This window comes from Rhinichthys klamathensis, unplaced genomic scaffold, assembly GCF_029890125.1.
Source record: "Rhinichthys klamathensis goyatoka isolate OS25496 unplaced genomic scaffold, OSU_Roscu_1.1 h1tg000147l_1, whole genome shotgun sequence".
NCBI classification, from domain to species: Eukaryota; Metazoa; Chordata; class Actinopteri; order Cypriniformes; family Leuciscidae; genus Rhinichthys; species Rhinichthys klamathensis.
Window position 1 is genome coordinate 2,293,106 of NW_026606682.1, and position 122,424 is coordinate 2,415,529.

General features: G+C 37.8%; 7 protein-coding genes and 1 long non-coding RNA gene across 10 annotated transcripts; 4 read left to right on the plus strand and 4 right to left on the minus strand.

Annotated features, from left to right (window-relative positions):
• Positions 1–2,041: 2,041 nt before the first annotated feature.
• Positions 2,042–13,496, minus strand: zgc:174906 (uncharacterized protein LOC571548 homolog). Of its 2 annotated transcripts, none has more exons than XM_056258021.1 (4): positions 13,361–13,496; positions 3,497–3,890; positions 2,495–2,563; positions 2,042–2,416 (listed from the first exon to the last, which is right to left on the minus strand). In XM_056258021.1, the coding sequence occupies exons 2-4, from the start codon at positions 3,819–3,821 to the stop codon at positions 2,136–2,138; spliced, it is 675 nt and encodes a 224-aa protein (XP_056113996.1). In that variant the 5' UTR covers positions 3,822–3,890; positions 13,361–13,496; the 3' UTR covers positions 2,042–2,135. The 2 variants fall into 2 exon arrangements, with proteins under 2 accessions (XP_056113996.1, XP_056113995.1); XM_056258020.1 differs by lacking the exon at positions 13,361–13,496 and adding an exon at positions 5,917–6,094.
• lima1a (LIM domain and actin binding 1a) lies at positions 9,410–28,187 on the plus strand. The gene is made up of 10 exons (XM_056258007.1): positions 9,410–9,547; positions 11,466–11,508; positions 13,249–13,554; positions 20,616–20,679; positions 20,957–21,063; positions 21,783–21,860; positions 23,651–23,696; positions 24,052–24,095; positions 24,237–24,370; positions 26,893–28,187. Exons 1-10 carry the CDS (start codon positions 9,426–9,428, stop codon positions 27,842–27,844), a joined length of 1,896 nt encoding a protein of 631 aa, XP_056113982.1. The 5' UTR covers positions 9,410–9,425; the 3' UTR covers positions 27,845–28,187.
• On the minus strand, positions 17,311–25,862 carry LOC130090585 (uncharacterized). Its single transcript, XR_008807713.1, has 3 exons — positions 25,645–25,862; positions 21,757–21,894; positions 17,311–17,566 (listed from the first exon to the last, which is right to left on the minus strand). It is a non-coding gene; the product is annotated as an uncharacterized LOC130090585 (long non-coding RNA).
• Positions 28,188–30,510: 2,323 nt separating the features above from the next.
• spryd3 (SPRY domain containing 3) lies at positions 30,511–80,990 on the minus strand. Its single transcript, XM_056258013.1, has 11 exons — positions 80,846–80,990; positions 79,700–79,836; positions 73,336–73,411; positions 69,356–69,480; positions 67,899–68,034; positions 64,718–64,906; positions 48,868–49,017; positions 40,640–40,697; positions 32,535–32,654; positions 32,009–32,142; positions 30,511–31,004 (listed from the first exon to the last, which is right to left on the minus strand). The coding sequence occupies exons 2-11, from the start codon at positions 79,825–79,827 to the stop codon at positions 30,870–30,872; spliced, it is 1,251 nt and encodes a 416-aa protein (XP_056113988.1). The 5' UTR covers positions 79,828–79,836; positions 80,846–80,990; the 3' UTR covers positions 30,511–30,869.
• Positions 80,991–84,199: 3,209 nt separating this feature from the next.
• Positions 84,200–88,714, plus strand: igfbp6b (insulin-like growth factor binding protein 6b). Its single transcript, XM_056258023.1, has 4 exons — positions 84,200–84,735; positions 85,562–85,596; positions 86,035–86,154; positions 87,381–88,714. Exons 1-4 carry the CDS (start codon positions 84,366–84,368, stop codon positions 87,492–87,494), a joined length of 639 nt encoding a protein of 212 aa, XP_056113998.1. The 5' UTR covers positions 84,200–84,365; the 3' UTR covers positions 87,495–88,714.
• A 2,305-nt stretch (positions 88,715–91,019) lies between these two features.
• pip4k2ca (phosphatidylinositol-5-phosphate 4-kinase, type II, gamma a) lies at positions 91,020–102,305 on the plus strand. Of its 2 annotated transcripts, XM_056258012.1 has the most exons (11): positions 91,020–91,442; positions 92,620–92,717; positions 92,956–93,052; positions 94,310–94,456; positions 96,649–96,795; positions 97,714–97,752; positions 97,829–97,942; positions 99,411–99,675; positions 100,598–100,701; positions 100,798–100,914; positions 101,433–102,305. In XM_056258012.1, the coding sequence occupies exons 1-10, from the start codon at positions 91,281–91,283 to the stop codon at positions 100,876–100,878; spliced, it is 1,254 nt and encodes a 417-aa protein (XP_056113987.1). In that variant the 5' UTR covers positions 91,020–91,280; the 3' UTR covers positions 100,879–100,914; positions 101,433–102,305. The 2 variants fall into 2 exon arrangements, with proteins under 2 accessions (XP_056113987.1, XP_056113986.1); XM_056258011.1 differs by lacking the exon at positions 101,433–102,305 and having other exon boundaries at positions 100,798–101,056.
• Positions 102,306–105,589: 3,284 nt separating this feature from the next.
• gpr182 (G protein-coupled receptor 182) lies at positions 105,590–108,364 on the plus strand. Its single transcript, XM_056258014.1, has 2 exons — positions 105,590–105,630; positions 106,933–108,364. Exon 2 carries the CDS (start codon positions 106,936–106,938, stop codon positions 108,010–108,012), a length of 1,077 nt encoding a protein of 358 aa, XP_056113989.1. The 5' UTR covers positions 105,590–105,630; positions 106,933–106,935; the 3' UTR covers positions 108,013–108,364.
• Positions 108,365–110,631: 2,267 nt separating this feature from the next.
• On the minus strand, positions 110,632–116,888 carry LOC130090569 (zinc finger and BTB domain-containing protein 39). Its single transcript, XM_056258006.1, has 3 exons — positions 116,674–116,888; positions 112,920–114,434; positions 110,632–111,884 (listed from the first exon to the last, which is right to left on the minus strand). The coding sequence occupies exons 2-3, from the start codon at positions 114,399–114,401 to the stop codon at positions 110,991–110,993; spliced, it is 2,376 nt and encodes a 791-aa protein (XP_056113981.1). The 5' UTR covers positions 114,402–114,434; positions 116,674–116,888; the 3' UTR covers positions 110,632–110,990.
• Between the last annotated feature and the right edge of the window lie 5,536 nt (positions 116,889–122,424).

The window sequence follows — 122,424 nt, forward strand, 5'->3', positions numbered from 1 at the left end:
CACCAGAAGCATGTTCAATTATTTACAAAATGGAAATGAGATTTAGAAGGAACAAAAAAAAAATATTAATATAAAATTACAATCACAGGAGAAAGTAACATGAAATAGTCAAATTAATGAAAGCATGATAGAATTTGACAATAATGTTCCCACATTAGGCTGCAATCTATCAAATAAAAAAAGATTCCCTGAAGTCTGCCAGGACTGGACTAGACGCTGTTTAATGACTGGCCTGTGCAATGGAATTGTACAAAGCTCCGCCTCCAATCCTATCACCTGCTTGGCATGCAAAACAAGGGTGAACAAGGGTGAAACACCAGGGTGAAAATGCATCAGGGTGAAATAACGTGATACTTGCCGAGAGAGCGAAGGTCGCCGTTATGTTGCCAGATAGTGGCCTCTATTGGAACATAAATCTTTGTAAATTTCCATCATAAACATGAGTCTTCCTTATCTGTCCATGGAATCGGTTCAAGTTTTAAGACTTAGATAAAAGCTTTCACATTCATTTACTTTATAAAATAAAAAAATAAAAAAGGACATGTAGAATTGCTACGGTACAAATCAGGCTCATCTGATATTGTTAGGTAAAGATTATTATATTCCAGAAAGTACACACACACACAAACACACACACAGTGAAGTGCAATTTAAAAGGTAGGAATGGAACTTGATCTCACATGAAAATAAGAGTAACAGAAAAACAAATAAGTAATAATAATGCCATAAAAAAAATAAAACAAAAAAAATTCCACACTCAAAAGTCTAACAGTTTATTCAGTCCTGCCCCTTTAAAAAAATTATTTATGCATTACATTTTCAAAAATAACGTAAAAAAAGGCTTAAGAAAAATATTTGAAATACCCGCATTTTAGCTTGTTGCGTTTAAACGTTTCCCTATTATTTAAAGCTTTTAGCTGACCTCATACATGTTTACAAAACAAATAAACAAAATTGAACAGTGAATTAAAGGTGCTCTAAGCGATGTCACGCGTTTTTTAGGCCAAAACATTTTTTGTCACATACAGCAAACATCTCCTCACTATCCGCTAGCTGCCTGTACCCTGAACACACTGTAAAAAAACACGGTCTATGTAGACAGCCCAGGCTCCACAAACGGTAACAAAAACAAACTGGTCCAACCCGCACCACCAAACATAACAAACAGTGTTCCAGCCAATAACCGACAACAATGATTTGGGGGTGGGGGTTGGGGGGTTAGTGCGCGTGCAATGGAGGGGAGGGGGAGGGGACGGGATGAGGAGGAGGGAGGGTCGAGTTAGCCTCCGTTTTGTTTGACATAGGCCCTGTCCCAAATGGCACACTCCGGACTTGTGGACTTCCTCAGAGTCCACACTTCGGTGACGTCATGTAGTGCAGACCTATAGGGCCCTTAGCGCGAGTCCGCGAGGGCGCATTGAGAGGTATTTTTGGGACAGACTCGATCGTCAAGCCGGAAACAGGAAGACGGTCTGATTGTTGTTATGGACAGGAGCTACAGGTTTGGGAAAATATGCTGCCTATTGTTGTTGTGTTTACATATGACTCAGTAAAGCCCTGACATTCTGTTCTATTTATTTAATGAATCATAATGCGATCGTATTATTCAGCTCGCTATTATTCGCCTATGTTTGAGACATCAACCACTGGTCGATGATCATAATGTTTGTATAAACTTGTCATAAAAACCGTAATGATAATTACACTTAAATATTTTCTTCTCAGCCATGTTAACAATTGTCCGTGAGCGAAATCTCCTCCCATCCGTTGTCTGATTGGCCTTTCGCAAGGATTCCTGGGTAGTTAAAGTGCGTGGAGCCTGCATCTATGCGGGCTTCGCGGAAGACCGCTTTAAGGGTACAAAGGGGGCGCTGCTGAGCACACTTCAGAGCGTTAAAATGCTAAATGGGACGGCCTACGGACTCGTAGATTCGGCGAGCACGTGCAATTTAAGTCCACGAGACCGAAAGTCCACATGAAGTGCGCCATTTGGGACAGGGCCAATAATTCGAACGTCAACAATCGCTTAGAGCACTTCTTCAATATAACTGAATAGCAGTTATAGCTCCCTCTAGTGGTATGCTTGCATGTCTACGTATGCAAAGTGCTACACAAATGCAGTCCTCTCTGTGGACTCAGTTGTTTTCCATCAGGAAGATGATATTTCGTGGGTCTACGCCGTTGTCCTCTTGGGTTAGGAGGGAATAGAGACGAGCTGCTGTGGCTTGGTCCCTCTCACGGATGCTCCATTTGCGCAGCATGGCGAAAACCCGCTCTTGGTGTAGTTTGTTATCCTCCTCTATCTGCTGAAGAGTGGTGGTGCTCATACCTAGTGCCATTATGCCCACCTGCCTCCAGCTGTTCCCAATGTAGCCGGCCACCTTCATCATCTCCTTCTCACTCACCATCCTGGACTCTGAGAAAAAACAAAGTTACGTAATGCAGCCGTGCGAACACGAAGCTGAACAGAAGATGCAAAGCAGATGTGACTCACTGATTATAGACGGCTTCTCCTGTAGAACATCGTTTTCCAACACCTCATGCCTTCGTTTGGCTGTCGTCTCTGATAAACCAACATCATTTTCAAATTACAAATAGATTATGCATGTACTGGGAAGTTTGAAGGCAATAGGTGAACGCTGAACGGGCATTTTTTACCCCATAAATTAAAAGGAAATATATATGTATATATACAGTAATAGTAAAAGAGGACCCTTAAGGCTCGTTCACACCAGGAATGATAACTATTTAGCGTCCACACCAACGCACAATAGCGTTCTGTTTATTCTAAGCAGGCACTGCAGTTTTGTTGTCTGCCACTTTAAATGCTAGAGCTCTTTACAGCAAGATGGATTCTGATTGGCTGTCAATGTTTTTATCTTTCAGCAGCTGGAAAATATGGTTCTGAAAGTGATTCCAACGATATTGTTTCTCTGTTGTCATTATAGTTGTGATGTGGACTCTGCTATTCTTTTACATTAAGAACGATTTTTAGAACTAAATGTTTATCGTTATAGTTATCGTCCTTGGTGTGAATGGGCCTTTATAATTATTTAGAGTTTAAATCTCATAACTGTTACATAAAAAGATATATTATCTTTCTCCTCAAGAGTATTTATATATTATGATAGCATTTATTTAATTAAATGTAATTTTCAAAAATCATTGCAAGACAGTATTTTTTACTATAATACAGTAAAAATGAATGAGAAACATTAAAAATGAAAAGGAAAATAACCTGAAGTAACCTTGATTTTCTCTCTCTCTCTCTATTTATTTATTTCAGTCTTTCTGTTCAATTATTATTACTTTTATGTGAATCTTTGTTTTTTTTTACTTTTTTGTTATAATGTAAGTTTTTATTTAAACAAAAGTGTAGTTACAAATTATCTTCTGCTGAAATTCTAAATAAAAACTTTTTTTTTAAATTACTTGACACGTTACAGTAAGTCTTAATGTGTTCATAGTAGATAAGGGATGGTTTATAAGATCATACCTGTGGTATTTGGTGTCTTGCGTTTGTTGATTTGCAATTTTTGAAGGAATTGCAGTTTAGGAAATGTCTCTTGCATGTCTTGTGTTTTCAGCAATTTGAGGAAACTCAGAGCACGCTTGTTGTCTTTGTGCATCACATAATCCAAGATCTCCCGTACCTGCTTTGAACGCGTGTCAATGTCTTTGATGTTGTTGTACTCATTATTGGACAGTATGCCACGGGCATGGCAATGCTGAAGCAGGAAGTCTGTATCTCCCATCAGGGCCTGCAGGAGAACCAGCTTGTGTTTCTGAATGAGCTTGGTGCCATCTACTGGTCCATCCATTGCCTTTTGTGTTTGGTCAATGATGTGAAAACCTGGGTTTGACACTGGTTTTGAAAACGAAGATTAAGGCTGTAACAAAACCAGAAATTAAATTGTTTTAAAAAACAAACGTATATAATTATATGTTATTATAAAAATAAATAACCACGACACTTTAACTACACTACAGCTAATTATTTCATATCCTTTTAACATTTTAACAAATACTGGTTAATCAATATCTGTAAGAAATGCAAATAAATGGGATCAGCAAAATAAATATTTACATTTTTTCTTTCTTTAAACAACTCAGTTACTTTTAAAAGTAATTCGTTACAATATTGTTACTCCCTTAAGACGTAACTAAGGGAGTTTTCAACTAAAAATGGACAACTTTTTATGCGTTTTGGCTGTTCATTTACACGACAATGGCGTTTTGGGGACCTGAAAACACAAACTTCTGAAAACGGGTTTCAAAGTGGAAGTTTTTGAAAACAACACCGTTAGCGTCTCTGTGTAAACTACAAAAACGTGAATTTGTGAAAACAGTGAATGCAGAAGATTAGGACAAAGCAGAAGAAAGTTTGACACTCTTACTAAATATAAATAATAACAAAGAAAATAAAACACAATGTGATGTTTATCTAAAGTAATTTTTTATTATTAGTATGGTTGAATTGGATCATCAAAGGTCAGCAGCAAAGACGTTGTTTAATAAAGTGAGATTAAATACATAAATTATATTTGTTTATAATTTACCATACTTAATCATTGCAGGTTTGCGTAAAAGTTTGCATTACCATTTCTATTCATTTTGAGGGACAGTGAATCTATTTTTGTGCAAGTGAGATGAGTAAATGCATGGTAACATTTAGTCTAGAACTACAGTAGCCATCATGTTCACACACAACGCCTCTGCACTCACTCCTGATTTCTCTCAGGACAAGAGAGCTGTCAGTCAATAAATGGGAAAACAAAGTAATTGTGTTACTTATTTAAAAAAACAACTGTTACTTGAAAAAGTAATCTGATTACACAACTTGTAATGCACTACACCCAACACTGATCTGTTCATAAATTTATTTTAAAAATAAATCATTTATTCCCCATATGGTTCTTTTTACCTATATGAAACACTGAAAATTCTGAACTAAAGGACTTGATAGATAGGTAAGAGAATATTTTATTGATCCCCTTAGGGAAAATTGAGCCATTGCACTAATAGACATATCAAAAATTAGAATAACTAATAATAAAATACAATACAATAATATAGTGAAATATGAAACACATAAAATATAGCATATATTGTGTAATAAAATATTTGGTGTTGTGACAAGAAGCAGCTATATAATAACAGATCAACAGATGACCTCCTATGACTGTAGCTGAAGCATCATTGGTGGAGCTGAAGGAAGTGTGTGTATCTTCATCATGTGTCCCTCCCATTGACAAGTTGTTTTTAATAACCGCACTGTTATCACTTCCAGATTATGAAGAACATATATCTTATAGATTTCAATGCTAAATGCACGTGATGAATACACACACATTAATCGAATAATGCTGCAATATCTATTTTATTGTTGGTGTATAAGTGTGAATGGCGCATCTCCCTTATTTGCATGATCTGTAGGGGACTTCCAGTTTAGTGCTTCACTATCACAGCTGCGTCATCTTTGTTTACATTAAATAAACGACGATGGCGCACATTTTATTAAATTAGTAGAGCTTTTGTTTCCTCAGGAATAATAGAATAGGCTAAACTGCCCCCATTTACATGTGCATATCGATTACAAACACCTTGCAAACACTCGCATCATTAGAGAAGCAAAAAGACGCGCGAAAAACGGAAAAGAACAAAGAGATACTCATTTCATCAACTGATGCAGCACGCTCGTGCAGTTCCGATCTACTTCCGTTTAAAAATAAAACAGCCTTATTGTTGCACATTTGCGCGCGGTCACGTTGTTTTCAGGTTATTTTTTATTGTAGCATAGAAACTGAAAGTTTGAAATTCAGCGCTTTTTTATCTACACAGAGAAATAGAAATCACCGAAGGGTACTCTACTACACACATTAATGAAATAACATTTCGAAAGTCAGTTTGGTTTACCTCAGTTTGGCGGAGGGAAACGATGTCTCGTGTCTCATCCACACTTCATCCGCATGTAATATGATATTGATAAAACATCTCCTGCTGCTGCCGCCGCCTTCTGGACAGGCATTGTTATTCATTTACCTACAGCTAATGCTATTTCTGTATGCAAACTTTCACTATCAACAACTCAAGTGCCCCTTCTTTTTTATTCTAATTAATTCCTATTAAACAGATTTGACACACTGAACTTAAAGTTTCCCTGAATTTGTGATTCACCCACTTTAAAATGAGTCATGAATGGGAGTGTGATGAAACATCAGTGCTTCTTCACTTTAGTCTATCTAGCCTAAGGGAAGTGATCATAATAAACTGCTGAGACAGAAATAATGAACTGGTAAATTATGAAGAAATTTGTTCTCCACTGGTGATTGCAAATATCAGAGATGTCTCAGAGATGTTTTGTTCATGTCTGCCTTCTGACCTGGCACATATTTCTACCTTGCCTATAATTTTAGATAAAAATAGAAAATATTTTAGGCCTATAAGAAAGTAATAAGTATATTCAGTATTTGACACCTGAACTAGCACTAACAGAGGAAATAAAAAGAGATGATAATAACCATATTTTGCCTGGCTCTATATAGCCTGCATTCTTTGGAAGAGAACATTTGTTTAGGGCTAAAGTGTGTATGATGTATATTTGATGTTTCATTTGATATTTTGTCCATGTTTTTATAGGAAAGCTAAACAACAACATGTTTAATATTTTATTCAATATTTTTTAATTTTTTATTCATATTTTATTAACATACTTAAAATTGAAATAAACGTGCAATTTAGAAGGAAATGTGAATTAATTTGAAACACGATTCAAAGGGAACATGTTGTTATTTTTTATTTTACATTATATATATATATATATATATATGTGTGTGTGTGTGTGTGTAGGCCTATATGTACTGTGTGTGTGTATATATATACACACATACATATAGGCCTACACACATACTGTATATATATATATACACAGTATATATACAGATATTTGAAATATATAATACATATATATTTGAATATGTACACACATATATATATGAACACACACACACACACACACATACACACATATATATATACAGCATATACAATATGTTTAAATAATATTTAGCAATGTGCAGAAAGGCGTAATCTAACACCGTGGAATGTTGTGCCTATTCTCCAGCAAGACTTCCATGTGACAGGGATTAATGAAAGTGATCCAGTGAGCCTGAAGACTCCTGGAGAGGCTCCCGCTGCTTTGTGTTCCCACAGTTTTTGGTCCATGATACATATACGCAATCTAATGAGAAAGAACATTACATAAAAAATAAATAAAAATGTGAATTACACATTATTATTATTATTATTAATTATTTTTTTACAATCTTTATTGTCCTAATGGCTTTTATTTTTGTCTTTTGATTTTGGGGTGAAATATGAGCTGGACATAAAGGAGGGGACTTTTGCTCACTTCCAGGAATCCTGTGGGATTCCCAGACTGAGTAGAAGCCTTGTTGACTCACTTTGTCTGTTCTAGTGAGAGTCTGATGATGAATTGCTGAGCCCTGAAGTGGGAGGGGCATTACCTGCTAGGTGCAAAGCAGCTCTCTTCCCATTGGCTGAGAGGATGCAGTATATTTCCTCACTCACTAACAATGTGAGAGTGAGCAGCAGAGCAGAGTGTTCAGAGCATTGAGTGGACTGAGAGGCCAGCTAGAAACCTCTTTGGCACATCCACTGAACGATTCCAAGAGGAGGCTGAAAGACTGCAAACTTAAGAGTATGTATGTTTTGATTGTGTTTCATGGTCCTTTGTTTCTGTCAATGCCTTCATAGGGTTTGTCGTTTGGCATTTTGAGTGCATGCTCTGTGGTTTTGTTTAATTGAGCTGCTTCCCACTTTTCACTCTTTTCAATGGTCCCACCAGCCATATGTTTCTGAATGAGTCTCTGGATTAGATTGTTTCATTTAAAAAGGGTAGCTTTCTTTTGAGTACCATGAAATGAAAAAAAAAACCTTAAAATGGCTGTCTTTCATTCTGGAATACATCAAGATGTTGATTTTAGAAAGTGTTTTTTCTTTGTGTCAAAAAAAGTTTGAGAGCTTTAATATGTAGCTTAATACTAAATATGCCGATTAGTGATCATATAACATGCGGTTTAATGAGGACATATATGAATGCATCATTGCATTATGCAGGGCTCCCACTGTCATTGAATTTTTGAAAATAGGCCTGGACAATTCATACATTTCTACATTAAAAGGTATTTTGACTAGGTAAACATTGCTTTTTGTGAGTTGAGGATAACTTCTGGGAGACTTGTCTAAGCATGCTGAAGTGTTGGTGTGACCTGAGTGTGATGTTTCTGCTTCATTGACCCTCTGAATGTTCTCCTGTCATTTAAACACAAGTGTACAGCATTTTCTGAATGGTTGAGTGTCTCCTTGAAGCAAATCAGTAATTGTGGAAAGCCCTCAGCTTTAATTTGTTCACATTTAGGAAGTTTCTGGATGCGAAAGAGTGCATCATCTGCTGAGTCACATCCTAATGTCTCTATATCAGACCCTTGAGATCTCTTAGATTAATAAAACTTTACCAAAATTATTTGGTAACACTTTGACATGACTCTTTCCCAGACTATATAGCAAGCAACTAGTTGTGTTTAAGGTTTTTATAGCTGTAAAGCGTGATGCATTAGTAATCTGAGGTAATGATGACTCCGTTACTGTCTCAGCAGCTTCAGTGATACGGAGACTGACGTTGCATCACCCAAAACAAAGCCCGGCTCAGCTGTAAAGGGTGGGAGAACGTGCTTAAAAAGATAAAATGCTGGTTAATTGGAAGCAGTTTTATCACTGAAACCTAATCAGAACATTTCAGTCTATCATATTAAAGACATGGCTAAGGACAGGTTTGTGGTTGCCCACAAATGATCAGATTCCTGTGAATTTTGTGAGAACCTTAACAGCTATGAGATCATGTGAGATAAGAATATCCTGTCGTATCAGGCATAAGTCACAGCATGTCTGAATGATCAGGTGAGCGGCTTCAGGTGTTGTGCACTGGTGCCGAATGACTCATTCATTTCAGGAGTAATATGGGAAAACGTTTTCTTCCTCTTTCGGATGTTCCACAGGTGTTTTGGGGATTTCATGACGCATTTGATTTGTGCAATCCCACGGTTGCCTTCAGTATAATTGGATGATTGTTATACATTTAGTGCAGACTGAGCATTGTACAGTTTAAAATAAGGTTTTTATTCATATCTATTGAAATTTCGGATATGCATATTGTGATGGAATATTGAAAAAATATACATGGTACTGAAAAAAAAAAACCTTTTTCATATTTGCAGTGGGGTTTACTGAATCTATAAAAGTTGAAACCCTCTGGTTTGGTTTAATCAACAACAAAGGAGCAAGCTGTTTTGTCTTAATTTTCATATTTGAAATGCCTCTGTCCTAACAGAAATCAAGATACCAAGATGGCAGTCAGTTCATTTCACCGTGGGCAATGGGCCTCACAGTCCTTGAGAGTTACGGCAAAGGAGCTCTCCATTGTTGGTGTGCGAGGCAAAAGCACGGCCATTGCTGAACGATTTTCCAAGTAAGCAAATTACAGGATTTGCATATCTTAAGCTGATCTCACTTGTCATTTAACCTCTCCTACTTGCTTTCACTTTAGCACCCCTTTTAGTGCTCTTTAAACAGTGTTTCACAACGCACTTCTGTTTTAAATGCTGCAGTTTTGTTCTAAATTGGTTTATGGTGTTAAAAACTCTGCTCCAACATCATTGGGAGGTTTTCCCTTTCTCTTCATTCTTTTGTTCACCGTGAAAGCGGCGTCAAATCTTTTAATGGAGTCAACAGCCAGACACAGAGGTACGGTGGGGTTCAGAAGTCTGAGACCACTGATAAAAATGTATCCATTTTGTATTTTTAATGCAAATTAATACCACTTTTAAGTACAAATTATATTATCAGCATAAAAATTTGAATGAATTTGCACAAATTTACTGCATTTAGAAATAGTGACGTAAAATGAGTGTTAAGTTCTTATTCATTTCTTATTTAGAAATTTTCCGAATCCTAAAGCTTTCCAAATGCAAGTTCCATATTGAATTCTCTCAGACATTGAAACATGTTTGATTTACAGCTGAATGTCTGCTGCCCGACTCATTAGATGGTCCCTATTTTTAAATGCAGTAAATTTGTGCAACTGAACGTGTGAACTTCATTCAAATTTTTATGCTGATAATATAATTTGTACTTAAAAGTGGTATTAATTTGCATTAAAAATACAAAATGGATACATTTTTGTCTTTGTTGGCTCTCAGTCAGTGTGTTTCTGTGCCGAGGAATTTCTCCAAGCATCTGGAGTTTTTCCAGTGCATCTCCTGTCAGATTTTCTGATGTCTTTTCCAGGGTTCTGCCTCTGGCTTCCTCTCTACACATACATCAATGACTTCCACATCCTCAAAACTGTAGATTTTCCAGCTGAATTAGTGAGCATCAAAGAAATCAAAGATTAAATGGTTTATAATCTGATGATCACTGACCTTTGATAGATGTGGGCAAATATGAATCCTGTGTTTTAGCATTTGGCTGTTTTAAACGGTTCAACTGTTGTTTTGCAGTATAGGCTACATTCAGGGCTATGATTATTGTCTTTATCTGTGTATCTCTCCAGCTAACCTTCATTCAGAGCCAGCCGTTAGTTTGAATCGGTATTTCCTTTGAAAATCAGATTTCCTTTGAAAACTTCCTGCTTTCAGTGGTTGGGATTTTTTTTTAAAGTCCCTCCAACAGATGGTTGGTGTATCTGGAAGCCCTTCAGGCTAGCTTTCAAGTTTCATTGTTAACATGTCATAAGAATAAAACTAGAAGTGAAATCAAGACAGTCCAGTTGTTTGCACTGCTATATATGACCACTAGAGGCCACCGGTTATCAAAAGTGATCTTTTAGTTTTTATTTAGGCAGATAAAAGGAGATACAGCCTTTAAACTCGGAACAGCATTTATTGACTAGGTAAACATTGCTTTTTGTGAGTTGAGGATAACTTCTGGGAGACTTGTCTAAGCATGCTGAAGTGTTGGTGTGACCTGAGTGTGATGTTTCTGCTTCATTGACCCTCTGAATGTTCTCCTGTCATTTAAACACAAGTGTACAGCATTTTCTGAATGGTTGAGTGTCTCCATGAAGCAAATCAGTAATTGTGGAAAGCCCTCAGCTTTCATTTTTTTTTACTTTTAGTTCATAAAATTAAAACGAATTAAAATCAAGACAGTTCAGTTGTTTGCACTGCTACGTATGACCAGTAGAGGCCACCGATGATCAAAAGTGATCTTTTAGTTTTTAGGCAGATAAAATGAGATGCAGACTAGCATAACATAAGCCAAACAATAAAAACACCATCTGTTGATTGGCCAGATATTATGGTGTTTAAAATGCACAGAAACTAGCTAATCTTCATTGAGGACCAGAAAACAGTTGAGTGAACAATTTTTCCACTATTTCTTTTCAGGTACCAGAAAGCAGCAGAAGAAACAAGTTCAGACAAGAAAAAAGTGAGTTCTCACCATCTTGTTATTCATTCCATTGCTATAATGACTCACTGCCTGTCTGTCTATCTGTCCTATCTATCTGTCTCTCTCTCTATCTGTATCTAACTATCTGTCTGTCTGTAACACTACTCTGAGCTGCTGCTGCTGTTTAGACACACACATTCAGTGTCCAGTCATCTTAATCCTTATTTAGAAGTCTTAATCTGCAGGTAATTCCCATGCGCTTTACATAACTGGTTCAGTCAATCTGTGCCCTCCTGAATGTGTAGAGTGTGTGTGTCTTCATAAATACTGTGAGGAAACTTCAGTGAACTGTGTGTTAGTGTTTGTCAGGATGAAGGAGTTGCAGAAATGACGATGTGCAGGATGAAGGATGTAGGTATGAGCTATCTGACTGGATTTGAAAGAGATTGCAGCTGGTTCACGTCATGTTTAGTTTTTGCATTGAAGTTTTGTTCAACTTATTAAATGAAAGGTTTTGATTTTCTGCCCCATTGTGAGGGCCTTGCATTATGTTTTGGCAGACAGTTCAGAGTGTTTGTGTCAGGCCTGGAATTTGAGGCAGAAGTATTTGAGCTGTTGTAGCATGCAGGGTCAAAACTAGGGTCAAAATGGCATGCTTTAGTATGTGAGCACACAAGAAATATTGATTTATATTTAGGGCTTGACATGATTTTTTTTTTTTTTAAATCCCTAGCTGATGTTTTTCTTTCTTTTTTTTTCTAGAAACTAGTTTTTTTTTTGTTGAAACTTTCTAGTTTTGTATTTTGTGTAGTTGACATTTACGCATTTATTTATGAAAAGTGATATACATATCCATGAATATGTTGACAAATGACTGTTAACAGTGTAGTGTACATAATGTCATATTGTGCCAGTATGCGCTACATTAAAAAATGAAGGAAACCCCACATACTCATTTCCAGTCATTAGTATTCTGAAATTAAGCTATCAATAACTTGTTTTAAAAGTAATGTATGCCTATGTACTTTAACACTAATTTTATAATCTCTTGTTGTCAGTTTATATTTCATCAACGGTTAACTTATATTAAAAAAATAGTTTTTTAATAAAAAGCTTAAATGTTAATTGTTTCACACAACCTGGACATGTGACTACGCATGTAATGTCTCTCAAAAACTTTCCTTTTCCCCGTTTCCTGTCACTGCTTCCTCTTTTATGTTCTTCCTGGTTTTTCTGTCCCGTTAAGGGGGTTGGCCTAATTCCCTCATGCACATAGTTTCAAAAGACTAGCATCTGGTGCTGCGTTTTCTCCCCCCCCCCCCTCATTTCCACCAGAACAGACTGAGAGAACCACTCCTTCCATTTGCCAGGTTTCTGAAGCTTTTGTAGTCAACCTTTTCTAACAAACTACTACTAATCTACCAACTAATGACAAGATACTCAATCATTTCATTCTGTTTACTGCTTTTCTGAAGGCCTCAGATACTTGATCAGTGAGTAATGTAATTTTAATCATGAATATTTTTATTAGTACTTTTTATATGGACTTTTAATCAGAATTTAAGTTTAAAGCTATGTCTTACTCAAAACTCAACAATGAAATGGCTAAATCTGTATGTGTTGTTTTATGTTTTAGATTTTAGGAATAGATCGATACAGTTAGTCCACTGTCTTGATTGTCTTGATTGTCTCGATTGTCTCGATTGTCTTGTTAAAGATAAGAAGTTGAGAAACCCAAGGAGTGAACCCTCTTCTGAAATTCTCTTTGTCCTGATACAGTCTCTGGAGAAATCGACTCCTTCCATGCGCAACGGCAATCTGAGTATCCTAAAGCAGCTCTGGGAACAACCAGCCGAGACGCCTAGATCTCCAGAACCCCAAATGCACTCACGGCAGACGGAGATCCATCAGCAGCACCCTTTAGATCCCAGTGTTGACACTCCACTGGAATCCACAGACGTCCAGATGTTGAGCGACAGTGACCAGCCGATGGAGAAGTGGACGCCAAGAGATGTGGAGACTCCCACTGTGCCTCTCAACAGCCTGAAGATGATGTTTGAGAAAGGAGAGACCATTCACAACAATGTAAGTACAACTAATCATCTAAAATGGTACATATTATCTTAAGGTATTTTGTCGGTTTAGTATATAACACCTCTTGGTCACCGTGATTTTACCAAGTTAGACATGTTCCCGGATCAACATATTTTGTTCCTGTCCAAAAAGGTTGTCCTAAAGCTAGCCCTACCTGTAACGTATCCCTAAAATCAGAGAGAAATGATAGGTGAATGACACTGATGTAGAAGCACCTAAACCTGGTTGTAAGCCTATACTTGACATAAGCTGTAAACCTGTCTCTCAAATCTGATTGGATGATTGAAATGTTGTTCCAGGATCAACAAAGATGTTGATCCAGGAACATGTTGCACTTGGTGAAATCACGTTCACCAACACGTCTTAGTGAATTGTTGCACTTGGTGAAGGAATTTAAATTGCGTGTGTAATTGTAAAAAGGCCATATTTTTCACATTTTGCATAATTGTTCCTACTTTTCATATCGTTTCCTCTTATAAAAAAGGTTCATTGAGGCCTCTTGGACCAAAACGGTGAAAATCTAGTTTTTCATGACCAGTTTTACCTGTTCTCTGACCCTCAGAATTAAAACCCCCTTTTTGACTACTGTAGTTTTAGGACTTCACTATGTAAATGACCTCTGTTATGGTTGGCTAACCTTTGCAAACACGGAGGTGTTGATATGTAAATGATGGTGGTCCTATGTTAATGAACTGATGGTTTTGTACAGACAATACTGTTCAAAAGTTTGGGGTCAGTATTATTATTTGAAAAACTAATACTTTTATTTAGCAGGGATGCATTAAACTGATCAAAATTGACAGTAAAGACATTTATAATGTTGAAGATTTCTATTTTTAAATAAATGCGGTTCTTTTGAACTTTCTATTCATCAAAGAATCCTGTACAGCGTTTCCAGAAAAATATTAAGTAGCAAAACTGTTTTCAACATTAATAATAATGATAAATCTTTCTTGAAGGATCATGTGTCACTAAAGACTGGAGCAATGATGCTAAAAATTCAGCTTTGAAACCACAGCAACATATTAAGCGTTATATTAAAATAGAAAGAAGTTATTTAAAATTGGAATAATTTTTCACATTGATCCTGTTTTTACTGTATTTTTCATTTAATAAATGCAGCCTTGGTGAGCAAAAATGACTTTTCTTTTTTCTTTTTAAGTCATTCCAACCTGTTTTTGCTTAGTTCACATTCATAAATATTCTACAGTCAAACCAAAAATTATTCAGACACCATATATAATTTTGTATATTTTTTTTTTACTAGTGGGTGCAGGACACTATAGTTCATTTATGTATAGCAAAATAAAGTAAACTGTGACATAGTATACCCAAAAAGTCTTCATACAGTGTACAACCAGTACAATTGATAAAAATTGGGCCCAAAAATTATTCAGACACTTTGACCTGGCCATGTTTTGCTTGTGTTTTTTCTTTACTTGCTAATGCGACCTTTTTACACCACAGACTGAACAAAATTAAGCATTGCTTGGTAATTTGTTGACCTAAATTGGTATCATCTAACAGAAGGATGGCCAAAACCAGTGAAATAGCAACTGATTTGATAACTCTGAGTTCTTGTCATATTTTATTACCATTTTCTAAACTATAGCAAATAAACGGTGATAATGTGAGAAATGTTGAAGGTGTCTGAATATATTTAGGTTTGACTGTAGGTCTGACTGGGAAGGATGCTTTGCACTGTGAGGGCTGTATTATGTGTACATATTAGATCTATTTTTTTTTATAGTAAAAGATTGAAGTTCTGTTTTCCATCATATTTCGTCCCCTTCTAGTATACCGTATGCATGTAAGATTAAACGCAGTCATCAAGACTACTTGATCAAACAGTATCTGTCTGTTCTGCTTGCTGGATATCTGCTTGTATTCAAAACGTTCAAGAGACTGGTCATGCTGTGAGTCACATGGTCTGTGGTCATGAAGACACCAGTGTGCTTCTCTCTCTGGGTTCTGAGGTTTCAGTAGGTTCACTGCTCTTCTAAACAGCCTGCAGGTTCAACTATTGTCAGTTTGTGCTCTCTAACTTTGTATAAAATGTTACTTGGAGTTAGTGCTTTGTTTAAACAGCTATCCCTGAGTATTAAACTTTGACATGCCATGTAAATGGCAATATTACAGTACTTTTCTAAGTGATTAGACTTATGATTTTTCCCTGACAGACAGTAAAATGGCTTAAAATGGTCTAGTGAATAGAACATCACACTGTAAAAAAAAGTAGCTGCCTTAAACATTCAAGGTGATTGTACTTCATTTAAGTCATTGCAACTTAAATTACACTAAACTGACTTAAAATGAGTTGAATCTTGTATAACTTGTTTAAAAAAAATTATATTAATTTCTTAATTTAGTTTGATGATCGATAAGTTATGACAACATGTTTTTACATTGTAAAAATATATATACTTGAGTTAAAAAGCAGTGCATAGAGAAATGAGAGTGGCTTCTTTTGACTTGGGCATGTAGGCAACCAATCAGAACACCTTAGTAACTGCATAGCAGTGCAACTAAAAATCACTCAAGAGTCAGAATACATTAGCAACCACATAGCAACACCCACAACTCCCTAGCATTTTTGTGATGTTTAAATGCCAATAACCACTCACATTTCTGTCAGAAGATGTAAAAATCCAGTTCTTCTAAACCTTGTTTTTAAACAAGATCCATTGTACTTTACTGTTCTGAATCTCTGATCCATTGTTCTCTACTAGTCTGTGTGGTTAAAGATAAAATGAACATTCTTGTGGTGTCTTTTTAGTCACACCTCGTCTTCATCTGATATTGTGTATTCTTTAATCAATTTTTTTTGGAACAGTCAAAGGTTATGTGCTTAAAATAAACCGGGACTTCACCATACACAATGGTTTCTCTTGTTTCGCGGACTGGAAAGGGAATCGTTCCCAACATTTTATCTGGAAAAAAGCAAGCTTAAGGAGTGTGGGTGGAGGAGAGGAAAAGACTGAAACTGAATGGATTTTACTGTCACCAGTGGTTCAAAACGTCCCAGCATGCAATGAACAATGTTTTGATCCACACCATACTTATGCTTCTTCTAAAGACAAACATCATTATGGCTCATACTAGGGGCTTTTCACTTCCCCAATCCAAAGCATTATACTTTCAGCTGCTGTGATTTTTAATGACTGAATCAGTGATTAGAACTTGTGATTAGGTAAGTTACTCTAAAAAAGTAATTAATTACTAGCTACTAATTACATATTCAACAGTGTAATCTGATTACTGTACTAATTACTCTCTCCAAAAAGTGTCGAATTACTTTCTAGATCCTATATCAACCCCAACTATTTGAACAATACAAGACAGACATGAAACTGCCCTTTTAATGAATTCAAATAAATAATATAAAATTCCATAAATTATTCTTGAACTAACCAAAGTATTTAAAGGGAGAAGGTTACATTAAAAACACACATTTTAACATTAGATGTTAAATTGGTTTATATAGAATTATTCTCCACAGCCGATACAGTATTTAATGCAATTACATCTGAAGTAACTAATTAAATTACAGTAAAATTAAGAGTAATCCCTTTACTTTTTCAAGGGAAAAGTAATTCAATTACAGTAATTAATGACTTAGTAATGCATTACCCAACACTGCTTGTGGATCATTGAATTGTTTAGTCCGATCAGCCAGTTCATGGAAAAGAAATGTTTCAAAAGAACACTGTTCATAGTTTTGGTTCTTCAGTTCAGCTCACTGACTCAATGATCTGGTTGCAGCAGTTCTCAAATTAATTGACTTATTTTTTTTTTTCCCTCATGCAAAGCCACATAGTTTCATGTTTGGGTTAAACCCAAACTACTCTACCTCTCAAAAGACATTTCCATCATTAGACTGGGATGAGGTTGCTCTCATGTAAAGTCTGCTGTTCTCACTGGGGGGCTGATGTCATGAGATGAACATCCACATGATCGCTGCAGGGTTCGAGCTCTCTGCTCTCATCAAAGCCAAACTTCTCTCCTTTAACCTGGGGGATAGTCATGAGGGAGAGAGAGAGACTGAAATTAAGTGAACTCATCATCTACCTCCTCCAGCATTTTAAAAAAAACATCTCCTGCAGAGATTTGTTTTATAAATGTCGGTGGATATTGAATTTGGGGTGCTTAGAGAGTTGAACTGACTGTAAAAAGCAGTTAATAAAGAAGTTCTAGATATGATCAGACGTGATGATGTGCAGTGTCTGTAGGGAGGACACATTTCGTAAAAAGCTATACCTTCGTAGATGTTTTGCCATCCGGGATACGTCATTAGTTGTAGAAAGAAGCGGCAGAATGAATAATCAGACTATAATATATTATGTCTGTTATACATTTATTAGCAATTTTGTGTCATAATAATGATAATACTAATCCTACTAATTATTATTATTATTATTAATACTGATAGTTGTTATAATTGACATTATTTCAAGGATAAAATAAAATGAAAGCATACTGAAACAAAATTATGAAGACAAAGATTATATATAAATTTGATGGATATTAGTGATGCACCGACATGAATAACCGATAATTCTTTATATTTGAAAGCTGATAACCGATATATTGGCCGATAAATCTAAATCCAAATGTGTATATCATTTTTGAGAGCTTGATTACAAAAACAAAAGTTTCACCATTAAAAGACATGTCTCCGCTGAAGGAAATAATGCATTATTTATCGGCTTTAAAATATCCTCTTATCGGACCGATAATATTAAAAATGAACATTTATCGACCGATATATCATACATCCCTAACATTTCATCTTTTGCGACAGATTTTATTCTCTGATAACATAAGGAAAGGACGCTCCTCATTTTTGGCAGGCCGTGGCTCAGATGTTCCCATCTTTTGTGTGTTTTGGATTAATAAAGGGTCTTTTGTCTGGGCTAATGCCCCCTGTGGCTTCGCTGCCTTTGCCTTTTGTACTGTGTTTATTTCGCGCTCCCCTGGTGTCCACACACCAGCCTGGAGACGCTGCACTGATGCCTGGCCGGCTGGATCCCCTTACAGCCCCGCTGATGGCTAATCCATGACTGGGGGGTGGGCTGGTTTCAGCGCCCTGTTTGGATTTGGAGGTTCAGCCAGCTGCCTACCCCACCCCACCCTCTCAGCCCTCCCCCTCTCCATCTCTCCCGCGGCTGCCAGCAAAACACTGGCATGCTCACCGTCTTTAATCTGCTCTCAGAGCACTGCCGGCCTTTAGTCAGACAGACTCGGCTCCGTAAATCTCCAGGAATCACTGCGGACCGCCCGTTGCTGCCTGTCTGATTTTAAATAGGTAAGACGCGTGGCTTTCAGATCGATACTGATATTGTTACATGTGGAAACTCTCTGTTCGGTCGGTGGGATGATGTCAGTTTTAGTTCCTGTTGTACTGCCTTCCTGAGAACAATGGCAATGGATACAGCAGACTTTTTGGAGGATGTGTTTGTGCTGGGATTGATTGCAGTGTTGTTGGACAATATGTGCTAGGCACTTCTTGGAAAAGTAAATGTTTTGTTTTTGTTATTTTCTGAAACAAAAGCAGAGAAGTAATACCACTACAATTAAAAAACGCTAAATGGTGCAAGAACTTTATATATAGGCTAATATGTGTTCAGTTAATCATCTTACAGAAAAGTTTATGACCCAAACATTGTGACAAAAGCAGCTCTTTTTATTTAATTTATTATTTGTTTAATTACAAGTAATACAATTCAGCTGTATCAACAGGGCACCAAATTGTTGGGTTAATGTAAGTGTAGTAACGGTGGTGTTGTCCACTGGTTTGTTCTGGTCTCCATGTGTCTGTCCACCGGGTGTATTGAATTGCATGAGAGCTGTTGTGCTGTGTGTGCTGGAGTTGTTGTGGCAGTAAAGCCAGACGCTGGTGTCTGTCCACGGCTCTCTCAGAGCTCATTAGAGGATTATTGATGCCAGTGGAGGAACTGACCAGCCAGGGCAGGAGACATGTTTAAACACTGCTGTCATGGCTTTAAATGTCTCTTGTCACCTTACTAATTAGTGCTGTTTGCTAAAGTAAGCATCATTATTATTACTTTAGCTCATACTTGGGGTCTGGGGATTTGAACAAACCCCTTACCCGTCCCAGAGTATTAAACTCTGCGGCTTAACTCATCCCACACAGAATAAGAATAGAATAAGGCAGAATAATGAATTTTTTTTTGTTGGAATGACGGCCAATAAAATAATGACATGTCAATCATATTCTTTGACTTTTGTAAATAACATTTAATAATTGTTTATATACATTGAAGATGGAAGCATGAGCCAATTTGCTATGAATAATCATTTTAAATATTTAATAAACGTTATATTTTAATTAGGGATGCACAATATATCGGTATCGGCAGATATATCTTCGTCTTTAATGTTATCATTATCGGCCTGATAAGAAAATTTGACCGATATATTAAAGCCGATATGGATTGTTTCCTTCAGCTGAGACACTTCAGATGTGCACTGTTCGCCATGATGGATTTGAATTGCTTAATATGATTGGAATCACTTGGAAAAAGGAAAATATAGTTAAGTGCAACATGTCTCTGTCACATAGGCTACATAAAATGATAATGAGAACATTATAATTGTGTGTTTGGGACATGGCTTTTTATGGTAAGACCTTTTGTTTTTGTAACCAGGCTCTCAAAATGATATAAAATATAAATATAAAATTCAAATATAAAAAATTATCGGTAATCGTACCGGCCAAACATTTCATATCGGTGCATCCCTAATTTTAATAAAAAAGGCAATTATTAGACGGTGTAGAGAAACAGGAAATTATTGGGTAGAGAGAGGGGGAATGGGATCAAATCTTCATTGGCTCTATATGAAATCTATAATCTATATGAAGTTATGTTTCTCAGTGAATATCCTGTTTTATTCTGAAATGCATCACAGTAAAGTAGTAAAATAGTTGGTAAATGGCCATTCATGTTGACTTTAAGGACTTTTTAATGTTCTCTTTGTCTTTGCTCTGTGCTTAGAACTCCTCGTTAACACATGTTTCTTTGTCTGTTTAGGTGTCCAGAGAACCAGGGAAAACAGGAGACAGTGGATCTGAGAATATGGAACCAGGAGACAAAGGTACAGAATCAAACACAACACTAAACAAAAACACTCCAGAGTCTAATAGTTTGTGCAATATGTTTTCAGTTAAATGATTTCACATCTTGAACATCCTGCTTTCTTTTTGCAACACTGTAAGAATGAAAGTGCTGATGGCAGTTCTGTGGAAATTGCTGTTTCCTATTCCCACTTTGACCTTGTGGCTCTCATTTTTTCTTGCGCATATGCTTTTTTTTCTTCTTCATTGTATGATTCAGAGACCCCACTGATTCTCTTTTTCTTTCTTAATTCACAGAAAGTCTTGACTCTGGAGTCAAAATGGTGGAGTCAACCCCTCTCAGGGACAGAATGGCCATGTACCAGGCAGCTGTGACTAAGCACGATTTCCCTTCCTCCCCCACCGTGAGTCCGTCCCCCCCCCGCTTTCACAATAATACACTCCCTCAATTACTGTCACTTCTTATGATTTCATCAGATGCAATTTGTCTGCTGACCTAACACTCTTTGTTTCTTGTTTAAAGGCGTAGATCGCCGAAAACATGAAACGGATGTCATTTACTCGCTCTGATTTAGTTCCAAACCAATATGACTTTATTGCTTAATTCAGTGGAAAACAATTTTTCATGTGATTTAAAATGAACAGGGACTGAAGCTTTTCACACACAAGTCATACAGACTACTTTTAAGTCGCTAAAAATCCCTAGTTCTTCTTTTGGAGCTGTGTTTTACAAAATTCAACTGAAAAGAATGAATCAATTTATGTTCACAAATCCCATCTGAATAATTTATTCATGAATTGGGGTGATCTGGTTTGAGAGAGGGAGGGGAGGATTTCATGATCATCAGAGAATAATGACGTAAATTTCAGCCCATTTACATCTTAAAATATAGAAATGGTAAAGTCATATGACATAGTAATAATTTTGCATACTTTTCTGAAGTTTGATGTCTTTAGTCCTCATTAATAAAAAAAAATGTCATGTTGCATGAGGAACATGTCATGGGCTTGGAATGACTTCAGGATGCGTACATTTTGACCGAATGTTCATTCTTGGGTGAACTGTTCCTTTAAGGGAGCACATGCTCACTGATAACCTTTACCCTTTTTGTGTTCCTGGTAGAGTGAACCAGCAGATAATGAAGTCCGGAGTCACAGTGGGAAGCAGAAGGAAAATGTGCCGCCAGTGTGTGCTGATGTGGTAAGAACTGTTAGGCTCTTTGTAATGTGAAATCCTGTGAATGAATTCACAATACATTTACATTTTTAAAGTGCCCCTACTATGCTTTTTCAAATATTACCTTTCATGCAGTGTGTAATAGCTGTTTGCGAATGTAAAAGGTCTGCAAAGTTTTAAAGATCAAAGTGCACGACAAATAAAGAATCGATTCTGAGCTGCCGAAACGAGTCGTCAGCAATTCCAGTCTCACTTTCGTAACATATACGCAAGTTTGTAACAAAGCCTATGGTCTTCATTGGCTGCCCGTGAGCAATGTCTACTTAGCTACAACTACAGTGTTTGAGGGCAGGTCAAAGTACTGAGAAGCAACATGTCGTGTCGTCGAAATGTGGAGAAGATGGTAATTTCTGTGCTGCGAATCCACTTTGCTTGCACTTCCAAAAGATGAGAACTCGCGCTGGAATTGATGTGGTAAAACGACGCCATTGTTACTGTTCGTGTCACCGTGTATCATGTGCTGAGGAAGATCCGGAGCTGAAATTCAGATATGCTAATTGGAGTTTTGTTTCTGACACGTGCTGTAAGCGGTAGACCAATCACAACAGACTGGGTCATCTGGCCAATCAGAGAAGAGCAGGGGCTTGGAAGGAGGAGTTTATAGAGACCGAATCCTTTATCGAACCATTTCAGACACTGTGAGAAAAGAGGTGATATGCAATATACATTTTGAAAAAAAAATTGTACAAAAAATTTGACCTTGGATACATATAAACCTATTGTAGGAAAGCTCCAAAACAAAATTAGGAATGTTTAAAATAGCATAAAGGGGCACTTCAATACATGATTATTGTATTGTGCACAAAAAATGTTTGTTTCTATAATCTTTCATTGAATAACTTGCGCAACATCAACTTTTTTTTATTTCTGGCTGACTTCCTGAATGCCTTTTTATTTTTCAACCTGAATCTTACACTCACTTTTCATGATTCAATCAATTTTCAATTATCCGGTTTCACTCTGGTATGTCACATTATGGAAGCAAAAAGGGTTTAAATGCAGTTTCATGTTAAAGGGATAGTTAATTTTGAAATAAATTTTTGATATGTTTTAGCTTACCTCAAGGGCATCCAAGATGTAGGTGTCTTTGTTTCCACAGAAGTTTCAATTTTGATATTTTTATTTCAAACAGTTCTTGTCTGTCAGTCATATAATGCAGGTATATGGTCACCACCTCAAAGAGCATGCACAGAGAAGTCCAAATTAAACATGATTTAATGACTCGTAAATGTAAGTACACATTGATGGCCTAAGACACGAAACGAGCGGTTTGTGTGAGAAAACGAACTGTATTTATATCGTTTTTACCTCTTGTAACGCACAAACCGAAGCGCCGGCGCCCTCAGATCACTTGGACGTGGCTGTGGTTACAAGAGGTAAAAACGATATAAATACGGTTCGTTTTCTCACACAAACCGCTCGTTTCGTGTCTTAGGCCATCAATGTGTACTTACATTTACGAGTCATTAAATCATGTTTAATTTGGACTTCTCTGTGCATGCTCTTTGAGGTGGTGACCATAGACCTGCATTATATGACTGGCAGACAAGAACGGTTTGACCTAAAAATATCAAAATTGAAAATATTGCGGAAACAAAGACACCTACATCTTGGATGCCCTTGAGGTAAGCTAAAACATACCAAAAATTAATTTCAAAGTGAACTATCCCTTTAACACAATAGCAGATTGTATACAGTTTTGTTTTTTTGTAGTACAAAACTGGCACTTGCCTTACTACTCTTTGTATCTGCAGGGCTCTGAATCCAACTCTATGAAAAGTCCCACTACAGACAAGAATGGTGAGTTTCTGCTTGTGGTCTCTTGCATCCATAATGACATACTGTACAAACCATGAGTGAAAAATTGTACTTTTCACCCAAAAATGAAAATTCTGTCATTAATTAACCTCAAGTCGTTCCAAACATGCAAGACTTTTGTTCCTCTTCGGAACACAAATGAAGATATTTTTGATAATGAATGACAGTCTTTGGAACAACATGAGGACGAGTAATTAATGACAGAATTTTCATTTTGGGGTGAAGTATCCTTTTAAGTATTTTGACACAGTTTGTACAGTTAGTTACTTTGAATCCCAGTGCCCTCTAGAGGTTATTTTGCTGCACTGTCAAAAAACACTGTTCTCTTCATTTACAGGCTCTGTTATAAGTCCGGAACAAAACCAGTCTAAAGCTGCTAGGGTGAGAATTCAGTTATTAAATACATATCTATTTCTTTATTTACCATATAGTTTTATCTCTGTTTTTGCATTTTGTGAAGTGTCATTGAAAAATACAGACATGGCTTGTCACTTTGGCTAAAACATTTTTGTGCACTTGTAGAAGTTCCGTTTGCCTGTCCGTGAAACCTGTGTGACGTGCCTTAAGACCGTGTACCCGCTAGAGAAACTTGTAGCGAATCAGCAGATTTTCCACAACACCTGCTTCCGCTGTGCCTACTGCAACACTAAACTCAGGTGAGGGCAAGGGACATGGCTCTGATCCACACTTGATGTGGACTAGCAGTAATGGTGCGTTCACGTGCTATGGTAATTATGGTAAATACCAAAAGCCGACATGGAAAATGCACATGAACACCCCCTCATGTGCAATTTTCCACTGGGCAACTCGTAGAATATTTTGATGCACGAGTTGCCGAGATGAGATTACCTTTGACCTTTTCAAAATGGCGGAGAGCAACGCAAGAGTTGTGAATGGTAAAAATATGTACTATTCATGATCTAGAAAATATACAGCATATATTATTTACGTTTGAGTTTTGATAAATCATTTTCTTGCTGTAGCAGATGACTTAAGCAATCTAAAATAGTTTTAGCTAAATAACAGGTCTGGATCTCCATCTTTTTACCACATTACGACAACAAAAGCACTTGAACGCAACACACTGGTAAATACCAGTTCACAAGTGGAAAATATCATATTTTCCATAGCACGTGAACGCACCATAATACACAAGACTGTTGGGTCTCTCATTTGTAAATTTTTGGGGTGCTCATGAGGTTTTTTTTTTCTACTGCAGAAATTAAGTTGGTTTCAACAATCATTTATTTTAGTCTTCTTTTTTTAATGGTATCAAATTTTCCTGAGCATAAGTAACATTTTAGTTGATCAAATTTTCAAGCATTTTATATAATAAACATGTAAAAACTGTCGTTATAAAAACACTATCTTATTAAATAACATTGAGTACACAACTTAAAGCATGGAGATTTCATAGTAGGCCCTATGGCATTTAAATAAAATAAAAAATTCACTTGTCCATTGACATTTTGTGCAGACATAGTTGTTTGTTGAATATCTGATTATTGCCATTTATATATATATATATATATATATATATATATATATATATATATATATATATAATGTTTGGTTAATTAGGCTAATTAACATGCTAGCCTATGCTATATAATATTATATATAGTAATAGTATAATAAACTAAATAATTTGAAGCAATAATAGGCTGGTTACGTCCATAACATCAGAATAATTGTCATGTATGTATTTTAGTGGTTAATACGTTGACATAAAGTTACAGTTATACATGACATACAATTATTTACGAAATTGAGTCGACGTAACGGTAGCTGCTATTCTGCAACCAAACTCACAACCGTCAATTTTCCGCAAACCCCTGCTGTGTGAACAGAACCGTACTGGACACACCTTAGTTGTCTGTGACTACGAGAGAGCCACTTCTAGTAGGCTTATGTGTGTTCAGTAACTTACAGAGATGGAAATATGAGCTGTTTATCATTTGAAGACTTCATATTCAGTCATTGTCGTCGTCCACAGATTAACCAGCTAGCAAAAGCGCTTCACCTTCCCGCGAGCTGCTCCCGCCAGTTTTGGAGTCTGCGCGCGACTCAAACCAAGCTCGTTCTCCAGTCAGGAATAAAGATAAAACACAAACTGCTGTCGGTTAATTTAATTTATAACGAGGGACTCGTGATGAGTCAGATGGGATAAGACTATCTTATAGTCGCTGCTCACAGCCCTTACTACTCACGGTTAGCGCGAGAATAAAAAGGGTTGACGTCGGTTACTCGTGTTGAGGCTCGAATACAGTATTTAACCTGTTGTAATGAATCAAAATGACAGTTTGAGTCACGCCTGTTACTAAAATATGATTTTAAACACAAACTTTTTGAATTTAGCCATTCTGTTTATATTTTTTCTACATAAATAAATGAATGTTCAAAATGTTAGTGAATATCTTGCATTATTTTTTTTTCTTGTCATATTTTCGTCAACAGAATATGCTGCTGAGATTATGTATTTTTGTAGGCTAACCCAGTAAATTAGAATGACCCATGGTTCCCCAAACCCTATATGATTTTGTATTGGCTTTTGGATTATTTGGAGAAAATAAGCTCTGTGACCAACAAAATGATTCTTTCCAGTTAACATTTGAAAAAAATCTGTCAAAAAACAATCGGTAGAAGTAAAAAGCTAAATGTAGGCTATAAATGAGCTTTAGAGTTTTGACAATTCCAGGTATGTAAAAAAAAAAGTTAGCAAGAGTGTGATTATAGACACAATGCAGACTGTAAAAGCAGACTAGTCAGTAGATGAGTACATGTTCAGTGTGATGATGTTTAATGTCCCTCTTTAGACTCATTTAGCCACTTGTTGGCTGGCAGCCACCTTCTTCAAGACAAGAGCTTAAAAAAATCACTAGGGTGCATTGCTTTTGTATATTATGTTGTGGAATAAAAATGAAAATATCTTAAACTTGTTTTATACCACCAATCATATTTCAGGCATTTACCAAATACCCATTTAAAATCCCATTGAGGTCACGACGACGGAACCAGAAGTGCTAAAATGCTAACTCATTTCCTGGTTTTGGCCTACAAAAATACGTCATCCCTGCAGCACTCAGATGGTTTAATTTAGGACATTTATGACAGGATTGATGCTCAGTTTGGTTTGTTTCTAATCTCTCACTCTGTTTTGCCGCCCTCTTTTGGACAGTTTGGTGAACTATGCTTCTTTGCACAACAACGTTTACTGCAAGCCACACTACTGCCAGCTGTTTAAAGCCAAGGGCAACTACGACGAGGGTTTCGGCCACCGACCCCATAAGGAGCTTTGGGAGACTCGAGGAGAAGAAGCCGAGGAGCAAGTGAAGCTCTCACCTCAAGAAACAACCCCCAGCCCAACAGTAGAGGAGTCTCCACTGGTAAAGGTTAATGTGCTTGCGGCCAGTTTAGAGACCCGAAAACAGGTCGTCTCTGAGAGGGTGGAGAAGCCGCTGGAGACGGGACGCCTCAAGATATCCTGGCCTCCACAGTCAGAAGGGGACGAGAGTGCGACCCATGTGTGTGGAGCCACTGACGGCAGTGGCATCAAACCCATCCGCCCGAAATGGCCTCCAGAGGGCGACTCTGTATCAAGCAACTCGGACCAATCTGATTTTCCAAAGCTTCGCAGGAGCGTCTCTCTCAAGGAGAGAAGCAAACCGTTTTCCATCTTCAGCGCTCCACCGGTCACTCAACCCAACAAGACATGCCAAAGATCTCCTTCAAATGAGAAGCCAGACTCTTCTGAGGAAATGTCACCCGTCTCTTCCACCACAGACACGCTGATCTCTTCCGAGGACATGACTGAACACAACCAATCAGAAGAGGAGGAGGAGGAGGAACAGGGTGAGACCAATGAGGAAAGGATGGAACAGGAGGAGAAAGTGGATGTCCAGGAAGAGGAACTTTCCTCTCTGAAGTGCAGCTCACCGGAGATCAGTCCTGCATCGTCGCCCGAGAGCGAGTCCGGGCTGGATCCCGAGGAGAACAAGGCCTCACAAGATGTGGGCTTCTGGGATGGAGAAGAAGCTGAGGAAGATCGAGCTGATGTGTCCGTGGAGGACCTCATTAAGAGGAACCGGCATTACGACGACGAGGACGAGGATGAGGATGATGTGGTCTGACTGAGCGATAGATTAGATGTCCGTGGACTTTCATTTCCCAGAAGCACCAGCGTATTTTCATGTAGTCTGCGTCGTGGGTCTCCGTCTGTCTTTTGTGCAATTTTTCATGTCTTCAGCTTTTACATGTGCCTATAAATGTAAATGAACTAAAAACCAAGTAGTTGTCAGGTTATTCAGAAGGCTTCTCTAGTCTAGATGATACACTACTCTTAGTCATTTCAAGCCTAGGTTTAGGATATTTTAATTTGTTTGGTACTTTTTCTATATTTTATATTTTAATAGACTAGAATATTTTATTCTTATGCTGTTCAAATTCAAAATATTAGCATTTCGAAACAATTGATTTTTTTTTTTTATATTGCTTTAAGAGTTTAAATTAGATTGATAGGGCAATCTTAGTACGTTTAGTTCAAGCACCCATCTTTTAGTTTTTTCATCACTACTGTAATGCACTTGGATGTACTTTATATGTTAAACATGCCCTGGCTGTACCACATTTGATTTCAATTGGCAACCTTTGAATGTTTTATTGCAAAATTGTATTTAACTATTTTACATGTCACTTTTTTTATCATGGGACCAAATATCCTGAAATACATTTGTTTTCAAATAAATATACTATTACAAAATCTTGAGCAAGTGAGCTTTGTTTTGTTACAATGACCCCACAATTAATTCAATATTCCCCCCCCCCCCCAGATAGCTTAATGAAACAAAAGGCAAGTTTGTTTCAAACTTTTAAAAGTTTTTATAAAGATTTTTTTGGAAGCAATTGTAAGAAGTGAGAACTACAGTGACAAATCAGTCTCATAAAATTGCATATATACATACAATTGCATGATAGTAAAATTAATGGGTTGAAGTTTTTTTGAATTGTGCTTACATGAAAATGTATAAAAAGGAATTTCAAGGCAACCCGAATACAGTTTGTGTGGAAATAACTATTTCTTTATTATATACACATTAGCAAAAGAGTGCATGCTACAAGTAAAACAACATATCAACATCTTCAACGCAAATCTCCATTTAGTTAAGACTGTGTGAACCCAAAACGATCATCACCCATTTATGCGCCAAGCAACCACATTCCAGTCGAAGAATTCAGACGATCTTGGAGAGGACAACCACTTGGCTTTTTGAATAAGCTTAACTGATAGAGGTATTTGGTTTTGGCTTCCCTGTGCTGTCAATTTATGTCTGGAACACAAGCAATTCTTTATGTTAAATGATCTGATCTGGAATATTCATTTCACCACTAAATGGAAGAGCTTTAGTTGACTATGATTTCCATTCCTCTCTCTAAAAAGCTTCATTTTTTCATTCACAACCTCATGATTCTCACAGAATATATTTCAAAACAAATGTTGCAGAATAGTCTATGATAAACATGCAGTATTATAAACCACCGATAATCTTTCAAATGAATAAACCAAAGCCCATTATTCAATGATGCCCTTTGAAAAGCCATGTGTCAAATATGATTATGGCTATATTCATTTCCATTTCTGCAGTATATTGTATACTGTGCATAGCATTAACATTTATGCATAGAACACCCCTAAAAATGGCAAAACGTGCACACTGCACTGGGTGCTGTGTCCCATAATGCAATGCACTCATCTCGACCTTCCATTTCCAGCAGCCAATGAACACAAATCACTTAATTATAAACAGTATGCAAACATAACCAATGTCCTGACCTTAGGCTAGTAAACTGTAGGATGCAACTTAAGAAACCGAGGCACCTAAATTTAATAGGGCAATATAGAGAAAAGTTTAACATCACTGAAAGATTCCATTTATATAAAACAAGAACCATACTGAAAGGGACAAAATTAGATATTAAATTTGGCAACGTGTGTAATATGAAAGCTTTTTGTTCCATAAGTGATATGTGACAGAACAGAAGAGGAAGCGCATTATTGCAACAGCGAGGTGTGCAAAACGCAAAAGGTCTGGAGGGCAGAATCATGGCCGCTCGCCCATCCGACTACCAGCTTAAGTTGAGGCATCTCTAAAGTGCTTGTGGCATTTGTGAACCCATCGAGTTCACATTACAGTGGACAATGCCTGAATAAACAGCTCCATTGTTTTAAACCCGACTCCAAAGTGGCGTCTGCCCTGAAATATCTGATAAAACGTCCACAAACTAAAGTGAAATTCTACATTTACAGAATGAAGGCTAAATGAACTTCAATTGACTTGTAAAGATGCATTCATAGACGAATAAACAAAAAGTAGCCGATGTGTTGTCTTCCGCTCTCTGGTCCGGAGCTTCTGTATGGCGTTTCCTGATGACAGTGTGAGATATACAACCGGAGACAATACAACTTGCCTCCGCTGACATCGCAATCAATTCATGCTATTAACTGGCAAGCACATTCCCCTCAACGGCTCGTTTTCAGACAGAAATTACAGCAAAAAATGGCACTTGATTAAACATGACATTCAGACAAATCACAATAAGAAAAACAGGACCATAATATGCTTTCATCACCTTCACAAGTCATTTGTGAGAGGGAGTGCTTGTGGAAAACTGTGAAGTAATTTGAACAATATTATAATAATTCAGAATTATTAACCCTCTCATGCCTAATCTTTAACTTTCTCTAGGGTGTCCGTCTGTTTATTAATATTCATGATTGATTTAGCTAAATAAATGTTGCGTGTAGCAGCCAATACATACATTTCCATATGTACAAGTACATTAAAAATATAGAATTCCATATTTTCTATGCATTTTTAATAAACTAAATGTATCTTCGTACAATATTATTTCGGTCACGTTTTAAACAGTTCTTTTGAGGCCTAATATTAAACATTTGTGGCTTCACGGTAAACCGTTTTTAAGCCGAGGTGAACGCTGTAGATATGCTCTACCGTGAGACATGCACTGGAGTGAACGTGTTAGACAGGTTAAACTTTTTTGAAGTGCCTTCAGAGATAAAGAAATAACAGAAATCTCAGCATAAGTTTCTAGCTCTTTTGTGGGCCAGTCTGGCTGATGTGCGAAGTTCCTGGTTTATTATCCGCTGAGTGGATGGAGGTCCACCTTCACCTTTTCCCCGCTGCTGAGCATCCCGATAGTGGGGTAGAACCCTCCGACCGGGACCACCACCTCCCTCCTGCCGATTATCTTGCCGTTCCGGGTGAAGAACACCTAGATGAGCACAGAGGGGCGACAGTGAGTCAGCATTTCCACAGCTGGAGAGGGAAGAGAGTGAGTCAGCATTTCCATAGGTACAGGGCTGAGACAGGGTATAGTACACACCAGTGCCAAAACTCTGGCTACTTCAGGACACGAGATGAGCACAAGAAAACACTTTGCAAACATCTGTTTTTTGAGCACTGAGGGTATACTGTGTTCTTTTATTTCCAATAAGCCTTTCCAGGCGAGTGACTGAAATATCTGCGAGCTAATTCGTCTCGACCACATCTGGGATATCCTGTTCCCTCAAAAGACAGCTCTCATGAGAGAGTTTGACAGCGAGGTCATCCATAATCTTGCACAAGTATGGAAGCAAGCCTCACCCAGTGGGGTGATAACTGACCAGATGACGGCCGGAAACTGGGAGATTACAGAGTCGTGCAGTGCAATATTTGGCACCTAGCGGTCGTGATCGTGTAACGTCCCACTGGGAGACCTTGGCCCTGTTTACACCTGGTATCAAGATGCGTTTTGGTCAATCGGATCACAAGTAGACGAGGGAGACACATTCCCGTCTCTTTTGTCCACTTTCAACCACATCTGTCTTGATTTCTTCCCATAATGTTTAGCGTTAGGTCAGTAGGCAGAGAGTAGACAGTCTTTTGTGCCACATTCGACCGGATTATACTTTCGTAGTGTAAACGCTCATGTGGTCGAATGTGTTTTTGACTACTTCTGGAAGAGGTCAAAAGCGGACGAGATTAAACCGGTTTAGACCCCGTTTACCTGTATTTAGCGGCATCCACTTGTGATCGGATTGATGAAAATGCTTCTTAATACCAGGTGTAAACAGGGCCTTTGATGCATAAATCTTCTTTGAGGTTAAAACACTTATGATAATTGAGCACCAAATCAAAATATAAGAATTTCTGAAGGGTCATGTGACTGCTGAAAATTCAGCTTTGCCATCAAAGGAATACATTTTTAAATATATATATATATATATAAAAACTCACCATAACTTTCCGGCCCTCATGTTCTTGTTCTGGGTCATCTCCCTCTTCCTCATCTTCATCATTCAAATACAGTAAGTTTTCGACACGCCCCTGCTTTGGTCGTACATCAGCAGCATCCCAGTCGTCAATTTCATCTAACAGAGAAACACGTTGAGCTGGATGGACATCTAAAAAACTTGGAGTACAGTCTTGACAAGCATGCTAAATGGATCAAAGTATGTATTGGCAGTGACTCCCGGACGAAGGCTTGTATGCCGAAACGCGTCGGAATGTTTTAATAGTGTTGATTATGACCAAGCCATAGTATTAAAGGCTTTTTAACTTTTCTAAAGAGAGTGCCTTCGATGTTCCTGATTATTTCTACATGTTTTTTTTTTTCTATCCAAAGAGCACCTCAAACTTATTAATTTGAGTCCAGGAAGCGCTTCTCTATAGACATTTGTTCAGATATGTATTGGCAGTAGTATGAGCAAAATAGGAAATTTCTTCTCATCTCCTTTATTGAGCACCACATGTGTATTCTCACCTTCATAGTCCAGCACGTAGTCGCGAGGAAACATAATTCCACAGCCCATGATGTCCCCTTCGAAACAGCGAGGGCCAAACTGGTCACCTACTCCACTTCCATGGAAGATCTTCCCATCATCTATGGAGCAGATAAGATGGCTCCTTTCATTAGTAAACCATGACCTTGCATCAAATCTGATATGCAAATCAACTCGAAATATCCTGGGCAATTTGCAGGAAAAAAAAACTAAGTAAAGTACAGGAACTGGACTATATATTTATATTATATTGTGCATATTTACACTACTGTTCAAAAGTTTGTGTTCAGTAAGGTTTATTTTTTTAAGTCATACTAGACATTTATAATGTTACACAAGATTTCTATTAATCACATGAATGCTGTTCTTTTGAACTTCTTATTTTTCAATGAATCCTGAGAAAAATATATCACCGTTTCCACAAACGTACTACACAGCAAACTGTTTTCAACAATAAGAAATGCTTCTTGAGCAGCAAATCAGCATATCAGAATGATTTCTGAAGGATCATGTGACACTGAAGACTGAAGTAATGATCCTGAAAATTCAGCTTTGATCACAGGAATAAATTAAATTTGAAAATATATCCAAATAGAAAGCAGTTAAATTATATTGTAATAATATTTCACAATAATACAGTTGTTACTGTTTTGCTGAGCATAAGAGACTTCTTTCAAGAACGAAAAAATCATACCGACCTCAAACTTTTGAACGGTAGTATGAATAGTATTATGCATGTGTATATACATAGAAATATACGTATATTTTCAGACCATTAAATCAACAAATCCATGGTAAACACAGATGTCATGAGTCATAGGTCCAAAGGTGCCCTATTAATTCGAGTCCCACCTCCACCAGAAACATCATCTGCTGGTGTCGCTGTTGGACAGTATCACTGTAGGTAAAATGAGTGCTTGAGCTCATATTTCATAATATTTGTTTCTGTATCTCATCTGATTATCTTTTTAAAGCCTCTTTTTTGGGTGATTCATTTACAGTCAATGACGGGGGTAACAACTCATCATCTGAATGAATTTTAGGACATAAAGAAGCAATGCTAAAGTTAGTGCTTGGCATCAGAGCACTGTGAAGACCTGAAGTGAATCGGAATAAGCAAGCACTAATGCTGCATTCCTCACACATTTGCTCTTAATGATCCAGAGAAGACTTATACTCTTCATCCAGAAACTGACAGGATGAAAGGAGATGTGCTTTCATGCCTCTGTACGTTTCTTTCTCCTAAGTCAAAGTTCTCCTTATATAAGAAGATAACAAAACAAAGAGACAACAACAATCAAGAGCAAGTGAAAGAAAAACACGGAAAGGTAGCCTGCAGACAAAAAAAAAAAAACCTTATTGCAGTGTGTGGCTGGTAAATATTTGTAGAGTTGTCATGGGACCCGTTCCCAGCTCAGGATACTGTTTAAACAATCCCTATCTGAACACGCGGAGGGAGATGAAAACACTGCATCATTATGATTCCCATGTGGGCCTCGGTCCCAACACCACACTCCGCAAACACCACGACCACTGTGGGAGAAGAAGGCGACTAAAAATAGACGGGGGCTTGGACACGCGCTCTCACCAAGCTTGAGCTTTCAGGCTCTCTGGCAGGAAACGCTACACCGGAGTGCAGAGAGGGCTTTCCTCGAATGTCAGAGCTGTTCTCTGGAAAAGACCGGGAATGTAGACTTGCTTCCGCAAACAAGAAGGCAGTTTTATGAGCCTGGGGGCTCAGAAAGGGAAAACTATTTGCTCGTTCGTGTCGTCAACATTTTAAAGTGACCTAAACAGGGAAAGGTCACGTACCCTATTGCATTACCAAATGTGAACTGAACAAACCTGAAAACTGTGATTTGGGGTAAAGCGACTCTGCCAACTATTTTGACACACTTGGCATGGTCAACAGATGATTTAAAACAGGAATGGGGATCGTATACGGCATAAAACCGTTGTTCCAAACTCAAAAACCAAAATGTATCACACGACTTCCGAATTCATTTCTCAATCCAAATGAGATTATAATAGCCCCGTTTGTCCTTGGCTATGATGCGCGTGAGGACACTGACCCTCAGAGCGACATATCAGTGGCCGTAACACGTCTCTACGTGATGACTAACTGGATTATGAGTCATAGATGTGGGCCTCTTATAGATCAGGGCAGGACAATGAGTCATGCCCCCCTAATCTGACCCGCTTCTGTGGCAGTGCCAGACCTCCATCAGCGGGTGCCGCAATGAGGCGCAGAAAAGATATGCCCCATAAATGCAGCTCCGCAAAAGCTGACAAGAGGGCTTGACAAACTACATCGCCCTGATGCGAGGGATGATATGGCTGAATTCTTCACATAAGCAAGAAGAACACAGGGCCAGGGTGAATTCACTAGGAAATAAACAAACTTCCATCACTATGGATGCACCGTTATGAAAATTTGGATCGATAGAATAATTACTGTCACGTTATGATCAACCAATAAATAGAGGGTACTAATGCTAAGAAAAATCCACATACATTTATAAATACACATACATATATACGTATATGTGCTTTAAAAAAAGAAAAGAAAATGTATATAGTTAATTTGATATAAAATATAATTTGTATTTCAAGTTTTATATATTTTTATCTATTTATCTATCTATCTATCTAACACAAACATATATGAATTTATATTTTAAGATCTATAAATTAATATATATATAAAATTAATATTTTTTTTAAAAATTCAACAATTTGTCAGAAAAGCACACATAGCTATAAATGTATACATATGTATATATATACATATTTACAAATATATATATAATATATATATATATATATATATACAAATTTAAAATGCATTTTAAACTAAATTAGGCATCATGACATTACAATATGCTATGAAACTGGATATATATTTAGAGATTTGCTAAATATTATATTTAACAATGTTTTTATATTATTAGAGTTATTAGAGATTAAGTAAGCATTAGATGATGGCAAATACGTAGGAATAATGCTCTAAGCATAATTGCGAATTCGGAAATGGCACAGAAAATGAGTAACGCACTCTACGGAGCCCCTAAAGGGACACGGTTAAGCTTGCTATGGTAGTCAGTTACATTACAGTACATAAGATTTCACTTATTACGTGAAGATAGTAATGAGAGATGACTGACAGGACGCTGTCAGAGGATTTAATGTGCAGCAGATCCTGAGCGTCATTGAGAAATATCTTATCTTGAAAGTGAAAGTAAAAAAGCAAGCGCGCATTCAAAAGCAATTTCAATATCCTGCTTATTGATAGTGGGTCCCTGATACCCGCAAATTATGTACAATATACCCAACTATATAATTGCGAGAAAACGCAAAAGCATTGAAATATAATTTTTCTCCTCATCTCATATTTTTTTCCATCACCCTGTTTCTTTAGGGCAGGGATAGGCAACGTCGATCCTGGAGGGCCACTGTCCTGCAGAGTTTAGCTCCTGTTGCCACATTACATTATATATATATATAAAAAAATCTGAACCGTCACTGTTTATCTGGCTTACAGGCAAAATCCCTCACCCTTAAACAATAGGCTCTGAGTCACCACAGAAGCACAGTTTCATTCAGGATGATACTCAGTGACTAATCTGTTATGTGGAGTGGCATGAAGGCATGAAGGGGTTGAGTATAAAGATTGCCATCTTTACATTGAGAGGCAATCTTATCCGATATCGACTTCCTTTGAGCTGTTTTGAAAGATGGGACCTGTGGAGTGAGATAGGCCTATTTATCCTCATGCCATTTTCAAGAGGATTTTCTTCTAATCAACACACTGATCTCATCTCTACACTCCTCTTATCATCATCCAGGACCTCCACACACTGTAGAGATGGTGCCCATAGATGTGTAGGCTTGAAAAGAGAAGAGGAGCCAAATAATAAAGCTTAAAAAAAAGTCACCACCTGCAGGAATTCTGGGTAATCCATGCATAACCTGTGATAGGAATACAAGCAGAGATTACAAAACGGAGAAAACAAAACAAAGTTTATGTAAACAGGATCTGGATGTGTGGACTTGTGTGTATAAAAATAACTTTATGTGGGACTTCTTAGTACTTCTACATTACATGAAAGTTTAATTTTAGATTTCGGACTAAAAGAGATATCTGTTTTATAAATATGTCCTTAGTCTGAATTAAATCATGGCAATGGAAATTTTTGCGATGTCGGGCAAACAGATCTACAGAATGTGATTATAACCTGGCAAATGAGCAATAATAGCAACATTCAGATGGTTTGAATACATTATTTAATGTGCAAGCACCTGGAAAAAAAATTGCTCTACTAATTGTACTTTTATTCATTAGTGAACAAACGTGTTTTAAGATCAGGGTGTCCAGCATGTGTTCATGTTCATTAGGCTACAATTGGCCTGGGCTTATGATGCCTTCAAGTCGTGACAGATCGCTTTTATAACGCCACAACTTTGGAGAGTGGAACTTTCTTTAACCCTCATGTGGTGTTCGGGTCAATTTGACCCGAAGAAGATTTTCTTATTCCCGAAAATACTAGTTAATGTTATCGCTTTGGACTGAAACTTAGTGACTTTGTTCCCAAACGGTATAACTAAATCTCAGTGTTTTTTTGAAAATTTTCTTATTTTTTTGTGGGAGTATTGTTACCTTGTTACACTTGTGGTGTTCCCGGTCAAAAATGACCGGCCTATAAAAAATAGCTTATAAGTCACTCATTATACCATATTTTCACCCAATCTTGGATTCAATCTTTTTGTCAACTTGTTCTCTTTCAATTAGGACTGGTTTTATATTTCTGTTTGAATCTGATTAATCGTGGGCCTCATTTGTCTGAGAGTAGGCATCTCATTTTTTGAGTAAAAAACAAATAATTTATGAGTAAATTTGGAAATATGAAAAAAAATATGAAAAAAATGGCTACGGTTGATCACACTAGTCTACTCTAATGTTTCACCAGGAATTTTGTTTTGAAACTTTTGTTTTGTAAAAAAATATGGCACATAGTCACACTTGTGGTGTTCCCGGTCAAAAATGACCGGCCTATAAAAAATAGCTTATAAATCATTCATTATACCATATTTTCACCCAATCTTGGATTCAATCTTTTTGTCAACTTGTTCTCTTTCAATTAGGACTGGTTTTATATTTCTGTTTGGCCTGTGTGTGTGTGTGTGTGTGTGTGTGTGTGTGTGTGTGTGTGTGTGTGTGTGTGTGTGTGTGTGTGTGTGTGTGTGTGTGTGTGTGTGTGTGTGGTAATGTCAGATGGATAAATGTATATTAGATGCAGGTTAGGGTAGGATCAAATTTCTCTCTGTGGAAAAGAATGTGTGTAATATTTAAAAAAGTTTGTGTGTTTTAACATGTGTGTGTCTGGGTAGCGTGTGTAAATGTATCGATACATGCACAGGTCCAAGGGCTCGATGTTTGCAAGCACACATGCTCATATGTGTACATGAAAATAATGAACATGCTCCTGAAAACTAAATTGTTCTGTTAGTTTCAGTCTTTCCCATTCACTTTCAATGGTCGGCCATTGTGACCATTTTTGACCATGCCTACTCTCAGATGAATGAGGCCCACGATTAATCAGATGCAAACAGAAATATAAAACCAGTCCTAATTGAAAGAGAACAAGTTGCCAAAAAGATTGAATCCAAGATTGGGTGAAAATATGGTATAATGAGTGACTTATAAGCGATTTTTTATAGGCCGGTCATTTTTGACCGGGAACATCACAAGTGTGACTATGTGCCATATTTTTTACAAAACAAAAGTTTCAAAACAAAATTCCTGGTGAAAAATTAGAGTAGACAAGTGTGATCAACAGCAGCCATTTTTTTCATTTTTTTTTTTCATATTTCCAAATTTACTCATAAATTATTTGTTTTTTACTCAAAAAATGAGATGCCTACTCTCAGACAAATGAGGCCCACGATTAATCAGATGCAAACAGAAATATAAAACCAGTCCTAATTGAAAGAGAACAAGTTGACAAAAAGATTGAATCAAAGATTGGGTGAAAATATGGTATAATGAGTGACTTATAAGCTATTTTTTTATAGGCCGGTCATTTTTGACCGGGAACACCACAAGTGTGACTATGTGCCATATTTTTTACAAAACAAAAGTTTCAAAACAAAATTCCTGGTGAAAATGTTAAGTTGACTAGTGTGATCAACAATACCAATTTTCTCCAGATTTTATTTAATATTTCCAAAATTATTCAAAATTTTTACAAAAATTACTCAAAAAATGAAATGCCTACTCTCAAATAAATGAGGCCTATGATTATTCAGATGCAAATCAAAATATAAAACCAGTCCTAATTGAAAGAGAACATGTTGACAAAAAGATTGAATCCAAGATTGGGTGAAAATATGGTATAATGAGTGATTTATAAGTTTTTTTTTATGGCCCGGTCATTTTTGACCGGGAACACCACAGGTGTTATAGGGTTTTGAACACCACATGAGGGTTAAAGGGGCACTTCACTGGGAAAATGGGTTTTCAATTAAACTTGGCTGCCTAAGCAGTAGAAAAAGCAGATTTTTAAAAAAAAAATCTGTGCTACCTGACTAGTGCTACCTTGCCAAATAGGAAGGAAAACTTCCTACACCCATAATGCACTGGTTATGTTGCCGTCCAAGGCCACTCCCACCAGTCTGCTATGGATACGCTTACCATAGCCAAAGATCGCCTTGCTTTAGTAGGAAATACTTTGTAGTAAACTTTTTCATAATCGTGTCAACCTGTATTGTTCACAGGTGCAAGAATTCAAAGAGTAAACGTTTAGTGAAGGATCCAGAACGTTACAGACAGTGACAAAAGGCTACAAAGTGTAGTAAATAAAATTATTATCGTAAATAACACCGATATGAAAAACCTGTGTTTGTAGTCAACATTTCAATCTGGATGAACAGTGCTTTAGGCCAAACGGCGGAGAAAAAAAATGAAAGAAACTGCCATTTCCCCATGTTCCCTAACAGATGCAGCATCTGTACTGATTGTAAATTTGAATTAAATTAATAAAGATAGTGAAGTTTCATGTAAAAATGAAATATGCTTGAAGCATATTTCAAGCCTACAAGATGCTGTGATAAATTTACAGCACCTTCATACATTAGTAAAACATAAATTAAAAACACTGCTTATGCACATTCTTTATTCATCATTTTGTAGAGTTAAAAATCTTGCTGAATTTTTTGTAGAAAAGGTAGTACATTGCCATCTTCCTCCAACCAAGTGACTTGAACTCATCTGATGTCGTAATTACGACTTCCTAACTCACAAATCCGAAATTTCAAGGTCTTGAACACACCAATAGTGCGTATGTTACGAAAAAGGTGAAGCGCTATGTGCATTCAATCCTTCAAACTATTTGGCCGTGTGTCCACCAAAGCGTTTTTAGCCAGCTGAGAACGCTAGACGCTCTGCTGAAGACGCCTAGCTTTGGGCGCTTGAGAGCGTTCTGGCAGCGCAGCGTTTTTTCCGTTGAGACGTTTCGTTGCTATGATACAGAATATCCGCAGCACAGTTTAGCCTACTTGTAACAGATTTTACAGATAATTTGTTTCATACTAAAAATGTATTTTTCATCCATTTTGTTCGGTTTGCTCTGCTGGTTGATGTCGTTGTACAGATGTTGTGACAGTTGGTCGGTGTGGTATTAGCCCCGCCCCTCCTCCACTGTGATTGGACGGCTGGGACAAAAGTGACAGTGATGAGCGCTGCGTTTTACCCAAAGTTGAACATTTTTTCAACTCTCGGGCGACCAGTAAAAAACGCCGGGCGCTCGGCGCTTCAGCGTGAAAAAACTGCTCAGCGCCTCGTTACGCTCATGGCGTTTAAAAAACGCGGCACACCCATTGAAAACAATTGAAAACATACGCTAGGCGCGTGGAAAAACGCTTTGATGGACACACGGCCTTTGATTATGCATTGTGTTATGTATTTAGACAGATGAAGACTAGCTTGACTACACACAAAAAATACTGTAGCTCGAAAATAACTGTGCATGTAAACATACTGACTGTTGTAACGACAAGATCTTTAAAAATTATCAACAACTCAACTCACCTGCGTGATATGCAACAGAGCCTCGACTCCAGCCCGGATGCCTGTTCTTTGGGTAATCCTGACAAAAGAGAGGGAGAATAAGACACTAATAATTAGACAGCAGTCTGGTTTTATAGATACCAATGATGGATTTACTGCAAACACGAACTTGCGACGCTTTCACTTTCAACAATCTCACTCAACACTTTCATATTAATGTGGAGAGATAATTGAGTTTTATAGCCAGAAAACGATTACAGCATTACAGCTCATTGTTTTAGGTTTAAGAATTGCAGTCACATAGCAGCAAAGGTTATGTTTTTTTTATATACAGATACACCATGCCAGCACAAACACGAGGAGAAGCCAATATTTTGATAAGATCTGAGATGCAATTAACATGCAAAGATATTTTTGGTATTTCTCTGTTGTCATTTGAAGAGACTATTAAAGCCTATTTACATAAAAAATTGTAGCAACAATTCCCTTGAAGCCTGTATATGTAATGTACTCTAAAAAGCATTTTTAATGCATTGATAATACACCTTAAAATCTTCAAAAGATCCAAATTGTTAGTCACAATAAAATTAAAATTGACAATTTTTTTTATGTAATATTGCAGTATTAATTATAAATGATTTATCCATGCATATCATTATTATTATTTTTTTTAATTCATGTGAACTTGTAATCTTTAATTAAAGCTGCAGTCTGTCGCTTTTTTTGGGTTAAAAATTATCCAAAATACATTTTTGAGAAAATACATAACCAGCCAGTATTCAAAACTATCGGCTTTCTTTAGCTGGATTCAAAGCGGTAAGCTTGTAATAATGTTTTTAATTCCAGTGGTACTGGTGGATTTCCGCAGGAGTTTCGAGCATGTCTTTGCGTCATTACGTCACATCTGTACACATAAAGAAGAGTCTCGGCTAGAAGGCTATATTGAGTCATTACGTCACATCTGTACACATAAAGAAGAGTCTCGGCTAGAAGGCTATATTGAGTCATTACGTCACATCTGTACACATAACTGTACGTTCACACCGCCGCCGACTTGAGCGTCAAAGAAGCTCTGGCCGCCCTATCAAGGACGCTTGTCAAAAAGTACGGGGAAGCTTGTTGACGCTTTGAACGCTCTGACGTTGCAGGGAGAATAGAAGACATCTATCGACATCTAAGAGAATAGAAGACGGTCCCTATAAGCAAACAACGTCATGTCATAAATGATAGGAAACCTGTAGGAAACCCAGCAACGGCGATTGTTAGCTTCTCTTCCCTTTTCTCGGAACTAATGTTTTGGTAGGAATGAAAGTTTACATTAGGGATGCACGATGATATCGGGACAACATCGGTGTCGGCCGATAAAAGCTTAAAATGACCATCATCGGCATCGGCCGATATGAATATTTCTGCCGATGAGCCTTGCCGATAGGGTGGCGTGTTTCCTATGCGCACGTGACGACCGTGAACGAAGCATGAGCGCCAGCAATTTAAACTTCCAACTAGGGGTGTGCCGTGCGTCTCACGGTTGTTGATCGTGGACGATTAAAATGTCTCCACGATCTGCTTTTGAAGAAAAATCATAGTATCGTGCATTCTATCAGTTCAATTCTGGCGCCTTCATCTCAACATACACAACGCGACGTACATTCACATCACATCACATGTAAACGCAGAGGTAGAGTTACATTCACGGGACACCGCAATTCACAAAAGTTCATTATTTGCATGTGCGTCAAAGTCTTGCTAGGTAAACATGTCATTCACGTGCTGATGCGCTGTTCTAACATCCGCTTTTCTGAGCGCGTTACACCCGACGCTCACAGGAACTAAAGCCTGTCACAGAGTCTGCATACTGGACTAATCTTTCGAGTCTTATTGCGCTGATACTGTCAAATACACACACGGTTTACATAAACAAAGTTGGTTATGTCTAAAGTGAAAGCAAACAGAGAAAATCTGCTTGTCAAATGCGTGTATATTAGACGCGTCGCGTGCAGTTCTTAAAGAGACAGTAATAATATGCTGCCGCTTGTCCTTAAAGAGATACTGCACCCAGAAATAAAAATTCTGTCATTATTTACTCACTCTAATGTTGTTCCAAACCTGTATTCATTTCTTTCTTGAGCTTAAATATACTATGGAAGTCACTGAAGTACAGCAACTGATTGGTTAGCCACATTCTTCCAAATAACTTTTATAATTTCAACAGAAGAAAGACTTGAGAGAGTAAATGATGACAATTAAAATTTTGGGGAGAACTATCTCGTTAATGTTAATAAAACAACAAAACACAAAGAGGAAATCACTCACTGCTCTTGACTGAGAACTTTAATAGAAGCTTTAATAAGCTTTTTTTGCACTTAAAAAAGACACACAAATATATCGGTATCGGCATCGGGCAAAATTAGTCTGAAAATATCGGCATATCGAATATCGGTCAAAATCCTATATCGTGCATCCCTAGTTTACATTGTATGTTTCTCCGGAATCAGCCAGCGCGAAGGACGTCTATATTCCGATTGGTTGCTGGCGTTTTGCCGCTGCTTGCCACTGAACCGCGTCATAGCTCATTATCATAAAGTTGAGCTTCTTTCAACTTTCTGATTGACGCTCAAAACGACAGTATCCACACCGGCGCGGTGACTGACAGCTGCACACTCTCCTCAAACATTGTGTTCATCCGCGCTGTGCCGAATGACTGCAATTGCAGATTTCGAACAGAGATGGTGACAAAGAGGAAAAACTGCGGACTGCAGCTTTAAAAGAACTGTTTACTGAGATCCAGCAATAGCAAAATCACAACCATCAAACTTCAATTCATGATGGACAAAAGCAAGTCCCGCCCTACATTTTTTCTTGTTTGAGAAGCCATTTCACTCAAATAAACGTCACAGTAAGAAAGAAAACACTATCGCAACTTCCATTTCATGCCGACTTGTATCATGAATAAACAATATTTTACAGAATTAATCCACCTATGTTAATTCATGTTTGATTATAATACTTTTTTTATAATTAATAATTAATTAAAATTATTTTTTATGACTTAAGGTTAAAAATGCATATCTAGTAATTAACATTAACCAATATTAATATATTGTACACAACATTATACAGTATTTTAAATTGCTAGTTTATACCTAATGCATAATTGAATGAATTGAACCTTATAAAGTTTTGTAAAGTCTTTTAAAGTGTTGCTGAAACATTTGTCATCAGTTCTTTACTGAATTACGAGTACAAAATTATATACAATAAGATATTATGTAATAATAGATAATTCATTCACAGTTCAAAGTTGTTTTTTTTGATTTGCTAAATCCATTTATGATTTAGTGCCTCCCCCCCAAAAAAAGTCTCATTATTATCAATGTTGAAAACAGTTGGGCTGCTTAATATTTTTGTGGGAACCATGATCGATTTTTTTTTAACATTAGAAAATTCTAAAGAAATAATTTTAAAATAAATATTTTGTAACATTTTAAATGTCTTTACTGTCTCCGTGTGCTGGCATTTCTGTAATCTGGTCCAGAGGATTACATGGGCATCTCTCTCTGTTTTGGTTAAGGCTGATAGAGGGTTGTGTTATGGTTCAAGTCGAGCTCTTTTAATCTGTTTATCTAATAAGGAAGAGGAGTAAACACAGACCAGGGGGACTTAAAACTGATTTATTCACGATCTAAGCTCGGACCCAAAACGGACAGATGATTTAAATGAGAGCCACAGTAAGGTGACGCGTTTAACATCCCTTGGTCGCTTTCCACCCCACTAGCGCTATATCGGCTCCAGTGCAGTGAAGTTGTGCAACAGAGCGCGCGAGGATGATGATGATACCTTAGGCGAATCTGACAAACAGATCTAAACATGTAGAGACAATCGAGTGGCGCTCTCTGGAACAACACATGAGAAAGTAAACTGTTTGCAAACATTACTTAATTTCAATTGAGTATACATCTGCTCCCTGACAAGGTGAAAAATGATAGTGCATTTCGTGTATTCGTACGATTACATCTGTGCTCTATATCAAGTACCATGTATAAACACACAAGCAAACAGACACTTCAACATGCCGCGCAAAGCACATAAGCCATCAATCACCTCGCTCGCCCCAGCGACCCACATAACAGTTTTTTTTAAATCTGTCAAATGAAATTATATACCACATACTCCTGTTTGAGGAGAGGAGCTATTCATGCATATAGTGTTTTGGCCCCCTGAGGACACTGCAAAAGCCATTAGAGAGAAGCATCGAGCTTCCAAGAAACACAAACAGTAGCATATGTGTCCGTGGCAGAGCCATATCAGATCCACCCGGGGGCTTTTATGTGCGATACTTGAGCTGCCTGCATTTCCACACTGTGGCAAAGACAACAAGTAGCAGAGAGGCTGCCGGTGGAGGCAGATGCACATCTGCACATGACATACAGAGCAGAGATTAGGCCAAGTGGGTACCTGCTCCCAAACACCACAATACGGGCGCTGGGAATGGCATCTGTGCAAGCTCCTGTCATCACGAAACAATGAACTATGAGCACTTTTAGAAAATGAACTCTTAAAACACTTTTAATTTGACCTCTGACAGTGTATATTCATACATCACAGGAGAATTGTCATTTCCACCACACTTTAAATTTAACACGTCTTAAATTTGTGTTAAACTTGTGTTTCAATGTTCTGTGATGGAAATGATGGTAGTGGAAATTACATTTTAATTACAGATTGGCTGGAAATGACAATAAAATTCTGTTCAGTTTTCTCAGTTTCATTCAACAAGGACGCATTAACTTGATCAAAAGTGAAAGTAAAGAGATATACATATATATATATATATACACACGCATACATACATACATACATACACACACAACAGTTAGTTCAGGTCCTTGTATCTGAGACGCCTTAATAATGATGTTTTTAAGTGCTTTAAAGTAAACACCCAAACATACAGTAAAATGGAGCACTGGAATAGGTCAGATGGATTGGTGACAGATAGACAGATTGTGTTCCTTGCCAAACACTTCAAGAGTTGATCTCCACTTTTGAATGTTTCCAAAATAAATGAGGACACCAGGGTCAGGAACACACACTCCCTCAATTGCTCCATGGGAAGTGCTAGAGAGCTAGCTGAAACCGAAGCCTGCGGTGCCGGATGAGAGCAGAGGAAAGGGCTGGTGAAAGAAGGGAAGGTCAGGAGGTGATAAGGGTTGGACCCATTCACGTAGACATGACTGCCGAGACTCCGGTACGCACCTCCGCCCCTTGTTAGAACCCAGAAAATCTTTGTCTTGCATCCTAGCAACCCAGTGTATATTCCGGATGCATGTGTACAAGCTTGTACGGCCAGGTCCAGTCCCCGTTCACAGGGGGTCAGGGTTCAGTGATTGCAGATAAGAGCTCGGCTCTTCCTCTCCACATCCGCCATCATCCTCAGACCGAAACCAGGACTATCAGACAGCAGACTAGCTTATAATTCGGCCCAACTGATGTTCCCACCACAGTAGAGATCAAGTCATTAAAAAGGTTGGTCACCATTTTGTTGTTGTTCCTCAAACGTCAGAGGTGATACTTGCGCACTTGATGTTCTAACAATTAACAACCACATTGTTTGCAAACGCCTCTCCAGACACAGGATGCAGGGAACACAGGGTACACATCTAATGAGAGTAAACAGTAATTAAGCAGCTATGCTGTACCTGATATTTGATATGTAATGAAACACAGATGCAAAGTTCCAGAAAAAGTCAAAATGTCTCCGTTTCTCTGAGCAACCAATGGCCTTTCCACGATTCGACACAGCAGACTTGCCTACTGTCTGCAGTTCCCAACCTGAGACTAATTACCCTTCACTTTCTGGTACAGAACGTCAGGAAGAGAGAAGAACACAGCGCAGTGTTCCTGTTCCAACCCTGCATGATCACTACATGACTTTTACTGACTAAAGGAATAGTTCGCTCAAAAAAAAAAAAAAAACTCTGCCATCATTTACTCACTCATGAACAAGGGTTATTATTGTTAACTATTAAAAACATTTTTTTGGTCATTGAATTAACCCTGAAATAAAACAAATGGTAGATTAAAAACTTAATTGTTTTAAGTAAGTTAAAGCACAGAATTTACTAACTGGAAATAAAAACTAAATCTAAATAAATTAATATGGAATAAAAATAATTTAAACCTAAATAATGATATACAATCTAATTAAAAAAATGACAAAGCACATAAAATTACAAAAAATTACTAAAATTAAATTAAAAAATAAAAATATAAAAATAAAAGTATTAATACAACTATGATGATATATACTGTAAATAATACTGTCATGATCCCTGTATGAATTTCTTTCACAAAGTTCAAGCTGCTCTTTTTCATACAACAAAAATGAATAACCAAGGGCTGTCAAGCACCAAAAATGACAAAAAGTGACTTTAAAACAATCTAAAAGGTAGTCCAATGACTTACATTATGTTCTGAGATTTGAGAGCTATGCCAGAGGGGAGGATTTTTAGTAAATAATGACTAAGAATTCTGGTCTCTTGCTCATACATGACTTTGTAGGGCTTTAAAGGAACACGATGACTTTTTGGGTCTTTAGCTTATTCACCGTATCCCCCAGAGTTAGATAAGTCCATACATACCCTTTCACCCTTTTCTGACGCACCCACCGCTAGCCTAGCTTAACACAAAGACTGGAAAAATGGCTCCAGCTTGCATACTGCTCTGTTGGCGTTATTTTGTCACTTATTGGGAGCAGTATGCAAGCTGGAGCCATTTACTTCCAGTCTTTGTGCTAAGCTAGGCTAGCGGTGGGTGCGTCTTAATAAGCTTAAGTCCCAAAAAGTTGGTGTGTTCCTTTAACAAAGACTTGTAATATTGCATATGAGCCATCTGGACTCCATTCATAATGCATTTCTGGAGCTTGGCAGCCACTGGTCACCATAGGGGCTTTCAAACAGGGTGGTTAAAGGAACTAGCCACCAGGGTGGTCCCCAAGGAAACTAGAGCCATTTTCCTGGTTGTATTCGCACCGCCAGTAGGAACTCTAAAGTGACGTAAGCTGGCCGACAACGACGTCATTTAAGCGCGACATTAACAACATCAACAACTGTAAGATGGAGGACGCTGTGATCAGAGCTGTGTTTTTGTTGTGTATCGTGGGTTTCGTGATAACTGAGATAGAATGTAGTCGTTTAAGTTATGCGATTGAAAGATTAAAAAGGAGGGCTAAAGGCCCTTTCACACCGAGCACGGCGTGATAAAGTGAATCGCAGACGAACAGAGTTTTCACACTGAACAGGAAACAACAACTGATTGCCTTCAGCTAATTGAACGTGCAATAAAGTGGATTTTGATCAAATAATGGGCAGACATGCATTATTTGTAGTGTTTTATAATAAAACATAAAACATAGTGACGTACATTTGCATCGCCTAATCTCGCTCAGTGTAAAAGGGCCTTAAGAGACGAAATCTGCTATGACAACTTGCAGTGATACACATCACCAATGCTGAGAAAAGAACACAATGTGTTTGTGGAGTTAGTTTGTAGAGTCAGTATATGTAAACTATGTTTACACGGCTTTTTACACTTATGTCACTGGTAAGTGTAAAAGTAGGAGCTAATTTAGCCCCCCTAAAAGGCGTTACTAGAACTAAAATCGTTCCCAGATCCACAAAAAGCAGATACTTCAGCCATTAGTTATAGGAACTGTGAAAAGTTTCTCCGCTGCGAAAGCCCCTCATTTGACAGAAGAAACAAAGTTATGGAAAAGTTATGACAGAAAACAAGTAATGAGAAAAACTAGAGGATGAGTAAATGATGACAGAGGAGGGAGTTATTCATTTGAGCTTAACAGCAAGGTGATTCTCTCAAACCACTGTTTTATTTGCACACTGTGCCTCAGGGCCTGTCAAACTGTAACTGTTATGAGGTCGCAGTGTTGTGGAGCCGCATTTGCAATATTGGTGTATATCCAGAGCTTACTGTACACATCCATACTTGTTCAGGCCAAAACCACAGGGAATTTGATCAAAATACTTTACAATTGCCAAAAATACCTTAAAAAAACTAAAAAACTAAATGGCATTCGCAATGCATGATGAAATGTGACAAGTATTACAGAGCATTTAGGAGAATATACCGAAGGATGGGAAATGTCATGCATGTGTGCATGCACTCCCTACATTAATCGATTTTGCAAACACTTTTATCAGAAGAAACTTTTAAATGAGGAATAATAATTGACTTACTCTTCTTGCCAGGCCCAGGGCGATGTAGCACTTCTCTCCAGAATCCACAATCTCCACTTCAAAGTAGTGACTTCGTGTTGTGAGGGGCTGCCGGGCCTGGGCCAGACCCACGTCCATGATGCTCTTCCCTTTCCCAACATATTCCAGAAGCTGTGGCAGAACATATCATAGCCTTAATCAGACTTAATTTAGATACATTATAGCGTATTAGACATCATTACAAATGTTGTAATCTCGAGATTTCAACTGTTTGCTCAAATAGAAGTAAACAGGATCTTGTTGGGTGGATTATCTGGTCAGTTTAAAGTGTAATTTGGCATAAACCAAATTAATCTATAAAAAATAGTCAGCCTGGCTGTGATTAGTCCTTCGGATGAGACGATTAACCGAGGTCCTGACTCTGTCACTTCGGAAAAGTAGGGGTTTAACCCCGGCATCCATAAAGAGTAGGGGTGTAACCCCGGTGTCCTGGCCACATTCCACCCATTGGCCCCTGCCAATCATGGCCTCCTAATAATCCCCATCCACTGAATTGGCTCTATCACTCTCTCTCCTCTCCAACTATAGCTGGTGTGTGGTGAGCGCACTGGCGCCGTTGAACTGTGGCTGCCGTCGCATCATCCAAGTGGATGCTGCACACTGGTGCTGGTTGAGGAGAGAACCCCTGATATGATTGTAAAGCGCTTTGGGTGTACAGTAGTACATATGAAAGCGCTATATAAATGCCTCATTCATTCATTCATCCTGGCCAAATTTGCCCATTGGCCTTTTCCCATCATGGCCTCCTAATCATCCCCATATAGTGATTGGCTTCATCACTCTGTCTCCTCTCCACCAATAAGCTGGTGTGTGGTGGGCGTTCAGGCGCACTATGGCTGCCGTCGCATCATCCAGGAGGATGCTGCACTTGGTGGTGGTTGAGGAGATCCCCCTTCTATGTAAAGTGCTTTGAGCACCTAGAAAAGCGCTATATAAATGTAATGAATTATTATTAATTATTAGTAAATGCTGTGCTGCAAACACACCTGGCCAAGCTTACATTTCAGATAAAGTCAGTAAGATTTTTTTAAAGAAATGAATACTTTTATTTAGCAAGGATGAATTAAATCGATTAAATGTGACCATAAAGATGTTTGTATTAATACAAAATTATTATATAACAAATATATGCGTTTCTTTTTAACTTTCTATTTATCAAAGAATCCTGATAAAAAAATCATCATCGTTTCCACAAAAATATTAAGCAGTACAACTGTTTTCAACATTGATAATGTTATTAAATGTTTCTTGAGCAGCATATCAGGATATTAGAATGATTTCTGAAGGATCATGTGACACTGAAGACTGGAGTAATGATGCTGAAAATCCAGCTTTGCTTAAATTTCAGTTTAAAATATATTAAACTAGAAAAGTTGTTGAATTGTAATAATATTTCACAATATTACTGTTTTACTGTATTTTTTAAATCTAATAAATGCAGCCTGGGTGAGAGTAAGATATTTCGTAAAAAAACACACAAAAAAAACATATATATATATATATATATATATATATATATATAAAGAAAAACAAACCCTGAGTGGTGTTTTGAGCTCAAGGCACTTAGAGAAGAATATTTAGAAAAATAATCTACAATAAATTAGATCAAGTATGGGCAAACTCAAACACAGGAGTGATGACACATATTCTGACTGATTTTTCCATCAGGTGTGTTAGGAAAGGTGTAATAAGATTATTAGAGAAGACAAAAAGGTTGACATGTCTTCAATAAGTTCATGGAATACCGAGGGTGGGGCAAGGTCTTTCAATTACAGACATGTGAGTGGTATCGACAGCCCCACCTATGAAAAGAAATTCACCAATGGAACAATTATGACATGGCAAGAGGTCAAATGCCTGTCATATATGTGATATTATAAAATACAAATGGAAAACATTTCATCACTTGCATGCATGAAGGTCTTTTTTACTGTTGTGATGTGGCAGATTAAGAGGTTTATTAGATTTTAAGATGGTGAAACTACCGTTAATGCAAGGTTGAGCCATCTCCTAAAGACCATCTCAACCTGGCCAAGCCTAATGCATGCTCAAACGTTCAATTCAAAGGCCAAATCTTCAACACTTTAGGTTAAACCTTGAGAGCTGCCTACTAGATGACACTTTTAGGCATCATATGTCTGTTCAAATGATCAAAGGGACAAAAATGTGGCCAAACTTAATGAACTGCCAACCCAAATGGCTTCTTTGGACAACATATGCACTTCTGGGACATTCAATTTAAAGCCCAAAACTAGACTGGTTATCAAATGCATTCTTAAACAGCCAAAACTTCAAAAGTTAAAACCTAGTGAGTTGCCTACTTAAGACTGTATTATTGGACATTAACTTTTAACTCGGGTTACAACATGAACAGCAATTTTGGGCATGACATAATTGTTTAAATGGTCAAAAAGGAGAACCTTAGTGAGCTGCCTACTTAGACATCATTAAACTTAAGATTAAAACCCAGACAACATTTATGGCCATCATATGCACAAGTGTTCAATTTAAACTTTGACACCTCAGATTACAACCCAAACGAAAAAAAAATTGACATGATGATACGAGTGCTCTTCCACAGTTCGAATTAGAAACTAGTAAGCTGCCAATCTAGACATCATTTTTGGGCATCATGTGCACATTTCAAAGGTTCAATTTAAACTTCAGCTTCAGATTAAAACCTAGACAACATTTTTGCCCGTCATATGACTTCTGAATGATCAAAAAGGACACAAACTTAAACCTAATGAGCTGCCAACCTAGACAGCACTTTTGGGAATCACATGCCTATGAGGCCTAAAAATGCTACTGCCTTTCTCTCATGTTCTGTCTCTGGCCACACAGCTTCTAAACTCACAACACAGCATCATGATTACTTTCAGATTACAACTGGTTGTCATTAATTACTTAAAAAATTTCAGTTTGCAATGACAGAATCAGCACTTTGTTGGTGCAATGGAAAGATTTCTCTGATGCCATCTACAACAATCTTAGCTATTATTGTTTACCCCGGTAAATGACTGCAGGTCAGAAGGAGACTCTGACAAAGGGCCTCGTACAGCAACATGCCGGTTATGACCACATGTTTTATAAAACACAGAAAAGTGCGTGCAAAAGACAAACGCAGGCAGGAACAGATTGCTGCGAGTTGTCCAAGAATATCCCAAACTGAAATCAAAAACACTGATGAACTACAGAAAGTAAGACGCACAATCCTGCAAACAATCTGGCATCACTTTGATCAAAGCAGGCTTGATCATTCCAACTAAACTGATCAGTGTTCAATATGGAAGAATGTGTGTTTCTCAAACAGAAGTTATTCTCTTCTCATCTCCTGATGCTCACTGGAGAATGCACCCACCGAAGGGCTGAAATCCATTAACAGTATTAATCGTGTGTTGCTTTTTATAGACGCAAAGTAGTGCTTTTTTTCTGCCTACACCCGACTCTTCTTTTCAACATCAACATCTTCAAGTTTTCGTGCCAGGACAGTTGCCTGCTCAGTTGAGGATGGAGGCAAAATTGCACCTAGTCACACATTCCTGCCTCCTTGATGCTGAGTAATGGGGAGGTTGTCTACCTTTATACCACTCCTAACGGCTCTCAACAGCTCCCAGCATGCTTGAATGACAGCGCTGACAGATCTGATATGCTCTCGAACGTTACCATCCCCAGACCTGCGTGGAGGCGGCAGCTTGTTTTGTTGACCCGCTGCCCCGGCAACAGGTGCAACATTGCGAGCAAGCCCCACAACTTCCTGTCAGAGTACGGAGAATGTGGAAAAGGTGGAGGACACAAAGAGGGAGACGCCTACAATTGGAGCCACTGAGATGTTTGTCTTGTTCATCACTTGTCTTCAGCCTTTAAAATAAGATCTATGTTTTGACAGCATCAGATGATGTTGTTACAAGTTGTCTGTCGGCTAGCAGTTACTAACAGTCAGTCTAAACACAATTTATCCTCACTTCTTCATAGTGTTAAGCTGAACTTGGCATTCAGCTGCTTGTCTAATTGACACAACAATATATTAAAAGCCTCAACATGCAGACTCTTTTTTGTGGAGTGCTGAGAATTCCTGTCACTTTCCAAAGATGGTCCTAAAAAGCAAAACAAAATGATTTCATATGATCTATGATAGAAAAGTATTTGGTATGTTTACATAATGCTATCCCAGTACAATTCTTAAATGTTTTTAGGACAAGATGTGGCAGGAATATCCCCATCCATTCATTTATTTTTAGATAAAGGACACATCAATGTCTACTTTCACATCATCATCCCCATGACCTGCTCACTGGTACTCAGCAGGTCAAATAATAAAGGAGCAGTAGAACAGCCACTGTTCCTTCCTACACACAAAAAGTTAGAGTTAGAGGTTGTTCAGATAGGACACAAGTTTTCAAGTTAAAAGAAGTTCAGCATGTCACGTCCACTCTGCTGTGTCTAGCTGCGAGAAAGCAAAAACATGTCAGTCTGCACTGTTTTTTAATTATTTTTCTACATAAATATGCACTTGACTTTGGTCTTTGACCATTACCGTTTGCCTCGCTAGGACATTTTTAAGACGCCAAGACAAGTTAAAAAGATTAAGATAAATGTGCCACTGCTGGCTGTGGAAACCAGCATGACTTTCCGAAGGAGATTCATAAGATTTCAGGATTCCCCCATTCAAGTAGATAGGACTTGGTCCTTGGATGGTGTTGCAAATATGGCCACAGAGTGAATCGACTTTCCTTAAAAAGGACTTTGCCAGCAGCCAAGCCATAATGTAATGTAAAGCATCTGTTGAAGGATGTTTCATATTTATGGCTTAGGGTGCGGTAAAACTACCTGGGCTAGAAAAACAGCTACATATAGATTTATAAACCCTTCACCGTTTGACTGGATAATTTTAAATGTTGTCAGCATACTTAATTTCCTAGGCAAAGATATTAGCCAATCATAACAAACACCGAGCAGCACCAAAGCCACACGTTTAAATTGATAGAGACAGAGTGAAAAATGTATTCATTACCAGGATTAAAAGAAATGTGAGTTATAAAATTAGATTACTTTTTTCATGTAACGAGTAATGCATTACAACAAAATATCTGAGTTACTTTTTAAATAAGTACAAGTTATTTTGTTTTCTTTATTTATTGACTAACAGCTCTCCTGTCCCCATGTTAAGAGAAATCGGGAGTAAGTGCAGAGACATTGTGTGCGCTATGTAAAGTAAACATGATGGTTATTGTAGTTTTAGACTAAATGTGAGCATGCCTTAACTCATCTCACTTCACAAATACAGATTCAGTATTCCTCAAAATTATAATTTTTTTTCAGATTATAAAAAAATAACTCAAAATATAATGTAATCAAAACTGAGCCCCATGCATTTCTTCAAAATAAAACTACTAGTGTTTAGCTGGAAATCTCAACGGTGGCCTGGTCTGTGGTGTCTTTCACCACCTTTTAATAGATCCAACTATCACTACCAGTTATTGCAGCAGGGAATATGTTGCCCAACCATAATCATTCACTCCTGCCAAAGTACTGCCGCAACTGATGCTGTTGGACATAGCGTGATAAAAGACATTTACATACTTAGATGGCTCTGCAAATCTCCACAAAAAAAAAACAACAACAACAAAAAAACCCTGAAAAACAATATCAACCACAAAATTCTTTTGGTTTCCTTTTGATTAGTTCATGCTGAAATGACGGAGGAGTTAAAAATAAACTGCTACCAGGGCTCCAGACTAACATTTGAGAGCAGTAGCACCGGTGCCACTAAGTTCTACAGATGGTGGCGCTAACACCTGTTCGGTAAAACACACCAGTGTTATAGACCAAGATCCCCACAAGATCTCGGAGCATGTTATTAATTCCGCAGCGAATTCAAAAGCTTTCTCACAGGATCTTACAGCACAGTGTAGTAACAGTGTCGAGTGATCCGAGATCGGTCCGCGGGTAAAACCTGTTCTGAGCTAGTGCTGCATTATTATTGCTCCGAAATAAATGGTCCGTGATGCGCAGCTCAAATGCGTAACGCGGTTTCGTTCCGCTTTTTCATTTCATTTGCCTTTTGATGTTTCTCATATGCAACAGAAATGGCAGCTCTTATCAGTTGGACAATGTGGTGGTGGCACCGGTGCGACCTCTAACCAAAGTTAGTCACACAGGCAGGAAAAACGGTAACAAAATGCATTTGGTTGCAGTCTGGAGCCCTGACTGCTACATATTTGACTTTTCTGTCAATACCCGAAACTGCAATGGCTCACTGAAGAAGAAGAAAATACAAAAATGTAAAAGTTTTTCAGAACATTTGATTCATTTTTAACCAGATGGTGAGAAATATTCAACTAAAGACTAAAAAAAAAAGACACCCCAAAACTAAACAGGGGTCATCGATGATTAAACTTTTCTGAATTACATTTTAGTTGGTAACCCTTTCTTTTAAGATCATATTAGTCGACATGAAATAACAATGAACAGTACTTAGGCACCATTTATTAATTTTTATTTAATATCAATTTCAAAAGTTACTGAAACATTTTGAAAATCAAAAGCTGGATCTGTTACCATTAGTTAATGTACTGTGAACTAACATAAATGAATAATGAACAACTATTTTAATTAACATTTCAAAGATTAATTGCATGCTGTAAAAAATATATATTTTTCATTGTTAGTTCATGTTGGCTATAAGAATCGGACCTTGTTGTAAAGTCAAAAGAAGTTAGAAACAAAACCACCCATGAAGTCAGTAGTCACAAATATTTCCTTTCCCAAAGATCTGCCGCATTGAGGATGACTGTTGGGTTTCCGACAAGGTCTGGAATTTATTTTTGCAATTTTCATGCGATTTCACAACAGAACGGTGCTGAGAACTTCGGGTTAACCTGGGGTTAAACGCCTTGCTCAAAAACACAATGGTGATGGATCTTATGGGTATTGAACCAGAAGCCTCTGGTTACTACCCCCGAATGCTAAACATTTCTGAATTTGGTTGCAGGACCATAACTGCCAACAGCTGCAGGCTAACAGTAAATTTCCACCTGCTAAGTTTCAAGAACAACCAGAACCAATCAAGGGACTCTAAAAAAGCTTAGTTTGAACTTTAAGCTGCAGCTTCACACTTCACTCCACAGACTTTACTTCACATGACACAAATCATGCAAAACGTCATGTGTAAGTGACGTATGCATTACCAGGTCAGTTCCATACATATACAGGCCGCTCTTATCTACTCAGAAATCTCCAAAACTGCTATGCTTCAATAACATGAAATCAAATGACCAATAAAATAACAATGGTCCCATAAATTGCGATTCTTTGGCTCAAATCATGCTAAAACTATTTTTGATGCCATATTAGGCAGCTAGCCTTTTTTCTTTTGCCTTACATGTCATTTGACAGTCATATCTTGTTTTTTATCAAAAAGGATGCAAACCCAATGGAAATTACATGTTAAAGCAGGTTAACAGCCTCTCCCTGCTACAGATAAGTCATTATTTCCTTTTTTCTCACACTTTCAAGTTCCGTTTAAGGGTTGAAGTGATTTTCCAGTGTTCTCACACACTGAGTTCAATTCAAACCGTCCTGTTGTGGGAAACAGATGAACTCAGGCTAACCAAAAAGACAGTCCATTGATATGGACACTAAAGGTTCATCAGATGAACTCAAAACCAAATGGAAATACAGAAAACTGTATCCAACTGCCCTGTAGGGATGTTGTGTAAAAAGAAAAAAAGAGAGCAGGACAGAAACAGATTTCCATGGTAGCTTATTCAAGATGAAACTATGAAACACGTCTGACAGTGGTTAGTGTTACAGTAATACAGTTAAAGCCATAACGATAATGAATAACGTATTCCCGTCCAGACTTAATTGAACGAGTGCGGCTCCAAAAGTCTAACCAGAATTAACCAGGCCACAGTCACATCTACAGCGCCAGAAGGCTTGAGGACTGTCATTCATTCTTTAGTACAACATTAAGATTAAATCATTTCTCTGACTGGGATGGGGGAATGTACAGTAATGGGCTGAACCCTTTGAGTCACCCCTTCAGTTTCAGACACTCAGCAACATTGCCAGGCCTGATGAAACCACAAACACTCTGAGCTGAAGTGTTTTTTAAAAAAAAGACAAAGGGCCAAAGAGGCTATGACCATAAATCTTTGCTCTGAAGCCAGCATTCTCAGACGTTATCACTCCCAACCAGCTCATAAGCGTGCGTGTGAGTCAGTGTATGTGCATGCATGAGTATAAAACAGTATGTAAGGCCTTGGAAGTGACTATGTGTAAGCTAGCATTGGTGTGGATGTGTATGCCGGGTAAAGCGAGCAGTACTTCAGGTTGCTGTCTGTCGGCCACAGAGCCGTAGGGAGATTAGTCGGTGGGCAGAGGCTCTGCTGTAGTAACAGCTAAACTGATCTCTGCCATGCGTTCGCATAGAACCGCACGTACACAGCGGCGCCAGCCAAACGCCTCCTCATTACACAAACACACATACAAAGGCAGGGGTGACCTATGTGTGACAATTCATTGCTCAATGTGAGATCGTATGCTGTAGATGTTGGCTACACATATAAGGGCTAATCTAAAGATTCATGGGTCTGAGTAAATCATACTAATCCACCATTTTCCATATCATTTGATTTCAATTATCTCTTTCTGATGATGTGATTGTTTTCATGCATTAATTGTAACCAGAAACGGCAGCAGACATAGTACTGTTTAAAGTTGCCAGATCCAGTAAAACGAATGCTAAATTTAACCCAGAATTTCCAGAATAACCCAGAAAGACCATTTAAATGAGATGGGAATGGGCTAATTAGTGGCTTTACACAGGCTAACTGGAAAGAGAAGTGAAGGAGTCAGCAAATCTTCAGTTTCCCACAGTTCATCTGTGAAAGGGATCTTCCACCGAAAACAATAATCTCATCTGGACAGCACTGATCTGTGTGATATCCCAGATTGTGGAAAGAAGTCTCTTATGCTCACAAAAGGGGATTTCGCACCGGAGGAACCTTTTCATAGTTCCTAGAACTAATCGCGGGAAATATCTGCTTTTTGGCGTGCTCTGTGCAGGAACTGGGAACGATTTTAATTCTAGGAACACCTTTTATATATTGTCGCTGCAGAAACCTTGTATATATCCAAAAATGCAACTTTTCAGGAAATGGAAAAAAATGCTTTAAAAAGGTTTTAACCCTGTGTTGCCGAAGTTGATATTGTGGCTTTATATATGGTCAGACATTTACATACGTCATCATATTACTAACATTTTACGAAAAGTTAAGTTACAAGGTTTTTGACCAGTCCGTCATTAGAACGGCCGCATCTTGAGGCAGTAAGTGAATTGCATTACATTTTCATCAAATGAATGTGGGCGCTCAGAAGAAGGAAAGGCCACGATGAGCTGTCGTAAGAGACATCTCGCACAATCTATTATAACAGTGAATCACACTACTTCGCACATCAAAATATTTCCATGTTATCACATGCATGAAGACGGATGACAAACCATAGACAGTAAAAAAAAAAAAAAAAAAAAAATTCGGAGTGTTTGTGAACGCTATGACGGCGGTTAACAGCGTGTCAGAATGTGATATTTTCTCATCTAAACAGGGGTGGCCCTGTGATTGTAATGAATGTAAACATTAGAAGTAGAAGAACAGAGCAAATTAGTGCTACTAATCAGACCTGCCGGCACTTCCGCAAGAGCACTTAAAGGGATGATTCCCCTATAAATTAAAACTCTGTCATCATTTACTCACCCTTGTGTTATTCCAAAACCTGTATGACTTTCTTTTTTTTAAGGTGACGTCCTAAAATGCTAATTTCCAGTTTTGCATGTTCATTCTTACCATGTCACAATCACCAATAGGACCAATAGGGTTTGGTGCCATTGACGTCAATCCCAGGATGACACACCAAGTATAAATGAGCAAATGTGCTAATGTCTCATTTTGTATTCCAAAGAGATTAAATGATGAGAGAGCTTCCATCATTGGGTGAATTTCTCCTTTACCCAGGTCGTTTATGGTTTCTCCCTGTAATAAATTCAAAAACTGCATAGTTCTATGGTGACATCACGTAAAAGTTCTGTAAAACTCAGCTAGCATTGTTTGATAAATAAACAAAGATGGTTTAACAAAGATACTGATGTTGATATCTATACTGATATACTTGTTTTTCCAAAGGCTTACTGAAAGACAGACATTTCTAATTAATTTTACCAAAGAGAATGTGTTCCTACAAGAAACTATCACCGACACCGAAAGACAAGAACTGCTCCATATATGGAGGGAATGACTGGAGGAGTTCTGAAAAACGCAGACAGTATGTTGGATCCGTCAGAGACAGACCACAAAATGGACTCTTGTGACAGATTGCTAAAGAACACTTTAAGTTTTGGTTTACATTAGATCGTGCCTTAAGACTAGGAGATGAGTATCGTCAAAAGCTGCCTGACGAACCTCAGCTATCAAACCTACATTTTACTATTAGCATACTGCGGATGGCGAGGAGTGCTTTGCACAATCTTATGTGGGGAGATCGCCAATCTCAAAGAAACTTACTTGATGCTGACTAATGTGGAAACTAAACCATGGGGCATTAGGACTTGGTTCCATCTTGTCAAAACATGCCCTTATCAGCAGAGTCTATAAGTCTTGGGACACCTTCTCGCCAAGCCAACAGGACTCACAGAGAAGGCACACAGCTGAGAAAACCTTCAACCACATTTTAAACAGGCAAAAAGATTCCTTGGCTAATAATTCGAGAGTCCTCTTATTGAGTTTTTACAAGCTGGTCTAGTGCCAGTTCTGGCCTGCGCTGCCCGGTTCGTGCCATCAGCCCAGTAAAGCATAACGACAGTGCGGCACTTTATGCTGTATGCTTTCATGACCTCAGTATAGCATTAATAGGCCTCAGAAGGTCCAGGGCATCAGATGGGAAGGTGAGCATGATGGGCGCACGATCCTTTCCTAGAAGAACATCTGTACCCTGCACTTTTTGGTCTCTTGGATAGAGAGAGTCTCACTCTATTGGGAGGTCTTTGCTCCATAACCAACTCAAACACAAGACTGCTTGTTCCTTTCAACCTTATCTAAACACTACTCTGAGGAATTATGGGTGAAAAAACGTTGCCTCCAGCAATCAATTCCCTACACTCAGTCACAACGGCACACACGCTTGAGTTCGGCAGACTCTTCTATCACTGTGTTCCTCCAGGTGTTTTTTTTTCTAAGAATGATAATGTCAACTTAGTAAATGGCTGACAGGAAGTAAAGTAATGTGTGGTTTTTGGATTCACATCATTCATGTCAGAATTTATTGGGGCAAACCTGTGAGGTATGATGATTCAAAATACTTCAAGCAAGGATTACATCAAAGTAACACTAAAAGGCTTGAGTGCTGAGAACACGGACCTTATTTATCGCAATAACGCTATCGTTCAAAAGTCTGAGGTCAGTACGATTTTTTCTTTTAAAGAAATGTATACTTTTGTTTAACAAAGATACATTAAAATTAATCAAAAGTGAGAGTGAAGACATTTATAATGTTAATAAAAAGATTTCTATTTTCATGGTTTCCACAAAAATATTAAGCAGCTCTGTCAAAAGCTTATAACAGGTTTCAAAATTGATAAGACATTTTCTAAAGGATCACGTGACACTGAAGAGTGGAGTAATGACTGCTGAAAATACATTATTTTAAATACATTAAAATAGAACAGTTATTTGTAACAACATTTCATAAGATTTATCAAATAAATTCAGCTTTGGTGAGCATAAGAGACTTTAAAAACATTAAGGCCCGGTTTCACAGACAGGGCTTTGATTAAGCCAGGATTAGGCTTTAGTTTAAATAGGGCATTTAAGTTGCTTTAATGAACATGACTTAGAAAAAAAACATTACTGGTGTGCATCTTAAAGGGGTCATATAATGGTACATGCATTTTTACAAGTTAATTATACTGAAATGTGTGTTGGCAGTGCCTGTACACAACCATCATATAATGATAAAAATCCATCCAGTGTTTGTTTTAATCTCCTTATATGTTTTCCCCTGCCTCAAATCAAGCCGTTCGGACGCCCTTCCCACGATTGTTGATTGACAGCAGCGTTTCAACACAGACCCGCCCTCGCTCGTGAGCAAGCTGTCAATCATAGTCTGCGCGGACCGGCGCGCTCATTGTTGATATGCTGGAGCACTGTCTATGAGCAGAATGGCGTCTAAGCGATTGTGGTGTTCTGTTCTTGGGTGTAATAAGGAACACAGTCATTTTAATGTTCCTAAATCCGAACCGCTGAAGACGCAGTGGCTGAGTTTGTTTTCGAAGGGAATATTCCCCACGAGCAACGTCAATGCTTTCATGTTTGCGCGAATCATTTCACACACCACAGGGCTCCAGACTAACTTTCCCACTGGTTGCACTGGTGCTACCAACTTTCTCAGTTGGTCGCACCTTTTTTTTTTTGCTACATGCCATGGGATTAATCAATGCATGCTGATGAATAGTGGTTTTAATGGACCAAGGCTAGCAAAGGATTTCTGGGTAGCAGCATAAATACCTGTAATATATTATATAAAAACACATGTAATATATGATAATTATCATTTTCATGGATTTTGGACAGTAATTTTAATCTGTAATTTTAAGCATTTAACATTTGAATTATCACTAAAAAATGCTGGGTTGTTTCAACCCAAATTTGGGTCTAATATGGACAACCCCAAATGTTGGGTTAAAAATGTAATAAAACATTTTTACAGTTGAAAGTGAAAGTTGGGTTAAAATTAAATTTTTAACCAAACATTTGGGTTTGTCCATATTTGACCCAAATTTGAGTTTAAACAACCCAGCATTGTTTAGAGTGTATACAATCTATCTATTTACATTTGAATTATATTATATCTATCTGTCTGTATATTATCATCTTTCTATCTTTTAAAAATCATTAAACATTCAAATGTATGCATTACATTTTAAAAGATTAGATTATTATAATACGCTGATACAGATTTTCGTTATCAAAGTTTTAGTTGTAACAAAAATCAGAAATCTCACACTCCTGACCTTACCTTCTGCATTTTATAATCATTTCCTTTTCCTCTGTGGAGCGATTACTCTCATCTAACCGCTCGGTGTTTCGTGAGACCTTTTCGTTTTTATATGCCTTAATTCCTGAATTCGTAATTGGCGGGTTTCACCATCAGTGTGCAATGCGCGTGACGTCTACGTTCGTCAATAAATAAACTGCATGTGTCTTGCGGAAGAACATTGTAGCCGGAGCTACTTCTCTCCGTTAATGTCTATGGCGAGTCACGCAGACACTGGGCAACTCCGCAGCCGAGCCGAGCCCGGGAAAAAATAGTCAGAATATAAACACTTATTATAGGCGTACCGTAGTGATTCAGGATAAGTCAAAAACACGGTTTGGAAAATGGATTCATGATGTACTCGCTCATTTTGAACATAAGTTACGGACTGCAGCAGCTGCTGATACAGCGACATTCTGTTGCGCGAGCGTTCTCCACTCGCACTAATGCGACCACATACAATTTTAACTCGCACATTCTCAAAAAACGGTCGCAGTCTGGAACCCTGCACCAGACTGCTTTATAAACGAGGATCAGTATAAAGCTGGTTTTGCTAAGAAGCTGCTCCTGAAAAAAGGATCGGTACCAGCTATTCGTGTTCCTGCTGCACCTCCAGAAGAACTGAAGTGAGTGTAACGTTTTATTAACCTTTATATTAATATTTATATTAATCTTTGCAAATCGCTAGCTGCACGCTTCACAATGAATGCGTCTAAGGTTTACACTCAGGGTACATTACGGCATGTTTTCTATGTACGACGTTCTCAATATAATTCATAATCCCACGTCTTTAATGAACAACGCGTTATGGTTATTGTGTTATTGTGTTACAAACGATGTACGCATAGAACAGAGAGGCGGGGTGAGCAAAACTCATTATCATTTAAAGGCATATGCACTGAAACGGCGTGCTGAAAACAGAGCTGTTTTTGACCAGGTAAAATAAGTGTTTTCTTACTATACTAATGAGAATTTTTAATTAAAGTATATTACAAACTTTTAATTTATACCCTAAAGAATCATATTAGCTTGTACAAAAACTGCATAATATGACCCCTTTAACACAAAACAAAACAGCTCAAACATGCATTTTAGTCTGGGACTATGCTTGAGCCATGTCTGTGGCAAACCGAGGGGAAAAAATTACTGAACCTAAACTTTTAAGAATCTGAACAAAAATAGCAGGACTTGATTTTACAAGTAAAAGCAAATGTGGGTGGTAATCAGAATTCTACGGCAATTGCTATCATCCTCTCTTACCAGGAAAACAGGTCATGGTGCTCTAGTTGACTTCACTGCCATGTAAATATGTGGTGGAGTGCAATGCCATGTAATTGGCACTAAGAAATAAGCTATTTTGGGACATTTTATTAGGATATTGTGGATATAGAGCAGTAACATGGTATTGCAAATGTGGCTGGTAGTTCCCTGTGCAACACATGCCACCAAAAAGTCTCTAGATATGGCTTATGTTCCTCTTTCATCGCAAACCAATGAGCCACTTTCATCATACACCAGGCAGAAACTGTACATTCAACTGCTTAGAAACTAGCCGCAAAACGTCATCATTCATGACCATGCAAATGTTGCAGGATTAGTTCCACACCAATCAGGGCTCAACACGAAGGATTTTTTCTACTGGCCTGGCCCAACCACAAAAAAGTTATAAATAAATATAATAAAATAAAATAGGCCTAGTTGCTAATTGTTTTAGTTGTTTTTGATCCATATAACCTTAATAAATAAGGTTATGTCACTAAAAACTACTAGCCAAACTCATTAAAATTGTAAATATTGTTACATGCGGTCAGTAATAAAATAAGAACAAATAATCAAATTACGAGCAATAGCACGAAAACATATACAAATGAAATAAACAGTTCTTTACAGGTTTTTCATGTAGGTCTAAACTAGATTTTCAGGTACAGAAATTATAAACAAATGTAAAATATCACTGCACTAGACTTCTTCACTGTATAAATATAGATTAACCCTAATTAAAGTTATTCAGTCAAGAGCAGCGAGCGATTTTTTTCTGTCTTTTGTTTGATTAACGTATAAAAACAGACAGCTGGAGGAATATAGGCTGCTGTCACTTTAAGAGCAGCACGGACCCAATATACCGTCACACATGCATCTTTTCTCACGTTAACGTTGAATGCTGAAAGAGTATTCTGTGAGGTGCGTCACACAGCGTTCTAGGCGCACACTTTGGATGCGTGTTGCTGTGCACACAAAACTTATCATACAGCGCGCGAGTACCAAACCGAGAGACCCAGGTACTTTCGCATCTACAAGCACTTAAATATTTAAATTGGCAAGGCTTAAAAATGCACAAATTATAAACTTCCGTGAAGATGCAGCACTGGCCCAATCGGGCAACCGAGTGTCTTTCACGCTGACCCCGGGCCATCGGGCAGTCCTTATTGTCGAGTCATGCACCAAGGTTCAATACTTGAGATTTGAGGCCTGTTACAATCCCTAACCCTCCATATGGCAACAGCAATCGTGATTCTTGCCTTAGCAAGCACCACTAATTCCTAACGTATATGACTTCCAATTAACCCAGTGTAAAATATGGTTTACTTTAGAGTCTTTCACCATGCTTGCACCCAACCCGTCACACTTTCCAAGGGCCTGTAGATTAAAAAAATGATTCTGAAACTAATTGGCTTCACATTTGGTCTGGTTTTCGATAGCCCCCCCCCCCCCCACTCACCGTGCCGCTGACTCTGACATCATACAGGCGTGCCCATTCATCCTCATGGCTGTCCACCATCATGACGCTGTCCTCCTCCTCTGAACCCCATTCCGCCTGCAGGTCCAACCGTACCTCTTCGCCGAGGGAGTGCATGCCAATGGCAGGGAAAAGCCCATCTGGAGCCACCGGCACCACCACTGACCCCACCTTCCATTCACACATACACATAAAGAGAGCTCTGTTAAAGCATTCCATAAAGTTAACCACTATTTTACAGCACATTATAACTGAGAATAAAGACCGCTCATTGAAATTATGTCTGTATCACTCCTGGTCCTTCTATCTGGCCTGCAGGAAAACCAGTCATCAGAAAACAACCCTCAATTAGAAGACTAGACTATTGTGTGTTCAAAGACTTTAGCTCTACCGATTCTTGTAACCACTATAATGGAGTAATAAACAAAACCATTACACACAATGGTCCATAGAATTCATAGTTTGATGTAGATGTTATGCAATTAGTGAAAGAATGCATAAATATATGGTATCTGATTATATTTACATAGTGCTGTTAAAGTTTACACTTGTAATTAATTACCTGTGTTTAACACTGTAAATCCATTAATTCAACTTGACATTGTAATATTTTATAATATATAGCCTATACATGCATACATGGTGATATGTCAGTATGAATTTTAATGTATTTATTTGATCAAAAATACAGTAAAAACAATAATATTGTGCATTTAGAATAACTATATTGTATATACAAAATATTACCAGATGTAATTTATTCCTGTGATGCAAAGCTAAGTTTTCAGCATCATTACTCCAGTCTTCATTGGCACAGGATCTTTCAGAAATCATTCTAATATGTTGATTTGCTGCTCAAGAAACACTTCTTATTGTTATCAGCTGTTATTTTTTTGTGGAAACGTGATACTTTTTTTTAGAATTCTTTGATGAACTAAAGTTTGCAATCATTTCTTGCAAAAAAAAATCTTATTGAACCAAACTTTTGGACAGTAGTGTGTATCAGAATGACTGTGCTGTAGTGTTGTCACCATACTGGAATTTCTAACTTCGGTACCTTAAAAAATATCCATATTAAATTCCATTTTCGATACCATGGGGGGAAACTGCCCTATATACTGGCATATAAATATTTTAAATATCATCTCATATGTTTTTGTCCAACCATTGAAAGTCTAGGAAATCAATATTAAGCTTCAAATGAATATGAATGGAGTGGTTTGACACAAGTCTTCTGAAGAGACACGGTTGCTTTATATTATTTTACATAATTTTTATGTAGGCTTTTATTCACATATAAACATTGATGAATTACCATTATAATTATCTCACTAAATGTCTGCTCACTCAATGTATTTGCAATAGTTTACATGCAGCACAAGGAAGCTTGATTTTAAACTTCAAATTTAATTTACAAAAAAAAGACAAGTAAACAGTCAGTGAAAAAATAAAAACAAATAACACCCCCCTCCTTTTTGTTTTGACCACTGAGCCCCTAAAAAAGTCTATTCAGTTTCTGTAGCAGGACCTTGCACAAAGTACTTAAATGTAAAATAACACTGGATAGTCCACTTTGTAAAAATTAAATACTAATGAATCCTTTCTTTTTCTTTTGTTGTTTGATTAACATTAAATTACACAAGCTGCAGCAGTATTATTAGGCTGCTGTCACTTTAAGACTGCATGTACTGTTATACATGTTTTCTTTGTTTGCATTTGTTTACATTCACTTAAGATAACTGATTGTGTTTACTAGTGCTGCACGATTAATCATATCGCAATCGCGATGTCAAGCCTATGCGATTATATGACGCAAAATGCTACGATTTTATATGAAATAAACTAATTAGGGCTGTTAAAGCAATTAACGTTAACATTAATTAAGCATCTCTTATTTTTTTACATCCTTTGGCTAGTGTTATGATCCCGCTCTTATTCGTGTGAATGCTTTTAAACCATTCATGCGCGACAAGTCAAAAGAGAGTGCGCTGCCTGTGAATGTCCTGACAGTGACTCACAGAAAGTCGCGCGCAGTATCAAGCGCATGCACAGACCGCGCGCCAGAATACAGTTATCTTTCACGCTTGAACGAACAATAACACACACAATTATGCCAAAATGTCGTTTTGTCGAGTATCTTCATAACATAAGAGCAGTCTTATGATGGACGTAAAGAGTTCTGTCAACAGCGGCTGCTCTTAAAGGGCCAGCAGCCAATAAAGCTTTCTGTCAGTAAAGTTAATCAAAGAATAAAGGGAACAGAGAAAATTACTCAGTGCTCTTGACTAAAGAACTTTTGTAGCTTTAATAAGGATTAGTCTATATATAATTTATGCAGCTCTTTGTTAACTTTATTCATTTTCTGTATGTCCTAACTGTTAGACAGTAAGGGCACAGGTAAATCTGACATTTATTATGGGTTTATGTGAGGATTGTTTGAAGTTCACTTAAATTAAAAGCTGTTATATTTTTTGAAGCCTAATAAATGTTTAAAAAAATTGATAGCTTTCAATCGTAATGACTGAATCACTGTAATGTTATAATGGCTATAATTAATGTTTAAAATGGGGGGGGGGGATAAAATGTTTTATCCAGACATCAATGGCTTATTGATCATTATAGGTGTTATCAATCATTTAGTTGTTGTTGCCAGTTTGAGCTGACAAATACACATTTCAGAATTATCACTTATCTGTGTTTGCATTTTGCTTTAGAACCAAGCAAGTTGACTCATGAAACCATTTGTTTATTATATCGCAATCGCAATATTGACCTTAATAATCGCAATATGACATTTTCCCCAAATCGTGCAGCCCTACGGTTTACATAAATACTCGCAAAGATGGGCATTTTACATAATTTTGTGTGTATTTGAACATTTAAGTGCAATAAGCCAGGAAAAAGTATTTAATATGGTACACGTTTTGAGAGGCAGCTTTATGTGTGTTCGGGAAACCTGCGGGAATTAGTAAAATTATGTGCAATAGAGAGTTAACTCTGTATGGAAAAGAGTGAGCGAGAATGCACAGCTGGTATCAGTGTATCGATACTGCTGGAAATGAGTACTAGAACCAGATATTTAAGGATCGATATGTATCGAAAAATCAATATTTTTGACAACATTACTGTTCTGTGACTTCAGTACCAAGGCATGGAGACTCACCTCCTTGCCATTCTTTGTGAAGAACACAGTGATCAGTCCAGCATCAAAAGTGTCTGCATAGATTCCGCAACCGATTCGGTCCCCCCGGTTACATTTAGGACCGAACTGCTGACCGACAGAGTTGCCGTTGTACAGCCTGTGAAAAGGAGAGATACAGTCATTTATGACTTATAACTGGAAAGGTTCATGGAAAGAGGAAGTGATCTTTAATAAAAAATTCCACAAGGTAACCAACAAAACAAAGTTTACAAACTAAAGCATTTTGGTTAAAGACAAATGTATTCAATTATAAATATTGAAATATATTAACCCTCTGGGGACGGATTGGGCGGTACCGCCCAAAATGGCATACTTTTACAAATGTGTAAATATCTTAAAAACTATTAATGATAGAGAGATGCGGTCTTTTTTACCGTCTTCCTCAGATTCCGCTGAAAACAGTGATAACTTACCCGGCTTGTAAATATACACACTTCCTTGTTGCGCAATACCACTATGTAAACAGCCAATGAAATCGATGTTGTTTGGCAGATTCCGCAAGCAACAACCAATGGAAAAATTGCCGATGGCGCAATATTTTTCTTATCCAATCAGAGGAAGGTTACCATGACGTATCTAGCAAATCAGAGGACTCTGTAGCCTTGCAAGGGGTGGTACTATATAGTTAGGGATATGACGCAAACAGCGTTGAATGGAGAGAAGGAGAGAGAGCGAACGGAGGCTTACGGAGCGGATTATCAGAGAAATATGAGAGAGAGACAGAACAATTATAATATATATATATTTATATACATACAATTATAACATTATTTATTGTTTTAGCACTTTTATGATGGCAAGCAGTAAAGATTTAGGGTGGAACAAGCTCTGGAACAATTACTGGAGAGTGACAAGGAGAAAGCATTGCTTAGAAAATTCTAAGCATTCCTAAGAAAAACGCCTAGGACTATTTGTAAATAAAGTTAAATTTTTCATTGTTCTTTACACATTTTATTTAACAATTACACATGTCTGTCAAGCAAAGGCTTTGACAAATATATTTTTTGTTCAAAAACTGTTCACTATTGTTGTGTGATGTGTGATTTTCAGAAATAAATGACAAAAATCTAATTTCCGTTTTTGAAAATCTCTAGTTTATTGTACATTTTTCACTCATACTTCCTTTATAAACACATTACATGCATGCTTATGTTAGCTTAGGGTCTTCTGAATCCATAGATACCAAACACATAGTGTTCCATCTCCATTACATATGGTTTATAAGCCCAAATGTAAAAATAGAGAAAACGGACCAAAAAGGGCTTAGTCCCCAGAGGGTTAATAATATCAAAATAAATATCAGTAAATATATCAAAATAAATATTTAAACCCAAGGGTTTAGACAATAAACAGCAAAAGTAGACATTTTATTAAAAAATAAATTAAAAAGTAAGTACCAACTCTTAATATGAACTTACTTCCCATCATCAGCATGGTAAGCAATTGAGTGCGGAAGCCAGCCGGGCTGATGGTCAAGTTTGTAATATTGAGGAACCAGCCCGACAGCAATTGTCCCTCTCACTCCAGTATCCATAATGGTCACCTTGAAATATCATAAAAAACATTAAAAACACATGAGCTTCAGTATATGTGCAGTACAGCTGAGCAATTCAGTTTTTTATGACAATTTATTTTTAAATGACTAAAGGGCAAAAGATGTCTTTCAGGGACTTCTAAGCAAATGCCAACGGTCATGTGCGTCACGAGCAGCACTGATTCCAAAATAACAGACGGTGTAGGAATCAAGAGTTAACAAGGAGCGTTCGGCTGAGTCACAGGATGGAAATGTCAGGTAACCTGTTATTAAGAATTTTAACGTCTCGGCTACTACTTATCTCTCCCTTATATGCAAAGCATCTCCGAACAACTTCCACACCCTCTCCTCGGCAACCTCCTCAAAGCTAGTAAATTTCCAACATACAGCTATGAAATGTAGAAATAACTGCCAAAGCCCATTTGTTAATTTTCTCATGCTCATTAATCAAGTTTTCAGACAGACCAAACGATTCGTTTTATTGAAAGTTCAACATGGAATAGGATTTGTTGATTTTGAGGGACTATCATGCAAAAAAGACGGATTATTCCTGCCACACATGACTCAACTGTTGTAGCCGTACCCTTGGAAGGAGCAAGCAAAGAACAAATGAATCCAGTTATTGCACCACAAACTAAACTTAACTCTACACACTTTTCCAAAACCACAAACGGACTTAGAAAGCGACCCAACCACTTCCAAGAGGTTTAAGTCCAAGTTTCCTCATCTTCCTTGTCGTTTCTTTCGAGGATTTTCTTTCCAAGCTTTATGATGCTAGCGTAAATCCTGATAAGCCTATATACGAATGCTTGCTGCTGGTTCCAAGCCTTTTCTGCTGTAAATTCAATGCTGCGCAATGATTAATTTAAGGGCACTCAATTATATTACCACAACTTCAACAAAGAACCGTGCCATGAACCTTGTGGCTACAAAATTCCACGTCGAAGCTCCAGGCAAAATAATCAATTACACTAATAGAGATATTTCCACTTGACTAAGGACAAAATTGATTTGCACATGCACATGTGAGCACACTGAGAAAACAGAGCAGGGGTTAATCACTGTATGGCACTTCAATGTTGAAATAGGCGGTGAAGGTGCAGCAACACAGTCCAATTGTGATGGAGCGTTGGCTTCCCTGCCCACAGGGGCTAAAATGAAACCCCTGTGAAAGAGTAATAAGGAAACATGAGGACGACGCTGACGCATATCCCGACTGGCAGATGACCTTTACGGAGAAGAAGAAGAAAAAAGTTCCCAGACTTTGCAAATCTGAATGATTCTGCGTCACAATCAGGTGATGTAGACAGAGGGTATAAAGCAAGAGCGAGTTCTTTATTGATTACTCATAGCTCACTGCTGCAGATGTCACATTCATTTCCACTGGCTGTAGATATTCCCAGGGTGCACACTCACGCATGGAGTGACGCTTTTGGTCAATAAGATTGCAATACAGTTTAGTTTGAGACATCTGCTTTAAGAAATAGCCTTTTTTTACAAGCCAAAGTTGATTATTAAATTAGAATAAATGTTACAGTCTCAAAAATTCCTTCAAAGCTGGGCAGAACCAAACTAAACACAACCAGGAGGATGTGCAAAAATATATATTTTCAAAATCAACCAGTCATGGATGGACTGTATTTAATTAATGAAAATGAGCTCTTTGATTATCTTTGATAAAGAAGATGAGGCAAAAAAAGCATTGTGACAAAAGTGTAACGAAATTAATTCGACTAAATGGGTTAGTTCACATAAAAATGAAAATTCTGTCATTAATTACTCACCCTTGTGTCGTTCCAAACCCACAAGACTTTCGCTCATCTTCGGAACACAAATGAAGTACTTTTTGAAGAAATCTGAGAGATTTCTGTCTCTCCATTGACAGACTGCGCAACTACCACTTTGACGCTTCAAAAAGTTCATAAAGTGATCGTAAAACTAATCTATATGAATTGCGCGGTTTAGTCAAATTTTTCTGAAGAGACTCGATCGCTTTATATGATGAATAGACTGAATTTAGGGATTTTATTCACATATAAACATTCATCAACACACATCAGTTGTGGTAAACAGAAGCTCAAGCATGTTCGCTTGACGTGCGAGAACCAACGAGGTTCATTCTTGTGTTACACATCACGTTTGAGATTCAGCCAGAACCAATGAGGTTTGTTCTTGTGTTACACATCACGTTTGAGCTTCAGCCAGAACCAATGAGGTTTGTTCTCGCGTGTCAAGCAGGTTCGGTTGAGCTTTTCTTTATGTTCGCTGATCAATGTTAATTTGTGAAATTCAATCTGTTCAGTGTATAAAGTGATCGAGTCTCTTCCGAAAATTTTGACTAAACCGCTCAAATCCTTTATGGATCTGTTTATGAACTTTTTGAAGCATCAAAGTGGTAGTTGCGTAGCTGACGATGGAGGGACATTATAATTATCATTAAAATCATCTTCATTTGTGTTCCGAAGATGAACAAAAGTCTTAAAGGTTTGGATGGAGCGACAAGGGGATGAGAAAATGAAGACAAAATTTTCATTTTTGAGTGAACTAACATTTTAAATATTACAACTCTCCACATCTGCACAGAGAATGAGTCTAAATGCACACCTCTCGCTGTGGAGTCACTCCCACAGCATTGCATGATAAATATAATACGATATCCTAAAAGGTCTCTAAAACACAAAACATTTAAAAGTAGCTAATACTTGTTTATGTTGATAAAAGTATGTTTAGTACAGGTTTAAATTAATACATAGTAATTTATTATTTTCAGCAATTAGAATTATATGCATTTTAAATGGCCTAAAAAGGACAAAAATGAATCAAAATGACATGACAAAATATTTACAAAATTCAAACTATGACTAAAAAAAAAAACACTGGCTGTATGAAGCAGGACTCATCAGGGTAACGTACAGGGTGTTACTTTCCCGCTCCAATCCCCCAGAGAGGAAGTTCATCACACCAGCTCAATCTGCCAGCAGCAGAAAACCCATCAGAGCTGTCTCCCTCCTCAGATACACAACCAGACGGCTTCTACTGAGCTCCATAAATTAAATCACGCTTGCCCTCTCCCAAAGACTAATTTATAGCCCAATCCCTGCAAGTTTTCCGGTACTAAATCACCTGGGAGCTTCTTTTTCAAACTGTATTTTATAGCAAAGTTGCTAGAGAGGTAGCAGTAATATCGGAGTACATCAACTCAAAGGGCAGTGTCTATTTTGACGTGGAGGGACACAGGAAACATTACACATTTTAAAAACAGACTGGTCTGTGAGCTGTCTAAACGACTAGCAGCTCTTGAAATTTGTTGTTGACAACTATGAATTTGTAGGTGATTTTTAACTCATTTAACCTTGCTTCACTCCCACCTTATAAATCCTGTCCAAATCAGATAATGAAATTATCCAATGTAAAAACTCAAATGTCATTTAGAAAACTAATCCTGTCTGGAGTGATTTACAATAGACAGTAACAAAAATTCAGAGACAAAAATATCTTCATTATTAAAATTTCCAAACAGCATTCACTTTAGAAAGCTTATTTTCTTTGCAAAAACTGTATTAAAAATAGCGTGTTAAAAGGCAGATGATTAAAGACCAGATGCGAGACAAACATTTGGAAAATTAAAAACATAAACATAAAAAATTCGAGAACTGACTACAGCATAAGACATCTACAAAATCATAATGAAATTGAAAACACTGGTTTAAAAAAAGTTGAAATAACTAACTTGACATCTCCGAGCATACAGTTACAAAAAAAGTTATTAGTATGTAGGTTACTGTTTTTCTTAAAGCCAAAAGAAAGGGTGTTGAAATGATTCTAATGTTTTTAGCAACCCGACAACATAGGTGTGCTTCTTACCTCGAAGTAACAGTTTCCTTTTGATAAGGGGCGTGGAGCCACGTAGCAGCCAACTTCATCAGAGTTTCCTTGGTAACTACAGCAGGAAAGTAATAAAAAGCTTAATCTTTAATAACCAGAGCACTGTTGCTATAGGTACGTTATTAAAATGGCCAGTGATTAGTGGACTAGCTGCTGAAATCAGGTTCAGTTGTGTTTCTACATGTTTCACACTGATATGGATGACAGCTTCTTTTCGAGACGGTTATAACCTCTTCCACATCTTAATTTAAATCAATAATATTAAGGTGACCACCTGTCCCTGTCACCTGAACTCTTGGCAGCTTGGCAAGATGTAAGCTGTGGGATAATGTAAGCATTTCAATTATGTCTGTATTGTTACAATACCACAATAAGAAATGTGATAATAAAAAATGTGACTGCTGTTTAAAATAACCAACCAACGCAATCATAGAGAGGGTTTTTTTTCCGCCGATGACGACTGCGTGGATGGAGCAAAGAAATCAGTTTGGACCTCATCAAAAGTTGTTCAATACAGCTACACCAGCCACGACTTCATCTAGACACATACTGGATAAGAACATCCTGATCAAACCTGCCAGATTCAACAAAGAACTCAAGTTCAGGATGCACTGAATCTGGTAAAATGCATTTAATCATAAAGGACAATAAACCAGTCGCTACTTGTAGAAATTTATTTTAGTATAAAATGTGATTTTTACCGACTAGCCTGTTACTCAGTTTATTATATTTAGCAGACTGAATATGTCCAGAAGGGGAAAATTACATTGTAGGGCTGTGTGATTAATCGTAACTTATTTATGATTTTGGCTTCCAAAGATTATGAAAACAAGATAATCAAGGTAAAACGATTATTGTGCCACTACCGCATTCCGCATTTTCTTCCTTAAAGCCCAAACTTAACATTAAAATCAGTCAAAAAAGTGAGTGTTGTAAAATTCAGTCTACTGTTCAAAACTCCAGTACGTTTGATATTAAACAGTGTTATTAAAAGCGCATTAAGCCGCAAAAGAGACACTGTTCCCCAGGCGGCTTTCTGAGTCGGAGTCGAACGAGGATCATCAAATGGGCTTCGGATACAAGCCTAAACTCGTACACACAAAAATGTCAAAATCACATTTTTGAGAGTATTCACGTAAACAGTCGATTTTGTCTTAAGTGAACGTACACAGTTGAGAAAGAAGCCTAATTATGGAACAAAAAAGCCTGTTGAATTGCACTACTTGAAAAAAATAGGCATTGCATTAACCATGCTTGCATTTTAATGCATTGTATTTTTAATGCTTGCATTTTAAATTCAGCATGGTTGAATATTTAAGCTGTGAATATTTCAATTCAAAACATTTCAAACACATTTTCATTATTAAAAAATAAAATTCAATAATCCATTTTCACCTTTCATATTTCAATTCCAAAATATTCAAACTGTTTAAAAATACAACCTATAATAATCAACGGGCAATTTTCGTTCCATTTTATTTCGCTTTGCAAATTCGCTTCCACAAATTCAGTGGTTCAAATTCGACAGTAAATTCAACGTTGACATTCAGGAACTGCAGGAAAAGCAGTAGATTACCGAGCATAATCTCCATCTGCTGTTAGTCGACCTCACCAGCAGGAGGTGCAAGGTTAGAGCAAGCCATTTTTTGTTTCAAAAACATTTGGCATTATTTTACTTCCATACCTAATAAGCAGCCTAATAAATTACTGTCTGTCATTAATGATAACCAAACAACAATTGACAAAGGAAAAGCACTCACAGCTCTGAATAACTTAAAGGGCACCTATTATGCAAAATTCACTTTTATATGGCGTTTGAACATAAATGTGTGTTGGCAGTGTGTGTACACAACCACCCCATAATGATAAAAGTCCACCCAGTGCTTTTTTTAAAATCCCCATAAATCATAAGCACCGTCTCAGAACAAGCCGTTCTCAGATTCTGGGCAATGTGACGTACTTTTGCACAAGCCCCGCCCACAACTGCTGACGGACACTAGGCCTAACGTTACTGATCACGGCAGAAATGAAAGTGAGAGAGCACACTTTATGACAGCTCATCGAGTCGTTTTACGGATATAAAGTTTCGTCCGATACTAAAATAAAAACAGTGCTGAATTACCTAATAAACAGTATGCCTCACTGTGTGGAAGAGACTGGGATCATTCTTTTGTGAAAGGCATCAGGCAGGCTTGACTTAAACATTAGGCTACTTTCTTAACAATATGGGAGGTGCTGGATGGCAGAGGCAGGCTAAATACAGATTAATTACGCAGATATGAACATAAATAAATACATGATATTCAATAAAAATAAAAATGGATAAGACTTATGTTTCTTTTTTATTTATTTTTATCGATTGCAAAAATATTTTAGTTTTTTATTAGGGGTGTAACGATACACGTATTCGTATTGAACCGTTCGGTACGAGGCTTTCGGTTCGGTTTTCGGTACGCATTTTTGAACCGAACCGAATGGTTCGTTGGACCATTTTTCCTGCCGACCTAAATTTCGTTATTTCAAATGTAGGCGCGTCACGCGTGGCAAGCGCGCTCATAATGTAAGAGACGCTGGCGTGACCACAACATTGCCCAACATCAAATGGCAAATGTAATGTAAGCGGAACGATTCGAACGAAACTGAGCTACTCGTTATTGTGTGGTTGACGGACCGTTTATCAGTTTGGACCAATGCAGCGCGAGCCGATCTTAATCATCAGCACTGTTACTACACAGCGAAATCAGAAAGAAAAAATTTGAATTCGCCACTGAAGTAATAACATCGCTGCGAGATATAGTGAGAAACATTCACATTTCTCCGTTATTAACGGATCAAACAGCGGTGACGTGGAAACCAGGAAGAAAAATTGTGCCATGAATGAACTATCCAGTGTCCACAGATCAGCAACATTCACCATGGGTTTAACGTTACTGTATAACACTACTAACTGTAACCATGGAAGTTTGGCAGGAATAGTAGGCTATAATACTTTCAAGTAACATCACGTCGGTTTTATTTTGACATTATGAATACAATTGCTGCCCTCAAATGTTAATCTGAACTAAAATAAACCTATGTTTATAACTACTACAATATTACATTTCATTTTGTCCAAGAAGCTGTTTTGTTTTATAAGCTCCTAAGAAAAGTCAAGTATAGCTCCATCATTGCTAAAAAATTGTAAAAAAATATCATACTTTATGATGTTAGTTTTAATAAAAATATAATTAAGAAAATTAAATCAAGGAAATTTCTCTGGCATTTCTTTCTTTTTGCTGTATCGGAAACGTACCAAACCGAACCGAACCGTGACACAAGTGTATCGTATCGAACCGAACCATGAATTTTGTGAACCGTTACACCCCTATTTTTTATATATTTTATAATGTAATAATTTAACAGTTAATCTCCAAATTAATGTAGAAACAAAGACAGTATATTTGAAATATTTGTCTAACAGGTAGGAATTATACAGAAATTGAATAAAGTTATCAAACAGTTTGCACTGCATACATTTTAAATTATATTATAGATTACTCCTTATTAAAGTTACAAAAGTTCTTTAGTCAAGAGCATGAGTAATTTTCTGTTCCCTTTGTTCTTTGATTAACTTTACTGACAGACAGCATTATTGGCTGCTGGCCCTTTAAGAGCAGCCGCAGCTGACACAAACAGAGATCTCACACGCGCCTCATTCTCTCTCAACTCTTTAAGACTTTATTTAACTCATTTAAGACTGCTCAGGCTGCTCTTATGAGGATACTCGACAAAATGGACATTTTGGAGTGTTGACAGGTATGCTCTGTGCACGTTAGCTTGTTTGAGTTGAAAACTGCTTACCTGCCGCCTGCGTGCATTTTGTTAGCGCGTGATGTAACACACTTGCGCACAGCATAGAATTACCGCGAGAGCGCTTAGAGAGCTGACTGCTTTGTAAGGTTTCGAATCGCTCTCGCAGTAATTTGATGCCCCTACGGATCGGGCCCGTTGTCACGACACCCGATCTACAATTTTATTCCATATCGGAACCGATACCCGATACAAATATCGTATCGGAGCGTCCCTAACCGCTACTCAGAGTTTCTGTTTTGATATTATTATTCCGTGAGATGAGATTGTCCTGACGGAGAGCGAGCTCGTGAGGCTCCGCCCTCTGGGCCGGCAGCAACAGCTCATTTGCATTTAAAGGGATACACACTAAACCGGTAACCTGGCCCTAGCCAGATGAATTTCGCTCCGCCTAGCTTCACTCATCCATCTGGAACCGATCCATTGAAATGGCGTTTCAGAAGGCTGGGCCTTATCAAAAATCCTTGCATATGATTGGATAAGCCACTTGTCTGTCATCTTTATCGACGTGCTATTTCAACCACTCACACCGAAGCCAACCCGTGACGCTGAAGAATCCGGTCGGGAGAAGGCACTGATCTATATAACATCGTTTCCACCAACAAAAGCCTTAAGAGCCGTTCTCTGATGTTCTTTTAATGAAACAATATTAGGTAGATTGGACAACACGGATGAAATAGCAGCATCAATGTTAACGCTTGTTTCCTCGATGCAAGCCGCCATTGTTGTCTGAATCAAAACAGTCTCACGGTCGCTTCTCCACTACGTCACATCTATGAAACTCCCGCCCTGCGTCCTGATTGGCTAAACCATAAAGTTGGTTGGAGAAATCACTCTCAATGGATCGGTTCCAGATGGATGTGAGTGAAGCTAGGCGGAGCGAAATTCATCTGGCTAGGGCCAGGTTACTAAACCGGCGCGTTTATCTGAGCCCCAAAAAGTGACAATTTAAACATGCTGTAAAAAATTATCTGTTGGGTATTTTGAGTTAAAACTTCACATACACACTCTGGGGACATCAGAGACTTATTTGACATCTTGTGAAAAGGGGCATAATAGGTCCCCTTTAAGTAGCTTTAATAAGGATGAATCGACAGTATATTTGTACAGTAAGACTATGCAGTGTTATTTTACATATGATTATTACATTTTTGTTGTAGGCTATTACTTATTTGAATACCACTATTAGTATCTTCCTGTAAAACTTAAAACACTTTATTTAATTTGTATTTTCATTCTGTTGTATTTATTTATCTGTTTTGTTTATTAATTTCTTTGTTCTTATTATATTGCTGACTGCTTACTTGTCTTATGTAATGATTTTTGAGGAACTTTTGCTTAAGTATCGATTATTGTGAAATTTCACAGATATTTAAAATGACTCGTATTGTGAAATAAGAATCTGATCATCTCGCAAACATGTTATCATCCAATGTAATGGCAAAAAGGCTTTCCAAAGAATGTTAATCAATATTTACATAGTATAATATTAGCAAATGTATCTCTCTCACGCATCTCGCAAAATCACATATATGTCCTGCAACAGAGCAATAACCAGGTGGTCACACAAAATATCATTATATTTCAATTAAATGCTGTTCTTTTGAATTTTTGATTGATCAAGAAATCCTAAAGAAAAAAGTCTATTATGGTTTTTAAAAAAATATTATGCAGCAGAATTGATCACTGAACATTGATAATAATAAAGAATGTTTCTTGAGCAGCAAATCAGCATATTAGAATGATTTCTGAAGGATCATGTGAGACTGGAGTAATGATGCTAAAAATTCATCACTAGAAAAATTGCATTATTCATTTTAATATAAAACAGTTATTTTAAATTGTAATAATATTTCACAATATTGCTTATTTTACTGTATTTCTGATCAAATAAATGCATTAAGAAAGCTTAGGAGAATTCTTTAAAAATAAAAGTGTTTTAAAAATCTAACAAACCCCTCAATATTTTTGGGTGAACTGTTTGTTTAAAGTCACTGAACACGTTTTGCACTGTTTGACTCCTCAAACTGGACAAACATAGTGATACGAATTAATTCTGAAGAAGCTGGAGACTTTCAATATATAAAAAGGAATAACAAAAGCACATGTGGGAGAACTATTTATTTTTCCGATGGATCGAGTTTGCTTTTCATCTTTTTTCTGATCAAATAAAAACAAGTAGCCACTGACTTTCTCAGAAATTATAATTGTTTCAGTAAGTGAGGTCAAGGCTGATTACGTCTTTAGTACAGACTTATGGCTCAGATACACGCACTCACAGTGCTTTACGCTCGCAAGCCTAGCTCACTGATATCGATGGGGGTGGATGGTTGTGCAATTCAAAATATACAAATGAATAAGGATAAATGAAAAGCAATGCAGAAGTTTTCCATACAAACTAGGGGGGTCAACACATGAATTCCAGGCCGGGAGCTGATTTCCAAACAAAGTGGAAAAAAGAACAGAGAAAGGGTCAAGCGCTGGGCAAACCTACCTTAGCGTGTCTCCATTCTTCAACATTCGTTTGGATCGCTCTTGATAACGAACAGCGCGGACTTCCCTGATTTCTCTGATCCTGCGCCGCCAGTTCAGAAATCTGTAGTGTAAATTGATGTCATCCATCTCAGAGGGCTGTGGAGCAGAAAACAGATGGCGCAAAGTTTAAAGGTTTTAGATTGAGGATCTGAGATATGCAATTCATTCAAGACATGAGAAGAATAAGTAATAATGGACTTGCTGTTCACAAATTGCGTTAATGCCTGTGCACATTTTATATGACTTGTACTCCTTTTTCAACCCCTCCACATGGTTATGTTTAAATTTTGAGTTTTTTAACCTTTAGAGCAAGGTTTCCCAAACTTGGGTTTGTGAGGAAACCACAGGAGGTTATTAAATATAAAAATATAAACTAATTCAATCGAATATAAAATTAAAGTGAACAAATAGGGTTGTACAGTTAATCGAAAAATAAATTAAACGTGCATTTGGGAACACAATGTACATTAGGTTCACTTTATTTAGTCACATAATTTCAAAATAGCTAAACTCTAACAGTATGGTGGCCCTCCAGGAACTTTTTTCACCCCTGAGCTGACAAAAAAAATTGGGGGGGGATGCCTACTCTAGAGAATGCAATGGTTTAAAAAAAATTGGGTCATTTTCATATTTGAGCTTTACGAGCATGCAATAAATGCCCTTTGAGAAGTTATCTAAGAGTCTCAAAGGCCTCAATAGATAATTTAACGTGTCATCTGTCATCCATGCATCCAGGACATGACAGAGGAAAATTCTAAATTGTCGTTAATTGTCGATTCATTTAGCAACAGATCACAGATATTATTCGTTTTTCATAATCAGTTTACAGTCAAGTTAGACAGACACTACAGGGAAAATACCAAATACAAAGTATTTAAACACGTTAAGACTGACAACATAAATGATGAAATAAAGTATTATATATAACTTCTATATTATAACCGCATACTAGGATAGTTTCAATCACTGCTAATCACCTTGCATAGCTAACAAATTATTAGCCACTTTGAGGCCTTTTCGACATAAAATACAATAATAACACAACCGCTACATGCCCAGTTTCTAAAGAGTAACGTATCTAAATATGATGACGTCGCATACGTACCTTATGTACATCAGTAGGTAAGACGTTATAACATTCTAAGGCCACTTGTGTTTACTTTTAGCTATCGACTCCATTAGCTAAGCTACCTGACAAACTTCGCAGAAGTGAGAGCGATTCTTCCTGGATGGCGTCAGTGGAGGAATGAACGCAGCGCACCAATGAAATGCGTCACAGAGTTGATTGACAGGCGCTTAGCCAATGAGAAACTTCGCAGCGTGTCGGCGTGTTTTTTTTTTTTTAAAGCTGGGCTTCAAGAAATGCTGAGAAATGAGCACAGCAGCACAACATACACACACAGTACGTACGGTATCATCACAGAATCATGCTATTTTTTATTTAAAAGACTGTGATTGTGGCAATATTTAAGGGAAAATCTACAGTCAGCTGGTCATTATCGCAAATAATCAGGGTTTAAAATACATCCCTCAAATACTGCCACAATCACATTTGTTAAATTAAAACCAGACTGTACATAATTTCACAGACAATTAACAAAATAAATAAATAGACAGAAAACACTGATTTGAGTTGAATTTATTTGATTATTTTACTTATAGAGACATCAGAGAGACATCCATCCTGGAGTACTAGGCTGTTATACTCTCATTATTCTTAGATTTTTGACCATTGAAAACAGTGGTGACCAATCAGAATCAAGTATTCCAGAGAGCAGCATAATGAGGTAGCATTATGAAGTGTTGACACAACTATTTCCATTTTCTATTCACTATAAATACCTGCTTCCAGTCCACTATAACGGTCTGGCATTCCATCACCTCAAATAGTTGAAAAGTGGGTTACAGAACATTTGGCACAATCTAAGGGCCCCTTATAATCATGACTTATAATGACTGCATACTGTAAGCGTATGGAGCATAACGCCAGCAAGACATGATGATGCATGCATCTTATTTTTGGTATAAGTTACATTGAGAAAATGCTGACAAACGGATGCAGCAAGGTTCAAAAAGAAACACTGCGTTGGAAGCATCTACTGTAGCTAAGTCTGACTTGTAGACAGAGATGAGGAGGAAAACCGTGTAATCTGGTGAATTTGGAAATGGAGAGACCCCATCGGTTTGGCACGCATCTTGGAACATTCTCCAGCCAGAACATGTGGAAACAAAGAACGGGCCGTGCTGTGGTGCGGATGGGAATGTCAGACGGCAGGTGATTTTTGCATTCTTTGCCAAGAGTAATCAACTCTAATAAGAGAACATCAGCCAGTCGACATCAATCCAATCAAGGAATGCTCCAACCTTCTGTGGTTTGCAGAAGCTGAATAACTAGTAGGCCTATCATATCGGGACCGTTCAATGCTATTCGTAACCGACAAAGAGAACTATTCCACAGCACAAACAGAGACTCTGAAGCCAAACATGTTTGTTTTAAAAAGAACTATGACCACACATGTCAATACCATAAGATAATCATCTAAATCCTGTTTGCCTTCTGCACTCATACCAGCCCATCTTTGACATCTTAACTTCCATCATGCTTCATGACAACAACAAATAAACACAGCTCTGTCCTTATGGGACCCCTGCAGCTGGGTGTGACCTAAAAGCATCCGTTTGCATGTAGAGACCCCATCAGACACATCTGTTGGGTGCATCCTGATGGTATATATAGTTAGTAAAGCCCCTTGGCAACTGTATGGAATTTTTATCGTCTTCTACAAAAGCACTCTGTGACATCTTTGCACTAAAAGACAACTCATAAACTCTCGATTAACGGTATCTGGGCCAAAGGACAACTAAAACTGTATGAAGTCCTCCAAAGAGATCAGATTTATCTGGTTGAGTGCTGATGGATTGCATTATTAGTTGCTGGCATTTACCGTCTTTTGTACATTCCAGTGAAAACACTGCCCCAATTATCCAGATGGTCCCTTCTCCAAAATAAACTATTAAGTGGCAGAATCTCCCTCGGTTGAATCGCTCCATCATAAGGCAATGTTCTCGATCCAATCCAGGTGCTCATTCAATTAGGTCAACGCAGGCGCCTTTCTGAGTTCACATTCACTTAAAGTCACTAATTCTCTATATTTTCTAAATGCATGTTATTGATCTTATCCGCTTGTTAAGTCATGACATAAGAAATACTGTTTCCAGGTCCACGCCTGTACTCGTTTCAGTTAAGAATACAGCCTCAATAGCCGCTTATTCACTATTTATTCATATCACAAGTTTTAAAAACTCAGTGTACTACTGTCTCCAGGCTCACGCGTCCATTCATTTCAGATGAAACAAAGGACATGTGACGTTTCGGCATTGAGATAAAGGTTAGGATTATGATTGTTCAGTAAGTTTTACAGCACACGTGAGTGTATATTAGTTCTGTTTGTTCTTTGCTTTTGGCACCTGATACTGATAGAGAGTTTGGACCTGGAAACGGTGTCAGACTTAACAAGCAGATTGTGAATGTTTGATCCATGAAAATGTTTCATAAAATTAAAAAAAAAAAAAAAAACCTTTTTAGCCATGTAATGTTTAATCAAAATGTTATAACCTTCCAGTAAAAAAACAGTAGATTTCTCTCTGGTGACGTATGCCAATCATTTACTCCGAATAAAACCCGCCCCAGCAAGATCACATTCATCACAAGCCAACAACCCATTCATTGAACCAAGTCCACGCCCTTCATTACGATAATACGCCGCAATATGGAAGAAAAGACCTGTTGCTAATTCAGTTTCATCACGACTTTAAAAATACCTTTTTCTGCATCTGAAATATCATAAAACCATTCAAAAAGTTACTAATACTACGATGCTACATTAAAAAGCTTGACTTCGAAGAAGTGGCTGAGCTTTTTAGCATTCTTAGAAGCAACAGGGTTAATGGAGCGACTCTCCCACAAGCAAATGACCGTAGTCGCGTGTAATCACCAGAAAAATGGAATCTTCATTGTTACCATGGAAAAGATTACTAGAATGCTCTAAGATTTTCACAGATGATGCAGAAAAAGTAACCATCATAGCCAGAGTAAGTATCCTGGGCAAAGGAATGTTTCCAGATACAATAATGGGTGAGGGAAAACTGGATCAGTGCTTGATGATTTCTAAAAGGAAAAATAATCTCTCTCTCTCTCTCTCTCTCTCTCTCTCTCTCTCTCTCTCTCTCTCTCTCTCTCTCTCTCTCTCTCTTCTTTCCACCCCCCCTTACACATTCTCTCTCTCTCTCTCTCTCTCTCTCTCTCTCTCTCTCTCTCTCTCTCTCTCTCTCTCTCTCTCTCTCTCTCTCTCTCTCTCTCCCTCTCCCTCTCCCTCAGTCCCAGCCCCTGAAGGTGTCATAACTGTGCTCTCTCCCTCTCGCTCTCTATCACCGCCTTTCAGATCTTTAAAAGCCGCTGCTTGCCGTTTCTCACTCGTTCTCGGTTTGTATCCTCTGGCACTGCAGGGGACTCCCGGCTTGCAGCCTCACCAAGCAAAGCTGAAAAGCGAGCAAAGAAACAGAGAGGGGAAGAAAAAGAAACAGACTTCCAGAAATAGCATCAGCCACGTACGACAGAACCGAGCATGGAGAACCTGAGACCCAGACGCAAGATGTCTTTCCTTTCCAACTTGACACCCGTTGTCCTGTTGCTGATCGTCCACTGTGGATCCTGGTCCCTGGCGGGTCGCTTGGGCCCCCACAAAAACTGCCTGACCTGCAAAGACGGGCACTCCTCGGGCGCGGGCCGGGCCTCCAGGGACCCGGCTGGGGCGGCCAGCACGACCGTGTTGGCGTCGGGGGAGCCCTGTGGGGTGTACACCCTGAGCTGCGCCAGGGGTCTTCGCTGCGTGCCCCCTCCGCGTGAACACAGCCCCCTTCAGGCTCTACTGCAGGGCAGAGGCTCCTGCGCCAAACAGAGCAGGACGAGTCCCACCGAGAAGCCCCGCCCCACAGGTAAGAGTTTCAGCCAACGGATGCCTTTGCGGTTCCTTCCTCCGCGTTCCCGGCGTGCTCTTTTTCAGCGGCGTCGCGCCGTGCCGCATGCGGTGAACGGTAATCTGCTTTAAGTGCCAAAGCAAGATAGCTCGAGGATGCATTTCAGGTTCCACGGATGTGCTGCAAGCCGCTGTGCTGCAGTGTCCATATCAGAGGCTTGGTAGGATGACAAAACTGTAACTGAACCAAGGACATGTGCATAAAGTGCCGGGAATAGCTGCTGGTTTGCATGTGATGGCTGTAAATTCCTGAAGGGTGTAAAGGCATTTCTGTGATTTGAGGCTTTCACACATCATAAATGCGCACGATGAAGATCACTTGTAATAATGGTCATGGGTATGAATGTGCAAGGCTAGTATGCAAGTACAGATGTGTGTCTGTGTGTATTTGCAATTGTGCACGTATGTCATGCATATGGGCATCAGAACTATTGAGAAGAGCAACAGAGGAGATAAAGAGCGAGAGTAGTGTGTGTGTGTGTGGGTGATCTTGAGTATATGTGAGTGTCACCCACATTCTGACAGTGTCATTTTATGTCTCCATCTACTGTTTACTTTAGGTCATTACAATTTAAGAGAGCTTATATTGTCAATTCATGAGAATGATTTGAGGATCTATTCCCTATAAATGTTGGGGGTTTACAGTTCAAGTAACCTGAATCAAGCATGAACATATACTCTAAAAAGTACAGCCAAATATATGAATGCAGTCAAATCACTGTTTGCAATGTCTTTCTCTCAAAAATGCAGGCATTTTTCAGTATTGATGTCCCTTTTTCTCACAGGGTCACATCCTTCACACGGTGGTGAAATAGAAAAGGTGAGTCTATCCTTCGGTTTTTTACTTCTATCTCAATTGAGCATGAAAAAGACCAACAAAAAAAACATACTGGAATAGGGTTAATTGTGTTTTATTATTAATTTTGTTTTATATGAATTATGCTCAAAACATTCTGATAAAAACATTTAATCATTTATTCTAAACATTGCAATATTGCATTTATAAATGTGCAAGACAGGCCAGATTGTGGCTGTATAATTTAAATGGAATTTAAATGTAATCCTGAAAATCCAAATCTTATTTTATCCAAAATCCAAACTCTTTTGTGTACCTCTGGGTTGTGTTATGAAAAAAAAAATCATTGCCAGAATAGAATGGAATGATCAAAATGTCTCTTAGAATTATCCAAAATACAAATTCAAAGGTATGATTGATATGCAGTATTCCAATATGTAGTTTTCGACATTTCCTCACCAGGCTCCATGTCGTAAGCTGCTCAACAGTGTCTTGCGAGGTCTTGAGCTCACCATTTTCCAGTCTGATCGCGACATCTACATCCCAAACTGTGACACGCGTGGGTTCTACAGGAAAAAGCAGGTATTGGTTGAATAAATTAGGCAGGTATAGTTTGACCTTGCGGAAGTTCAGAAGCTGGTTTTGCCGCTTTAAATTTAATAAATGAAATGAGGATGAGGTTTTGATATCTGAAGGATATCAAAGAGACTTTTGTGAAGCTAAATGTAGGCAAGGCAAGGCAAGTTTATTTATATAGCACATTTCATACACAATGGTAATTCAAAGTGCTTTACATAGAAGAAATAAAAAAAATCAAAAGAAATAACAATAATTAAAACAGTTTAGAATAAAGAAATTAAAATAATCAAAAGAAATAAGAATAATAAAAAAATTAAAAATATATATAATACAGTACAAACAGTCGGAAGAACAGTGGCACAGTGCTCATTCAGTAAATGCATAGCTAAACAGAAGTGTTTTGAGTCTGGATTTGAATGTGACTACTGTAGGAGCACATCTGATCTCCTCGTAAGCTGTAATAAATACATTTTATTCATATAATAAAATGTATTTATTATATGAATTTTGTACATCCTTAGAGACTCAGTGAAGAATTAAGACTGTCATGTTTCCTATATGTTTGTTGAGATTAATTGTTTAGTATAACATTTGTATTCCGATTACTTTTATTTTCATTCACTAGTGGGCATATTTAATTTTGTATAAAGTTGAACCATATCTAGTTTTCATTCTCTAGTGGTCATATATAATTTTGTTTAAAGTTTAACCATAACTATTTTTTTTTTATTCACTTATATATATTTTTATTTATTTAAGTTTAACATAATTTTTTTCAGTAGTGGTTATAATTTTGTTTAAAGTTTAACCATAACTATTTTTTTATTTACTACTGGTCATATTTAATTTTGTATAAAGTTTAACTATAACTATTGATATTCACTAGTTTTCATATATAATTTTGTTTAAATTTAAACATAACTATTTGTTTTATTCACTAGTGGTCATATATAATATTATATAAAGTTTAACCATAACTATTTTTTTTTTCATTCACTACTGGTCATATACTATTTTGTATAAATCTTTGACCATAATTATCATTATTAGTATTACTTTTTTTCCTTCTTTTTTTTGATCATGTGATTTTTGGATATCTGAAGGTCACCGTTATGAGACGCTTTGTATTGCGAATGTCAGTGTGACAAAATTCGAAGCTGATAAAAGGGTAAGCACAGGGGGGAAAAAAATAACATATCAGAACAGAACAATCTCCTGTGATTTTGCAGTGTCGGTCCTCTAAGGGCATGCAGCGCGGGCACTGCTGGTGCGTGGACGAGCAGGGCAACACCGTGCCGTCACGTGCCGGGGAGGATGGCATTTTACCATGTGATGGAGAGTGAGGGGAGCGACAGCCCCACAGCTCTGAGCCTGGAGGAAGAGGAGGGGTACAGGGAGAGGGGATGACTTCAGCTCGGTGCAAGACACTGCCTGACCAGGACACACCAGGGATAAACCACTTCACATGGGAACGGGCCCTAACTCAGAACGTCCAGAGCACGTTCACTGCCATAAACTCGACCATCATGAGCATCAGCATCAGAACACAGAAATAATGACCACTACACCACATGAGCTTAAGTCGAGATAGGTCAGCTCTTACAGAGAGATCTTTAATTCCTTGCCCTACAGTAGAACTTCTTGTGTGTGTGTGCGCGCGCGTGCGATAGCTATGTTTGTTTCTCAATGGGCTGTTATACTGTTAAAACCATCCCCTCTCCCCTTCTCCAACAATACACTGACTAAACTATACTTAAGAAAACGGAATATACCTTCTTGTCTAATTTATTCTGGAGCATTACTAAATTTCCTTGAATACTTTCCTTGAGGACCTGTACACATTTGTCATGTAATCGACATCTAAACACTATCATAATGTGCACATTCGGAAAGTACTCCTTTTTCATTCATACGACACTGACTGCAAACACACATCGTGGATTATTTGTACATAAGTGAGTTTATTGTGGTTGGTTGTGTCATGAGGTGGAATATTCTTGAATGCTGATGGCTGTTACCTTTTTTGAGAAGTTGTTAGGCATATTTTTATATATTTCAATATGCTATTTTATATATATATAAATATATATAAATTGTGGATTTATTTAATGAACTACGATGCCATGTATTTTTATATTGTCAGCAGTTTTTCATCGTCAAAACAGAGCTTATTTTATTCGCTAAGTGAATGAGTGCCATATGTTGGTGACACCATACAAAGGGATTAAAAACAAAAACAATTTAAACACCCTTTAGAGAGCATTTACTGCTGTACATGTGTTTTTTATATTATTATTATTATTATTTCTTGTCAGTTGTTTCATTATTTATGTTGATCCTTCAGTATTGGAAAGTGTTATCGCTTAATATCGCTTAATATTTTCAATATTTCAGATTGTATTCTGGGTAATTTGTTCAGAACGCTGTGTTTTCTCATTTCCACAATGCATTGAGAAAAAAAGTGCACAAAATAATGTCTGATCAATGTACCTCACAATGATTTTGTTGTATCAATATATGTGCCAGTAGTTGTGGGCCCTTGAAAAGGAGCCCATTGCAAAAATTATAACGTGTGCAAGAACTATGAAAAAAAAAAAAAAACGGACACAGAGAAAAATAAATGCATATGTTAATATAAAAACGGACTCTTTGCAGAATCTCATTTAGAAACTCACATGCATGAAATTAAATGTGAAAACTACTATCAAACCATATACATGCACCACTGAAATAGATGATAGAAAGCGATGAATTAGCAAAAGCAACAAGAAAGAGCAGATGCTGCTGTTGGCAGCAAAAATACAGCCATATGGTCATAAAAATGTCATCATTCAAATATTGCCTTGTGCATATTGAGCTATGGTGACTGTGCATTTCAGTGAGCCTAGAGCAGATTTTGCTTACTAAAAATGACTGTATGCTGTATCAGGGTATAATATCTTGTTATATCAGCCAAGTAGATACATATAATGTTATTTATACAGTTTATATCATAAAAATGAAAGAGTAAATGTTTTGAATGCTGGAGCTTTTGTGCCAAGACAGATTCATGCACATGTATACTCACACTGCAATCCATATGCTTGTTTCCAAGGTAACAACATAGCCTATAGCAGATTATAGCATATGTCTGTGCTTTCATCATGTCCTAGTTTCTATCACTGTGACTTTGAGAGTAAGCAACATTTTTGTATGCATGTTTTATTCGAGGCAAGGGTGATATGGGCAAAAATATAGGCCTAAATGACATTTTTACCCACACATATTCACGACATTTGATAAAGTCAGTAACTCAAAAAAACAAAAGTTTCTTAAAATGTAAGATTCCTGCGCCACTAGAGGCATCAAACGGGATAATGACTTTTCAAAAGACAACTCCAACTGTCTGTTATTGCGGGAAATACACTTTGAGTGTATTTGAATGACAATATATATATAAAATAAATAAATAAATAAATATATATATATATATATATATATATATATATATATATATATATAATTATGACTGATTTCGACAGCTTTTAGGAAACCGTGAATAGTGCTTACCTGTGCAAAAGATGCATTAAAGACGGCATGGGTGGTTGTCAGGCCGTTGCTACGAGTAATACAAACAGTCCTCTGAGTGACATTTCGGGCATTGTTAATATGCAGGCTTTGGGTAGTTGCTTACTGGCTCGAGTCAAAAGTCCACCCCAAAGGCTCTATTCTGGTCTCCAAACGCCTCGAGTTCCTCCTTCAATCATGACTAATCGTCCTTCGATTTCATTTGAGTTTTCAATCCTGTGACTGGAAGTCCTACTCAATTCAGCGAATCGTTTCTTTCGAACAAATCGTTGATTCTTGATGTCATTACGAAGCACCTGACATATTGGCGTATATTACATGCTCTAAACATTAATTGCAACAGTAGCCTATTATTTATTTTATCATACAATGTTTTTGTCTTGGAAAGTTTCATATTAATGTGAGAAATGGTCTAAAGCTGCCCCTTAGCTATACGCAAAAATATATTTCCTGACAACCAATAGCCAATTTTATTTTTAATAGGCTATATTGAATATTCAGAATAATATATTGTATTAATATATTACAATATATTTAATAATACATAAAGAATGGGCACTTTTGATATATTGAAAAATATGACATTACGAAATGTGTAACTATATGCAAACAATAAAGTGAGATCATAAAATTATATGAATATGTGTTTAGCTTTATGCCTTAAGTCATGTCAGACAAATTAATTAATTTAAAATTCTAGTACAGTTTTTGTCTTCATATATATATATATATATATATATATATATATATATATATATATATATATATATGTGTGTGTGTGTGTGTGTGTGTGTATAGCCATACATGGTTCATGCATATATTGCAGTATATTGAAAAGTATAAGCACTAGTTTCCATATGGAAATGTAGCTATTATGTAATGTATAGCATTTTATTTTCTAGTATATTCCTATTATTTTATGTTTTGTAAGGGAAGCCATCTTTTAAGCAGAATAAACATCTGCTTAGAATGACATTATAAACCAAAAATCAAGAAAGACACATAGCCTAAGTCACTTTTTTAAATATAGGCTAATATAAATAAGGTCCAATTCAGTCCTATTCGTGAACGAACCGATATTGTGAATCGGTTCACCTGAATCATTGAAACGATCCTCTTCAAAATGAACGGTTTGTTTAAATATGCCATTCATGTCACTAGCAAGAACGAGTTTAATAGTTATGGTTAGATAAATACTTATATATTTTTCACTGTCTCATCTCACCTGTAAAACCACATGACGTAGGCTACACTCAGGTGAGATCCTGCCTGACACACATTCCTGCTGTCACAATACATCAAGATCTGTTCCTCTGAACTTGTGGGAGGAGCATCTGGATCACTGCCACACTTCAGCAACCTAGTGTTGTTCACTTCCATGGAGAATCGGTCCATCTGGGCCTGCAAAACACAGCGGAAAACCGGCCCCCGCGGCTTAGCTTAGCGCTTGTGCTGTTCGACCGTTGATTGTCAGTTAGAGGAACCGGAGCAGGGACAGAGGGAGATCCGAGAGGAAAACAGACCGCTGCTGCTGCTGCGTTACAGGGGAGTGACCGACAGTGATGATGGCGTCTCTCAGTAACACCGGCAGCGCCTCCAGCCCGATGGTCATGCTCGCCCCCAAAACCAAGACCAAAAAGAAACATTTCGTGCAGCAGAAGGTGAAAGTGTTCAGGGCGAGCGACCCGATGCTCAGCGTGTTCATGTGGGGCGTTAATCATTCGGTAAGGTGGTCTTTGATTCACTTTACATCCTACAACTGCCATTTTATGAGCTAACAGTTAGCTGCAAGCACGTATATCGGGGATATGAGATATTTAAAGCATTGTCTAAAGTAATATCAATAAAATACATGATTAGTGTGTGCTGTTATTGATATGGTATTGACATATGAGGTCACGCGCAAACCGGATATACATTTGTTTCAATGCACGCGGCGGATTTGCAACTGTTGCTAGCGAGGGATGTCCGATTTGTGAAGGAATTGGTCTTTTGAGTCGAATCTTTGAAAGGATCAGCTAACAGTCTCGCCGATTCCTGAACGAATCACAGACTGAATCGGTCCGAGTCCGACAAGTTCAACCGATTCTAGTCGGCTGTTTAGGGCATGTCTGACTCGTATTGTGAATTTTAGTATAGTTTAGTTGAAATACAAATTACAATTAGATTCTAAACGGGTTTTTTTGTGTGATCTGAATCGCGGCTTCATTGAAATGGCACACATAGCCTCATTCCAAAAAGCACCCATATTAGGCTACTAAACGTATTAAACTTATGTGCCTATATATGACTTTATTGTAACGTTTTAGAGCATGTAATATTCCACTCTGGAATGACAGGGACCACGTAAGATAATAATAACGTCTTGAGGTAAACGAATCACTGAATCGTTGCTTTGAACGGTTCATTGTCACTGTTCGAAAGAACCGTTTGACAAGACTCCGATTTCCCATCACTAACTGTTTCAGAGAAAGTGAAAGTTTATAATCTTAAATTTGTCTCTTCCATATAATATTTTTCCCTATTTATATGAAACAATTTAGTCGAAATACACTAATCAATCATGCAGTCGATCCAAATTATTTAAATGCAGTACAAATTATGATTGAAATTCCAACAGGAATCCTGTACACATTCCTTTAAGACTTTCGAGGGGTTGGGAAGTTATTGCCTATAGGTGAAAGTTTGTGTTATATGAAGCATTTGGTCGTTGCATAATTAGAAGACTGAGAAATCTTCATGCAGGGACTTGTCAGAAGAAGGCATATACATGCAAGAAGGCATATACATTCAGTGTTGGGATATGGATCTCAAATCTGCCAGTGCAAAATTAATTTCAGATGCAAAACATTTTTAAAAAACTTTTTTATTTGTTTTATTTTTACCCACTCTGTTTTCCAGATAAATGATTTAAATCAAGTTCCAGTGCCCGTCATGCTGCTCCCTGACGACTTCAAAGCCAACACCAAAATTAAAGTGAACAACCATCTCTTCAACAAGTATTTATCAAAAGCACATCATTATTTTACACACATTTTCATTGCACAGTGTGTGCTGTGCCTACAGCTGCAGTAGGAACATGTTTACCTTCATTTCGATGTAATGACAGCTTTTCTGCAAAACAGCCACATCAATGCAGCATTTTGTCTTCAGATGATGGGAAATGCAGAGTGTGAAATGCAGTACACTGAAAAGGCTTTCAATGCAAATGTAAAATGACCATTCTGTGCCTTACAGGGAGAATCTTCCAGGCCACTTTAAATTTAAGGAGTACTGTCCACAAGTTTTCAGGAACCTCAGGGAGCGATTTGGAATTGAAGATCTTGACTACCAGGTGACCTTTTTTCCTTTATTTAAAGTGCCCAAGTATGCTATTTTAAAGGTTCCTAGTTTTATTTTGGAGGTCTCCTACTATGCGTTTACGTTACATGCATCCAAAAAACACTTACATTTTCTCACAACATACATTGCAGCATCACCTATTTTCTCACAGTGTTTGATAAAGGATTCGGTTTCTCTAAACTCCTCCTTTCCGAGAGTCTACTCTGCTCTGATTGGTCAGATGACCCAGTCTGTTGTGATTGGTCTACCGCTTACAGCGCGTGTGTCGGAAACAAAACTTCCATTATCATATTGAAACTTTACAGACCTTTAACATTCACAAACAGCTATATTACACATTACATGAAAGTTAATATCCGAAAAAGCATAATGGGTGAAACTTTATAAAAACTATGATGCAGCCATTAGGGGATTTCACACCAGAGGAACTATTGGCAGAAGTACCCGTTTTTTGGCACGTTCACACCGCAGGAACTAGGAACGATTTTAGTTCTAGGAACTCCTTTTGGAGGAATTAATTTAGTTCCTACTTCAGAGTAGGGTCTAAACCAGCACTATAGGAACTACCAGTGACGTTAGTGTACGCTGATTGGCCGAATGCACGAGAAACACCAGCACCCGACCCGCCATTTAAAAAAAAAAAAAAAAGCTGTGTGAACACACAGATTATAGCCTATATATTTACTCCAGAAACTAACTCTACGAACATGGAAAACAGTGATAGATGGGCCTCTTAACCTTTACGCTGAGGAGAAAATCCAAAGCAACTTTGAGGGGCCCAAGCGAAACATGATTATGTATTTCTGTTCAGCTAGCAACACTGGACATCAACCACACGGCATACGCTAATACCTTTTTTCATATACTTTCTGCTTCCTATGTATAACAGATCTATCTAATAACGTATTAGACAGATCGTAAACTAATTAACACGGAGAGTGCGACCAGGTGTGTTCTCAGGCTCTGTCAAAATAAAAGTCACAACAACAAGCGTGGCTTACGTCACTTCAGAGTTCCTACTGGCGGTGCGAATTCAACCAGGGAAATGTTCCCAGGGAAACCATTAGTTCTCGGGGAACCACCCTGCTGGCTCGTTCATAGAACTAAGTTCCTATAATTACCCGGTGCGAAAGCCCCTATTGATAAATCAGCTAAAATGTATTTTATTGATTATTTTCTTGCATATAATATAATATTACTGCTAAATTTGGTCTGAAGTTTTCATGTGCGCATGGATGTTTTCCATCAGGTGTCCCTGGCCCGCAGTGCGCCCATGAAAGGCGATGGACAGGGAGAAGGTCTTCTCTTCACGTCCTATGACCGTACGCTGATAGTGAAGCACATCTCCAGTGAAGAAGTAGCCGACATGCACAACATTCTGTCCGAGTATCACCAGGTATCTCATAATGTTCTGGTCAGGACATTCATGCTTAAGTCAAACCATGAATCATTATTCCAACATATGCAGATAATTAATATCTGCTCAACTGCTGTATCTTTCATGAAAATGTGATAGCTGAGTTTATTAAACGCATTGGTATTTATGTAGGAAGTGGTGTCAGATCAGGTCAGGTAAGACTGCTACAGTCCAATCATCTGTTCAAATGAAATTTATAACTTTTCCATCAAAAACTAGTATGCCAACAAAACTTTTAGGTCTTATTTATTAAGCTTTAGCTTCAAAAATTAAAAACTGGTTGTGAAAAATACAGACACATTGTATTGCATTTGTGATATACTTTGAACTTTTTTGCTGTCTACTTTCTTATACTTATTTGTATGTCATTATACACTGCCCGGCCAAAAAAAAAAAGGATTTAAATAGGCAAATGCTTAAGAGTCTATGACTGGATCGTTATCTCAGTGATTATTATGTTTCTAGCATGTTATATGTTTGGCAACAGTTCTTCTAACCCTAATTGATGGAGTGTGTAGCTTTTCATTTCGTAGACAACCATGTAGGAAGACACATCATGGCCATATTCCAGGATGACAAAGTCAGGATACATCAGGCTCAAACTGTGAAAGAATGGTTGGGAGGGAGCATGAAGAATCATTTTCACACATGAATTGTCACTTTTGAGTCCAGACCTTTGGGATGTGCTGGAGGAGACTTTACAGAGCGCTGGACTCTTGCATTGGCAATGCAAGATCTTGACCAAAAACTGATGCATCTTTTGATGGAAATAAATGTTGTGATGTTATTTCCATCAATTTTTTGGTAAAGATCAACATCCCAAAGACTTTCAATACATTTAAGGTCTGGACTCAAGGTCGCAATTCATGTGTGAAAATGATTCTTCATGCTCCCTCCCAACCATTCTTTCACAGTTTGAGCCTGATGTATCCTGACTTTGTCATCCTGGAATATGGCCATGATGTGTCTTCCTACATGGTTGTCTACGAAATGAAAAGCTACACACTCCATCAAGTAGAGTTAGAAAAACTGTTGCCAAACATATAACATGCTAGAAACATAATTATCACTGCAATAATGATCCAATCAAAGACTCTTAAGCATTTGCCTATTTAAATCCAAACAGCGACTTTTTTGTTTTTGGCCAGGCAGTGTAGTTTACGTATTACACAATTTTGCTTGTGTTGGAGAAATAATCCATCAAAGAATTCAGACTCCAGCTATTTTTATGTTTTGTTTTTCCCAGTTGGGATCCACACGCCCTGTCGTTCATTTCCTCTTTACATTGTCATCCAAACTTGTTCAGTCACTGAAATCATTTTCATGTTCCATCGCACTTCCTTGATATAGGTAAATTTCTCTTTTTATGATTGACAATGAGCTTTGTTGTTCTGGGTGTTTATTTAAAGGTGTAGTAGGTGCAGTATGTTATGTTTATGTTCATAGTGGATACAGCGGTGTGTATAATGACACATATTTGCATGCATATGGCATCGTGATAAAGTTCTGAGTTACCACTGTATAATTATATTCTTAGGTGTGTTTGTCATGAAATGTCTTAAATATAAGGGGACATATTCCTTTAAAAAAAAAAAAAGATATAAAATGTTTTAAGAGCTCTTTAAGACGTCAATCAGCCTCAGTGTGGCCGCGTTCATGTAAATTATAGGTTAGTTTAGCGCGTGTGTTTGCTTCTGGCTTGTTTACAGTGCCGTGACAGCCATGAGAAAAGTATGTGTGAACTTGTTTAACAGTTTCCATTGTAGCTGAATGAGTAGATTTTAATCTAGACTGTGCTTTTGCATTTGTGCTGCCTTTATATTCACGACATGTCCTGAGGGTGCATACTCATCCAGGAATCAGTCTCAACAAAATTGCTATTAAATTATAAGCTGATATTTGCTTTTTAAGTGCTATTGACATGCTTTTTCCTTCATATTACACGCAGCTTTAGTTCAGCACTGCGCTGATATCAAGTTAGTTTAGTTGGTCAATGATGCAGACAGAGAAAAACACTAATGTATTATGCCTGTGGGCTTGTTTTAGTACTGGATACCATATGCTACCCAAAGTTCATTGTTTATGAACTATGTGCCATTGCATGAACATTTTAACCATAAACATTATGGGTAAAGCTCACGAGATGTAATTATTTGTGTTGTGTCTCTCAGCATATAGTGAAGTGTCATGGCAGTACACTTCTCCCTCAGTTTCTGGGCATGTACCGCGTTACGGTGGAGAGTGAGGACACGTACCTGATCGTCATGAGGAACATGTTCAGCCACAGACTCGTTGTCCACAGGAAATACGATCTGAAGGTAGGGGCAGTTCCTCGCTGCTGAGATGTTGCTGATTCATCAGGATGTTTTTGGCTGGTGCTGTGGGACTTAAGTTTTCATAGCATGACTGATATTTGTCGTTGCACATCATTAACTTCTCGAGCAATAAGCAAACAGCACTTAAATCATGCGGCACATCCCCTTAGACCTGGTTTAAGAGATTTAGGTGGAGGACATGATTGATGAGTAGTTCATAAATAGTATCTCAGATGTACCTGTTATTGAGGAACTGAGTGCTGGGTTTCACTGTCAAAGCTGTAAATTGAAACAGTGTATTCCTGTGGAGGAAATTCAACAAAAAAAGGACAGATTGGGCTACACACTTACAATATATATATATTTATATACTGTGAATATATATATATAAATAAAAATTTCACAATTCTGAGAAAAAAAATCACAATTGGGGGATGTAAACTCGGCAGAATATCGAGTTTATATCTCGGAATTGCAAGGGGGAAAAAATGTCAGAATTGAGAGATATAACTTTGAAATAACTTTTACTCTTTTATTCCGTGGCTTCCATAAACTTTTACTGCAGAACTGTCATTTTCTGCCACCAAATAGGCTCCTTCCACAACCATCTAAATGGTCTATATATCCACAGAAGATAAATGTACATGTTTTAATATTTACCACTTCTATTATTGATTGCTATCAAGATGTGAAGAGCGTTTCAACCAGTATAACAAAAAGTGTAATAAAACAAATTGCCTACCCTACCTTTAACATCCACAACCTTGTTTATTGCTATTTTGATTCTGATTGCACTTATGATGCACAACAGATTAAAGCTCCACAACAACTTTCTGTTAGTTAGAGCATCTGATGCTGATACATTTAATGAAAGACACACTCAAGACTGTCTTGAAGTGTCTAACTTTGTGTGTTCTTCAGGGATCCCTGGTTGATCGTGAGGCCAGTGACAAAGAGAAGGTAGGACATCAGTCCAGTTCAAGTTACACAAGACACAAACTCTTCGGTCTTGACCTTCTTGCTTCTTCTAATGCAGGTAAAAGAGCTCCCCACTTTTAAAGATGTGGATTTCAGAAATAACCTGCAGAAGGTGTATGTGACAGAGGAACAGAAAGAGAAGATTATGGAGAAGCTAAACCGAGATGTAGAGGTAAAGAAATGCACAATGAAAATTTAGACTTTTTAATAAATGTATATTTCACACTAGCCACGTTTACATGCACTCAAATAATCTGTTAGCAATTGGATTGATGGGACTGAACAGATTGTAAGGGGCGGTGTACGCCTGAAATTATCCGATCAACAGGAAAAAACCTTGAATCTGACTCTTCTCAATCAGATTATAAAAACATTGTGCACATGTGCAGTGCCATTAGGCATACGTTTACATACATTTTACGTCATACAAAAATGCGTATGATTATTTACATCTAATGTCTTATGAACTGGTCACTGGATGAAACTGAATATTTACTAAATATTTTATTTAAAAAAACTTCTGACACAAATATCAGCTTTCTATTTAGATAGGTCATCAAGGAAAAAACAACAATTTTAATCATAGTGTGAATTGGATTGCAACATTTACCACCGGTTTCACAGACAAGGCTTAAGACTAGTCCCAGACTAAAATGCATGTTTGAGCTGAAAGCAACTTGCACTGACATATCTTAAAATATGTCAGTGCCATTGTTTTGTCTCAAGATGCACACCAGTAATGTTTTTTTTTTAAGGCATGTTAATTAAAGATACTTAAATGTCCTAATTGAATTTACGCCTAATCCTGGCTTAATCTAAGCCCTGTCTGTGAAACCAGGCTTTAGGGTTCATTAAAAAGTCATCTTTAAGGCAAGTCATTTCACTCGGTGGCCATCTTTAAAGCGCCTCTTGATCTTGGGCAGCTATTTCAGTCATGCAAATGCAGTTTTTATCTCTTTGAATTGGGAAACATTAAATTCTCCAAAGCTGTTCACAAAGCTTATGATAAAATTTCAAAATTTTGTTTCTAAACGCTCAAATCATGACAAAAATCTGCATTTTTAAGGCTGGACCAGCCAATGAGCGCCACTGCAGTAAGCGATTGACGATTGGTTCTCTTATTTAGAAGGTGGGGCTTATTTCGCCATATTGCCACTTTCTCCCATTCATAGTAATATGCATAGTAGAGTGCACCGTCTTTGTATATCTAAAGTCTTTGGTTTATAAAAACAACATCCAGAATCTGAAATCGGATTGGATTCATTCCGATTGATGTGCATGTAAACACACTTTAGTTTAGGGTCCAATTCTCACTATTAAATAACGATTAACTATGACTTTTGCCTTAATAAACTCCTAATTATTGCTTATTAATAGTTAGTAAGGTAGTTGTTATATTTAGGTATTGGTAGGATTAAGGGATGTAGAATATGGTCATGCAGAATAAGGCATTAATATAATTTTTTTTCAACAGCCAATATCCTAGTAATATGCATGCTAATAAGCAACTGGTTTAATAGTGAGAAGAATTGTACCCTAAACTAAAGTGTTACCAAACGAACATACCTACTGCACGATGAACCTCAAGAGGTTATGAAAGGGTGATATTAATATTGCCATTAATCTTTCTATGATGATAGTTCCTGGTGAAGCTGAAGATAATGGACTACAGCCTGTTGCTGGGCATCCATGACGTGGCCCGTGGCGAGCGGGACGATGAGGATGCCGAGGAGCCCTGCTGTGAAGATGATGCTGATCCCGAGAACGGCCTTGCTCCGGCTGCACAGGTCGGCTCTTACGGCACGTCGCCAGAGGGCATCGCCGGTTACATGAACTCCTTCAAACCCCTGGGCCCTGGAGAATTTGACCCTTACGTTGATGTATACGCTGTCAAAAGCGCGACAGGTAAGTTCTGGCCTGTGAAACGGAGGGTGGGGGTGGACCCTCCGAAACCCACCCTGTGTCAAGTACTGGCCGGCCGATATATCGCCAAAGGCCGAAAAAGTTTTTCTAATTGGCCGATGTATTGAAAAGGGGACTTTTATTTTGACGGCGCTCCGGAATTTTATTTTGACCGTCGGCGCTGAGAACACCAGCACGGTTTTTGCATTCGAATGTGCAGCTTTTTTTTTTCTTTTCTTTTTTTGACGAATATTCAAATTTGAATTTTTATTTGACAGCGCCTGAGAACGGCAGCGCCTGATCACACAGCGCTCACTCACATTCTCCGTCTTCATTAGTTTACGATCTCTGTCAGTCATATCTAACACTTTGTTAGACAGAACTGGTAAACAAAGAAAGTAAATGGTATGCGAAAAAATAAAGCGTTTGCTTTTATATTATTTGTAACAGAAAAAGCAAACAATCAGGCTCAAATACTTTCTCATTTACCGTCAACATTCAGCAAATGCGCATCTACATCATTTAAACAAATCTCTGAATATCTAATAAACATTTAATTTCACAAACCTTGCAGATTTAATCAAAACTGCTGTGATATCTTGTGAAGTGTGCATTTGTAGCCTGCATAAACGTGTTACTGCGAGTGACAGTCGGTTTGTGTGAAGCGAGTGAATGCGAACAGAAGATCAGCTTTATTTTAAAGATTTGTTCTCTAATTAATTTCAAATTTATTAAATTAAATTTAAAGTGTGTGTGTATATATATATAAAAATATCGGCTTTATATCGGCCTTCGGCCACCCTGCTCTCTAAGATATCGGCATCGGCCATCATAAAAAACAATATCGGTCGACCACTAGTGTCAAGCATGTATGGAAGAGGGAAATGGGAAAGGATGTTACATGTGTGCTTGTGTTGGATTCCAGGAGCGCCACACAGGGAGGTGTATTTCATGGGCCTCATTGACGTGTTGACACAGTACGACACTAAGAAGAAAGCTGCCCACGCGGCAAAGACCGTTAAACATGGCGTAAGTGGAAAAACACTTTTAATGCGGACTTGTCCAATATAATTCTGAGATATGGGAGGTTATAATAACATGACTCATTGTTTTCCTTCCTTTCAGGCTGGTGCTGAAATATCTACGGTTCATCCAGAGCAGTATGCCAAACGATTCCGGGAATTCATCTCCAACATTTTTGCGTAACCACCTCTGGGTGCCCTTATCCACACTTATCACAAGGTCACATTTTACCCCAAAATCAAAATAAAAAAATCTAATTATATTTTGCATTGCAGAAATTAGGCCTATTTTTTTTAGATCCATCAAGTTATATTTCATCGGGACATTATTTTTATGACAATAAATCACATTTGCCCCCCCCCCTCCCCAAAATTGTCATTACTGTAATATGGCCAGATTTCTTTTGTTTTGTTGAGAATCTCATTGCAAGCATTCGTGTACACACACATACACACATACGTTTTATAAAAAATTATATATATATATATATATATATATATGTATAAAATAAAATAAAATACACACACACATACTCATTACAATAATACAGTGCATATACTAATTTTTTTTAATTCAGATATACTTTTTTTTTTTTGCATTATAATGAGAATTTGGAGGGGAAATGTGCTTAATTGTAATGAAAATAATTTGTGAATACAAAAAATAAATTAAATGGACTTAATAGGCTTAATTTTTAAGCAAAATATAATATCTTATTTCTTTCTTTTGAATTTTAGGATGAAATATGCACCGGACATGTTCTTCACAGGCTTTGTCAGATTCACTCTACATGTTTCTGCAGTTTCTATCTACTGTCGTCATATTGATTAGTTGATATCTTTTAGCGCCTGTTGGCTGTGCTTCATATTTTCATATAGTTTCATAACACGATATTTAAGCATGACATGTTGACGGGAACTTCACATTCTCATCCACACTACATCTACTTTCATTAAGTGCATCTTCACAAATTAATAGAACTAGATTCACACGAATCACAACCCATGTGACACAACCCACAAACATGGGAACATTGCCTAATCTTTTAAGGAGATATGACTCCAAACCTGTAGCAGTGACATAACTTGTTCTTGGTGTGCTCTCTCTCTCTCCCTCTCTCTCTCTCTCTTTGGACTTTGGATTGGCAGAGAGAGAATCCACCGCCTTAACCATTTGCTGAACCGATTCTGGAGGAATAGCAGAAACTCATGTTGTCTGATGCTTAAAGTGCATGCTAGCTTCACTTGATATGCAGCACTAGAATGTTGTGAGGAGGGAAACAAGATACTTTGTAAAAAAAATAAAGAAAAAAATAAAAAAGACCAGCTGGGGACCCTAAGTGTACAGTAAGGGTCTAGATTAAAGTTAAATTATGAATTGAATGCTGACTGTTTGTATGAACGGATGGAGCACACACTATTATTTTCTCTTATTTGAGCTATTTTATGCAGTTAGCCTTAATGCCGAAAAGAGGAATTTTGTAGTTTGTAGTAGAAATACTTTAGCAACACAGAGCTGATTTAGTATAAAAAAAATGCCTTATTGTTGCATTTTATTTATTTTGCAAATCAGTGTTTGGACCAAATATATTTTTCAGAGATTTCCAAAAACATGGTTTCTGTTATTTATTCATTTTAGGTTTGTATGGCACAATTATATCCATAACAGTTGTAATTTAAACTGTATTTTTAGAGCTGTTTTAACACCTTAAAATGATGTTACATTGTGCTCACATAATGCACGTAACGACTGTATTTACAATAATGTGCATTCTAAAGTACAATAAAACATTTTTTTTTTTGCTATATATTGGATGAAACAGAAATACTAGATTTGTGTACAGTTTTAGTCAACCGTTTGGACTGCCTATTCATTAGTTATTTCTATTTTCTACATTTTAAAATAATAGTATATTTTTATAAAATAACAAATGGAAGTATTTGCTATTTTATATATATATATATATATATATATATATATATAATGTATATGTATGTTAAAATAATACATAATTTTAGAACTTAAATCAGGCCGTAGTTTAACCGAGGCCTCCGTGATGTCTGGACCCGCATATGAAGAGGGGTCAAGGACAGGATCCACCTAGGCCTTTCCAGGAGCTGTGATTTTGCTGACAAACTCTTTCCTGTCTCACTGACAAAAATATGTACTCTGTCTAAACAATGGGGAGCTTGCAGGGGTGGGGGGGAGCCAATCGTCTAACAAACTGCTGACGGATTCTTGTGGTCGTAGGAGTCGCTGGAACACGGAGTTCAGAGCGTCACATTATTCTCCTTAAGGCTTTTCATACTGTGCTGGGTTTAGGCCAATTTTTAACCCTCGTTTAAAAGAATAGTTCACCCAAAAATGAACATTTTGTCATTTACTCACCCTCATGTTGTTATAAACCTTTATGAATTTCGTTGTTCTGTTGAACACCAAAGAAGATATTTTGAAGAATGTTGGAAACCAGACAGTTGATGGTAGACATTGACTTTCATAGTGGTTTTTTTTTTCATACTATGGAAGTCAATGGCTATCATCTGTCTGGTTAACAACATTCTTCAAAATATCTTCTTTTGTGTTCAGCAGAAGAAAGAAGCTCATACAGATTTGGGGTAAAGCCCTGTAAAAGGCAATCATAAAGTAAATATACAAGTAAAACTGAGGGTTAATATTTAAGTGTGAAAAGCACTAATAGGCCTCATTTGGAGCCAGTTTAAATTTTGACCGCATTTTTTTGCAGATTTGGGCTTTTCAGAATAGCATACTATCATATTCATATCACTATCATACTACTATTAAAAATACTACTCGTAATATTACAAATGCTGTTTTGAAATGGATTTATTAAAACTGGCATCCACTGACTTAAATGCAAACTACAGTAGCAATGTCCCCTGTATGATGATATTGTAGCATACAACGGTTTCAAATGTTAATCTCTATGTGTTGTTTCAGATTAAAAAAAATGTTTTAATAGTAAGTAGTTTGCAGTGTAAACTGCATAATATTCAGCAAGCAGTAATCCATTCTGAACAGCCGTACACACACGAGTCCATACGAGCATAAATTGAAGCGCATTGATGTGACTTGTTTTATGTAAAATTCCGGCAGTAATTTGTCCTGCTCACATTTCATGAATAAGGCCCTTTGTTGCTGATGGACTTGCTATAAATGATCATTTTCAAACTACTGTTAAAACAGAAATGTCTAAACGCTTAAATCAACCCAACCACAACATTTCAAACATTTGTTCTTTGAAGCCATACGCTGTTAGGCAGAAATGGGTGTCTTTTAAGGGATACTCCACCCAAAAATTAAAATTCTGTCATCATTTATTCACCCTCATGTTGTTCCAAACCTGTATGAGTTTCTTTCTTCTGTTGAACACAAAAGAAGATGAAGTGAAGAATGTGAGTATCCAATCAGTTGTCGGTAGCCATTGACTTCCATAGTAGGAAAGAAAATACTATGGAAGTCAATGTCTACCATCAATTGTCTGGTTCCCAGGATTACTTAAAAAAAAAATCTTTTGTGTTCAACAAAAGAAAGAAACGCATACATGTTTGGAACATCATTGGTTGAGTAAATGACAAGATTTTCATTTTTGGGTGAGCTCCCTTTAAGTCAGAATAGATAAGTGATCGTTTTGTGGTGTTCTCAACCTCAGTAGCAGTTGTTGAAATGGTCAGTGTGGGATGCCGGGGGTGTTGAGAGGGGGTTTGATGTACGGCCGGCTTCCTACCTCTCTCTTGCTCTGCCTGCCACTTACTGCCCCTCGACCACCAAAGCATTTCCTGCTATTGTCCTGCTGGGGGCTGTGTTTATTCAGCATATCAGGCACAAACCAGCTAATATTTATTTTTCCTTTTAGACTTTCAGAACTGTGAAAAGATAATCTGGAAATCTCCCAGAGGCCCTAACAGATTTAACTGGTGTTCAGATAAGAACAAAGTAGTCAATCCACGCACATCTAAATAATTCACAGTTGAACTGTGGCGTTTATTATGGTGTGCAGCAATAGGACACAGTACATTTCTTTTTATTTAATTAATTTGTGTAGAGACACCCTGCAGCAAGCACCTAAATTCATAATCATAAAAAGCTATTTTTTGTTAATAAAATTGGACACTCGAACAACCGATTTCTGCTATAATAATCATGCAACTTATCAAAGGTTGCTAATTGTGTTCAAAAATGTGTTGTAGTATTGCTAATATTGCTTCTTAATTATAAATTGCTTGGTTTTGCCTAATTTGCATGTAGATCTCATTGATATGCTAATTAGCACATGTAAAAGCTTATTTTATATACATACAGTATCCACTTTGTATAAAAAATACTACTTAATGATATGTGCAAAATTTTGGTTATTGAGAAAGAGATGTACTGCAATTGTTTAAAACAGTGAATCTCGCTCCAAACACATTAGCAGGCAGAATTCATAATGTGTTTAGCTACCAATAAGAGTATCATGTGCCTGCTCATTAGTACAGATTTGCTGTGCTTGGGGTAACGTGTAACATATACACCCTGGGGCTTGTGCATAATCCTTATTTTGTTGTTGCGCCACACCCTCCTGCAACCACTTTAATTCCATCTTGGCTCCACACGTTGTTTTGACCAATACTCGCAGAAAAACAAACATTCTATCCGGTTATATGGATGATACTGTCGGCCATCAAGAGATTCTCTGAGTCCATCGTGTCAGATTCAACCCCCTCCCGTCCTGTGAGGATGTCCTGTCAGTGTGACGGTGGAGCAACCAGGTGCGTGAGAGGGAGAGGGAAGAGCTTATTTTGCCCCACAAGGCAATGTATGGCTACATCCCACACAACATTCCAGTCAAGCAAAGCCTCCAGTGATATTTTTCCAGGACTGCTTCTACAGAGGGTTCGAACCTGAGTGCCTCATCAGCAGCAACTACACACCAAGGTAGGTCGCCTAGCCCTGTCATTTAGGAAACTATAATAATTTGATTAGCATTGATCCCCGATGTAGTTGCTCAGGATAGGTTGTTCTAATTGGGGAACAAAAACTTAAGTAATCTTTGATATATTTGGTGCCAAACTACTTTTAGAACAGGGGTGGGCAACTCTAGGCCTTGAGGTCCGAACTCGTTAAAAACTTGCTGAGCTGGGAAAGGGCAAAAGGGACAGATTTTAGGAAATAAATATCTGAGACACAATTCTCTAAAAGAAGGGACAGACAACTCGAGGTCCAATTTAGGGTTTAGCTCCAAACCAAAAATCTAGCCAGAGTCTTCAGGATTGCTTGAAAATTAGACATGTATGTTGTGGTGGATTTTTAATAGAAAAGATAGTAAACTATCTTTTAAACTTACCATGATTCTAACATCTAAACTTGACTTCACTTTTTCAGGCCTAAACATTCTATCACTATGAAAAACAATGTAGTAAACGTTCTGTTTTTTTCTATTTGTGTAATGGAACATTCTAAAGTGCTGATGATGACAAATATCAGAAATATACTGTCTGTATTGTGTCATATTGATCAATCAACTGAACTCTTAAAACTTTCCACTTCTTTTTAATGATTCGAGATAGTTTTGCTTATGCCAGTAACAGGTAAAAAAGGTGGGGGCTTGCTTTACAAATTGAACCAATCATATTGATAGAAGGTGACAACATGTTAGTCACGATGATCTTATTTGTTGTGTCTGTCTCTATTCTATAAAAACTGTTGTATTCGTGTTAACTGGTGGGATTCTCTCTGAAATTTGTCTGAGATCCTCCGGCCTTGCTTCTTGGGGGAGATTCTCTGAGAACTGCTCGGGAAGATCTCTCCTGGCCGTGATTAAAGCATTTAAAGGACATTTACTGAAGTCTATCTGTAATTACTGCTGCGCAGTAGGAAGCAAGTCAGATAGGGAAACAAGTTAGAGTTCGGGAACTCAGCTGAAGTCGACTGTAAACTCCCTGGAGACTGTTCGGGAATGTCGATTGGAGACAACCCAGGGAACGTCGATGTGGAGACGACCCAGGTAGACTTAGGTACGTAGTTGGTTAAGGGAAAAATCTACGACAATGTTCAATAAAAGTTAGAGCTAAACTCTGCAGGACAGCATATATGTGGGCCAAAGTTGTTCGGCCCTGCTTTTAGACTATTGTGTGACAAAATGTTTCCACTAAAATCTGTCCCTCTTGCCCTTTCCGAGCGTAGTAATTTTTACCCGTATAATAGGTCAAGTGAACAACTGTCTGTTTCTGTCTGCAGAACATGACCTTCGATCCACACAACTCGACGTACGACTTCTACAACGGCACGCTCTGGTTTGTCAACGAGTGCACCATCCACCTAGACGAGGACGGCCGACGGATCGCTCTTTTCCTCCTTTACCTGATGCTGTTCATGGTAGGGTTGGCCGAGAACACTGTGGTGGTGTGGGTGAACTGGCGTAGGCGGCATTCGGCGAATGGCGTGCTGTTCTGCATCATCAACGTGAGCTTGTCCGACTTAATGGTGATCTTCACCATGCCCTTTTTCATGCTGGAGGTGACCATGAACAAGGTTTGGCTGTGGGGCCGCTTCCTTTGCAAGGTCACGCACCTCGTGTACGTCATTAACTTCTACAGCAGCTCCCTTTTCCTGGCCTTCATGACCCTTGAGAGATACTTGTCCTTGGCACGTCCTAACTCACCCGCCTGCTTTCCCCCAAACCAAAAACGCCGCTGGTTGCTCTGCGCCGGGATCTGGCTCTTGTCGCTCGTGCTGACCTTGCTGGAGAACGTCCACGTTGACCTGCTGGAGTGGGATGAACCGGGCTGCTATATGGTTCCCGAGCAGTACTACACGGAGTGGTTCGTCTCAGTTTCCTTCCTTTGCCTGATATTCCAGTTCCTGGGCCCGGCATCAGTCATCGTCACCTGCAACATCTTGATCGCCCGAGCCGTCCGCTCATCCCCGGACATCCAGAATCGCCGGGACGTGTGGTTGGTGCATGTGTACTCGCTGGTCTTTATGGCCTGCTGGCTACCGTACCATTTGGTGTTGTTCTTGTTGACAATCGACGACCTGGATCCGCACCTGTTCTCCTGCAACACGGTCGGGGTGCTGTACTTCTCGTTTAGCCTCGTGCAATGCTTGTCGCTCTTTCACTGCATCGCCAACCCAATCCTCTACAACTTTCTCAGCAAGAGCTTCCGCAACAATCTAATAAATACAGTGATCAGCCGCATCTCTTCACCGCCGGCCAGCACGCCAGCTAATGCGGTAGCCGACAACACAGGGACGGCCGCGGTGAAAGAGCGGAAGCTCAGCAACACCAGCACGAGCCACTCCGACATTGGCGCGTGAAGAGGGAAACTCCTAAATGACGATTTTGTGAAGCAAAGCACATGAAATGGCCTTGTTGAGGCAGATGTTTTTGGTCATTTGCTTGGTAACTAGCCATATTGTCTCCTGTTTTTTTTTTTTTCACCTCAGTATTGTTAACAGTGCAAGGAAGGAAATATTGTCAACCTTTCGAAACCTTTATTTCCACCGGTTCCTTTTGTCATATCTAGGAACTCCGTAATAAAAACCCTAACCACATGCCAGTGTTTGTACAAAGACTGTTTTGATTGTTCTACTCGACAGAAACTTTCACCTAGTCCATACTCTCAATCACAACACCTATAGTGATGATTAAATGGCTTTTTTGAGCTCAGCAACTTGTTTGTACATATTGTAATGGATGTGATGTCACAAAAATGTTATACAATTTATTTTAAAAGTCATGTTTGAGTGAAAGGGGGAGCGAATCGTGGAGGCTAATGTCATTTTGTTTTTGAGCATGTCCTGCACTGATGTCTGGAAAATTATTATCCATCATAGTAATGTTTGTTGAATATAAATACACTATAAATACTTTTAACATTGATAATCTGTGGTCTTGTGTTCAAATTCTGTGAACATGATCAAAACCTCACTGTTAAAAAAAGACAGGACTCCCTGACTAGTTTTGTAAGTACCGTTTTTATTCAGAAGACAAGAACAGCTGTAGTAAAAGATAACAGATTTCTGATCATGACACTGAACATATATAAATTATATAAATAACACTGAAGTTATATAAGGCAATTGTTTCATGAAGAAAATAAAATGTAGCATGAACATGACATTCCTATCAAACGTTCAACATCAAAGAGAGTAGCAAAGAAAGCACTGATAATATGCATTTTCTTCCTAAAAATAAAACTGACTGATTGATAAAGGTGAAGTAGTTGATAAAACTAGGCAATAAGGCCATTCTCTTCAGCCATTATTTTTCTGTGGTACATTGCAAATAAGGCTATAACAAACACAACGTCCCAGCAGCTTTGAATACATACTTTGTGGTTTGACCAATAACATAAATTATCAATGGACCAGTGTGCCAAATCAATTTTGACGTGAACAAAAAAATTATTTAAACGAACTATGTAAAAGTATCCCATTTAAGAAAGAAGTGTACTAAACAAAAAGGCATATAACTGCTGGGAAAACGATACAGAAGAACATTGCATCTTTCAGAAAATACCGGTAATTGCTTTTATTCATGACAATACCATTTGCACAAAATACTGATATGTGCCCAGTGAAGAAGGTGAACACTGCCATGTGAACCGACTGATATTTTAGCACCTCAGTCTGACTCACTTCTCTTTTCTTAATTTTCCGATTGAAATGAATGAACAACGTTTTAAGTGTTTTGCTTTGTGCACAACATACAAACTATATGATACTGCATCTCATAACTATTTCTAATTTAGTCAACGTCAAGTGATACACTGCACAACTATAAAAATAACAACTATTCTGTAAAAGAAAAGTACCTTTATTTTATTTTTTAAAAAAGGACCTTTTTATTTATATCCTTGACCTACAGCACTGCTTTATTTATCAGAAAACGTAGAAACAAAGTCTTGGTTTATTCTCAACTTGCGCTTGCGTCGTGAAAGAACAAAGGTTACTTTGTGCTTTTCTAGAATAACCAGAGACATTTAGCTTATTGTGATAGAGTTGCCGGAAGAGTATAATAGAGGTAATCGCACATCAGCACTTGGAACCACATCCTGTTAAAAAAAATGACTTTGTTATTAAAACACTACAAATCTTTTTTTTTTTTTACTACTATGGAAGCCAATGGGTCCATCAACTGTTTGATTATCATCATACTTTCAAATATCTTTCTTTGTGTTCAACAGCAGAAAGATACTCATACAGGTTTGGAACAACTTAAGGGAAAGTAAATGATGACAACATTTTCATTTTTGGGTGAACTATCCCTTTAAATGGCTGAAAATAATAATGTGTTTATACATGGTTCTTCAAAACTGCATTTTTTGGTAATTGGTCATTTTAAATGAACGAGTTTGACCATAAAAGTGCCAAACAGTGCTCAGCACACGTGTAAACTCATGGCCTGGTTAAAACCAGACCATTCTCAGTTGTAACTGAGTTATGGTCTGGCAAAGCGTCAGACAAATCATTTCCAGAGGGGCGTCACCAACGGACGTCGCGGATAGACCTAAACCCAATCAGAGCGATGAAGGAGATGACGTATGCAGAGCGGTGGAGAAACATCTCCGAGTGTTGTTCTTTGCTCGGTTTTTAACTAAAAGGAAACGTTCAAATCGCTTAAAACAGACGCGATAGCTGATTCGAACGAGTGATGTTCGACGGCGGCATCCATCTTTGTAATGTAGGCGTCAAAATCCCAGCGCTGTCGTCATCGTGTAAAGCCCGCCCCGACGTTTCTGATTGGTGCCTCGATTTCGACGGATTGGAAATGGGCTTGAATGAGCTCTTTGCCAGACTAACTTTCAGAGCAAATCTAAATTTGCCGGAAGTTGTCTGGGTTTTCCCAGGCTCCTTCAACAGTGTTCAAACACTGCACCTCGTGACGTTCTTGGCAAAAGTTTGAAGAAGCTACAATATAAGATCGTTTGATATGTTTTTTTTATTCCATACCTTTGATGACTTTATTATTATTCTAAAATGTAAAAAAAGAATGGAAATAATAATTAAAAACGAAGAGGTGCGTCCAAACGTTTGATCGGCCGTGTAACTTTGCTCAGTCTCTCTTGCCATCAAGTGGTCAAGAATCAGCACTACATTTTTAAAATAAAGTTTTACCCTTAATTTAGTCTTTAAAAAACAAGAATCAATCTCATTCTGTATACAACAACACAAAGACGATCACATTAAACACTTCATTACATTCTAGGTCTACGGTCACTTGTCCTCGGCAACTTACTGAGTAAGTAAATGTGGGCACACAGTGTGACGGAGAGTTCGGAGGGCAACGTTGTTCAGGTGTCCAGGTTTGGGACGGGCTCTTTAGAGTGGTCGTTATACATGAAGGTCTCCTCGATGTTAAAATCGGGCGGCAGCTGGTCTTTATGGACCTCCATGTGCGAGGAAACCATTTTAAGCGTGGAGAAAAACAATCCGCAGACGGTGCAGCGGTACATGAGGGCGCCCGAGTGCGTCTTTAGGTGGCAGATCATGGTGGATCGGCCACGGAAAAAGCGCAGGCATACTTTGCACTGGTAGGGCTTCTCACCCGTGTGGATGCGGAGGTGGTAGGTGAACTCGCCCGAATGTGCGAAATGCTTGCCGCAATACCGGCATCGATACACTTTTTCCCTAAGCCCCGTGCCAGCACCGGAGTTGCCGTTCAGTACGAGTCCGGCTGGAAACGGGACGCCCCCGTGAGCCATTTTGTCCTGCAGGTTGAAGCCCATGCTCAAATTGAAACCTGCTTTACCCGAGCCGCTCGCCTCCAAAGACGAGGAGGAGGAAGAGGAGTATTCGATGAGCTGGTCTGCCTTGCGCTTGGCCGGCCAAACCTGGCCGCCCTGGAGCTCGTTGGAATGCACGCTGAGATGGTAATGAAACGCGGTTTCGGAGGGGAAGGTCTGCGGACACAGGAAGCAGCGCAGCTCGGCCTGCCCTTCTCCGCTGGTTTCCGGACTGCCGTCGCCCCGTTTCGCTGACGCTCCTTCCTCTGCGTGTACAGACAGGTGTCTCTCCAGCAGTGCACTCTCCAGGAAGGGGTTGGCGCATTGTGGACAAGTGTAAATTGGAAAAAGGTGTGTTAGTGTGTGCCACAGGAGGGCGCATCGAGAGGGCTGAGACAGCTGGCATACTCCACAGCGTAACGTCCTCAAGCATGCGTGGCTCTGAACGTGGTCCCTCACCGCCTGAAGAAAGTGAACAAATCCATCATTAATTTAGACAAATCAATCAAATTAATTGACATATTAAAGTTAAAAGAAACTTTCTGAACAATATCATTTTTCTAGTCATAAAAATATTGCAATATTACACACTAATCTACAAAAGTTTGATAGTTGTGAATCTCACTGAAGTAATTTTCTTCCTTTACCAATACAAGTTAGTACCAACAGAGTGGTAGCTCATATGCGATATGATATAATATTAAATAAAAATATTAAATAGTTTGGTTGCTGTAATATTTACTCTATTATTTGATACAGCTGTTTTATCTGTTTACTGTCTACTTGAGTAGCTGAAAAACTGTGAAGCAATGTTTACTTAGAATATTTTGAATTTCTCTGTACATTTTACTTTTTAATATTATGTTTATATATTTAATATTAGTAATATAATTCATATATATATTTCATAATGATTAATTACCTGTATATAAAACATAAATATAATGTTTAATTTATTAATAATTATAAAATGTAGCTTTTTAAAACATGTTACTTTAATATTATTCATATACTATTTGAGTATTTATCAATATTTTGATTTTATATTATATTTTCATTTTAGTTTGTGCTTTTGTCATTTGTATTAGTTTTTATATTTCTATTTAGCTGTAATTTATTTAAAGTGTGCAAGACTGTCCCATGTCTAAAAAATGCCAAAGTGCAGTGCCCTTAATGCACACTAAACCCACACTAATGCTGCATCAGACTGGTATTCAAGGCTAAGCATATATCACATCATGCATTAGGTTCCCTGAAATCATGTGCCCTGAAATCGCGAGATAGAGAGGAAAACATTCTATTGCAAGTTAAATTAATTAGATATTACATGTAATTTGGTAGTAAAACAAGTTTTTTATATAATTATTTATTATTAAATTTCAGTTTTATTTCAATTAATGATTAAGGCACAAGCATTATGATTCAAAGTTGTCACGTTGCACCTGATTAGGACACGGTATAAGGCTTATAAACAAAAAAAATGTATGCTCCACTAACTTTGAAATCATTTGCCATGGTTTTAGCACAAATGGTGCACTGCAGTTCCCCTCCTTGCCCTTGGGAGGCCCTGTTCAGTTGGTCGGGATTTTGAGGGACACATTTGGCTGCTGACTGACGTCTATGGAGAATCAATGCGGACTCGGTCCGGAATTGGTGCTCACAAACGTCGCAGGAGAAGAGCAAGATGCCCACGTGTGTGAGGGCGTGTGCGACACCAGCAGAACGGTCCGAGAAGGAGGCGCCACAAACTAGACACGAACCCGTTTCCGAGAGGTGCGTCTCAGCGTGAGTTCGTATGATGTCGTTTTCCACCGGAAGCAGCATCCCGCACGATTTGCATGGGTGCGAGGACGCCAACTGGCCAAGAGATACCCCGTTTTCACCGTTCTCAATGCACATCAAGTCCTCGTCGTCCTCTTCCTCCACGATGAAGTGCTCCTCCTCGTCGCTCAGTTCAATAATGTCCTCTGAAAGTGCTCGCCACTGATCGCCACTTTCCGTATGCTCTTCTTGTAGGCGGTGCCTCTTTCTAGCATCATCTTCCTCAAAAAAATCAGAATCTTTGATTGGTCCTGTAACAGCCCCAAGCTGCAAACTGTCCAAGGGGTCACCGGAGGATGACGAAGGGGCGCAGGTTTCACCTCCAAGCTGGGCTGAAGAGTCAGGAATGGAACATGGTTCCTGAGACCCAAACGTCGACTTGCTACCATTAACAACAAGCTGGTTCACTGAGTTGCTTCCTGCATTTTCTTCTTCATCCTCCTGCTCAGTCTTGAGCTGCAAAGCAAGACAAGGAAGAACATCTGCAGAATGGTTACTGTCCGAAGGACTCAGCTTGTTGGTCACCTGCTGGTTGTAACCCAAATGCACCTGCAAGTCTTCGTTTTTAGGTGACTGGGTGGCCAAGTGGGAGCGATTCAGCCTGCCGTTCTTGCCTTGAGAAACCGGAGATGGAGTTACAGGTGTGGGAGCGGCTGAAGAAGAGAGCGAGGAGCAGGATGTTGCGGAGGATGAGCAAACGGACACAGCCACGGCGTTGGCGGTCACCATATCACTTTCCGTATCCCCATCGGCCACCGGGTCTCTAGAGCTGGAGCTCTGCAGGTCAGGAAAGGTGGCATGGCAAGCGCTCACCAACTCCCTCACGCCGAGCCTTTCCGCCAACTCATACAGCACACCCACATTGATCAAATCCGTGAAAATCTCACCCGTGTAGATAAAAGTCAACACCTTCTCGAGATTGGTGGCAGAGACAAAGTCCAGAGAGAAGGTGGTGGGAATGCCATCCTGGTTGAGGGAACCTCTGGAGAAGAGGCTGTTAAAGTGCGTGCAAGAGCACGCCAGTACCACACGATGAGCCGGGAAGGAACGGCCCCCGACCTGGAGGATGATGTCACACAGGAGGCGAGACAGACGGCAGCGGTTGAGCTCGGAGAGGAGACGGGCCGCGTGGCCAGAGCCCTGCAGCCTGATCCGCATGCCTGGCAATAGTGACCAAAGCCAGGATTTGGACTGAAACAAAGAGAAGTGAATCAAAAAGGGTTATGACATAAGATTCAGATGAAATTATAATAGCAAGATTCACTTATATTCAGTACTTTAAGTGGGAAATATCACTGTACCACCTATGCTACGTTCACCGTAATTACCATAATAAGAGATGACAACACATGACGGTGTACTTGGAGCTGTTCGCGACACGTCCTCGGATTCGGTCACTACACTTAGCTTCATTGACTTCCATTCATATGCATGTGAATGTGTCATGCGAAAAGTTCCAAAGCTGCCAATTCGCATCACGTGAACACGTGTGACCAGTAGAAGATCGATACGTCGTCATGGCGTGACCTCTTGGCTGAATTAATAGAATAGAACTAATACAACATTTTTGTAAAGTCGAGTAGATTGTATATATATTTTTTTACATATATGTTAAATTCATGTTTATAAAAAAGACGCAATATCATGACCGTTGCAGCATCCGAACAAATTTTGCATGCTCAAAGTCTAGTGTGACCGCCGCTTTATACGTTTCTCTTGCACTATTAACTCCAAAATAAATCTGCAGTTGTTCTGTGGTACAAGGCATAGTTTTCAGAAATTACATAATTATGAAATGGCATGAACACACCTATAGTACAATATAGGTTGGGCCTTTCCAAATACCAACACTTGTGGTCTTGGCCACTTGAGAGCGCGAGCACGCGACAGTAAGTAAGTGCGCAAGACTGTCCCATGTCTAAAAAATGCCAAAGTGCAGTGCCCTTAATGCACACTGAACCCACACTAATGCTGCATCAGACTAGTATTCAAGGCTAAGCGTATATCCCATCATGCATTACGTTCCCTGAAATCATGTGCCCTGAAATCGCGAGATAGAGAGCAAAACACTCTACTGCAAGTTAAATTAATTAGATATTATATGTAATTTGGTAGTAAAACAAATTGTTAAAGTGTAATTGTATGGGTCCAAAGAGGAATACTGTGTGTATTGTGTACAACATTTGCAACTGCTTTATATCACTTAGGCCTAATTAGAAGCACCACAATTTTAAATGGTGTCTTACACAGGGACTACTGACTAGACATTTAGAAGTTTATTTTATAACTATTGAAAATCAATATTAAGCACTGTAAACACGTGCATTTTTGCAACACTATAAGTTTGTCCCATCGGGTAATAAAAAGTTCTGCACACACTTGCAGTCTTCACGCCTACTTAAACACTTAGGCCAAATACAGGAAATACGTCATGTAAGTAGACAAATGGTCAAGTGCAAAGACGGCAAGTGAAAGGCAAAGGCCGTAGTATTTATGGGTAGTACACTACATTGTTGTCATATGACCGAATCACTCTGCCCGTCCGATTTATGTTTGAAACATTTAGCGTAGAATAATGGCTACTATTTTATTTATTTATTTTAAAACAGTATAGTATTATTAGTATATACTGCACATAATTAGTAAAGTAGTAGGCCTATTGTATTCGCCGATATGACAGGTGCTTGAAAAATAAGAGGGCTTGAAAAATGAAAAATAAGAGGGACGAAAAAAAAATCGTCAGCCAAATCGTAATGTCGTTTCAGAGTCGGTTATTACTGATTCAATTATTTCAGAATTATTGTGATGAAAGAATATGAAGACAAAAATTCTTTGAAATAAAGTGCACGTCTTATAAAACATGCCCAATATCCCCCTAAAAACGAACTAACTAAATTAAATAGCCTATGTATTTCCACTACACATGAAATTACACACTTAACTTAAGTTTACATTTATCACAAACTAGTTTCAACACTGGAAGTCTGGATAGCTCTAGATATGTTTGCTGTATGTGTATATCTAATTAAAAAAACAATACACAAACACACAATTCATAAATACACAAATGTAAAAATAAAATTCACACATGAATGATACAATTCCTGAACAACTGGTGTCCTAACAAAGACAGTACACACACAAATAGGATTTGTGTTTTGGGGGTTAACACAACATTTGCCACCCCTCCGTAACAAAAATGTATATTTAAATATGTGCCGAATACAATCTAGGGTGCAATAAAACTGCTCAATGCATCTTTATTTACTACATCGTTCGTTTAGCCGTAGCTAACCGGTTACCATTGGATTCCATTAGCATGTGCGGCTAAGTAGCACGTAAGCATCATTTCTCGCAGTGGAAATAAAACAGACCGATTGGCCACTAACTAGTACTCAGAAACCATATAACAACTCAAATGTTTGCTTACCCAGAGAGTACTGCTAGGTTGCGATAGATAAATAATCCAACTCGGATCCTGTTAGCCCAGACACTCGTCCCCGCATAGACAAGGCGGTGTTTCAAAGCCTAGTAAGCTGTCTACCTAGATCACTCGGTTGTGTCAGAACGTATCTGTGATGCCCAAAACTACTGTCCAAGGTAAAGAGCTCACTATATGTTTAATACACGGCCATTGTGCCGTAAAGGACTTAGGTAAAGTTGGTTTTATATTCGCACATTCGCGGACTTCCGCGTTCAATAACTCGTGAACTAAACGTTGTTGCTACACATACATATCACAGATAACTACAGATAAAACACCAGAAGCTACCACATACATTTCCTCAAAACGATCTTTCCTTCGCACTGGACAAAATACATTGATCTCTATGCGCAGGCTGCTGAGAAGGGACCATCTGCAAAGTGCAAACCCGAAGGAAAACTCGTTTTGAGGAGATTAAAATATTAAAACAATGTTATTTGTGTAGTAACAATATTCAGCTCACGAGATATTGAACGCGGAACTCCGCAAATATGCTAAGCGAATATAAAAAGCAACTGTACCCAAGTTGCAGACTTGATCATCTTCTAGGACCTTCAGGACCACATACGTGGACAGCACCATGAACATAGTCAAGTTAAAAAAAGTAATCAACCAGGGAGAAAATAGTTTCAGGTTTGATATTTGCTGAGTATTCACCTAGATCACGACTGCTTTAGTGTACTTTTGTGTAGGCTATTGTACATACAGTACGCAAAAATGTTTTAAAACTTACAGTAATTCACCAAAGAGATTTTTTCATGTTCCAAAGGTTGTAGTATGTTCCTACTGACCAGACTGACTAACTACTACAGGTGGAATTTTGACAATAACTCCCTTACTGTACGTACAATAAACTAATAAGTTCAAGAAAAAAATTACTATAAATCCCCTTAAGTATTTTTTCCCGTTTCAAGGGGTGTAGTGCTTTCCCAGTGACCACACTGACTTACTACAGCTGAAATTTCCACAATAACTCCCTTACTGTAGGTACAATAAACTAATAAGTTCAAGAAAAAATGACTGTTAATCCCCTAAAGTATTTTTTCCCATTCCAAGGGCTGTAATGCTTTCCCAGTGACCACACTGACTTACTAGAGTTGAAATTTTGACAATAACTCCCTTACTGTACGTACAATAAACTAATAAGTTCAAGAAAAAATTACTGTAATTCCCCTAAAGTATTTTTTCCCATTCCAAGGGCTGTAGTGGTTTCCAACTGATCAGACTGACTTACTACAGGTAAAAGTTTGACAATAACTCCCTTACTGTACGTACAATAAACTAATAAGTTCAAGAAAAAATTACTGTAATTCCCCTAAAGTATTTTTTCCCGTTCCAAGGGCTGTAGTGCTTTCCCAGTGACCAGACTGACTTACTACAGGTGAAATTTTGACAGTAACTCCCTTACTGTACGTACAATAAACTAATAAGTTCAAGAAAAAAATACTGTAATTCCCCTAAAGTATTTTTCCCCGTTCCAAGGGCTGTAGTGCTTTCCCAGTGACCACACTGACTTACTACAGGTGAAATTTTGACAATAACTCCCTTACTGTACGTACAATAAACTAATAAGTTCAAGAAAAAATTACTATAAATCCCTAAGGTACGCACCATGAAAAAAGCAAAGGAAAAATTATTTCTTTGCATTTTTTATTCAATTATGATAACAATAACAACAATCAAAAAAAAAAATTTAATTAGACCTTACAGTATTTTAGATACAATCCTCTACCAAATGGTTGAGACGTCTGTTCATAATAAAAGAACAACATTCAGAACAAGTCATATTAAGTGCATTTTCTTGACCAATAAAAAAATCTGATGGCTGCTATTGATGGCTCTTACAATGCTAGTCATATAGTAATACACAAACATAGTCAATTTTAAATTATGAAATTAATAGTAACACCAGAATTGGTATTAATTCTTCAAATGTATTCTTGATATTTACCATAATACAGTACAGAAATTATGAAAAAATGATATTGATCAAATATTTTTCATCAAATATGTAATTGAATAATATTAAAACTCATCATTTTAACAACACTAACCCTTTTGTTCATTGTAAATAGCTAATTTTACCAACATTAGCTAATTTTATTAGCTATTTTTTACTACCTTAAAAGGACAACTCAACCGTTTGGTAGAGCATGTTTAAAAAAAATTATTTGACCCTTATAAGACTTATTTTTGTTTAATTAAATTACATAATTATGTTTAACAACTCCTCTGAAACGATAATATGTCAACCAAATAGTCTTACCTTTAAAAGTCCCGCCGATATGCGTCATCAAAGGAGGAGCAAATGTTCGCTGTGTCATGTGCTGTTTGAAGGAACACTGAAATGGCATGCTGCTCACAGACACAGTGCCATCTAGTGGATTTTTTTTAGCATTGCACAACTACACGAAACGGTAGAGATTGCTCATTCAGGTTTAGTTAAGCTTGATGCATTTTTCAATAAAATATAGTGACTTTAAGTGTGGTCTACCAAATGGTTGAGTAGTACCTTAAAGGGTTTTAAGTATTTTTTCCCGTTTCAAGGGCTGTAGTGCTTTCCCAGTGACCACACTGACTTACTACAGCTGAAATTTCCACAATAACTCCCTTACTGTAGGTACAATAAACTAATAAGTTCAAGAAAAAATGACTGTAAATCCCCTAAAGTATTCTTTTCCCGTTCCAAGGGCTGTAGTGCTTTCCCAGTGACCACACTGACTTACTAGAGTTGAAATTTTGACAATCACTCCCTTACTGTACGTACAATAAACTAATAAGTTCAAGAAAAAAATACTGTAATTCCCCTAAAGTATTTTTTCCCATTCCAAGGGCTGTAGTGGTTTCCAACTGATCAGACTGACTTACTACAGGTAAAAGTTTGACAATAACTCCCTTACTGTACGTACAATAAACTAATAAGTTCAAGAAAAAATTACTGTAATTCCCCTAAAGTATTTTTTCCCTTTCCAAGGGCTGTAGTGCTTTCCCAGTGACCACACTGACTTACTACAGGTGAAATTTTGACAATAACTCCCTTACTGTACGTACAATAAACTAATAAGTTCAAGAAAAAAATACTGTAATTCCCCTAAAGTATTTTTTCCCGTTCCAAGGGCTGTAGTGCTTTCCCAGTGACCACACTGACTTACTACAGGTGAAATTTTGACAATAACTCCCTTACTGTACGTACAATAAACTAATAAGTTCAAGAAAAAAATACAGTAATTCCCCTAAAGTATTTTTTCCCGTTCCAAGGGCTGTAGTGCTTTCCCAGTGATCAGACTCACCTACTACAGGTGAAATTTTGACAATAACTCCCTTACAGTACAATTATCAAATATATTTATGTAATAAACATTATTACATGTGTTTATTACATATGTTTATGTAATAAACTATAATTGACCTATAGTGTTTTTTAAATATATTGCAATGGTTGTAGTAATTTCCTAGTGATCAGACTGACTTACTACATGTTGAATACTGCCTATGCCGCACTGTAAGTATACTACAATAATATTATTTTGAAAAATTTATTCCAAAATTATTCCATGTTCCAGAGGTTATAGCATGTTCCCAGTTATCACTCTACTCAATTAACTTTGATCAATGTATTAGGTAAAAGTATGTATTAACTGCTGTTCCTTGTACAACAAATTTCTTTCATTGATTAAAGATGTAGTGACCTGATTCAATGAATTCTTTCAGTGTCTAATATCGGATTGAAAAGGGTGACATATTATAGTATTCAGAACTGTGATTTTACAGCAAAGTGCCAGCAGTGTTGCTATATCAGATACAATTAAGGATTTTACAAGCAGTGTTCACAAAAAGTTTTTATCTATGGCTTTACTAAAACTAACATAGACATCAAGAATCAGCATATTAATCTCAACAATGGTGACCATTAAATAATGATTCATGCTGCAATGCATGCTGGGTACTAGCATAATACAAAACTTATCCATGGCTCCCAGCATGCATTGCGGCATGAATCACTTTGGTCACCATTGTTGAGATTCATATGCTGATTATTGATGTCTGTGTTAGTCTTAATGCAATTGATGAAAACTTTTTGTGCACAAACTGTTTGTAAAATCCTTTCTTTTATCTGATAGTCATAGATTTTTTTTATAATCTAATATACATAACATATATCTTCAGGTCTAATTTAAATAAATAGGCAAACCTAATAATACATCACTTGTTCAGTCAGAGATTAGACTCTGTAAAAGTTCAGTCAACATGTCATTAAAAGATGAATTTCATCATCAAAGCACAACCATTGACACCTGATCATACTTTCTTTTGACTTTTGTGCCATTACAAAGGTGTTTTATAAACACATGAGTTACAGCAGCCAAACACAAACTAATTTGCAAGGGTCAAGAGTCCAACTAAAACAACAGCTCTCCAATATGGTGACCTTGAACGAAACTCAATAAATCATCACCTTCTAAACCTCTGTCACTTCTTCTTGTGTCACTCCATCTATGTCTGACTCCGGTTTGACAATAAAAGGCTAAACGTTTTTGAAATTTTCAGTGCATGTTTGTTTGAGGTAAAAGGAAAGAACCTCATGAGGCTCCTCCCCTTGTGCTGGGAGCAGCAGCTCATTTGCATTTCAAGTTTTTCTTTCCTTCAATGATTTTGCTTGTTAACAGCAGGTGTTCATCACTAATGCTCAATCATCACTTAATTAGTCACTTAAATAATTGCTTAACTTCTTGACTGCAACGTATATCTTCTTTTTGTTTTTAAAATTCAATTAAGGTAATCGGTGTCCTCAAATGTAATGAGTTAGCTTAACGTGTTGGGTTTTACAGTGCACCTCTCAGATATCCAATACAGACATTAGATAATACATGAAATAACATTTTCGATAATCACACTGGTAATTTCTATAACAAAGTACAATCTCATAAGCCTAGAAAAGTCATTCAACTCATTTGATATTTAGAAGGAAAATATTGAATAATACCTTGATTAAATTTGCCATTAGATAGACATTGAAGCAGGAATGGATTCCAGATTTAAATCATTACAATAAGCTTGTTGCTTATTTATAACGTTAAAATATGATTAAGCTAAAATCTTTACAGTATTTAATCAATGAACGAAATGTGTTGTACCAGGAACAGCAGTTCTAATATCTACTTTTACCTAATACATTTATCAAAATTAATTGAGTAGAGTGATCACTAGAAACATACTATAACCTTTGGAACACGAAGAAACACTTAAGGTGAATTACAGTAATTTTTTCATAAAAAATGTGTATGTACTGTACTTACAGTAAGGCAGGTATTGGCAATATTTAACCTTTAGTAAGTTAGTCTGATCACTAGGAACATTCTCCAACCTTTGAAACATGAAAATAATGCTTTAGGGGCGCACAGTCAAAGACCCAGAACCAGATATGATGAATGAAGAGCATGAGTCAGAATTATAATAAAGAAAAGATTTATTGAAGATAGTTTTCAGTTTCATCAGCAGAAGTCAGCTTCAAGACTCTCACAGGAGTTCGTAGGCCGTTACAAAGATCACAGAATCACTAAATGAGCAAGCACTGTTACTGCTTTCAGATATCAAATACAGACATTAGAAAATACATGAAACAAACATTTCAGTAATCATACTGGTAACTTCTAGCCTATAACTAAGTAAAATCTCACATGCCTAGATAAGTCATTC

Bases quoted from the DNA above. Each gene is read 5' to 3' on its own strand.
- zgc:174906 (XM_056258021.1), bottom strand. From the start codon at position 3,821: ATGGATGGACCAGTAGATGGCACCAAGCTCATTCAGAAACACAAGCTG. The intron at 2,564-3,496 runs GTATGATCTTAT...TTGGTTTATCAG, and splicing joins CAAGACACCAAATACCACAG to AGACGACAGCCAAACGAAGG. The intron at 2,417-2,494 runs GTGAGTCACATC...GTTTTTTCTCAG, and splicing joins GGAGAAGCCGTCTATAATCA to AGTCCAGGATGGTGAGTGAG.
- lima1a (XM_056258007.1), top strand. From the start codon at position 9,426: ATGGCAGTCAGTTCATTTCACCGTGGGCAATGGGCCTCACAGTCCTTG. The intron at 13,555-20,615 runs GTAAGTACAACT...TTGTCTGTTTAG, and splicing joins GAGAGACCATTCACAACAAT to GTGTCCAGAGAACCAGGGAA. The intron at 21,861-23,650 runs GTAAGAACTGTT...TTGTATCTGCAG, and splicing joins CGCCAGTGTGTGCTGATGTG to GGCTCTGAATCCAACTCTAT.
- spryd3 (XM_056258013.1), bottom strand. From the start codon at position 79,827: ATGGATGACATCAATTTACACTACAGATTTCTGAACTGGCGGCGCAGG. The intron at 40,698-48,867 runs GTAAGTCAATTA...CTCTTTTGTCAG, and splicing joins CCCTGGGCCTGGCAAGAAGA to GATTACCCAAAGAACAGGCA. The intron at 32,143-32,534 runs GTGAGAATACAC...TTTCTCTGTTAG, and splicing joins CTACGTGCTGGACTATGAAG to ATGAAATTGACGACTGGGAT.
- igfbp6b (XM_056258023.1), top strand. From the start codon at position 84,366: ATGGAGAACCTGAGACCCAGACGCAAGATGTCTTTCCTTTCCAACTTG. The intron at 84,736-85,561 runs GTAAGAGTTTCA...TTTTTCTCACAG, and splicing joins CGAGAAGCCCCGCCCCACAG to GGTCACATCCTTCACACGGT. The intron at 85,597-86,034 runs GTGAGTCTATCC...TTTCCTCACCAG, and splicing joins ACGGTGGTGAAATAGAAAAG to GCTCCATGTCGTAAGCTGCT.
- LOC130090569 (XM_056258006.1), bottom strand. From the start codon at position 114,401: ATGCGGATCAGGCTGCAGGGCTCTGGCCACGCGGCCCGTCTCCTCTCC. The intron at 111,885-112,919 runs GTTAGTGGAGCA...CACTTTCTTCAG, and splicing joins CCATGGCAAATGATTTCAAA to GCGGTGAGGGACCACGTTCA.
- pip4k2ca (XM_056258012.1), top strand. From the start codon at position 91,281: ATGATGGCGTCTCTCAGTAACACCGGCAGCGCCTCCAGCCCGATGGTC. The intron at 94,457-96,648 runs GTATCTCATAAT...TGTGTCTCTCAG, and splicing joins TTCTGTCCGAGTATCACCAG to CATATAGTGAAGTGTCATGG. The intron at 96,796-97,713 runs GTAGGGGCAGTT...TGTGTTCTTCAG, and splicing joins ACAGGAAATACGATCTGAAG to GGATCCCTGGTTGATCGTGA.
- gpr182 (XM_056258014.1), top strand. From the start codon at position 106,936: ATGACCTTCGATCCACACAACTCGACGTACGACTTCTACAACGGCACG.